The 128,393-nt window shown below is 38.6% G+C and overlaps 4 protein-coding genes across 10 annotated transcripts; 2 read left to right on the plus strand and 2 right to left on the minus strand.

Annotated features, from left to right (window-relative positions):
- The first annotated feature begins 1,847 nt into the window (after positions 1-1,847).
- psmc6 (proteasome 26S subunit, ATPase 6) lies at positions 1,848-13,611 on the plus strand. Its single transcript, NM_204011.1, has 14 exons — positions 1,848-1,945; positions 3,937-4,016; positions 4,101-4,140; positions 4,483-4,535; positions 5,619-5,686; positions 6,663-6,777; positions 6,997-7,084; positions 7,788-7,849; positions 8,356-8,479; positions 8,804-8,865; positions 9,535-9,655; positions 9,752-9,832; positions 10,767-10,838; positions 13,127-13,611. Exons 1-14 carry the CDS (start codon positions 1,861-1,863, stop codon positions 13,243-13,245), a joined length of 1,170 nt encoding a protein of 389 aa, NP_989342.1. The 5' UTR covers positions 1,848-1,860; the 3' UTR covers positions 13,246-13,611.
- Positions 13,612-18,026: 4,415 nt separating this feature from the next.
- Positions 18,027-32,757, plus strand: styx (serine/threonine/tyrosine interacting protein). The gene is given in 10 exon segments (NM_001142223.1): positions 18,027-18,192; positions 21,989-22,021; positions 24,283-24,336; positions 24,468-24,565; positions 25,068-25,128; positions 26,713-26,749; positions 29,140-29,230; positions 29,985-30,057; positions 31,148-31,241; positions 32,028-32,757. Coding segments are annotated over 10 exon segments (672 nt in total). The 5' UTR covers positions 18,027-18,135; the 3' UTR covers positions 32,102-32,757.
- A 1,662-nt stretch (positions 32,758-34,419) lies between these two features.
- gnpnat1 (glucosamine-phosphate N-acetyltransferase 1) lies at positions 34,420-41,068 on the minus strand. Of its 2 annotated transcripts, XM_012968199.3 has the most exons (7): positions 40,945-41,068; positions 38,893-38,961; positions 38,580-38,752; positions 38,108-38,170; positions 37,191-37,318; positions 36,730-36,791; positions 34,420-35,194 (listed from the first exon to the last, which is right to left on the minus strand). In XM_012968199.3, exons 3-7 carry the CDS (start codon positions 38,731-38,733, stop codon positions 35,047-35,049), a joined length of 555 nt encoding a protein of 184 aa, XP_012823653.1. In that variant the 5' UTR covers positions 38,734-38,752; positions 38,893-38,961; positions 40,945-41,068; the 3' UTR covers positions 34,420-35,046.
- Positions 41,069-53,647: 12,579 nt separating this feature from the next.
- On the minus strand, positions 53,648-114,263 carry fermt2 (fermitin family member 2). 6 transcript variants are annotated; one of them, XM_031892051.1, is made up of 17 exons: positions 113,376-114,263; positions 112,106-112,272; positions 87,136-87,369; positions 78,972-79,106; positions 77,886-77,918; positions 77,482-77,707; positions 76,527-76,629; positions 74,126-74,233; positions 68,127-68,261; positions 66,896-66,945; positions 64,392-64,516; positions 62,431-62,537; positions 62,022-62,243; positions 60,287-60,307; positions 58,647-58,771; positions 57,282-57,423; positions 53,648-55,775 (listed from the first exon to the last, which is right to left on the minus strand). In XM_031892051.1, the coding sequence occupies exons 2-17, from the start codon at positions 112,260-112,262 to the stop codon at positions 55,602-55,604; spliced, it is 2,097 nt and encodes a 698-aa protein (XP_031747911.1). In that variant the 5' UTR covers positions 112,263-112,272; positions 113,376-114,263; the 3' UTR covers positions 53,648-55,601. The 6 variants fall into 6 exon arrangements, with proteins under 6 accessions (XP_031747911.1, XP_031747907.1, XP_031747912.1 ...); XM_031892047.1 differs by lacking the exon at positions 113,376-114,263 and adding an exon at positions 112,447-112,700; XM_031892052.1 differs by lacking the exon at positions 77,886-77,918.
- Positions 114,264-128,393: the final 14,130 nt, after the last annotated feature.

The following is a 128,393-nucleotide window of genomic DNA, read 5'->3' on the forward strand; positions in this document are numbered from 1 at the left end:
TTTCTCTTTTATTGAGCAATAATATAAAATGTTACAATATTTTCTCTTCTTGGATCTATACTTAATTCTCTATACAGATTTGTGTTTCCTAGGAGTCTATATATCTCTCTTATCTGTCTGAAATAAAATTACCATGTTTCAATCTATCGCTTTTTTGTTATATGTTTTGTTGTATCTATTGCTATATTAATATTTTTATATTTCTTGTAAGGCCACTTTTGTTTTTGTTTGGTAGATCAGTATCTGTTGCTATATTCATATTGTTATATTTCTCATAAGGCCACTTTTTCTAATGTTTGTTAGATCAGTATACTCCCATTTTTTGCGTACATCTGTAACATTTTCTAATCATTTTCTAGCTACTGTAAAGTAGAGCACAACTTATAGTGTAACTCTTTCTCTCTTGGACGCTTGCATTATTGTGTAGAGAAAAGGGGCGGTAATGGTAAACTACACCACTCTTGCTGCAATTAGGAAAATGCATGCCAGAGATTCTAAACTTTAAACACAGCTTTATTAAACAATCAAAGGGTGCAGCAAATCATTCACAGAGCGGAACACACTGGCACAACTATGGTGACAGACTTGGCAATTTTTAAGTTCACCTTTCTGAGATACCCCTCCAGGGGAAACCTCAGGAATGCTAAGAACTCACTCCCCCCCCCCCTTAAGAATGTGGATCTGAGCCAATCAGCAGAAAGCTGACTCATAGTCTAACTAACTGGGCATGTACACTTGGTCTGGATCTTGGTGCAGGAGCGAGGCATTATGGGAACTTTCTTTACACAGCCCAGTGTTTTTTCTTCCTGTTTGGCTTCTGATCATCTGAACAGGTGAAATATGGGGAGACTTAAGAGCACTATTGAGAGAACAGCAGCTTGAGATTAACTCTTTATTAGCCTTTCCTTCTCTTTTAATTTCTATTTCACCTCTTTTTACCAGTCTTATGCTTAGAATTATTGTCCTAAAAGACTGATGCACTCTTCAGATTGGAGCATAAGATATTTTATCTGGCAAATCAGAAAATACTTTTTTAATGAACTATGAATACGTCAGTCCCATGTAACAAAAAATGGGTGCAATTCACTATTTCTTTGCACTTCGCACACAGAGACATGTGGCCCTTTCATTTATACAGTGTTCTCCCTGCATAGGGCAGAAGTCTGTATTCAAGGTAGCAATGTGTGTGTGATTGGTGCAACTCTGACAGATTTTAGATCTGTCCCATTTAAAACTGTTGTCTACAAATGCACTGTTAGGCATGGTATATCTGTTTGATCCACAGGCAGATGCCCAGATGGCACACCAATATTATAACTAAAAAAATAAATTTTTTGGTTTAAGAATGACAGAGTGAATTATTTGCTATATAAACAGTGTCATTTAGAAATAAAAAGTACACTAAAAATCATGACAGAATCTCTTTAACATACTAAACTGTCACTTTTAAAAACTGTGTGAATAAAAAGTTGATTCAGAATAAGCAAACATTGTGAGCTTTCTCACGAAATTCTTTGTACACATCACACCACAATTTGTTCTGTACACTGGGATTAAAATATGAAGGAACATTGATAGTAAAAGAACCATGTAGTGCCTCAGGAATGCCTGTGGAGCCAGAGGAGCCGCAGCCTGCTGACGTATAGTTCCACAACCCATTGCCTCAAGACCTCAGAAGCCCTCTTCCCTGCAATGTAATACAACCTCCTTCCACAGAGAGCGCAATGACAAACCAAAGACGTTTCCACTGAAGGTCCTCTCTAGCCGCCTATGCGCAGAGATTCGCTTCTCGTTTGTTGCTTAGCTCCCCTAGCGGCTATGGCCCTTCCCGGCATTCCCTATGAGCAGCGGCTTCTCATCATGGCGGACCCACGGGAGAAGGCGCTGCAGGATTACAGGAAGAAATTGCTGGAGCACAAGGAGATAGATGGCCGGCTGAAGGAATGTGAGTGCTGGGTGAAACCCCGGGAAGTGTTCATCTCAGTAAAGCTAAGCTCAAGCTGCTGTTCTGTGTGAGCGCTTCATACATTTCATGCCCCAAGTCGCTTTGTCATGGCGGCCTGGGCCTTCTGCTGTCTGAAAGAAGCACAGTGTGGACACAGCTGTATAGGGGGTATCTGAGGATTTTATTCATGCTTAAGCCATTTTTGCCTTATACGGTAGAAGATGCTGATTGTTATTAACGCGAAAAAGCCGCACTTCGTGTTGAAAAGGTGCGATTTGTGCGTTTCTCTGCGGCTGATTCTGTGTACAGAGCAAAGCTCTGGGATCATGACACTTGGTACCTATTTAGGCCGGTGACACAGCGATACCGTACAGTCGTCTCCCCCCATAGGGATCCAGAAACTGCACCGTTTTAGCGCAATTATTGCCGTGTCACTGACCTGTTCCCTGTCACTGACCTGCCTCATTCGCTGCTGCTGTCACTACAGACTAGATTTGCTCACAACTGCAATGTTAATAATTGCACAGATTGGACAAGTATTTATTTACAGGTCCCCTCGTTCTAATAGTCACATATTCTTGTGCTGTTTTTCTCAACGGAAACCAACCAAAACTTTTCCGATTTTTTTGAATGCTTATGGATATTGGCTTCTGTTTCTGTGCTGTGTAAACCCCTCAGTTTTTTATATAAAACGCAGCTAAACCTTTTTATTTATTTATTATTGTTGTGCAGTTTGAGTCCAGTCAAGAAGCAGCAATAACATCAGCATTGTAATGCCTAGTTTAGTCTGATGCAAGTAGACTTGTGCACTACACACAGCACAGTCATTTGCACTGGTGGATCAGTACTGTAAGGCAGTTGCTTGGAGTGCATGGATATTGTGTAAAGGTGGTGATGTCATTCAGTTGTATTAAAGGGGATTTTTGTGATCAAATCAATTTTTACTTTGAATGTCTATACCTACTGAACTGTTACTTCCTATATTTATTATGTCTGTTAACTTGACAGAGGCAGGTATAAGCTCTGGCACCATGAGAATGATGCCAAAAACTCACTTGCTGTCTTTTGTTAGCAGCTGCAGGTGTCGGATTAAGACACTACTTATACTTACACTGCTGCTGCATGCTTTCCCCAGCCACACATCTAGTGGCCAGGCTGCTTTTTCCTAACCTTTTAGATTGTCCCCAATTTTGATTGTTCCCACCCTCCACTGATGTTCAGGGCTGAATCATCAGATATGGAGGTAGAAACAATAGAAATTCAAGTTTCAAGTTTATTGTCATATACAAATAACAATGAAGCATCATTACTGTAATGAAATTTTTTTGACCCGTGTTCCTCCCAACTTTACATAGACAAACAAAACAAAAAAAATACAAATATTAAATATAATAAAAGTGTGCAATAAAGGTACAAGTATTTACAATAATAAAATGCAATATTTGAAATTGTGCAGTGAGGATTTAAAGTGGCTTTGCTTAAAGTGACACTGGGAAGAGTCCAGTAGTTATGGGGAGTGTGTGTTGGTTTGGGTAGAATGTCAGCAGTTCAGAAGCCCGATGGCTTGTGGGTAGAAACTGTCTCTGTATCTGCTGGTGTGGGACTGGATGCTCCTGTACCGCCTGCCTGATGGTAGGAGCGTGAAAAGTCTGTGGCTGGGGTCAGAGAGGATCCGCTGCATCTTCTACCTCTTTCTGCCGATTCAGCCCTGAACATAGATTTTTGGGCGCTTCAATGGCTCCCGATCAAAATCTTTTAACCTGGCCAATCGATGGGTCGACCGATATCCACAGCCTTTTGCAATATCGGTCGCCTCGTCGATCTGCTGTATGTCAAATATTGTACAGAACGAGGTTTCGTACGATATTATCGGTGCATGTATGGCACACACCGATAATATTTAAACCAATTTAGGGAAGTTTAAATCAACTAAAGAGTTTTGGTTTCTATTTAAAGAGGGAGAACTACAACTGTATTTTCTTTTTTTGTAGTAAGAGAACAACTGAAAGAGCTCACCAAACAGTATGAAAAATCAGAGAATGACCTTAAAGCATTGCAGAGCGTTGGGCAGGTACAGCAGAATCTTTTTGTGTAGAAATATTCATGTGACTATTGGTTTAGTCGCAATTGTCTTATTTCTTTCCTTCAATTTTAGATTGTTGGGGAAGTTCTAAAGCAGCTTACTGAAGAAAAATGTAAGTTTCTTTTTATTATTATTTAATACTTAAGTAAATACTTTATCCACACAACTGTTTTGTCTTAGCATTGCACTTAACTATGTTAGCAGACCTTTTAAAATTGCAAACATTTATGGCAATGTTCACCCAAAAACAGCAGAAAGGGATACACAAGTAGTACATTCAGCTGCAGTTACATTCACAAATAACTACAAAACCACTGAAAACAATTAATGTGTATTTGAGCATTGGTTAAAATTATATTTTCCTTTATTGTGTGAGATCCCCTTTAACACATGACAATTAGAATTTGGCATTTTGTATTGAAGTTTTAATCAGAATGTGGTTTTGTGTTTTCAGTCATTGTTAAAGCAACGAATGGTCCAAGATATGTTGTTGGTTGTCGTCGACAGGTAATAAGATTTTGTCTGTTTTTGTTTTACATACTTAAAATGGTCATTAGCTACATGGCTTTTGTATAGATTAAAGCTATCTTAAATGTCCTTATTCAGCTAAAGTAAAACAGGCCATGCACGCCCTGATTAAATCATACGAAATACAGTTTTTGTACAATTTTTGGACCATGTGTGAGCTCTGAATTATCCTACCGATAATTTTGCACCACGGAGATCAGTCATATAGTTGATCGGACAGGTTAGAAAATTTTGGTCTGATGGCAAAAAAATCTGGGCATGTTTGTGTATCTGACAATATCCTTGGGTGACCTACAATGCCTTTCCAGGATGTCACTTTTGTACGTTTGGTGTCAACTATTTCATGTTATTTTTATGGTTTTATTGTACAATTTCAGTCTGAATGTTAGTTTTAGATCGTTGCGTTTAATGTAGATCAATATCAGAAAGTTCGGTGGAAGAAGACTAAAATCTGAACATGTATGGCTACTTTAAATCACCTTCGGGCATGCAAACTATAACAACTGCAGTCTGATGTAACTACCTAGCTGTGGCCCTCTGTTGTTGAGGTACCTCGTACAGCATCCTCTTTTAGTTTAAGAACCATGTGTCAAGGTTTTTGATGAAAACCTAAGCTTAATTGCAAAATGGGTGTCATTATTATGGGAAAAGGATCATAAAGGTTTCAACGTAACCACAAAACATGATGTAAGGACAGGACAAAATTATTAGACATCCTAGTAAGCAGTGTGTGGGCAGTTTACATTTTAGGGGATTTTGTACTTCATACATTTCTTTTTGCACCTTAATAATGGGAGTTTTTGCATAAAGCTTGGGCTATGCATTTTAGAAAGGATTCTAAAAAGCCATTAAGCCAATTTGCTTCATCAGTGCAGCTGCACCAAGTTGTAAAGGGCCTTATAATGTCTGTGCAGAAAAGGAGAAAAGGTTTTCAACATTTAGAAGCATTTAATAAAATGGCCATTGCTTTGTTTTCAACAACTGGAAATTGTATTTATATTGTAACGAAGGGTTGCATTTTCATTTAGATCCAAATGTTGTTTTACTTTCTTAAAAATACAGCTTGACAAAACTAAATTGAAGCCTGGAACAAGAGTTGCGCTAGATATGACTACTCTGACTATAATGCGGTAAGATCACCTTTTTTAGTATTAGTCCTTATATGTTGAGTTGTGTGATATACTTGGTAAATAGCTGTATTGGAGCTTAAAGGAGAAGGAAAGGCTAGTAAAGAGTTAATCTCAAAATGCAGGCATACCTTCAGTTGTCTCAATAGTGCCCTTAAGTCTCCCCATATTTCACCTGTTCAGAAGATCTGAAGCCAAACAGGAAGAAAAAACGCTGAGCTGGGCAAAGAGGATTCCCATAATGCATCGCTCATGCACAGACTATGGGACTGGGACACTGTAGGCGGCTCATGCGCATTGCTGTTTTCAGTGAGAGAAGCAGGCGCGCTCCCCTCCCCTACTCAGAGGACACAGAACGAGCCGAGCGACCAGGCGAGGCGCTGTGCTTAAGTACTGTGCTAAGTCTGAACCCTTTGACAGTATGTGTCAAATATCTCCACAGCAGCTCTTTGATATTTTTAGGTCATTTTTTGCCTAGTATTTTCACATCTTCAATGCCCTCTAAGTTGCTGATGTGAAAATGAGTTTAGGAGATGTTATATGTAATCCAATATTAGCAGAAAGTGATATTGCATCTGGCATAAAAGCTGATGTGATGGGGCCTTTGTTTCTATGCAGCTATGTAATAGATTCTTAATTAATAATCAGTACTGCAAATTTTATGTTGACTATAAACATTGTGTGTGTATATAGGGAGTAACTTACCCCCTATGTATAATATATAGTGATATTATAAGTTTCTAAAGAGTTCCTTGTCAATATAAAGTAAGTTTCAGTGCGTCATGTAACAAAAAATGTATATTACATATATTGCATATATGCTGTGTAACTGACAGCAGCACAGAGCATTCCCTGTAAATCGCCAAGAAAAAAAAATGGCATCTACAGAGAGCATATATGCCATGCATTTTTCCATAGGCCAAGAATCAGCCTTCTATGGCATCAGCCTAAATGCTCCATATTTGCGGTTTTTCTGCAGTTATTTACCACGAGAAGTGGATCCCCTTGTGTACAACATGTCTCATGAGGACCCTGGAAATGTATCATACTCTGAAATAGGTGGACTTTCTGAACAGATCCGAGAACTCAGAGAGGTATGCTTCCACTAAATATTATAATGTATCCCATTGAAGAGGCCCTCAATAGTTCATTGAATATCTTGTCACCTGGGACGGACACCAGTAGCTACTCTGTTATTTCTTGCAAGGCAAATAAATGTCATTAGCAATATTTACATATGATGCACTGTGATTCTCGTTAAAATTTATTTTGTGGAATGCATTAACAACTTTCAATTTGTTTTGTGTTTTAAGGTTATTGAGTTGCCACTTACAAATCCAGAATTGTTTCAGCGTGTAGGAATTATACCACCAAAGGGCTGTCTTCTCTATGGCCCCCCAGGTGTGTAGTTATGACTGTTTCAGTTTTTCATTTGCTTTGCTGTAAATTAAGTAGTACTACTGAATAATGAGTCAAGTCCACACTACATGCTACAACATACAAATGTTCAATGACATGCATGGTATTCCAGACTGCAATGATTATAAAGGTTCAAAGGGGGTTGGTTATATACCATAACAAAGAAACTGACTTCCAGAGGTGCAGAGATGGATCTTGTTGCTCTTTTCATAGTCATGCTGACCTAAGTCAGCTTGCCAGTTGTAAAGGCTTTATACATTCCAGAATACAATTGGAATCATAACTTGGAGATTTCTTAAAGGGGTATTTCACCTTTAAGTTAACTTTTCATATGATGTAGAGTTTAGTGTGCTGAGGTCTAGTACCTTGCCTTTTGGAAAGTGCCTTTAAAGAATGTGCATTTAGTCCAAACTTAACACAGTGTTCTTGTCTGGCTATTTAAATATCGGTACATTTAGGTTATATCAGCCCCTAAATAGAAGCCTCCAGCAAATTGCAACATTGAGAAGGTGTTGGGTTCCTGACTGGTATTTAGTAATGCAACTTTCTTTTTATACTCTTCTTTTATTTATTTTATATCAAGGAAGGTAATGAGTAAATAAATATATATTTTACCTACATGTCAGTTTTACTTCAGAGTAACCCTCCATAATCCATTGATGCTAAATGTTTTTTTTTTTATTAGGTACTGGAAAAACTCTTCTTGCAAGAGCTGTTGCTAGCCAACTGGATTGCAATTTCCTAAAGGTACTGTCTTAGGTCCCTGTTATGATCCCATTTTTTTGCCAAACTATCAGATATCTGGGTGATCAGTTCTGCTTGATTTGTGACCTCACTTAATGAGTAAATATTTTACCTGTATGGTACTTTCTTGCTGTTCATCTGTATAGATGTATAGGACCTGTTATCCAGCATTTTCAGTACCTGGGGATTTTTGAATAAGAGATGTTTTCATAATTTGGATCCCCATACCTTATACCTGCTAAAAAAAATAATTTAAACAAATAAAACCTTTAGGACTGTTTAATTATATCTTCGTTTGGATTAAGTAGATAGTACTGTTTTAATATTACAGAATAAAGGGAAACAATTACTTGATAAAATGGAGTCTATAAGATATGGCCTTCCTGTAATTCAGAGCTCTCTGTTAACAGGTTTCCAAATAACATATCCCATATGTATACCTGTCATTTTTGTGCGCTGCTTTGAGTGTAGCGATTACTTAAAAACGATTTTTATCTTTGCTATTTCAGGTTGTGTCTAGTTCAATTGTAGACAAGTACATTGGGGAAAGTGCACGACTCATTCGAGAAATGTTTAACTATGCCAGGGATCACCAGCCGTGTATAATTTTTATGGATGAAATTGATGCCATTGGTAAGGCACTTAAAGTACATTAAAATCTGCAATAAAAGTCAATAATAGGAGTACTGGGAAAAAAAATTTAAATTCAGGATATTGTGTTGATTTTTCAGTTCAAGAGAGTGGTACCGAGGGTAGGTCAAAACATTGTGGTTGTACTTGGCTATGTCAAAATATACAATCAATTCACATTTTGCAGAGCCTAGATGTTGCAAACTATGGGGATATATAGTTTTTAAGAATAAAAGTTATAAAAGCTGATTGCAACTAATTGTATGAGGGGGAACATTTGTGGGGGAAGCATTATTTTCAGATCTCAACAGTATCATTTATTTAAAGGTGGACGGCGGTTTTCTGAGGGGACCTCAGCTGACAGAGAGATTCAGAGAACTCTAATGGAGGTAATAAATCTTAAAGGAGAAGGAAAGTCATTTGACATTTTACTGCCAATAGATTTGCCACATTAGTGTCACCTAGAACACTATATTTATTCAGCAGAAAGCTTTACTTTACCTGAGTAAAGAGCCCTAGAAGCTTCCTATGATAGCAGCTGCCATTTTATCTTGGTGTTGGAAGCTTCCTGCTGCAGTTATAGTTATTGAAAGCTCAAATCACACATTCCTAAGGGTCGGGGAAGTGAGTTCTTATGCATTCTTATGGGAGGGGGGAGAGAGGAGAGAACTGAGCAGAATCAAGCCCCAAATTTGTCTAATGCCAAAGAACATGTTTCCAAAAAAAGGAGAAGAAATTATCTGTTTCTTTTGATAGAGGACTTTCTGTGAGTGCATCCCACAGAACTGGGAAACTCTCCATATGTCGTTGCCTATATTATTATAATTTGCTCCCAACCCCAAACGTAGTATAGTGAAACATTTACCAACTGTATGGAAACAGTATGAACATGAAATATACAGCTTTAATCTATTAGTACTACAGTATGTTGTTCATCACTTGCTTTATTCAAACCTTATGAAAAGGTTTTCTTCTCTGTCAGTGAAATATATACAGGTCTATAGAATAAATACCACTTTACTGTTTTATTGCACCGTAGTTTGTGCTTTATTTTTTAGTTGCTGAATCAGATGGATGGGTTTGATACTTTGCACAGAGTAAAAATGATAATGGCTACTAACAGACCCGACACTTTGGATCCAGCCTTGTTGCGTCCTGGAAGACTTGACAGAAAAATACGTGAGTTTAAAACCCTTTGTTTTTGTGTATTGTTCAAGGGTTTTACTTTCTCCTCATTTTTATTGTATATTTTTTTTTTCTCCAATCACTGTTCAGATATTGAGTTGCCCAATGAGCAGGCAAGGTTGGATATTTTGAAAATCCATGCTGGTCCCATAACAAAACATGGTGAAATTGGTAAGTGCTTTAAAATCCTTTTTTGCCTGTTGCAGTTTTTAAACAAAATCCTTCTTGTGTTCATTATTTAGAAAATGTATGCTTAGCTTTTTTCTTAAAGGAGCAGGTTACCCTTAGTAAACATGAGTTCAGTGAATAGGACTTGTGCTGGACATATTCTTATTTTTTTTTTTAACTAATAGGGCAAATTGGCTGGTTGAAGCTTCTCCATGTTTGGTCCTTGAGAGGAAGATAATTATCTGGTTAGCTAAATGGATTTTTTTCTATGATTGAAACAGGCAAAAACTATGTTCAACATAAGTCCTATTTATTGACCTTTTGATGAACAAAGTGTATGCTGCCCTTTTAAAGTTGGCATGAAATTTAAAGCTTCTCTGTTGTGTAGTGAGAGATACATGCTTGTGTAGTTTAATCATGTTTACCACTGACTAACAACTTATGATCCTACTACAACTAATGATTTATGCATTTAGAAAGTGATTTAAAGGAAATCTCTTGTTTAAATATTTTACCTAATATTTTTTTTAAAATGAATTCACAATTGTGTATGGTGTGTATTTTTATTACACGTCTGTTACATATGGGGCCAGCCCCACAGTTTAAAAACTACTGCTCAAAGTACCATCAATAATCCTCTTTTCTATAAGGTTATCTGATCACTTGATAAATCAGGGACACTATTGATAAATGCAGGTTACTGCACTGATTGCATTTAAATGAAGCCGTAATGTTAATATGTTCACACAATCTGCTCTATAAAACCCAATCATACAGTATCTATTGCCATTTCTCTCTCATTCCATAATACTTCATTTTTGGTGAGGAAAAAGCAAATTAGTGCCACATGGCTGTGTTTTAGTTGCATTGCAGAATGTACACACTGTTACAAATTATACATATGCAAGAAATGAAAGTTCATTTTTATCTGTTCTAGATTATGAAGCCATAGTAAAGCTTTCAGATGGATTTAATGGGGCTGACCTTAGAAACGTCTGCACAGAAGCAGGTAAGAATGATTTTGTGAAAGCCAGTGTGTTAAAACATGGTACAATTTTAAACTGGGTATAAACCCTATAGTTTTGCATTAATGATGCCCACTGAGCTATATATAGTAGGGAAGCCAATTATTTTATCCTAATTGCCTGGCCATCTCCATAACTGGACACAGTTTCAAAAGCAGTCCCACCAAACTTTAGTCATTCAGGAAAGTATATCCACTCTGCCAACTTTCCTTAGTTGTCTGTGCAGTTGGTTGATTCTGACTAATCAGATAGTAATTTGTATTCACATACGAGTTTTCTTGTACATTGTACATCTTGTACATGTACATCTTTTTGAAGCACAAGTTTGTGCTTTTATTGCAATCAGCTGTCTAAAAAATGATCTTCTTTAGTGGAGCATTAGTAGTAGCTCTGTATAAACAAACACCTCCCTTCTTTAAACTGCAGCCTTATTTTAGGCCTTGAGAAAAGGAGTATTTATCTAGGAGCTTGTACTTTGTTTTACTAAGCTGCTTGTCAGCACTAGGAAGTGCTAGACTGAAAGCAGCTACATTTTCTTGTTTGGTGCAAGAAATTAGAAAGTACAAAAAAACTGAATTTTCCTTATTAAAACAATATGTTCACAGCAAACATTCATGGCACTTATGTTAAGAAAAGGGGATATAATGTTCCTTTTAAATTACATCCTCAATTCAAAGTGACCTAGTGCTCTTACTTCGTTGAACTATAAATTAATATATGCTTCATGTCATGGAAAAAGGAAACTTTCTATGTGTAATTTAATTTAAAAAGTTTGTACTGTCCCTAAAATAATCAAGGTACCCTTTACGATTCCACTTTCAGCAATCTGACTCTCTTCTTGCAGACGTGTTGGAATCAATTATTCTGATACATTGGAGCACATACACCAATGTGTTTGATGTGTCACTCAAAATTTCTGACTCCCTATTGCAGAGACAGATTGCTTTTTATTTATTGTTTTAGAAATGGTACATAAGATTATATTCATAAAGTTAATTTTTTTTTTTTATTTCAAATTTTCATTTTTGCAGCTCTCTTTCATTTTAATCGTTTTTTTTCTTGTTTTTTTTATTATCTATTTAGTGTTGGTGTTCAGATTTACTTTCAGTATGATATAGACATCATCATTTTAAGGCAATTTGCAATTAGTCTTAATTTCCTATTTTTGCAGTTTTTAAACATTTTTTTTTTTGCAGCTGAGAGTTTGAATTGCCATCTGATTACTAGGGTTTAATGAGCCTAGGAACTAGGCAGTAGTTTGGAGGTCAGGATATTAATAAGAGCAAGTCTAAAAAATAAAGATACGCCCTTTAAAGTAGGCACAGTAAAATTAAGCCCTCACAGTTGATTTGTATTTTGGTTGCCATGGTCAATGATCCTGACAGCCAGGTAGCAACATTTTTATTTGTAAGCTGGAAGGGGCAAATACCTATTTGAAATAAGTAATGAAAACAAATTGAAAAGTTGCTTAGAATAGGTTAATCTATAATATAATAAAATGTATGGGTGAACATCCCTGCAAGTTGGTACAGGTTTTCTCCCCTTAATATGTGGTATTTTCTTATGTAACTTGTTACAAATGGAATGCTGATTTAAAGGGCTACTTAATCTTTAAGTTTAGATTTAGTATGTTATAGAATGTCCTGTTCTTAGCAACTTTTCAATTGGTCTTCATTTTTTTTATAGTTTTTGAATTATTTGCATTCCTCTTCTTTCCTAGTTAGCTTTCAAACGGAGACCTGGCAGCGAAAAAAAAAAACAACAAACTATTGCAGTCTGATGCAGCATTTTAATAGTTGTTATCTTTCTGTTCAGACCTGCTTCTTTTCATCTTCCTCTGCCTGGTTTCTGATCTTAAATGAACCCTAGTAATAACCAAAATCTAAATAAGTAAAAATAAACACAGGACAAATTTCAGATTGTTTCACAATATCATATCCTACACAATATTAAAAGTGAATTTCAGTGTGAACTACCCCTTTAAAGAATGGCCAGAAAAAATGTAAAACGCTATATTTTTTTGTTTTCTCACTGTTTATGCGTGTAGATCACATTTTCTCTGCGTTGTCTCACTTTATCCACTTTTGCAGTATTCCCTCTCCTTCTGCAAAAGCAGTAATTAATATCTGCACACTCTTTCCTGTATCTCAGGATACACCCAAGCTTTACCTCTCTATCATTGTTAGGTACAGAAACGGGGCAGAGTGCCTCTTATAGAAAACATTGACCATTTTTAACAAAAATAATAACTTCCCTCTGCACTGTTTTGCAGGGATGTTTGCAATCCGAGCAGACCGTGACTTTGTGGTCCAGGAAGACTTTATGAAAGCTGTTCGAAAAGTTGCAGATTCTAAGAAACTAGAGTCGAAACTAGACTACAAACCTGTCTAACATAGACAAAAGACTGCATGGGTGATATGTGGTTATGTTAGAGGTTCATATGTTCCTCCTGGGTCTGGTCTTTATTAAAAGTACATAAAACATTGTCAGATTTAGTAATCCAATAATTTCTGGAACAAGTCTGCTACAGAATGTTTCTTTTGTCTGTATTTCAATAGTTGCGCATCCACTGCAGTTCCATTTACAGGAAGATTTGCATTGCAAAACACTCACTGAGTGATCAAGGTAGAGATGTGCTGAAAGGGAAACAACATAGCAGATTTTAGGAAAGTTAATGTGTTTCGTAAAAAGTATTTTATATCAACTGACTTTTGTCTTTTTTTCTTTCCAAGCTAAAATAAATAACATTTAAATGCGGCACTTGTGTTCATTGTGTTTATTTTCACTTAAGTTCTATGGGCCTGTATTATGATCACTATCATTCTGCACTTACTTGGATTAGCCAGGCCCCCCTGCTGTGAGTGAGCTGGACACTTTGGAGCTCCCATGCCTGGATGTCCCCTTTACAGCTTTCTGTACTGCTTGTTTAGTCCCAATAAATCTGCATGGGGATTGGACAGCTTGAGGGGAAGCAGCCTTTAGCTCATCCAATCTCTGTGGCATTACTGCAACATCTAATATAACTAAATCTAGAGCAGCTGGACTTCGAAGAAGATGTTTCACTACTCATCCGAGCAGCTTCTTCAGTTTAAGGTTGAACTGAAGAAGTTACTTGGATGAGTATTGAAAAGTCTTTTATGATTAGTCAGCAAGTCCATTTGCTCTAGAATTACTTATACTAGATTATACCATGACCTGGATGAATGAAAACCTTCATAGTCTTTACCAGGACTAAACTTCTGTGACAAAATGAGCAGTACAGAAAGCTGTGAAGGGGGAAGAACATGCAGGCACCCAAGTTCCCACCCTCCCTACCTAAATGTTCAGCTCACTCACAGCAGAAGGGGCCTACTAAAGTACAGCAAGACTAGGCCTCCTTAAATGACAATGGCAGAAAAACTTAAAGGATGTCAACCCCCCAAAAAAATGTTTTGTCTAATAAATGAACATACTTTTAAACAACTTTGCAGTATGCATTCATTACAAATTTGTAGTGGTTTTTAAGTTATTTGTATAAATTACTGCTATTAGAACAAGTTTCTCCTTTTCTATTCCCTGCCCTGGTGGCTCTGACTTTTGAAACAATGTAACACAAGCCAGCAGATTGACAGACCTGTCCTGCTGGAGTAGACTGGCATTTGCAACATTGTTTAAAAAGCCATAACAAGGAGTAAATGCTGCTTTTAATAGTAATTACAAATAACTTTTAAAGCACTAAAATTGTAATAAATTTATATTGGAAAGTTGCTTAGAATTATGTTTTCTTTTATTAGGCAAGAATTTATTTTTGGGTTGACATGTCCTTTATGTAGTAGTAGTTCTTTATTTCCTCCTATCACTACTGCAATTAAGCAGTTAGATTGACTTTCCTGCATTTTTCCCACATCACTTGCCCCGGACCAGAGGAAATATCAATAGAGAGAACTCCAATAAAATATCTTGCATTATTTAAGTGAGACGGGGGGGTCTCAACACATGATGTCATGTCACAAACTATGAGCCTGGTCCTCGATTTTCCATTAAAAAAAACTATTTCCATTGATCCCTGGCCACCAATGTGTGTTTTGGTTTTTAACCCTTCCAGGGGGCCCTGATAATTTAGTTATACGGGGCCCCATGATTTCTGATTGCAACCTTTAATAAGGATAGTGGTCTCAATATTTCAAGAAATCTGACATGCTCTGACTTAATGAGAGATCATTTATTTAAAGTCTGTTAAATGTGAAACATTGTTCTGTAGTTCAGTTCCTGCACTCTACTTTCAGCATTGTTCAGTATTGCTGTATACTCCCAGGATGGCTAGACTTGAAAAACATTGACTTTCTCAGATACATTATAACTTAGATCATAGTCTGTGGCTTTTAATACATGGAATGGGTTAATCACTCCACTGAATGTATATGTGTTTCTTAGTAGTACATTGTTGCATTGTTTTGTAAATAGTAAAGCTGAACTAATCTGCAAAACTGGCAAAAAGGCATGGTGTCTGCTTATATTATCTTAATACTTCAGTTATTTTATAAAAGAAGTAGCTCCAGAACAATACTTTTGTTTTAAAAATGGGTCAGTGTGGTCTGTCCTGAATGAAATTTTTTGTTTGTTGGAGAAGGAAAGGAAGTGAAAAGAGCCTCATTCTTTTTTTACTTTTTGCTGCTCTAATCTTCCAGCAGTTGAACAATAGAAAAGATAGAATTTTTGGTTTTCCTGTCCTGCATGGCATTGGGTACTAATGTGCTATGTCACAGCAGTAACTGAAAAAAATTTAAGAGTGAGAATTTGCCAGATTTATTAAACTGACAAGACTAAAGACAGTACTTTATGACTAAAGGATGCCCCTTTTCTGCTTCTATGTTTAGTTTGTAAAATTGAGCAAAATAAGATTGTTGACAATTGTACAATTACAGTTCTTTCTGTATAACTTTTTAATTCTAAATTACACTGTTTACAAAGCAAATAATTCACTCTACCATTTAAATGTTATTCTCAAATCAACATTTTTTTTCCTACAATTAATATTGGTGTGTAGGCACCATCTCAGTGCATTGTGCCTGAGTCTGAGCTTTCAGAAGGAGCCAGCGCTACACATTAGGACTGCTTTCAGGTAACCTATTGTTTCTCATACTCCCATGTAACTGGAGGAGTCCTAAGCCGGACTTGGATTTCTTACTATTGAGCGCTATTCTGATATTTACTGGGAGCTGCTTTCTTGCTACCTTCCCATTGTTCTGCTGATCGCCTGCTGGGGGGTGGGTGATATCACTTCAACCTGCCCTAAAAAACACAGACTATTCAGTTTCTCTCATAAAATATGAACAAAGAACATGTATAAAGTTCCTTCTTTATTTCACTAACACTTTGGCTATTATCACTGAATAAAAGTCTGTACCTTTGCTAAAGAATAGTAGAAAACTTTCAGACTCCAGTTTTTCACCTGCAGCAAGCATAATGTACAGTTTCTATAAAATAACCAGAAGCTACAGGCATAGACTTTATGATGCCTAGTACAGGTATAGGATCTAATATCCAGAATGCTTGGGACCTGGGGATTTCAAGATAAGGGATCTTTCTGTTAATTAGCTCGCTGCAGCTTAAAGGACAACCCAAAATATAATTTTTTGCCTAATAAAAGAAAACATAATTCTAAGCAACTTTGCACTATACAATCATTACAAATTTGCAATGGTTTTTGACTTATTTGTATATATAATTGCTATTAGAAGCAGAGTTTGCTAGTCCTTTTCTATTCTTTGCCCTGGAGGCAAGCTAGCAGACTGACAGACCTGCCTTGCTGGAGAAGACTGGCATTTTGCAACATTGTTTAAAAAGTAACAACCAGGAGTTCAGCAAATGCTTTCCATAGCAATTACATTTACACAGAACTTTTCAAGCACTAAGAATTTTCCAATAAATTCACATTTGAAAGTTGCTTGGAATTATGTTTTCTTTTATTAGACAAGAAATTATTTTTGGGGTTGACATGACCTTTAAGTCTGCTAACAATCATTTAAACATTAAATAAACTCAAAAGGATTGTTTTGCTCCCAATATGGATTCATGCAGCTTCATTACCATCAAGTACAAGATACTGTTTTATTATTACAGAGAAAAAGGAAATCATGTTTAAAATTAGAATTATTTGCCTAAAATGGACCCTATAATATGTTGCTGTCCTGTAATTTGGAGCTTTCTGGATAACAAGTAACTCCTTACTGGGCTTATTGGCTCCCTAAGAACATACTAATTGCATATTAACTGAATGGAACACTGCTTATCAGGTAGTAATGAAATTCTCTCCTGTTTCCAAATCTGTGCAACCACAGGCATTTTATTAGAAAGCAAGTGAAGATTGACCTAAACAGGATTCCATCATGCTACTGACTCAGGGCAAACTGAACCTTTATTCAATAGTGTTTATATAAATAAAGATACTTAGGGCCCTGGCCACAATACAAGAAAATAAGTGAGTGAGTTTGTGGGTGAATGGTGTGGCAGGGTGGATGGGATTCATTATAAAAAATACGGATATAACCTGCACCACCTCCAGCTGCTGAAGAACTGCCATCAGTTTCCAGCACCCCCAGACAGCTTTAGCACATTGCTTTTAGCCTTTGCCAGAAAACAAAACTAAGGATGTATGAAGCAATATCCCAAACAAAAATCACACAAATTCAACATAATTTACTGGGTTTTTGGCTGTGGTTCTACCTGATGCTTCTACCCCTAATGCTGAGAGCATACGTTTGGAGGCTCAAGGCTAAGGACTTTGAAAACATTTCATTTTAAATAGACTATAATACTCTATATATTTTATTTTATGGCTTCTTTCCATAACTAAGAGAGCTACATTTTCTATCATTTGGGGGCACTGACTTGTGAGGGGTTATAATTTCCTTCTAAAGAGGACTATTGGTTTAGGGGAAGGCCGCACATTGGCTATCGCTGGGAGTGGTTGTAGTTCAAGGCCAAGTTTCCAAACAACCTGCTAACGACTCATAGGACAGACAGTGAGAGATAGCGAGTCTGACTAGTACCCATAACATTGTTTACAAAGTCACACTTGTGACGTAGACGGTCGCGTAAACCAGAGCCAGGGATACAATGCGTGCGCGCCCCCGCCGCTAAGAGCTGTGTGCGCGCATCGGTTTGTAGGCTGCAGCATGGCGCCGGGGGCGCCAGTGTGTGATCCTGTTGCCGGTTTAGTTCTTGCGTTCGGTCTGTCATTTTGAACCACTTGCTACACCAAAGCCCTTTCCCGGCTGGCAAGCACCGAGGCTACTGAGAATGGAGGACGTGAAGTTACAGTTCCCTTCTCTCCCGCTGTGCAAGGAAGAAGCTGAGGTGAGGGAGGGCCTGCTATTGTGCCGGCTCCTGCAGGGGAGTGACTGGCCGTAGCCTACAGCATTGCAGCCTTAACCGGCTCGTCTCACTGGCCTCATATAGCGTTTCCAAGCAGTCCCCCCTTATTTCTCTAGTAATGGCTTTCGGCTTATCTCTGGTTGGAAGCAATGGCACTGCAACCTGTGGCACTCGCAGCTCCCGGGGTCCCATCTCTTGTGTTGGTGTGCCTGGGGTGTGGGTGCTTGCTCTTTGGGCTGCACTTTACTGTATAGAGCCGGCGGTATATAGCAGCCTTTCCTAATGCTGTTAGTTCTGTTACTTCTAGTCAAGCCATGGAAAGTGGATTTACTCTGTAATTCAACTCACATGGTGTCTGGCACATGCTGCTGTTTACTAATGCGCTGTGCTACCCTGTATATGGCTGTTGGGAAAGCCGTGTGGAAATTAAAAGGAGAATGTCTTTAGTAGAAGTAGAAGGCCCAAATGTTATTTTAAAGGACATGTCAACCCAAAAAATATTTTTTTGCCTAATCAAATAACCAAATTCTAAGCAACTTTACAATATCCATCCCTTATGAATTCATAATGGTAAAGACATTTGTTTATATTATTGCTATTAAAGGAGAAGGAAAAGCTAAGTCATCTGGGGGTGCTTAATGTTATTAAACATTGTTACTGCTTTAAAAGTTTTTTTGTAAATGTAACTGGTATTGAAAGCAGCATTTGCTTAACTCCTTGTTATGACAATGTTGCAAAAGTCAGTCTCCTCTAGAAAGACAGGTCTGTCAGTCTGCTGCCTTGTGGCACATTGTTTCGAAAGTCGGAATCACCAGGGCAGAGAATAAAAATAAAATGACAGAGAACACTGCTTTTAAAGGACAAGGAAAGGCTAAGTCACTTGGGGGGTGCCAAAATGTAAGGCACCCCCAAGCGACTTTAATCACTTACCTTTTACCCTGGGCTGGTGCCCCAGTTAGGAGAGAACAGCACCAGCCCGGGGTACCTGTGAGCATTTCCACTCCCTCCTTCACGCACTTGCGCATGCGCAAGTAGAGTGAAAAGCCGGACCCATGGATTTTGACATAGACAGAAGAAGGAAGCGCTCGCTACAGGTACCCCGGGCTGGTGCAGTTTTCTCCTAACAGGGGCACCAGCCCGGGGTACAAGGTAATCGATTAAAGTCACTTGGGGGAGCCTTACATTTTGGCACCCCCAAGTGACTTAGCCTTTCCTTCTCCTTTAAAAGCAGTGTTCTCTGTAATTTTGTGCCGCAAAATTGTGCCGAAACAATGTGCCGCAAGCCAGCAGACTGACTGACCTGTCTTTCTAGAGGAGACTGACTTTTGCAACATTGTCATAACCAGGAGTTAAGCAAATGCTGCTTTCAATAGCAGTTACATTTACAAAAAAACTTTTAAAGCAGTAACAATGTTTAATAACATTGTACAACCCCAAATAAACCCAGTATTATTGTTTTTCCCCAGTAAGGATGAATTATATCTTAGCTGGAATAAAGTACAAGGTACTGTTTAAATAATACAGAGAAAAGAAATTAAATAAATAATTATTTCCTTAAAATATACTCTATAGCAGATGGCATTCCCGTAATTTTTAACTTTCTGGCTAACAGGTTTCGGGATAAGGGATCCCTTTGCTATTTTGTATGAAGTATACTATATTTTGCTATGCAGAATGACCACTAATATTAAAGAGAGAACAGAATGATTTTAACAAACATTTATTTTCCCCCAAAAAAGCAAAGTTATATTGAATGTTTAATTGATAGTTTATTTTCTGTTAATGCTGTATGGTCCAAATTATTTAGATATGATAATTAACTATTGTGAATCTTTCTAAGTGTGCTTACTACACTATCTGGTTTGTGAGAATACCTGCCTTATTTTAATGTGTTTTATAATGTATAACATTGTAGTTGTGTGTCTTGCCTGGTGGGGTTGAAGTATAAGTTATGGACAATCATATGCACTATTCATGTTTTGGTGTTATCTGGGTAGTTTAGTAACATATGTATAATACACTGGAATTTATTTGTATGATATTTATGACAAGTGCCAATTTTGAGAATTTTAGAAATATTTTTGTTTTTAAAAAAATTTATTTCTTCTGCCTTTTACTGTACAAATATGCACTCAGTGTGTGTTGTTGAAATTCAAATTGTAATGCTATTTTGTATGTCTCTAAGCCTTGCATTTTTTGGTGCCTTGGAAATAAGTGGCATCACTTTTGTCAGGAGCTGTTACTACATCATATTGTCATGTTACTCCAAAAAGATCCTGTTGCTTACATACATTTTGAAAATTGTGTGGATTTTAATACATTGCAGGTTTCAAACTGAGTTCTGGAACTTTTATAAAAAAAAAACACAGATTTAGCATTATTTGTGATTTAGAAAAGATTTGCAGTTCGCTAATTTTGTTTATAGACATTAACCCACTTAACATTTTTTGGAATGTTTGCTAAGATTTTTGATTAGGGGCTTTTGTTTACAGGGGCTGAAGTAGCAGCCATGAAAATGCAAATACACTATTTGTGTTCATTTTATAATCATATGACTATTTAGAAAACATGAGGCATTCTTAATATATATTTTATAATTTTTCATATACAATAACATTTTGGAGATATGTTAAGGGGAAGTTGATTTTTTAGAAATTTTGAAAAAATACTTAAGCTTAAAAAAAATTAATTCATTAAAAATGTCTGGCTTTGGGGTAACCATAATATGCAAGAGCCAAAGTGACAGCAGTGAAAATTCATAAGCACCGTTTACATTTGTGGGTCTTTTTTACATGGATGTGTTATCGTATGTATGTAGTATCACAATACCCAGAATAACACAGAATTCAAATGTATAATGTTTTAATTTTTCTATCTTAAAGAGCATGGTTAAATGCTGTAGATTGCATGTATCAATTTTTTTATTTTTAGAAAATTTAGAGAAAAGGGGTACAATAGTAAACAGTTGCTGCAGGCAGGGATCTTTGGGGTCCCTAGAATCACAAAATTATAGTATGGACCCTATGGAGATGTACCAAATATTTGTACGTTAGTGGATTGTTGTGCCCTCAGACAACCATTGCTAGTAGAACCAGCTAACCAGCTGCTCAGAGGGGCACTAAGTGTTGGTGGGTGTGTTGGGTGGTTTGGGGTGGATTTACAAAAACATGATCTCTTTACAAGTGATTATGACATGATTACTGCAATTGATAGGGACATGTCGCTATAGATTAAAGATACAAAAGGGGGGTCTATACTCTACTTTCCTGAAGAGAGAGATTACAGGCCTGTTTCTATAGAAAACATAAACAATTACTCTAGGATGTTTATAGCCTTTGTTCCAACAGGAATCACATCGGCTCGTTGATGCGGTCCCCGATCCGACTGGATTTTCTAACCTGGCCGATCGATATCTGGCCAATTTCAGGCCAGATATCTGTCAGCCAGGCCCCTCGGTTCTGCCCCTACACGGGCTGATAAGCTGCTGAATCGGTCCAAGGGACAGATATCGGCAGCTATAATCGGGCCGTGTATGGGGACCTTAACTGTTATTTTGGAATTCCAGCTGCAGGGATTACTTTCCATCAGATTACTAGGTGGCATTCCATTGCAAGAGATTCTCATTGAAATGATCATGTAATCCAAACAATCACATTTTCATGGCACTGACAGTGTTCCCAGAGATGATACTGTGGGTCAAATGATTTTATTAAAAATATATTGTCATATTTATATATTCAATGCAATTCAATTTATATGTTTGTTTATTTTTCCAAAGGACTGGACCTATCCAATGAGAAGGGAAATGCAGGTATGTTTAACTTTTTTCACAGAATTTCAAGAAAATATTGGTCAGGTTCTTGCATCTTTTGCAAAAAGTAGGCAAAGAGATTAAAGCATTTCAACATTACTGATTAAAGCTGGGCATCTGCTTAATTGCTGATATCACTTAACGAGCGGATCTTTTCTCTATATATGCCCACTTCTTGGGCTGAACGATTGGATCACAATGGTGGGGATACAGGCCGTTGGAGCAGGAGAAAAAAATGCAGCAGTGCAAAAAAGTTTAAACTACTAAAAATGCATTCTCTATTGTGTTTTATGCATAAGTTTGTTAGAAAACATAAAATCATTTTTGGTAAATAAAATTTTTCTGATAATGTCTAAATATATTGCACTGCAAGGGTACAGAGGAATTTGCAAAGAGTTTATGGGTTAATTTAACACTAGGTTCAGAACACTGAGTTAAAAATAATTTTCAGCTTATGAGTCAGACCCTGAGAATAAGCATGGGGCTGCATTAAGAGCACCAAAACTTTGCTGTTGGGAGATAGAAGGTGGAATCTTCAGTGAACAGTGAATGAGCCATGCTGTAATAGAAAATCCTTAATTCACTTTAATGTATACATTTAACCCTTTATAATTCAGTGATCTCCTGTTTTACTTACTGTAAGATCTAAGTATGTGCAGAGTATGCATAAGGCAAGGAGAATTTGAAGGGGTGCTTACAGAATATGTATAGGTAAGCAATATAGGTGGAAGTCAGTGAAGATACAAATTTGCCAAGCCATTAATTGTGTCTGGACAGGAATAGGTTAAAAGTATATTGGTGGCTGGGCAGAGGGAACAATGTCATTGTCATATAGTATGTTCTGTTAATTGATTAAAGGGCATTTCAAATCAAAGCATGAGTTTATATAAATGTTTACAACTGAGCACTTTTACATTTTAATTCATTTTCTGTTTTTAGCAGTTGCTGAGAGATTAGCAGTTGTTAGACTATTTTATATCTGCTTAACAGCTCTGTTGAAAATCAAGAGTGTTAGTGACTCTTACTGTGCATACACTGACTACTTACTGGATTTGCTTCAGTTGAGCCAACAGCCAGTAATATCTCCCAAATTGCTAAAAATAGGAATGCACATTGCAAATGCGCAAAGTATTATTTGATGTTAGAGCAAAGTTTAGGAATGATTTGGATAAGGAAGTTTTATTGGTATAGGGTGAGAAAAGAAGATCTACCCCCACCTCTCATGAGTTAGAAAAGTGGTACAAGAGTGAAAGAAGTCCTGGGCATTGGATGGGCCCTCCATGAGAAAGGAGAGGGATACAATGATGGATAGAGATGTATCAGATATCAGGATTGGTTGTGAGAATGGTTTAGTCATGTATGAAACAATATGGTAATATTTAGTTGAAGCAGGTAAGAGAAGCATGTAATGGATTGCACTTGATGACACTACTTTCTGACACTAGATTTGCACACTCGGGTAATAGTTGATATTTTGCATGTTAAACCAATGTGAAGATGTCATAGGAGATCATACCACTGCTGCTGATGTCTGTCTTCATTCTTTAACATCATCTTAACTATTCTATTTGAAGCATAGGAAAGTTGAGCAATGTTTGTTATGTAATGTTTCTTAAGCCACAAGGGTGTATATATACCAACAGCATGGTCTGTCCAGCTTGATAATGCATGTCCATAAGCATAATAAGTTGTACCTTTCATTATTAATTTAGTATCATTTCTATCTTTAAACATCTCTTAATTTGGTAGGTACTTGTTTGTATTGCTGAATAAGAAGTCCTCCTTGATTTGTACAGTAAGGGCAGTTATCGCATCCTATGAACTGTAGTCTTTTTTAATTACTGTTATGGAATAAAACAGCTAGGATTCCCACAAAGGCCATTAGCCCTATGCCCCGTAAAAGAGCTCTACACAGATATAAGGTCCCTCCTAGTCCAGTACTTCCCTTCAGACATAGAGAACTTCATGTCAGCCCTGCCTCTGTGTGGGCTAGGGTTGCAGGAAGCATTTTGTAACAGTAGTAAAATTTACAAATTGATTAGTGTTCTTTGTTTCCCTTAAAACATGAGAGCCAAGTTGCATGTTAGAGCAGCAGCAAATCCTTCTACTCTCTGGTCCCCGAGAGAGTGGTCTTGACTCCTAAATGCAGCTGTTAGAGACCAGCTACAACATTAATCAGATTTGATCTAACTTAATTTAACAAATTTGCCCCATTAAAGATATTCTCATGTTCTCATTCTTCAACTTTTTTTCTTTTTAAGGAAATTTTACCTGGCTTATTTTTGGGTCCATATTCAGCAGCAATGAAAAGCAAGGTATGAAAGGGAGAAGCTAAAACTCAGTTATAGCTGTCTCTAACTCCTGATTTGTATGTCCGACTGAATCCTGTACTGTTTAGGTCTCTTTAATGATGGGTAACAAAGGGATTTCTTTCTTTCTTTTTTAGCTCTCAGTACTTCAGAAATGTGGGATAACTCATGTTATCTGCATCAGGCAAAACATTGAAGCTAATTTTATTAAACCAAACTTTCAGCAGTTATTTCGGTAAGTTCCTATAAAAGCATTTGTATATGCTTCTTTTGTAGTTATACCACTATGGTGGTATCCCCCTTAATCAACTATTATTGAACACCGCTTATTCTGACTATTGAAACAATGTATGAAAAGGACACTCTCATCCAGTCAATACTCAACTCAACAAGTGCCTTGCTTTTGTATTCTTCTTCAAAGGTCTGTTAAGAGAAAAGGCAGGGTATTGTGGAAATCTTAACTGGGAAGAGGTTCTGATACATTGTTTCAAGATTCAGTTGTGCTGTGAACAGAACATACTTTCTGTATAATACTAGCAATTACAAAAACAGCTTTTAAACTATTTAAAATATATATTGGAAATTTGCTTAGTGTTCTGACCAACATTTTCTAGTGTCTTCAGTCAGGAACTGTATTTGGGCACAGAATTGAAAATCCATTGAAACCCTGTTACATTTTGCTGTTAATAAATAAGCAAGTGCTACATCTTTACTGTATACTCCATTCATGTTGCCAGGTACTTAGTGCTCGACATTGCAGATAATCCAGTTGAAAACATAATACGCTTTTTTCCAATGGTAAGTTTCTTTCTTGTAGTAGTTCTTGGAATCCACCCCCAGCTACATTTAGCTAATGCCAAATCCCGTTTTATGTTCCTTCAGTTTTTCCCCTAAAAAACGAAAAAAAAAAAATAAAGGTTTGACTGCAATTATGATACATTTTATGGAGATGATGGTTTTGGATGATGTCTTCTATTGGGCCATCAGTTTGATAACTGCTGAATAACAGTTTAATAACAGACTTTGTGTGTGTGTGTGTGTGGCAACACACAAAAATTTCTGTTTTATGAGCCTATGGATTAGGCCAGTGATCCCCAACCAGTGGCTTGTGAGCAACATGTTGATCCCCAACCCCTTGGATGTTGCTCTCAGTGCCCCCAAAGCAGGTAGTTATTTTTAAATTCCTGGCTTGGTGGCAAATTTTGGTTGAATAAAAACAAGATTTTCAGCCAAATAAAGCCTCCTGTAAGCTGAGTGTGCATAGAGGCTGCCTAATAGCCAATCTTAGCCCTTATTTGGCACCTCCATGAACATTTATGATGCTTGTGTTGCTTCCCAAGTCTTTTTACATTTTACTTTGGCTCATGAGTAAGAAAGGTTGGGGATCCCAGGATTAGGCTCATAAAACAGACATTTTTTTCCTAGTATTTTTCTTGATAAAACACTATTGAACATAGTTATAATATTTGTGAGTTTCCCTCATTTAAGAAGTGTATTGTATAAGCAGGAGAATGCTACCTGTTCTATCAGAAAAAGTAGCTTGTGATCTAAATAAGTTGTTACCAGGGCTACATGTCTTCCCTGCTTCACTGTAGGAGGAAACTTCAGTAAAAAAAAAATTTCAGTATTCATATTCTTAATGCACTTCTCAGTGCTGGGCAGTTTTCTTCTTCTTAATAGGCTGTTTCTTTTGTTTTGCTAAGTTTTCTTATCTGAATCACTCTGCTAATTAATCCTGCCCCATCAGCACGGGCAGCCATTAACATTAAGGCAGTATACATCCTTGTTCAACATGAGTGCAATAAACAGGGCTTGTGCTGAGCATAGATTGATTCAAACGAGGCAAAACTGTGTTTTTATTTCTTGAGCTAAACCAGGACCATTGTGGCCTGGGTGCTTTCTTTATAAACCACTAGAATTTCAGGAATAAATTATGACAGGACTTCTGCATTGTGACACAATGCAGAAAACTGTCTGACTATATGATTTTGATTTGACATGCAAACATAATAGAGACTTAGAAATTAATTTAGTAAATATTTTATATGTTATGCTAGTGCTTGTGTAAATTTTAAAAATGTTGTTTTTTTTATTCTAGCAATAAAAATCTATTTTTTTTAGCTTTGTATATGGAGATTGAGAAGATTTGTTTGATCCCCATAAATCGGAAGTGCCATCCAATATATTGCACTAGTGCAGGACCCACATTGGCTAAAATATAGTAATATAATCACTCCCTGGTTGCCATTATGCCCTGGAACTGTTCATTTCGGTAAAATGCGATTTAATAACTATATATCCATAAGCTTAAAACTGTTCTATAACTATGTATCAAATCATTTTTCAAAATTATTGTTACCCTTTTTTTTTTTCTCCATACAGTCAAAGGAATTTATTGATGGATGTTTACAAACTGGAGGTAACGTGCATAAGAATTTAATGCTTCTTGTACACTGTTTAAATACACTGGTTATTGGCAGCTCTGAATATACTCTATTCTCTTATACTCTGTTGAACTCCAGGTTATTTTCATAACAAAGTAGTGTATTCTGTGGAGTTGTGTGACCCCCTGATATAGGGTACTCTCTAATGTTATGTCAGAAACTCACTCCCTTTCATACTGACAAGCTGCTGTACTGCTATGCCATTACCAAAAGAACCATTTAAAAAGTGTTGTGTACAGCAAGGCTTTTATAGCTGCACCCTTGGCCAGAGTTGTCGTTCTGTAACAGCTGAAGGACCACCTGTTCAAATGGAGAAAAAAAATCATATGATTTCAAATCATATGGTCTTTGCTTGGATTGAGTTACTACCAGTGAGGCAGGATAATAAAACAATATCCTCACACCCTTTATCTATTTATTCAGTAAGTAGGCCAGCCTACTTACTGAATTAAAGGAGAACTAAAGCTTACGTAAAAAAGTAGACTTGAAACAATGTACACTGTTTTGGGGTTCTGTACCAGCCCAAGGCACCACAGCCACAAAGATGCCCCCAGTAGCCCCCCATCTTCTTTTCTGCTGATTCACTGCCCATGCTCTGTGCTGCTGTCAGTTACTGAGCTTAGGGACCGATGCACAATATACTGTGTGCAGTATATAAAAAATAAATATAGCTGTATAAGGCTGATTAGTAATTCATTAAGATTCACATTACATGGCAGCTCTGAAATCGGTGCAGTTAGCATCAGAATTTAAAAATCAGATCTGCAGCATCGGTTTTTATGGCAGGCCAACCTAATTTTCTGCTTGATAATTTGGGGTGACCCCCCCAGCTTAGCTTCTCAAAAGCTCCTCAGAGCACACTGAGCATGCACAGTGTCCCAGATAGTTCTAACAAAATCCAAGATCAGGGGTTCCTGTAACAACTGTAAAGACCTGTATCATTACTACTATAGACATTCTGAAATTTTAAGGTAGTGCTGTCTGTTCAGTATATAAAAAAATGGCACTTCTTTAGTTCTCCTTTAAAGCAGAAGGAAATGTAAAAACTAAGTAAGGTTTATCAGAAAGGTCTATGTAAATACAGCCATAAGCACTCACAGAAATGCTGCACTGAATGCTCAAAAACGAAACAAACACAGGATTTCTTGTCTCCTTTTTTGTAAACATGATGTTTGAGTGTCTGTTCCTCTCTCAGAAAAATGCTTAATTCCTGTGGCCAGGCAGTTCTATCCCCTCTCTCCCCTCCCACAAGAATGCTAAGAACTCCCCCCCCACCCTTAGGAATGTGTGGCCTGAGCTATAATGGCTACAGCTGCAGCAGGAAGCTACTTAAAATGGCAGCTGCTATCTTAAGCAAACTGAGAAAGCTTTTAGAGCTGTTTACTCATGTATGGTAAAGCTTTCTGCAGAATAAATATATTGTTCTAGGTGGCACAAATGTGGTAACTCTATTGACGGTAAAATGACTTTCCTTCTCCTTTTAATACATAAAAAGCACAGCCCATAAGTTATATTATCATAAATTCTTATTTTTATTTAACTGATGCAAAGCTGCAAGTTGAGAGACTGATGCTGAGGGAGGGGTAGTAACGTGGAGTAACTTCAGAAATGCTACAGGAATTTCAATTGATTCTATTTGGAAAGTTCCATATTTTCATTAAATAAAGCTCATATTAAATTTCCCTAATCATTTTGCTTTAAGCCAAACACTGATGTGGTATCATAATAAGGTAATATAATAATAATAATAATAATAAAAAGTAAGTAAAAAATTAAATTCACCAAAACGTCCGCAATACCATAACATATGGGAAGTTTGGGATACTATGGTTACACAAACGGTCACCCTAACAGTGTATTCGCACAATAGAATTAAACCAGAAATGAAAAATGTTTAACCTTAGTGTTAATACTTACATCATATACAACTGAACTTGTTGCAATACTTATCAAGCATACAGAAAAGAACCTATGGAGGGAACAGTAAAGAGCACAAAAGCTCCAAAAGATATGACCGCCATCCTGGCAGGCCAATGACAAAAACAGATCATTTGCATTTGCTCAGATGCAGATTTTATCTAGTGGCTTTTTTTTTTTGCCCTACATAGAAAGTGGATCTATTCCAAAGTGAATCTTTATACATTATTTAGTATCTATATCCAGCATAAGCCTAAAATAGCAGTGTGCAAGGACAATGAACACTTTTATTATCAAAAATTGGGTCATAAGATAGAGGGTAACTTAGTGCCTACTTTTATAGCTGGGGCCATCTCTGGCCACTTGTTTGTAGCCATCACATTGTGCCACTTTGTGTCTTTGTCTTACATTTGCAAACTCATAAATTCAACTTGCCTTTTTTGTGCAGGAAAGGTTCTTATCCATGGCAATGCAGGGATCTCTAGAAGCGCTGCCTTAGTAATTGCATATATAATGGAAACGTTTGGCATAAAATACAGGTATGTTTAAAAGTGCCCCACCCCCATTTTATTACCATAGGTTATTTTACTTAGCAGGCTAACCAACAAATGTCTTTATTTTGGACACTCTACTGTCCTGGACATATTATTTCTCACACACACAGGGCTTCTAGTGCACAGACAATCGGTAGTATGAAATTATTCAGCCGTTTGCCACTGTGGGATATGTCTGCATCTCTTATTTAAAATCACCTCCCCTTATTACTTGTTTTATTGCACGTAACAAGATTAGCTGGTGTATATTTGAAAATCATTAAGTGTACACATATCCGAAACTGGGATTCACAATAGGCCCTCACATTTCAAATACACAGAGGCCCAACCAGCCCAATAAATAGTGACTGTCTCTGCTATCTTACAGTGATGGCATTTGCCAGAATCCACAGATTGCCAATCCGGGCCTGCATGTACATGGCAAATGAGCTGTTATGTTTGCTTAATTTCCAGTCTTTAGTCAAATCAGATGACTGGCAACTTTTATGAATTTTGACACAGCGTGGTTTTAATGTAGAATCATGCTCCATGTGCCATCGCCCTTGGTCTCCATACACATGATTGGCTATGAGCTCCCTCGGATCCTATGAACTTCTTGTGTCTTTTCCACAGTGGTATAAAAGTGGGTCAGTGCGATCTGCCCACACACACACCTGAAAGATGTATCACTGCCAAGGCCTGAGCTACCCTTTTATGTTCATGTAACTGCTCCTAAATGCCTTTCTCTATTTTTGTCTAGGGATGCCTTTACATATGTCCAGGAAAGAAGATTCTGCATTAATCCCAATGCTGGATTTGTTCACCAGCTTCAGGTAGACTGATTTACTATGGTATACATAAACAAATCAGATACATATTCATAAACATTCACCTGAATCTGAAATATCGGGCCTACCCAAATCTGAACACTTAAAGGAGAAGGAAAGGCTACCAAAGAGTTAATCTCAAGATGCAGGCATACCTTCAGTTGTCTCAATAGTGCCCTTAAGTCTCCCCATATTTCTCCCGTTCAGCTGGTCAGTAGCCAAACAGGAAGAAAAAACGCTGAGCTGTGTTCCCATAATGCTTCACTCCCGCACAGACACCCAGACCAAGTGAAAATGCTCAATTAGAGTCAGCTTCCTGCTGATTGGCTCAGATCCACATTCCTAAGGGGGAAGGGGGGACTGAGTTCTTAGCATTCTTGAGGGAGGGGGAACAGGAAAGAGCAGAAAGCAAAGAGCTGCATGTCTCTGGCAGAGGAAAACAGACAGAACCAATCTTTTGACAGGGAACTCAGTGCAGCGTTTCTGTGAGTGCTTATAGCTGTATTTACATAGACCTTTCTGATAAAGCTTACTTAGTTTTTACCTTTCCTTCTCCTTTAAAATCATGTGACAACTGACCAACAAATTTTTGTTTACAATTGATGTAATTTTTTTTCTGACCTATTTTGATTATGAAAATTAAGGTTTGGATTCAGTTCAGTATTTGGATGATTCTTTGTGAAGGATTAGGCATATGGCCCCATGCAAAAAGTATGATCGCTAAACATTAATTTTGCTTAAAGGACATTTTTAGCCATATTGATTTTTAGGGTTTAGTTCTCCTATCTATGCCAGTACAGTTTTAAAGGCCCATAAGCACCTGAAGTGAAAATGGTACTGCACATTTAAGGATCATATCTGTCCAGTATGTAAATACATTGGTCCTCCAAGAAACCATTCTATGACAAATGTTCCCTACCAATGTGTATTTCATTTATTCTGTGCATGTATCGATCATTTAGTGAATGGTACCATCCTGTACAATTTTCTGCCTATAAATCTCTTATTTTGTTTAAAGCATTTGCAATTTAACCTCTCTGGCAAGACATCATCTTAATGCCACTAGATTTATCAGTTTGGGGACTTTGCTTTCTAGGAATATGAAGCCATCTATCTAGCAAAACTAACCATCAAGATGATGTCTCCTCTGCAGCTGGGAAGGCCATTATGTATACAGTCTGGTGCTACTGGTAAAGCAGCTAATATTTTGTTTAACACTTAAATGCACCCACTATTGGAAACCTACGCCCATTAGCAACAATACCACAAACATTCACATTACCATTGTTTTCTCTCCCTATTTCTGGTGCTGACATTTTTCTTGCTCTTCCTCCCTCTATTTTTCATTGTCATTTTGCACTCCTCTCCAATGCCCTGTCCCATACACTTACTCGCAAAATAGTCACATAACTTTAAGCGTCAGATTTATCAATATCCAAGATATTTAAAAATGTAAATATTGGCAATTTATTAAGGAAAAAACTGTTAAAATTTGTATGTAAAAACCAGGCAAGTAATAGCTGCCGTTTCTATAGTAGTCAGTGGGCATAGTCTATGAAGATTTCTGGCGACATTATTTATTTTGAAATAGCCAAAAGATTCCATCACAAGGAAGTACACAAATGTGTTCAGGTGTCATTGTGTCCTTTCGCAGGGACCTGGCTATATCGCACCTTGTGTCCGCTTTAATTTAAATACCGGTGGCTTCATTTTTAAATGGCCTTTTAGCAATAGCCTGGGGGCTTCCCTTTCTTTATTTTTGGCTATTTCTGGGATGAAATTAGGATAGAATGACAAGGGGCAAAACTTAATGGGCCTTTGATTGCTGTACAATAAGTGGATGTATACATTGGACATACAGAATTACATACAAAGCAACCAATAACAACACAAGAGGTAAAGAGGGTCCTGCCCAAAAGAGCTTGCAATCTTGACCTTTTTAGACATTTTCTGTTTTTTCTGTTTTTTCTATGTAGGAAGTCTCAAACGGACACTTGATGATGAAGATGAACTTGGAAACATGCAGGTGTCTGCTGCCCATGAAGGATAATAGTTGTTTAGGCCTGCTGAGGATGAAGCAGAAGCCCTGAACGGATTCAAAAAGCATGGAGCTCACCCCATACACATTTTGCCTAGCCGTGTTCCTGCCCTGGTGCTGCTTTTGGACAATAATGGGGCTTTGTAATGGATGCGTTATTGGCACTGATTGTTTTACTACGTTTTACACAACTGTTTTACTAAACCCCAAAATATTTTTCGGACTTGAGAAGAGGTAATACTGCAATAATGCACTTTTTTCATACTTGAAGTTTTTTTTTTTTCCCTTTATTTGTAAGATAACGTGGTTACATGAAACACAATGCAAATGACAGGAGAAAGAGGACTGTTTCTATAAAAATACAAAAAAAAAATATTTAATTTATAAGAAACGTCTTTAGTAATGAATTGTTTCCTAAACTTTTGTGTTTTGTAAATACATTTTATAGGTTTAGAAGTTCTGTAATTTTTAACAAATATAATTCTATTCTAAGGCATACTTGATCATTGAAGCAGATTGTACACAATATTCCTATAACCCTCCCAAATATCAGTCTTTTTTATTATGCAATTTATATTGTGGCTTAGGCCTGAAGATTTCTTGTTCCTTCATAACAAATTGAACTGTTGTTTTCCAAATAAACAGACTGAAAAGAAATTGTATTTAAATGTATGCTGTAAGGTGGTCAGATTATTTCTGTTACTTACGAATAGGACTGGGTGTTCTAAGCAAACATGGAGCATATATATATATATATATAAGAGGAGAAGCAGGCACTCACGTCACAAAAGGTCACAGATGCCTGGGTGCAGTATATGAAATAGTATAGTACAAAAATAAATAGATGCCGCACTCACAGGTCTTAATGAAAAAATAAAGAAAAATTTATTATGTCAAACTAACGTTTCGGCTGACTCACTTTGAGAAAGGCTGTGGAGTCAGCCGAAACGTTAGTTTGACATAATAAATTTTTCTTTATTTTTTCATTAAGACCTGTGAGTGCGGCATCTATTTTTATATATATATATATATATATATATATATTTAATAATCTTTCATCTTATGTGCTTATAAGTTATATTACACTGAATTTGATGTTTTAATGAGCAGCCAATCAATAAGCCAGATGAAAAGTCAGTAGTGGTGCCTCAGGAGTTTGTGTATCATGCCTAATTGGCCTATGCCATTTACAGGTAAATCAAAGAAACCATATTGTGGATATATATTGATTCAGCTAATCTGAAGCTATATATATATAGCTTCAGATTAGCTGAATAGTTTGATTTGATGATAAATAACACTGGTAAAATCCTGTGGAACAAAAATCGATTTCTCCAGTATATAATATAACAACATGGAAGCAATACATTGTATGTATGTATGTATGTATGTATATATATATATATATATATATATATATAATATATATACACACAATGTATTGCTTCCATGTTGTTATATTATATACTGGAGAAATCGATTTTTGTTCCACAGGATTTCACCAGTGTTATTTATCATCAAATCAAACTATTCAGCTAATCTGAAGATAATATCCCAAAGATTCCCCCCCCCCCCCCCCCCCATACATATAGTCGGTTTCATGTACATTTTAATGGCTGTTCTTGGACAGACATGATTGTCTCTCCTAAACATATACAGGTATGGGATCCCTTATCCGGAAACCCATTATCCAGAAAGCTCCAAATTACAAAAAGCCTGTCTCCCATAGACTCCATTTTAATCGAATAATTCAGAATTTTAAAACTGATTTCCTTTTTTCTCTGTAGTAATAAAACAGTACCTTGTAATTGATCCCAACTAAGATAAATCCTTATTGGGTGCAAAACAATCCTATTGGGTTTAATTAATGGTTTATTGAATTTTTAGTAGACTTAAGGTATTTAAATTACGAAAAAAAAGACCCCTTATCCGGACTACCCTTGGTCCCGAGCCTGGATAACGGGTCCTATACCTGTAACGTAAAACTGCAAAACATTTTAAATTACAACCTTTGTTCATCTTGTATAGACACAAGGTGTTTTCTGTAGAACAGATGTGATTGTATTTTTATAATATTGCACACCAGCTTACACAACCAATAAGTTGTTAGTTATCTCTAGGTTCAGTGAAGGACATTTTTGTAGAAAGAGATTCCTGACTTTCTACAAAAACTGCCACCCCTAATCTCAAGAACCTAGGGATAACAACATAATAATGTAATCTGCAGATTATTAATATGGAAGTGCCTTATAACCTCTCATATAATACCCAATAAGTCAAACCCTCCAAACTTAAGTTTTATCCCAAGAAAATTTGAAAGAAACAGAGCAGTGATTTATATAAATCATTTATTTTTATCTTAAATACATTTCAATAAATAAATATTCCACAACTAGGAAAATGTCATGTATACAAAGCTGTACTTTCAGAGAAATAAAAAGCTGTCTGAAATGAATTATTTTTCTGTGTGGCAATATTACAAATAGAATTTTGCCATTATACAAATAGCAGTGGAAAACCCCACATTCCCTTAAAGAAGTGTAAACATACTGTAACATGTTTATATTGAACATTCACTCTAAACATATTCAGCGTGAGCTATGTTATTATTAATGAGAGGTATTTGAGCTAAATGATATGTAAAAAGCAAATGTTTTCTCCCCAAGCTCAGTACATATCAGGATACAGCAATGCCTTTTATATGGCTATTGCTCAGCAGCAGCAAAATGTTTTGTATGAATTTGGCAGTCCTGATCATAAAAAAAAAAATACAAAAGAACCACCCCCCTTAAATTTGAGAGCTACAATAAAGGACATTCAATTAACCAATTAAGTTTTTTTTTTTTAAAAAAGTGTAAAATTACTAGTTATTTACAGATTTTATATTACATCAAATGTCACTAGTGACAGAAGAACCCTGCTTGAGAGCCCTCTCCTGTACTAGTGGTTTGTTTTTTTTAGTCACAGAATCTGCTCTGCATGTAGGTTTCATCAGATGCAACGTAACCAAATTTTTCATAGAAAGCAACATTTTTGGGCTTGCACTCCAAAGTCACTTTATAGCAATCTAGTTTCTTGCTTAACAGCGTCAGCACAGACAGTAACCTGCAAAGAGACAATTAGCTGTTAAACACTGAACTTTATCACAAAAGAAATGTGCACTGCTACCCACTAGCAAGAAGCCACTGGTTTAAAATAAAATATCCTGTTCTGATGTTTACAAACTATACAGATTGTACAGTCAGTGTCAGACTGGCCCAGCCCAGGTGTCAGTAGGCCCTCCTGCTCACCCAACCATTTGCCTTGTATGCCTATGCCATGGCCATTACTCAATTCTATATGAGAAGAAATGGAGGAAAGGATAGATAATAGTATGTAAAAAGAAGTAATTAAGAAACTAAAGAAAGTGAGTGAAGAGAGAAGGGGAGAGTGGGCCTAAGGTCTTCTGGTGGGCCCTTGGCACCCCAGTCCGACACTGTGTACAGTGCCCTGCACAAGTGTTCATTTGTAACTGTACTGAATAACAAATCCTACACTGAATTCTGTAGTACTTTTTTCAATGCACTGAACCTCAGTGGGAGTCATTTATGAAGTGGAAGGCAAAATGCAAAAAACATGCAATCCACCATTTCTTAACTCTGCTTTATACTTTATTTGAAATGCTGCAGGTCTGGAAATTCCGGAGTATAGAGACCTGCCTGCGGGAATATAGTGCTGCATCTGTTCAGCAGCACTGCATACATAAAGAGACATCAAAAATAAAACAGTTTTTGAATAATCATTAATATTGCAGTAATAATGCATTTAAGGGGAAGTGCCAGCTTTGCATAGTGTCCTGGAAACAATGTGACAGATTTGCTATTGGTTGGATGATATTTGTACACAACAGCTTCTTGCACAGTGCTGGGCATTCACTTTGGCCTTGTGTTTGGGATCATTGTCCTGCTGGAAAGTCAACTTTTGTCCAAGCTTCTATTTGTTTTTTTAGCCAGACTGCAGTATCTCTCTGTAATTTGCACAATACTTTTTAACAGTATACTGAGCCCCTGCTAATGCATAGTATACCAAGGTGCTTTGTCTTAGTGCTTTATAGCAAACACTGATCTGATTTTGGCTTTTAACTTCAAATGGGTAAAAATATCAACATCATTTTCTAGCCCAAAAGTATACCAGTTTATCAAGACAAATGCAGTTTTGTTTAGCCATTTCATATGACTGGAGCTGAATATATATTCATTCAATGTAACCAGCAAAATCATTTAACATTGGAAAAACTGCAACAAAGTCCGTGCCATTAATTGCATATTTAAAGTGAAGTTGACTGTTTAAAGATGGTTCTTGTGCTCAAAGCATACCACTAATAACTATTCATCATCCTAGCTTACAATGGGTGTTAATGCTGCATGCAGCCTTGTTGCTATTCTTGCTGGGTCCACAACACACTCCTGTCTCAGAAGAATGTTTTGTTCAGCATACTGCAATCTTCCATACTTATTTGGGTACTGATTATAGGGCATGCTTTCCCTGCTATCCTTGTCCTACTGACACTAACCCAAATTGTTCACATAAATAAGGTTCCATGGGCAGAAGTGTGCCAATATATTTACTAAATAAAATGTTTTTATATTAAGGATACTCACAATTTCCCAAGCTGTTTTCCTCTGCATTCATCACTGACAACAACCTCTTCTATACGCCCTCTCTGCAAAAACATGCATGGATTTTAATCAAACAGTGAAACAAAGTACCAGTTAATGAAACAACACTTTCTTCTCTATAGTAAGCACTAACATCTCCTCTGTGCACAAACTGTCAGGCTGATCTTGTGCCCATCGGTGCAAACACAAGACAGAGCAGCCTTTTCCTACAGCAGACAGAATGCCAGGAGTGACACTTCTGGGTGATTCAGTGACTAGTCAGAAGTGATCCCAAGCAAATTGATGTGCATTTCAGTGAGTGTTATACATTTTATAGATACAGACCTCTGGGTTAAAAATTACACTTATTGGATAGATTATTATAAAAAAAAAAAAAAAATATATATATATATATATATATATATATATATATATATATATATATATAATATAGTCAAACATACCTTTGCACATCCATGTATAAATTTATGTTCCACGATAAGAGTGGCTGTAGCTACTATCTTGCCAAGATTTAAATCTTCCACTACAATTACAAAGTAATCACCGCTTCTCTTCATGTGGTCAAATTTTTCTGTGAAGCAAAAATAAAGTATTTATGTTTCTTTATGTATATAATTTAATGCATTAGCTCCTAAGCTAACCCTGCATGGTTCTTGCCCTGACATCACTTGGTCCCTTGAAAGGAAACTTACAATTTAAATTAATTTCAGCATACAACCATGTGTGTAAATTTGAATATGGTGGAAAAGGTATACAATCATAATTTAATTTACATTTAAAGGAAAAATACCACAAAGCTAATTCTTTAGGATACACATTTGGACTGCTGAACAAAACACAAGAATGCAGTGATCTTGCATTTAACTTCAATTTAGGTCACTAATGCTATAAAACTTGCACACTCTCAAGATGCCTTATACTGCCCCCATGTGTTGCTGTAATTGCAGAAAAATTTAGTTACTTATTTTTATACAATACTTGACTTGAAAACTGTATACGCATGGAAGAGCATTGGGGCAATGATAGGCAATCTAAGGTATCATGAGCAGAGAGGAAAGGGTATAAAATGTCCCACAACCTGTGTGTTATAGGTGTTAAGTAGAAACGACAAATAGTGGCGCCCCCATATACAGTCCCTCTTGCTATACATTTTCCAGTTCATGCTAAAAGCCAACAACTGAGAGAGACCGTTCACAGGCTGTTCTTAAGGAGAAGGAAAATCCAAGCACGCTTAGAAAATTAATATGGAACTAAATCAGCCGATCACCTAGTACAAAGAGAGGTACAGCACTTCTTAAAGTTTGTGGAATATTTGTATTTTACTTATTAAGGAAGCCTGTTTGTGGTTTGATATACTTACTGATGAACTGCTCTGAAGAAACATCCCCTACTTTTGTCAGTTGGCCGAGTACCTGGTAAAACCCTGTAAAGGAATAAATCTTGCATCAGAACATTTTTATGTAAAACAATTGTAAAAAACCTATACGGTGTGCCCTTATGTTATGTCTGCTGCCTACTTAACTCACTCACTTAACTCACTTTGAGTTCCAATAGCCTTATGTTCTACAATAAAGGTTTAAATGTATCCTGCTCTACCCAGGATACCCAAAACCTACCCAAACAATCTAATATTGTCAACCTAGAAATTGTGTTCACTGACTTCTCTTGAAGTTGGATGTTCCTGGATATGCAACTGCACGCACTTCAACTCACAATTTTAGAATAAGATGCAGCATACCAAATGTTTGGGGGCAGGACAAGTGTAAGTCAGAGTAATACTTTGGCACACTCAGGAATCAAACTTCCGCTACAAGTGCAAAGGGCAAACATACCTCTAGTATAATCAGCTGTACAAAGAGGCCGAAGAATTAGTCCATCCCCAGGACTCACAGGAGAAATGGCAGGATGAAATGACACCATATTTTGGCTCCAATCAAGTTCCTCCAGAAGACGAGTATCAAACAGAGGCGTTTCATCGGGTACCATGGTTATAAAAAGGCTAGCCCTAAAGTCATTAGAAGAAAGAACTGCAAGTAACAAACCAGAGTCATGCTCACATGCTGGCATTTAGTTACACTGATTTAACTTTTGTTCCAAAGAAATAGAAAAAAAAAAAAAAAAAGATATAAAATAACTTGTGCTTACAGCACACCTAGCAAAGTCAGGTCATGGGCTTTGCATCCCTGCACTCCAGTTCTAGAAGGCAGTCTGAAACTACAAAAGAAAATAGTGGCAAGTACAGGTGTACCGTAACATGTAAAATTCCTTAATGAACCTTAAATAGTTTTTCTGAAAGACTCTATATTAGTATTTCTTGCTGTGTAAACCAAGAGAGCAAACATATATAGGGTAATCACACGAGTGTATACCTACAAATAATGTCTCATTTTAGCAACAAAAGTGTATTAGCTCTGTTCATCACGCCCTTTGGACATGCAAGTCCTGTTTGGTTACCTGCCATTAGCATCCCCTCCCTCATGATACACACAGTTCATGCATTCAGTGACGCAAAGGAAGTGCCACACGCACAAAGCCACAAGAGCACTTTCAGGTCATTTGTATAGGCAATGTGTAATCGTTTATTTTCCGATTTACAATATATAAACAATTCTTAGTTTTTTTTGTCTGTTTCCAATAGATGTAAATCAGTTATTACTTTCCCATACAATGATTATATTAAGAATTTGTAGAGACAAAGGACATAAAATGTTTTGCTTTCTAAATAATATATAGGTCAGTAGCTTGAGATTTTTTTCTTTTAAATTCTGCAGTTTCTCCTAAGACTGAAATACATGAAGAGTGAAATATGTAAAACTCTCTTAAAACTCACCTTTTCACTCAAGCCTATAACCTAAACCCCCCAAACATTCACTAACCACTGGTTTTCACCTCTCACTCCGCACTTACTGTCACTTTACACACCTATATGAACTCAAACGCCATGCTAGTTACCCTGACCTTATGTCCCTCCCTTTTAGAATGTAAGCTCTTGCGAGCAGGGCGCTCCCCCTAGTGTCTCCGATCCTCATCCAATGTAACTGCAAACCATTTTTGTGAATTGTTTATATGTACATGTTAACTGTTCTGTCTTTTGTACCCCTCTATTCTGTAAAGCACTGCGTAAATTGAGGGCACTTTATAAATAATAATAATAGTAAATAATTTAAGGCTTGGAAGCATGAAACCTTGCAGAATTGCCAGTGGTGAAAAGCAAGTTAATGCAGAGCAAATGCAAGGTGTGTTCTCTCGTATCCCTGTTAGACAAGTGTATAAATTACTCCATGTGACAAAGGCACAACTGTGGAGATGTCTCTATCTACCGTTATACCTTCTAGCCAAAAACATTCCGCAGCAGCCACTCGATCACTGAGCTGCCATCTACAGGCAATATAGATATAGACTATAACACCTACAAATGCTTTTTTAATTTGATTTCTATATTCTTATATTATATTATATATTCTTATTATATTTGATATCTAAATCAGACGTACCCACACATCCTCAGAATGCTGCCATTTTACAGAAGGGCTGTATGCCAAGAGAGTCACTGCCAGGCAGCCAATCAGATTTCAGAGTTTCAACTAGAGCAGTGCCAGGGGGGCTGTTGTAAGCTGCCATAGACTGGTGCCAGGATGGCTTGTGGGCAAGCTAATGTCACTCTCACCTGGGGACACCTCAGGCTATAGACTGTGAGCTTCGTATGATTTCAATCATGTTATAATAATCATGTTTGTAACTGTATAACACTGGAGTGCAAAATGAGTGTTTATGCTTTCCTAGGGACATGTCAGTATGCGGCTGTGTGTGTTGGACAGATACATGCTGCACCCTGAGACATTTAGGCCACTAGAGGCCAGATTAGAGGAGAGTGCTCACCCAATGGCCAGGGAAAGGCACACACCACATGGGTTTATTTGCTAAACTTGTGTGATACTGATACAACTCTGTATAAGGGACGGAAGAATAAATCAACGCCACTTTCCAACAAACTGCCGCCAGGGAAGCACCCACAGCACCCGTATTGGGAGACACAGAGCAAGGAGAGTGTGAGCGGATATAGCCTGCGCTAAATAATGTTATTATTACAAACAAGGTGGCCGTCCCTTCCCTCACAGCACCGCTACGGCGCGCTTAGGTGCCATTGATTAAAAAAAAAAGACTCAATAGCTAACAATGTAACTGCAACGTACTTACCCGGGAGAGACACAGTTAGATGCCGGTGCTGTTCACTCCCCTTCCTGCTATTAGGCCCTGGCGCTTCGCTGTGCACAGCCAGAAACATCGACGTGGCGTGACGTCAATAGCCGAATGGACGAGCCCAACTTCTTAGCCAATCAGTGAGTAGTTAAGTTAGGTCTTAACGCGAGCCCCGCCCCTAAGGTGACGCAATCCAATTATTGGTCAAAGAAGTTGCCTCCTCTGGTTTGTCTCTATGAAAACTGCTGTTTAGGTTTGCCTTTCCTGTGAGTCAGACGTTGTGGATATAGTAGAACCAACCAAATATAGACCAGAAGAGTAGTAAAAGTAGCGAGTGACTTGGAGCCGCAGCATCCTAAGGCAGTTTAGGACTACTCTAATATTTGTGCATAAAGCCATTCCATAAACATATTCAAGCTGTATGCTGCAGAGAGCCTCTCTGTTCCCTTTAGTAAGTCACAGAGTCTGCTTGCGGTATAGACACGCCCCTGCCCATAGCTAAGTACTTGACTTCGGTTAAAACGTAGAAAATTCATTTGTGTTGTATGTATGCAATTGCAAACTTTTGATGTCACTCAGCTCTTTTTGGCTTTGATACATAGATACTGGAGTCAAGCAATCGCATAGTTTTAGAATGGATGCCCAGTCAGTTGACTGGGCATCCATGGTTAGGCAGATCAGTCATGTGTTTAACAGCAGTGATTGGCTCCTTTTTCTCAAGAACAACAACATAAAAAAAACTAGGCTTCCTTTTGTGCCAGAGGCATAGGTGACAAATATAAACAATCAGCAACGATTGGTTAAAAATCATCCAGATATCTATTGGCAGGTTTGATTTTCCTGTCATATGAGGACCATATTGGCATGTTTAATGTAGTCTTCATCCGATGGTTCTGTACATCCCTCCATGTGATCTGATTGTTGGCCCCTGCATCATTTCAACCCAATTTGTCCCATTATGAGGGTGGCCGTACTGGGCCCAAACCTTGCAGTGTATGGGCAGAGGGTACTCTGTGCTCCACCAAGAAGATGAAGCGTGGGGTAGTTCCCCAGGTGGTACCCAGTGTAGGGATTAGTGGGCAGTGAATGTTGTGTGTAATCCCTTGGAGCGCCCATGGGGAAGCCTAAATCAATAGCTGCAGAGAGGAGTATCTACTGTTACTTGTGAACACATTGTTTATTTGGTTAAATAATCACTGGTGCTGTTTATTGTTAAACATTTTGTTTTTCAGAGTTACAGTTCAGCTGCATCTGTAAAGTGTGGATGTTAAGTGTTCAGCATGGGAGGAGCTGGGTTTAGGCAATGCAGCCAAAAAAAGGTTATAGTTTTTGGCACGCAACATGGAACACAGCGGGTTAAAGTTGTGTGAATGACAAGTGTGACAACCACTTTGGTACTGGATCAAGGACAGAAAGGGCATCCAGCATTATTATAAAAGGAGTGTAGCTACTGGCCATCAGTTCAGATTATATGGTTCTTGCCCAGCTACTGCATTGGCTTAGACTTCATAAAGTCCTGTGAGAATCTCAGAGATGTGCTCAGTAGTACATGTAATCTCTGCTATTCTGGAAATTCTGTGTACCAAGTGCAAATCTTTATCCAAAATATTTGCTGATGGCAGCTAGAATGGGTTAGATGATGATGATGATGATGATGATGAAGTTCCGGCTGGAGTGTCCTACAGTCCTTATGGAATGGATGGTGGTGGATTACAGCCAAAGGTATGTGTGGGCTGGAATGTTTGGTGGTCAGCGGGCAATATAATCCCCTTCTTTGGCAAGTGTGGGGCAGGGGTCCTGGAGGTAGTGATGAGCGAATCTGTCCTGTTTTGCTTCGTTGAAAAAACGAAACAACAGGAAAATTAGTAAAACAGTGAAAAATCCGCGAAATGCATGTGTCGCACAACTTTTTTATGCGACCATGTCTATTTTGCCGCGACCACGACCAACTTGACAAATTTTCCCACTGCCAATGGCAAAATGCAGAAACTCACTGCAAATCCATGCCTGGCAAAAAAAAAATCACTAGCTGAGGGATTTTTAAAGCTAGATGTCCCTGGTGCTGTCACAATTGTTGGGTGGGGCCCTTCAAGGACATTGCAGGACAACACTGTTCCAGATAAGACATGCATTTGCCCCATGTAGCCATGGCTGATGGGTATGGCTGGCTCAAACAGGTGCCTTTAAGTAGCAGTCTTAAGTACGGGACTGCCTAGCTCCTTTCCGTTCTGCCTTTCAAATATTATATATATATATTTAATTGTTCTCCATTATTTATTGACATCACCAGTTCTTTTTCATGGTGTTTTTTCACTGAACTGCTTCATGCATTATAAAAGACATTGTAACCTGCTAGTGTGGCTGGGATTGCCCTGTATCAGAAAATGAATTTAAAATCTGTGTGACATAAAAAGCAGCCGTCACTAGAGGTCAGCACTCTACTATAAACAAATGAAAGAAAACCCAAACTATGTCAGTTGCTGAGTACCTCTAGATCAAATGTGATGAATAAGCAATGCTTTATTAAAAAGCTGTTTGTTGCTGATGCAAACAAACCTCAGGAGATTTGTTTTTCTGTTATAAAGTTTTTTTGATATCCATTTATGTGTATTCAACTGTGCCAGTAATGTAGGCAGGAAGAAGATTAAAGGGACAGTGAGTGGCTATGTATTCATCTGAGGATGTTCTTTTTCATAGGTTATACAGAGAGCCATATCGTTATTAGTTGCCTATATTTTATATAAGTCCCATTGCCTTGAACCCGGATACCTGAGTGGGATACAGGATTGCCACCTTTTCTTAAATAAAAAATACTGCCCTTCCTATGTTTTTGCCCTTTTCCCCTATTAGTAACAATGACATCAAGCATCGTTCTTATCAGCCAGGTGGCAACCCTGGTGGGATAGCACTCCCTATTGGCCAGAATGGTTATGACTGCTTCCTGTGGTGGTTTAGTATAGTGACTGGGAGCTCATGCCTCTTCCTCTTTGGACTTCAAAATAAGTGTATGCTACTGAAGAGCCTGGGATTCAAGACCTCAGTAAAAAAGCTGTGCCCTAAAGGAACATCCCTTTAGTGTAATTTGGGGAACAGGGACCCTATGCATGAGGGAAGCTGACAGCCATATGTGTAGCTCCTGCTATAGTTCACTTTAGGAGTGTCAGACAGGTTGAGCTAGAAAGGCAGTTCTGAGTTTCAACGTAGAATTGATAGATTATAGGTATATCTTCCGGTGATATTGCTTGCTATGTAGGGATCATAGTAGAAAGGGATTCAGGTTAGATGTTTCCAGTGGAGGTGATCCAGGTCCACTTAAGGGCGTTACAGAGGTAAAGTGAGATCCTGCCAAGTCTGTCCTCAGGGGAGTGTCAGTGTGTGATGTGTGATGTGCTCTGCAAGTGAATATTGCCGTAACCACTTTTTATCAATTGCTATGTAGATAATAGTACTGCTTTCTGTCTGCTAAATAAACATTTTGTTATTGGATCAAGAACCTCTGGCATCCAAAATGCTGTTGAGAGAGAGGGTCTAATGTAATTGATGCCCTGTGCTTGCTAAGATACTACTGGAATTCAGGTAAATTAGGGTTACATTTACAGCAGAGTTTCCAAAGGCTGGCATTTGAGGTGTCTGACCTGGACATTGACCCAATATGGGCCCTTACTTGCAAGATTTTCTTCATGTGTTCTCATGCGGTGGTTTATTTTTATTTGTTTAAATGCACAGGAGCACAAGTTAACAAAGATAATTTCTTGTCTAAAGGAAAAACGAGTGGATTGTCTCTCTGATGTCGGCCTAATTCGATTTAATCAAATTGAATTTAAACAGCTAAAATCTGTCTGTGTATGGCTACCTTAAAGGGCACTTATCACCCCTATATTGTTTCCCCCACCAGAGGTGCGGTCTAATACAGCCAGCACTCCAGTTGGGGGAAACAATAGTTTTTTAGCGCTGGGCTAACCACACTGGGTTGTTTTTTAAAAGAAAAAATTTGTTTACCCTTTCTGGAGTGTGGTCTCTATAAGCCTGCACCTCTGGTGGGGGAAACAATATAGGGGTGATAGGTGCCCTTAATGTGCCCACAGAGCACCAAATGCTGATGAGACACTGCATGTTGGGACAACACACTGGCTATTGTCTATCTATTGCAACACTTGTTACACAAATTACAGTAACATTGTTATTTTTTGCAATGTAAGCCTCTAAGTAAGCACTGCAAGGTAAGACATTTTAGCAGTTGTGGCCTGTGTTTCAAACAGCTGGTAGATAAACTGAGCAGTATACCTTTAATATACTTTGCCATCCCTGAGATTAATTGCTGAGATCCCCTAAACTAATTTAGTCTGTGGTGCTGCAGAGAAGAGACTAAGAGCCCAGTGCTATAGATTTGTTATGAGTGTCATGTTTTGTCTGCTTGCACTCATGCTGGAACAGCAAATAATCAATACATTTAGTGGACCTAGTCTCTCATGAACTTGATTGGGCAAGTATATTTTATGAATAGTGTGGAAGGTGCCGATCCCTTTGTATACTGAGTTAGGTGAGGACAGAGTGCACCTTTACATCTGCAATAATTACTGCAACTACCAGAAAGACCACTTTAATCAGCCTATATAACTCCATGGTAGTAATGACACACGTTAGTTAGAGGTGCTATAGGGGGCACCACTATGCTGCACCCCTTTAAAAATTATTCACACTATTGTTTAAATAAGCATATGTAAAATTACTTAACATGACTATCAGCTTCTAAAAATATAACACGACTGTGTTCCAAAACTTTTGGACTTGTCCTTTGCTTTTCAAACTGTTGACCTTTTCCTTCCTTAGATATATCCTCCACTCCTTGGCCATTTGCAATTAAACAGCTTCCTGATTTTCATTTATCTCTCTGATCTTTCTGTCTCTTGTGCAAACAGCTCTTCATCAGTTTCCTTTAGTAACTGAAAGACTCTGACTCCTGTGAGGTTCTTCCTATGCTGTTCCTGAGACTCATTTATCTACAAGTAGTTTTCTATTTGTATATCTTGGGTAGAACACATTGTATAAATAATATATAGCTGGTTAGGGTGCAGTGTGCGCTGGGGGGGAGGGGCACAGTAAGAGGTTGCATTATTATTATTATTAACATTATTATTAACATATCGGGAGAATCCAGGCTAATTCAATCATTTGGCCCTGGGGCCAAACGATCGAATTATAACAGTGGGTATAGCCAAAGTCGGTCCGGGGACCGCATCAACGAGCCAATGCGGTCCCCGATCTGACTAGATTTTTTAATCGATATCTGGCCGATTATAGGGAGGCCCGTCGGTAGTGCCCATACATGGGCCAATTAGCTGCCAAATCAGCAGCTAGAATCAGTATGTAGGTCCGTGTATGGGGACCTTTAGTCATATCTTAAAGTCTAGTGGCATTAAGTACATCTCTTGTAATGGGTTGTAAATAAATCTGTAGTTTGTCATTAAGGGTATCATGGGCGGCAAACTGCTCCAAAAAGGCTTTTCTTCCTAGGTATGGAGTCTTTGAGGTGCAGGTCATAATAGGTTGATATACAAATTGATGAAAATGCTTTATCTTGGCCTCAACTGATAACAAACTCTTTCCCCACCTTAAAGGACAGTAACATCAAAAAACTGAAGTGTGTTTAAGTAATAGAAATATATTGTACTGTTGCCCTGCACTGGTAAAACTGATGTGTTTGCTACAGTAACACTACTATAGTTTATATAAATACCTTACTGTGTAGCCATGGGGGCAGCCATTTAAAGGAACAGTAACACCAAAAAATGAAAGTGTATAAAAATAACTAAAATATAATGTGCTGCTGCCCTGCACTGGTAAAAGTTGTGTGTTTACTTCAGAAAGTCTACTATAATTTATATAAATAAGCTGCTATGTAGCCATGGAGGCAGCCATTCAGGGCTCTGGTACACGGGGAGATTAGTCGCCCGCGGCAAAACTCCCTGCTCGCGGGCGACTAATCTCCCCGAGTTGCCTTCCCTCTGCCATCCCACCGGCGAACATGTAAGTCGCCGGCGGGATGGCAGACGCGGCGGCGCGATTTCGCGCAAATCGCCGAAAAAGACTCGCGAGGCTTTTTCGGCGATTTCCCGAAATCGCCCCGCCGCGTCTGCCATCCCGCCGGCGACTTACATGTTCGCCGGTGGGATGGCAGAGGGAAGGCAACTCGGGGAGATTAGTCGCCCGCGAGCAGGGAGTTTTGCCGCGGGCGACTAATCTCCCCGTGTACCAGAGCCCTCAAAGGAGAAAAGACACAGGCACAAAGCAGATAACAGATAAAACACTATTGTATTCTACAGAACTTATCTGTTATCTGATAAGTAACCTGTGCCTTTTCTCCTTTTTTCCAGCTTGAATGGCTGCCCCCGTGGCTACACAGCAGCTTATTATATAAATTATAGTAGTGTTACTGTAGCAAACACACCAGTTTTACCAGTGCAGGGCAACAGTGCATTATATTTTTATTACTTTAAAGCTCTTTCATTTTTTAGTGTTACTGTTCCTTTAAGCATAGGATACATAGTAGATAACAGATAAGCTCTGACGAATTCCATTATATACAACATAGCTTCTCTGTTATCTGCTATGTAACCTGTGCCTTTTCTCCTTTTTTCAGCTTGAATGGCTGCCCCCGTGGATACACAGCAGTTTGTTAATATAAACTATAGTAGATTTTCAAAAGAAAACATACCAGTTGTACCAGTGCAGGGCAACATTACAAAATATTTTAATTACAATGCTTTTCATTCTTTTTCTTTTTAGCAAATTCCAGTTGTGCTTTTAAACAGTTCTATTTGAATAATGTCTCCCATACAGATCAGTGTTATGCAGAGCTAGTGATATGGCTCACCCACACCTACAGTAACATATGGCGGTGCTAGGATTAATCTGTGGGACTGCTTTTAATCAGCGGGGATTGGACATCTTGTGAAAACAAAAGGAAGTATGGATGATGCAAAATTATATTTTCATCTGCAAATAACTAAAGAAAACTTTCAGATAATTATCTAAAACACGAGGCTAAAGTAACACTGGAGCAGCACAGGCACATTAAGGTAAGCGTCCTACAATGGCCCAGACACAGCCATGAGACAGAGAGGTGCGCATCCAGCTATGGGCCAAAATCTCTCCCTAACAATGTGCAAATGTCTGGGATCTGTTATCTGGAATTCCTGGGATCTAGGTTTTTCAGATAAGGGATCATTCCATAATGTAAATCTCCGTACCTTAGGGTGACAAATATAAGCATTATTTCAGCTTTCTGAACTCGGCTGAAATTTCCTCTCGAAGTGGGACGACCATTTGGGGCCATCCCCTGCTGGAATGGCCCTGTGTGCCAGTAGCCTCCATTTACTGATTGATATGTAACAATATCTGTAACAAATGGTCGGCCAACTAACACAAACGTCCTCAAAATGTGGGTCAAATAATGACAACAATATGAAACTATTATTTAATTCCAAGATAAAAATTCTATCATGGGTGCTACCTTTAGCACGAGATTTAAGACTGATATACATCTTGTTCAATACCTTTTGCAACATGAAACCTTCCAAATGTTGGCTTTTAATCAGTTGGACATATCCCATATATACAAGCATGCAGAAATATTCTGTGCTTATAATGAGCCATGCAAACTAAAAAAATACTAAGTTGCCACTCTGGCTCCACTTGACTCTTAATAGAATAAAATTAAAGGATAATGAAAAGTTAATATAAATTAAAAGTAAGTCTAAAGACATTCTTTTTAAGTACTTACTGCATATCTAAATTCCCAGATCCCTGCTTGCTTCTCTGAGATATGGTGCTGGCAGCCTACAGCAGTGTGAAGCCTACAGTGACATCACTGAAATCTCTCTCCCCTTCCTGTAGGCTGCCAGCGGCAACCTTCCTATTCTCTGAGCATGTGTGTAACTTGATCCTGTCTGCTGTTCTGAGCTACACATGCCCACCAGCCAATCAGAAGCGGATCTGGCAGAGGGGAGGGGGGGAGGGAATGAAACACATGTGCAGTATGAAGCAAGGAGGGAAAGGAAGGGAGAATACCTTTTTAGAGATGGCTGCCTGTTCTAGAAAATGTGAAGTAAGTGTGACTGAGTAAATATTTGATTAGCCAAAAGTGTGGTGTTTTTACTAAACAATAGGAGGACTATTGGGCAGTATGCTTTTTACATTTTGCCTTGCATTCTCCTTTAAAGCCTAATTTTGAAAAGGGAATTCAGAAGTGTTTTTACTTAAATACTTAAAAAACTTGATTATTTCTTTACACACCAATGGGCCTGTGTGTATTGTGGCCATTATAAGCCCACTGGCTTGGCGTGCATTGACGTGCGCAGTATAGCTCGGCATCTGTCAGTCACCCAGTGGAAGTGCAAGCCTGTTTTGCTCCTCAACACTCTATATTTTGTATGAAAACAGGAAAAAGTTTTCTTCATATTTTTATGGTGGAAAAGATATCTTTCAGCACATGTAATTTAATGGAAAGTAGTAGCCTACAGACAATGGTCTGCATCCTCTCCTGGTGTCAAAAGCTTAAACAATAGTTTTACATGTTTGCGGAGTCAAGTCCTATACCATGTACATATTCCACTCAAAGGCATTTATTGAATGCCTTATATTTTTTTAAAGGGGAAAATATACCCTTCCTTTTTGACATGAGCTCATTCAGTTGTAATTATGTATGAAAGGTGCATAAACGATATCTAAACCTCCAAAAATAAATATACAGGTATCAGACCCCTTATCCGGAAACCCATTATCCAGAAAGCTCCGAATTACGGAAAGCCCGTCTCCCATAGACTCCATTTTAATCAAATAATTCAGAATTTTAAAAATGATTTCCTTTTTCTCTGTAGTAATAAAACAGTACCTTGTAATTGATCCCAACTAAGATATAAATAATCCTTATTGGATGCAAAACAATCCTGTTGGGTTTAATTAGTATCATGGGGTGTATCCAGCTTTTTGACTAAGCCTGTTGCCCTATACCAGTGCTTCTCAACCTTCCTAATGCCGCGACCCTTTAATACAGTTCCTCATGTTGTGGTGACCCCCAACCATAAAATTATTCCTAAAGCCATCGGAATTATGAGTTTTCCAATGGTATTAGGCCACCCCTGTGAAAGGGTCATTCGACCCCCAAAGGGGTCCCGACCCACAGGTTGAGAACCGCTGCCAGAGAACCCTGTTATTCCATTCTTTACAGTTTATAAACTTTTGCACCCCCTGTTGATAGCACCAAGTTGGTGCTAAACTGAGTAAGGGGAAATCAGACTGGAAAGATTTTCTCTTTTTGATCCAACTTGCATTCCATATTTAATAAGAATAATACATCACATTATACTGTACATCAGACTTGCTACTTTTTTCTGATCAGTATTTTGCATTGATCCCTAAATCAGAATCCAAGAACAGAGATAGAAAGGCATTTACCATGTGCAGTCCCACAGGGAGAAAAACAAAGCAGAATAAAGGAATGCCTCTGGGCTGGGACAGGAATGTCTTTGCAGAAAGTACTTTATCTCTAAATAATCTTTTGTTTTAATTCTGCATTGCACATTTGTCCCATAAGGTGAAAGCAAATGTCTTCAAGACTGCTTAGTGCAAAAACATCTGTTGGTGGAATGTAATAAAAGGTCTTCCGTTTGCCCATATCTAGTAACCCCTAGCAACCAATCATCATGTACCATTTACTGGGCTGGTTTTAATATAAACATCAGATTGGTTGCTATGGTTACTAGACATAAGCAAACTGAAGACTTTGTAATACATTCCACCAAAAGATATTTTTTTCACTTTACTAGACAAGTAACAAAGGTACAATCACTGGGTGGTGCCCAATCAAGCTGACTGATTTGGCAGCTTATCTGCCAGTGTATGGGCAACACGCATGGGCCTCCCCAATCAACATCTGGCCTGAAATTGTCAAGATCTCAATCGGCCAGGTTTGATTTTTCTGTCGGATCGGGGACTACATTGGCTTGTTGATGCGGTCCCCAAACCAACGGCGCCTATGCCTACCGTTTTAATTTGAACATTTGCCTATAGGACCAAATAATCTAATTAGCCTGATATAGGTCACCCATAGGTGGGCATATTGGGAAAAGATTTGCTCACTTGGTGACCTTGCCAAACAAGCGGATCTTACAGTGTATGGCCACCCTTACCTGCCAGTGAGCAATTCTCTTGCTTTTACTGTCTTGGCGCCACTTGCACATGCTCAGTTGATGAACTTTAACAAAAAAGCCGGCCTTTTCACTCTACTGCACATACCCTGGGCCCGGGATCACAAATAAAGAAGACAGGAGGAAGATGATTGCTTGCACACAGATACCCTGGGCAGCTTTCTGCTAACAGGAGCACCACCCCAGGTTATTAGGTAAGTGATTACAATCACTGTTACTATACCTTCCCTTTTCCTTGAAGACCCATTGATTACATGAGAGAGACACCTCTTTCAATACTTTTGTTGTTGTCAGTACCAGCTTTGCATATTTGGGCCATAATATGTCATTCAACTTTTTGTTCTTGGGCCACTCCAGTGTCACTTTTGGCCTCTGAGATCCCCAACAGCTGGACATTATTTTGGAACAAGACTAAAACAGGTACAAAGCAGATGTAAATGTAAAGCAATACATATATATATATATATATATATATATAATCAGCTATTGAATCTTGTATGCAATGTAAAATTATGTGTTATGAGTGGGAAAAAATGTGAAGGCAATTTCTAAATGACATTTAACCAAACTGTCTGGGAGCTGCCCACTAATTACAAGGCTATGACAAAAATAAACATTAAAAAATCCAGGCCAATGTGAGTCACGTAATTAGCCTCTGCAAATGTGTTTTCTAGCTTGCAAATGGTTTCCATTTTAGGCAGAACAACAATACTGACAAGCAGAGCCTGTAAACTGCAAAGCTTGCCAGACAAATGGCTGGTAGTGTTTTCTCTATTGGACAAAATGTTTTCTGCCTGTCCCCCCCACCACCACCACCAAGGTGTTTATGGTTCAGCCTTTTTACAATATCTGCCCTCATTTGTACTATACTGTGCAGATGCCTACTGGCTCTTGTGAACTACAGCTCCTAGAATTCTTGGTTGTTTTATGATTATACAGAATGTTTCACAAGGAAAGGAGCATTTCTGAAACCATTTATCACCTCCAATGCTGCATATGATCCCTAATACAATATGCCACACAAAACGTCCTTCCCTGCATAGCCAATTGTGCAGCAATTGCAGGGTACTATGCAAGGAGTATATTCTCTCAGTGTCTGAGTGGGTTGCCTCCTATACAAACCCATAAAAAACTTGTTAATTGGCTCCTGAAATACAATCATAGTATGAATGTGATTGTCATCTTGTGGCATCAATAAAACTCATGTAAACTTCTTAAATTGGCTGACCTAAACATTTGCTTATCTCTACATATATTGGTTGCATTTTTGTAAAGCATTTAAAGGGCACACACTTTCTAAATGAGATAGCTTCTCTGAATCCAAAGTGTTCTGGCTCTTTTCTGTGTCAGTACCACTTACTGTGTACTCCATTGCTGCTGGGTGCTGGTTTTGCATATGTCTCTGCCTTAGGGTTGCCACCTTGTACCTCAGCAAACAAAGGATATAAGTGCAGAATGACATCAGGGGGCAGAGCTGTGACATGGGGGTGTGGTCATGAAATGTAAGGGTGTGGTTGTGCCTCATGGAGGTGGGGCCATGTAATCAGAGGTGGCTATTGGCCAGATTATTGTTTGGGTTTCACAAGGCTGAAACCCCAACAGCCCTTTAGGTTAAAACCAAACAGGTGGCAACCCTACTCTGCCTCCCTGCTTTCCTAGGCAAGCACTGCTTTTGGTACAAGGCATATATAGTAAGTAGCAACTTTCACAACTTTTGAGAAAAAAGGAAAGTGCACAATGTATCGGGTTAAAGACCCTTCTTAAAGGACAAGGAAAGGCTAAGTCACTTGGGGGTGCCAAAATGTTAGGCACCCCCAAGTGACTTTAATCACTTACCTTGTACCCCGGGCTGGTGCCCCTGTTAGGAGAGAACAGCACCAGCCCGGGGTAGCTGCAGCGCTTCCTCCTTCGCTTTTGGAAGGACTACATGACAGGCGCATGCGCAGTAGAGTGAAAAGCCGACTTCTCTGTTAAAGTTCAGCTTTTCATTCTACTGCGCATGCGCGCGCAACAGAAGCAGGAAGGAGGAAGCGCTGCAGCTACCCCGGGCTGGTGCTGTTCTCTCCTAACAGGGGTACCAGCCCGGGGTACAAGGTAGGTGATTCAAGTCACTTGGGGTGCCTAACATTTTGGCACCCCCAAGTGATTTTGCCTTTCCTTCTCCTGTAAGGTGCAAACAAGCAAGTACCAGCACACTTGCTGTATACCTCTGCGTATGGGTAGTACTAGGGAAGATCAGCACTGCTATCATGTGTGGTTATAATAAGGAACTCTGTGTGAATATATACAGTAGGGGGATACATTAAACCAGGAAACACCGGTAGGGACTGTGTCCCTAGAATAGAATAGTATTTAATGGTGTTTCTCAGCATAAGAAGAGAAAATCATTATATGCAATGCATATTATAAACAGCCTTGCTCCTGTGCGAGCCAGAATTAATTCAGAATTCGCATTCCTAACCAGTGAGAGCATACAGAAAACCCAAAGCCCATTAAATAAAAGGTTATCTTTTATTTAAAATAAAAAGCATTTATACATAGTTTTAATTCATATCATAAACATGTTTGAACACAGAATTTTGCAGCAAGTAAAAGTGTTTCATGCAGCTATAACATTATGCATTGGCAAAATAAACTTATTTCATTAACCCTATTGTGACAAGCGAGCCTTTGACATTTAATCAGCCAAGAACCAGATACTACATAGCTCAAAGCAGAAAAGGCATTAGTTTGTTCAATACTTTATTTCAGACGTGGCTATGGCTTTCAACCAGTAAATATCTGTAGTGCATAGTAAGGAGCCGAGTCTCTTAGTGTTTGCGCTTTAGTAGGCATATACACTGCAGCTGCCTGCATTCAAACATAACATTAGGAACACATCCAGACCTTGGGCTTCGGTCATGTTGGTAGAGATACATACTGTGGTGTGAACCCATTTGTATCATTTCTCTCTCCTCATTTGGCTTTCAGGGAAGGCATGTTCAGTTGGGGTTCAGAATAAATAAGCAGATTCCAATCACCTTTCTATTTGTTATATATTTTAGTGCTGTCCAATTCATTACATGGAGAGGATTAATTATTTCTCAAAGTGCGTTTGGCCAGATTAAATTAAATGGAGCCTACGAGCAGTCTGAGGGCCATAAAAATCCATGGGAGGGCCACATCTGGCCACAGGCCTCCAGTTGGACAGCCCTGATATATATAATGCCTGGCCAGTAGCAAAGCAGCAGATTGGAAATTTACCTACAAAGGAGCATTCGTGCTGTGGCACAAAAGAGATCTGAACATTCTTGGAGCAGTGATCCTCTACCTGCAGCTCCAGTCATTGTTGGACATTAAAGTTCAACAACAGTTAACAGTGTCACAGGTTGTGGACTACTGCCAACAAGAGTCAAGAGCCAGTTAGGCCCATCTTCATATTGTATTACCTACAGTGGCTACTATCAACAACTGAGCACCATCTAGTCCCAAGGCACCTATCTACAGCCAGCCCTGTCTATATAAAAAGGTTCATCTCATAATCAGTCACAAACAGGGACAAATACTGTAGTGAAATACTTAAGATTCTAAAAATTAAGGCATATGTTTTAAAGACATACATTAATAAATGCATAACATTCAAATGCAGATACACTAGATCTAAGGCAGATGTGGCTAATGAAAAACAAACAAAAAAAAAAAGATAAAACTGTACAATTATTATAAAATTTGTGTTTGTACATAAGTTACACAAAAATGTATACTTCATTAGACCTTTACTTCATATCGTCATGAAATATTGCATATCTGACGCGAGTATGCTGGTGAATACTACTTTAGTCATAATACTATATGGTGTAGACAGAATGATAAGAGAAGATATATGAAGGAAGGAGACAGGTTACAGATGGAATACTACTTTTCCTCCCAGGCCCTTTCATTTTCAGGATAGTCAGAGAGTTTGATCTGATGCGGTGAAATGACTAGCTGAAAATGGTTAACCCTGAGTGCTGAATGAGTGTGCACTCTGCCCCCCAAAGGGTTAAAAGGCAGGAGAGTTTAAAAACCACGAGGTCACCTTTACAAGTCAAATATAAAAACACATGCATTACACGTGATAAATAGGTCTTGAATAGTTTAAGCGCCTGGGTACTGGTGGGGTTAATGGCTTCGGACTCCCACACTCTCATAGCTTGGGTGGGATCATTCCTGTTGGCCACATTCATGGCCAGCAAAACTGTAACAAACACCCACACTGCCACCACTGACCACAGGCAGGACTAGGTTAATGGAGGTGTCCAAATTAGTGCACACAGATCTTGTTAAATGCAAAACATTTCATAGAATGGATATATTTCAAGCTTATTTTTTATTCTTCTTTTAAGCAGCATATGTAAAAATAAAAAAATAATTAAAAAAGCTCATGGTAAATTTAAATTTAGTGGCTGGAGGGAGGGGTGGAGGCAATCACACCCAGCCACTGGTAAGTTTGAAGAACATCTCTTCGTCTAGGCTTTCATTCTGGTCCTTTGCACGCGTCGACAGGAAAATATAACCTCCAATAAATTCATGGACTACTTTGCAATCTACTTCTGCGCATATGAACGACAGCCGCATTTCATCTGCAAACTCCACAGTCACCTGTAGGCACAATATGGCTTGTTAAAAGAACTGCATCCAATGCTGCTCGGCACTGTGCAGGGCCGCTATCACACACCTTAACTAAACGTGTGAAAGGTACAACTCCAGCTTACAAATTGTGGGCTATGGCACACTCCTCGCTCTCTCGCCCCCTGACACTGTGTGCCCCACCTCCTAGGACATTATCATGCTTGCACATGTCCGAAGAAAGAAGTTAGGAGGATTGCTCACTTGCAGGTAACCCTGGGCCAGGGCAATTTTCTTCGAACAGGAGCACTGGCCCAGGGGGGTATCAGCGAATACCGGCCCCAGTGATTGTACATTTTCTTCTCATTAAAAAAGGTGAACTACCCTTAAAGGAACAGTAACACCAAGAAATGAAAATGTAGCAAAGTAATTCAAATATAATGTACAGTTGCCCTGCACTGGTAAATGTGTTTGTTTTAGAAACCCAACTATAGTTTATATAAATACCTTGCTTTGTAGCCATAGGGCAGCCATTCAAACTGGAAAATGGAAGATAAGGCACATACATACATACATAGCAGATAAGACCTGTAGAATACAATGGTGCTTTATCGGTTATCTGCTATGTAACCTGTGACTTTTCTCCTTTTTTCCCAGCTTGAATGGCTGCCCCCGTGGCTACACAGCAGCTTATTTATATAAATTATATTAAGAGCTTCTAAAGCAAACACAACAGTGTTACCAGTGCAGGGTAACAGTACATTATATTTTAATTTCTTTAAAACACTACCATTTTTTTTGGAACACATGGCACTTTTCAAAATATTTCAGCCAGCTGAAAAACAGCTCTACATCATTTGAATGGGAAGCATTAGGCAGTGTATGAGTGGGTACTGCCTCACAAGAGAATCTCAGATCCTTTTCAGGACCAAAACAGCTCATACCAGCGCAGCCTGGAAGCTACCATTCAAGTGAATTGGAAGAGGGGAAGGCAATCACAAGCCTAAGGATTTAGCTGGAGGTTGGATCATTACTAGGAGCGCTCAAGTCAATAGATAAATGAAGAGTCATTGCTAAAGCTATCACTTATCTATCTGATCTTCCTGAAAGCAGGAGAACTCCTAGTAATGTCTAAAGCTCCATGCCTATAACACCTGGGTATCAGAAAAAGTGCTATGTAACTTCAGAAAGTGGCTTCATACAGTGGAATACTAATTCATTGTTCTACTCAGGAGCATGGATGCCTTCTTAACAGTGCATACCAGGTAAACAAAAGTAGAGCACACACAAATATGGCTACAGGGGTTAGCTAGTAACCCATTCACGCCACTGTGTGGGGCACCAAGGACTATAAATGCGGCTCCAAAATAACATCTTGGTCTGCTTCTCTAAAGTGCATCATCATTTGTATCAATTGCACATAATTGTATCAGCAAAAGAATAAGCAAGAAATAATTTCCTGCATTTGACATTCCATTCCAGAGGTAACTAAGGTCACTGTGCGTCTGCCTCATCTACACAGTGAAGTTTCACACTTACCATTTTTATTTCCCAGTTGACGTTCCACTGTTTCATGTTGCTAAAGCGCCAGGTCTTGATTGCATCTCCGGTGCCTGCATCCATTCTAATAAGCCTGTTGTATGTGATGCCAATCAGTTCCTCCTTTTTGCCTCCTTGGAACCTGTACAACACATGTTGCTGTTAGTAACAAACACTCTTTATTGGGCAAAAAACACATTAAAAACAGGGAACTATTGGCAAATTTCCAAGACAAGTGCATGTCCAAAATGTTCAGAGTAACTGCTATCTTATGGGACTACAGAACTGCAGATGTGAAAAGACAGCTCTGGGCCAAGGCAGTGTCTGCCAATGCAATGGGAAAACTTACTAAAATGGGAAAATATTATACTTACATGGGAGTTCCCATAATGATTTAGCACACACGAGCATCAATTGACATTATCACATACATACACCCAATGAAAGCTGCAATATTATCATTTCCTCCAGCACTAATTTCCTCAAGATACAGAACATTCTGGCTTGCAGTGAATAAGAGGGCCAGTAAAGGTGAGCCCCACACACGGTAATAACTGCTGTGACATTTACACAATTAAAACACTGCATCATAATTTGTCTACTAATTTTTCTGTTGAGGCATAACAATATATAGTTTTTCCTAGGCCCCTGTAGCCTTAAATGCTTAGTCGTGCATGGATATTTCAAATGGGACATTGGGATAATTGGATAATGAGAGAAAAGGAGGTATAAACAAGTCAGTGAGAGTGGGCTTAAAACAAGCAGTTATGGAAGTTATATTTGCCATTTATTTTCTTTTTCACAAAACAAGCATACAGAGTAGTAAATACAGGGCTCTCTTGTGTCTTGTACCCATTGGTGCTTCTGCATCTGAACAATGTGCAAGCTACGGGACAGCCAATGGGAGGTCATGCACTGCCCGCAGCCCAGCCCTCATGAATACAGCACTGCCAAGTCTATAGTACAAAATACATTGCAAGGTGCATAAAATGCCCCATGCTTTGTAAATAAGCCCTCTATGTCAAAAACTTTTCCCATCACCCTTTAAGCGGCCATGGCATCACTCCATACCTGGCCTCATGGGATCTATAAAGCAAAGGTTTCATAAAGCAAAGCTTCACGGACCGTGGGCCAGGACAATAATAGCAGTAATGGGTGATGGAGTCTTTAATGGCAATAATTACAAATCATAATTTAGACTCTGAGTCTAAATAAATACAATGTATGTATATATGTCCAAAAGATAGGCAATATAGATATAATGCCTTGATGCTTGAAAATTTATATTAAGAATGGACAAAGATCTAGTACATAGCCAGACTTGGCTCATTTTATACAAATATATTCAGCGTTTCAGCTACTGACCTTGCAAGAAAGTGGGTGATGCCAAATTCTGGCAGCGATTGCCAGGCCTGAATAAACCTCATTTTGGCCTCAATTAGGCTCATCTGTGCTACGTTCTGATGCGCCTCCAGGATCCTGGCTGTGATCTGAACAAGATTAGAAATAATAGTCTCCATTTGCTTGAAATAAAGATGCTTCAACCGCCCATCACTTGGCTGAGCAAAATGTCAGCTTTGGTTTGTTTGGGCCACATATTAAGAGCCTTCACAATACAACACGTCATGTTACCATATTAGCATGCAACGAGAGGATACGTAACACATTTTGTAAGTCAGTTCAACTCAGTTCAGTGTTAAAAGATCAGGAAAGCAATCAGCATATTAATTCCCTATATATATATATATATATATATATATATATATATATTTATATTTATTTACAAATAGAGCAGGCTCTCTTTACTGCTTGGGGAAAAGTGTTTAAAGGGACACTAATAAACATCACATAAAATTTCTCTACCATAATACTGTATAGTATTTCAGCAGGCAGTGGGGAGTAATATTCCCTTGGCAGTCAATACCTAACGGACAGGCTGCTATAAATTCCAGATGACAAGACACAAGAAGTACAGATAGAATTATTTTCCTCTGTCCCAGCGGGAAACAGAAATTGTTATTATTACACAGTTTGGTTTATTTCTAGGGTTCCTTTAAAAACCAAGAGTCACTTTTGCATGTTGCTGTATTGGGAAGGACCAGTGTCAAAATGTTATAATAAGCTAAAGAGAACACTGAAATCCTTCGCAATGGAAGGCTTAAATATTGTACAAACAGACTTCAGATATAAAAAGCTCACAAATAATATTATATATATATTATATATATATATATATATATATATATATATATATATATATATATATATATATATATATACACACACACATATACATATACACACACACACACACACTACGTAGATTCAGCACTCCTAAGCGTAGTCCATAGACCCTGGTGCTACCAATTAAGCATTAAAAATAAAAATCTAGTGAATATTGGTGCACACCGGGAATCATTTAAAACATAACTTAACTTTTATTATAATAAATACATTACATTACACATACACACATATGATATATATGATGTATATGATATATATACAAAAAGTATATATGTCAAACAGGCAGCGTGGGTAACTAAAGCACTTGCAAAAGCCACATGCAAAGACAGGGTAGAAAAGTGTGCTGTGAGATGAGCAGTGTTTAGCTCAGGGGACCCAGGCTGGAGTTGGCTTAAGGTCAGCAAAAATAAGAAAACTTATTATCTGCCTAGTTTGAACTAATATTGGCTACTGTAGGAAGAAATGAAATGGGGATTCATAGAAATAAAAGGGTTTCCCTGCCAGCCATTTTTTCTCACAGAAGGGCTTGCCAGCTTTGCAGCATTTTCCCAGCCCGCTCGGTAGAAATAATTTTTGATGCTTCAAAAAAGAGAGGTATTCTACTGCATTATAAAATGAGAGGCAGCAGTTAGGGTGGGCACAGTCCCTTCACATTGGGGTTATACAGTTTTATTACAAAAGCCAGTTTAGTTTATTACAAGATCAGACCACAAAAACATAGTGTGAGACAAGATTAGCTCCTTTTTCTGGTCACTTACCAAGTCTCTTACATAGCCTGGCTGTGGGTGGCAGCGTGGAGAGAGGAGGGCAAAATATAAAGCAGGAAGAAAGGGGGATAAAAACAAAGAAAAAAGCATGAGGTTTAAAGCAACAAGCAAAGAAAAAGCTCCAGGCAAAAACATGCAAATAATATCCAAAAGAAAAGGAGCCAAAACAAAGCTCAAGCGCAGAAGGGAGAAAGCATATGGCATTATGGGAACTGGTGCAGCATAAGGGCACTTAATGTGCAGACAGATACAAACAAGAAGCCTAGGCACCAACAGAATTGAATAACCTACTCTGTTTGTTTGGGTTGTGATGCCTTTTAAAAGGAATAATTAGTATTGCAGTGTCTAGCCAACATTTATTTACCTTTATACAGAAAACAGTGTACGAGGACCCAGTTAATATAACATATACAATATTCTTTTTGGGGGCAGTCTGTAAACAATGCATTTTAGCCACTAGCAGTCATATTTACACAGTATTATTTTGCCAGCAGGGAAGAGATAGAATACGGCAGCTCCAATGCATAAATGTATATATGCAAAGGAAGAATTATTTGGTGCCCTCAGCAGGCTATTCCCTGTTATTGTATGGGAAATAAATGGAGCATGTTGGCAGAGTCTTTAGGCAGAACATAAAACTGAAACTAGCTGTGGGCAGTCTATGTGTACAGTAACATTATAAATATTTGCTAAATCTTTATGTACTTCGATGTGTGTTGCTTGACTGTTTGCAACAACAACTGACTTGTCCTACACAAAACATCTATATAAATCCTGCACTGTTAAAATTCTCAATAAACTAACTAAGCCATTAGCAAGGGGCTGCATGACGTTGTCACTGTGTGCTCCTAAACGGCACTGCACTGCATGCACAAATGACCCAACACAGTGGACTCAGGAGCTTGTGCCACAGAGGCCGGACACTAAACATCTTTGGGCAGACTCCCTTGCATGGACGTCTGTGGATGTAATGGCATGCTGCTTTCTCTTCCTCTCACTTGAAAGGGAGAATGTGCAGAGACAGCTGTGGGGATAAGAGTTTGACCTCAGTGCAGCTGCACAGTGCCGGCCCTGGCAAACAGCTGCAAAGGTTCCCACTGGAGTGGGAGTAGGGCTTGCTAACATCCTTTTTAAGCATTTTCAGTTTTAAAAGCTAAATAAAACTCTCGTGAAAATATGAAATTTTCTAAGATGTGAAAATCAGCGCAAACTGTGCCATTTATTTCCAATTTGGAAATATTTGCATAAAAATTCTCCCAAAATTCTTCTAAAATGTTCCAATTAAAGCTTGGAGTACATTTAAATATTTTCTTAGATAACGCTGTTTACTTCTGTTAGCAGTTACACATTCCTTGCATTCTCCTGGCACAGCACTTCCTAAATCACACAACAGCCCAGTGTCATGGGATTCTGGGGACAGAAAAGTTACATCTGATGTCAAATCCCATGAAAAACACCCTGGGATTTATGGGTGGGGGGGGAAGCAAGGAATGCTTAACTGTCTTTAGACCTCCAAAACTTACTACAGTGCCTGTATGGTCACATATATGTTAAAACTCACTTTTAATCTATAAAAAAAAAAAGAACAAATAAAAGGAAAAACACATTAGTTAAGAAAGCAAAGTCACACAGTGGTGCATGTCATTGTAACCAACCAGCAGCTCTGCTTTTAATTCACTTTCAACTGTGCATTTGGGACATCACTGCCTGGAATAGCAAACAGTACCTGTTTGTTCTTGTACTTCTTCAGATATCGAGGGGAAACAACACATTCAGGGTTTATGTCAGAGTTTACTTGATCAGGAATAAACTGGGGATCTGGATTGAGATGCTGCATCTTCAGGAAAGACAGAATATTCTGCACCTCCAGATTATAAGAGCTGTCTGCCATGGTTTTGCCCTTTGAGGCTAACCGACAAGCTGCCATCCAGTGTGCATACTGCTTCTCCTGCCATTAGAGGAAACAGTGTTAGTATTTGTCTCTGTATCAACGTGAAAGTAAAAATCCAACATGAATTTCATCTTCAGTCCTCATGCCGGCCCTGTGATTTTAACCCATCCACACAAGTCGTTATGATGGACCTAGAACTATGCATTTACTTGCATGATTAAATATTCAATAGAAAAGCACTTACATTTTCACAGCGGAGCCAGATCTCATTCATACCCTCAGCAACTGGTATGAGGAGTTTAATGTTAAACTTCTGACCGGATATGTTAACATCTGGTGTCACTTCACACCCTGCAAAAACAATACAAGCAAAACTGGTTGACCAAGTTATTCCTTATATTAAAATTTGCTTACCGGGATCAAGATGCACCATTCTACTGTATGTAGGATCCTAGAGTGATATCACAGGCCAATGCCTGTTTTCAGTATTACCACAGTCTTGGATTTAATACATCAATTTACTCACTGCATGGAACACAGAATGTTTACTAAGCCACCTATGGTCTAAATCAATTGAGCTTTACATTTGTATGTGCTAATGTAAAGCAAAGTTTGCTACACTTCAGGCCACCTATAGCAACCAATCAGCAGGTAGAATTTACTGGTCACCTTTTTAAAAGCAAGCATTGTATTGGTTGGGTTACTGCTCCTGCCTTTTATTTGATAATATTTCATAAAGTTTGTATGAACGGCCTAGAAATGCTCACTTCTCATTTAGTGGCTTTGATTATAAAAACTAGAATTATCATTTGGCTATGAACTGAACTCCTTAAGCTTATTCAGCAACAAAACCCAACATGTACTTCACCCTGGATGAAGTAAACAATAAAATGTGTTGGTCAGCTTTCAAGCATATTCACTATACCAATGGTACCCTTGATGAACAAAACTGTTTACCCATAGTGAATTGTTTCTGCTAATGCAGATCCAAACATGGCCCCTATACCACTGGAGCTCTGGATAAAGCATGCCTACTGTGCAGTGCAAGTAACCAGTGGTCTGAGCATTGTGTATCAATCGACATTACCCTAAACAAACTTAACTGGGCAACAGCAGCCCTCTAACAGCAAATGTTCATGGCCTTCAGCACAAACTGGAGTTAACTGTATTTAGAGTACACGATTTGCTTAAAGCCATGTTGTAATATTATTTCCTGCTCTGGCCATAGGAAAGTATTAGTGCAGCACTTATAGATCAAGCCATAAAAGAGAAGGAACAAAATATTTGCTTGCGGGCTAATGATTTTCCTAGCAACCCTTTGACAATATGCTTGCAATTTTACTAAATCTCCTAATGGCATATACTGAATTTTAAAGGTTAGGTTTAGTGATTTAAATAAATATGTTTAATGTGGTTTGTCATTGCACATCTGGTCTTTATTATCTATTTTGAAGTCTTCAGAGCTGCAGCTCACAAATACAGCCTTTCCAGGGACATTACCAATGTCAGGCAGACTTGGAAATCATAGCCAAATAGTACAGCAATTACCTTATGCATTGTGATCAATGATTCACAGATTTCATAGAAACAGAACTAAAAGAACCAATCCTTATAACACCCATCCAGTGTACAAGAATCTACCACAGGCAGCTGGAGGGGATGCTGTAGAAACCAGCAAATTTCTGGAACCCTTTGCATGAAGGAAAACCAGGCCCAGTTTACCTATTTTATTGTACCGCCCACAGGCAAATGGGCCAATGCAATGATTTAATAATGTATCTGAGAGCTACTGATGCTCCCCACCAAAAATTGATTGGGGATAAAAACCACTTTTAGGATATTAGTTAGTGTGTCTTTAAGATGTCTTAATGGTATAAAGAGCACACCTCCTGCAAAAATTCTTTTAGGCATAGTCAGCAGGATCCAGAGTGTGTCAGTGCTCCCAAAATGGCATTCCAGTCTATTTTTGCATTTCTCTGTACTGGGAGCTGACATCATTTGGCAGGTTGTGTGTTTATTGCAAGACTGAAACACTAAGCAGGGATCTTTGTATGGAGCTACTCTATCCAAGCACCCTCCCCAATGTATTTTACCATGACATCAAGAAACCAGCAATGTTTCTCTCTTTTTCCATACAGTAGACAAGAGGGCCACAAATAGAGAGCAGGATTCCGATCATATGCGTCTGGCAACGGCTTTCCTTACCTCTTAGGTTCATCTGATGAGCTGGAGTTCCATTTGATTCTTCTTTACTCTTGTAGCAAGAAATTGATGTGTCTTTGAATGTGCACCAATACTGTTTGTAGCCTTTAAGGGTAAGTTTCTTTGGCCTACAGCAAATGTGAAACATTACATCACAAAACAATTCCAAAAAATAATGGTGTTAACACACAGGATAGCTAATCAGCTAGAAAAAATAATAAGGGCAATGACAGGCACACATATATATTATATATACGTGCAAATAACAATTAATAGGCCATTATGCACTTCTATTTTGGCCCAGTAGAGTACTAGCTAGCAGTATTAAGCTGACTCATTAGCAGCTTCACAGATTTTTTTGTTGGTAGCAAGGGAGCTCAAACACATTCTTCTCAATATTCATATTTCAGAAATACAAAAGAAATGCAGGAATATTGGCCCTTTAGGAAAGAGAGGTGCACATAGCAGGCTGAAATGTTGGCACCACATGACTGGGATTGCATAGCACAAATCTCCCCTCTTTCCAGCCTCAAGCTTGGCTGCACATATATATTTTATTACTATCAGGTGCACATTCTAATAGTCAGACATTCCTTTAGTATGGAAACCATTGCTTCAAAAGAAAAGAAAAATACTATAAATACAGTATATGCTCTACCTCCAGCTGGATTCTGCCCGATATTTTTTAGCAATGCAGAACAAAGACATTGCTAGCCCTCACATGGAACAATATACATTTTAGTGTCAACTTAAATAACCTAAAAATCCATACAAATAAAGTAAACCAGAGACAAGGATGATATATTGTGTCTGCAGTCTACTTCAGTGCTTTCAGATAATCATTCCTCTGCAGGCGCGACCATGTGCTGAACACTGAGACTGTGCTTAGCTTCATGCCCACTTTCTCTGGTGTCCTTCCAAAATTCAATTAGATAACAGGAGAAGAAGATCTAGAGCTGCTGGGTATTGCACTAAATATAGCAGACATAATTTATTGTTTGGAGATCATGTGTATGTGGGTGGATTCTCATAACAAACACAATCATTACTGGTGGAGTCACTGCCTGCTATTTGGGAAATGACTGCATCAAGCACATCCTATAAGCACTACTAGAATTTGTAAGCAATCATTTCTTTTTCTGCAGTATTAATGACTGGCCATTGCCACACTATGACAGCTACGTGTCTTTAGGAACATGGAAAGAGTAGATTTGCCATTTTGTTGGAATAATGTAGATAACAGGACAAAATATTTTTAGTACTTATATTTAAAGACAAAAATATTTATCCATTCCTTAATCCCTTGCAATATGGAGCTACATGGCCATCTTAACATGGAAAATCAGACCATTATGTATTTTTTCAACTTATGTTTGTATTGTAAACTGGGTATATTTATTGGGTAAAAAGTCTCCCATAATGGGCAAAATCAGCTTACGTGAAACATTCTGGCTACATGAAGTTTAGGCAACACAGAGAACTACTTTGCATCCTACGCTACTGGATGGCATTAATAAAGCCTGCCCCTTTCAGTAAAGGGTGACAGAAAGTATGTTTAGCTATATACTGATGGATTTGGCATGCTTCAATGGCATCAGTGCCCAGAACCCCTGAACTATTCCGTATGCTGCAGGTGGCAGCTTAGCTCATCATTCAGTGAAGAAGACCAGTAGGTGAGATATGGTCATAGTCTATGAAGATTTTCATTCATCCAGGTCATGGTATATCATCTAGTATAAATAAATTTAAAGCAACTGGAATTGTTTGGTAATCATTGAAGAAGTTTCACTACTCATTCGAGCAGCTTCAACTGACTGGTATGGGAAGTCCTCAGCATATATACTCTTCCACTAATCCAATCACAATGGCACTATGTAACTCTTCAGAAAGGTGACATCTGAAACTCACAGAGGTGTGAATGCTGTGGAGTTACTTTGAAAGGATTACCAAAGTATCATGCAACTCTTCAAACAGGTGTTACTTGTTAGAGTTGCATGAATGGATGTGTGAAGAGTTCTGAAACTGCCGGGGTACAGATGTTATATGGTCATAGTATTATCCACACAGGGCAAAACCAAAATATATGCGGATACTTCATGTGTTATAATTCAGCAGGATGCATATTTCCTTTCCAAACCAAAATCTCAATAGGGTTCAGTTTATTAACATATTGAAAGAAAAGAGTCCTCCTTCATACAGAAAAATAAGCACTTGCGATATCAGAGGTGCGAGGTTATTAAACTGACCCATATTCCTTCACATACAAGAATTTTAGACGGAGCACTGGGAACGTTGCTTCGTTTTTAAAATATCACTTTTATTAATAAAATTAAAAACATAACAGTCCTATATAGCTCGCTTCACATACAGTTAGAACAAAAGCACTAGTTTACTGCATCTGATATTTTGGCCCATCATGGGAACTTTCTCAAAAATGAAAAATAAATAATAGAGACAGGGATAGATATGATAGAGATCCAATAAAAATCATATGGGAAAGAACTTACTTGAAAACCTTTAAGTAGTCTGTAAGTTCAGGAATAGAAGTAATGTCACCCTAAAGTGAAAAACAAAAAACATACAACAAAGCGTAATTGTTATTATAGAAACTCATGCAAACCAGATTTGCCTATTATGTAGACTTCCAACTGCTACCAAACTGCAATTCTCATCATGCTTCAGCAGTCTCTAATAGATTAGAAATGCCTAGAAGGCTGCATCCCCATACTTAGCCATAACCACCTACTAACAGATACCTTCACTTGTTAGTTATTTTGTGACAGGCCTGAGACAGTTCTGTTGGCAGCCAACCATAAGCATACAGACCAAGTAACAAGCTGTAGGAGATAACAAAGGCAAAAACTATTTGCAGTGTGGGATGTATAAATAGCCTCCCAATGGCAGCTGAAACATGTATAGTATGAATCTAAATGACATCAGATGTCACTGCTAGCAGGTAAAGTATTTTTTGGCTCAAGCTATTTTCCGAGTAAAACAAACTCATGAGAAATGTGATTTCTGCCATTAAGTAGTTCCCAGAGTCCTTGGTAAGAAATATTATATTACGCTTATTCTTGTGGTGGGGAATGAATGACTGGTCCTTTAACAGTACCTTGTAGGTAAGTTCTTATAGCTGTGAGAAACATGAGAGAGCTTCAAAGTATTGTTTGGATTCATAAGGGAATAATGGGGAAGAGACAGACTTCCAACTAATTATATGGATGAAAGTGAAAGCTCTTACCATAGGCTCGTGGCACACAGAAAGTAATGTCTGCTAGCCAGGCCATCAAGTAGAAAAACATCACCATAACATCGGTTAAAATATCCCTGTCCACCTTTCACTGGTGCTAGTGTTATTTTATAGAAAGCGCAGTGTCTGCAGAACACAGAGAGGTAACAGGTGGATCTCCACTTACAAAACACTCACTTGGGCACAGGTACTCCTGTCACAGCTCTGTGTGCTTCAGACACTTTGCTTCCTATTGAAAACACTAGCTGGCAGACAAGACCATTTTTGATTATCATTGTTTATTCTTGCAAATGCCCCATGTAATATGGGCCTACAAGAATAAAAATTATTTTATTCACAAACTGAATTGTATACAGTGGCAAGTAGTTACTGTTTACACCAATATTTAATGCAGGATTAATACAGTTGGTTTAAACATAATAATGGGAGGGTAAAAATTAAATATGAATATTAAGTCATTTTTATTGTAGAAATGTTTTTTTTCTCACCAGAATAGTTGATGTTTTGCCTCCTTCCAACGTGATCTCTAGGTCAGACAGCGCAGCATCAACCTCATCCACTTCTTTGTCACTGTTGTTGTAGTGATTTTCAGAAGACATGACTGACAACTTGTTGATATGGTACTAAAAATACAAGTTAGAATACATAAATAGGCCAGCCAATCCCAGTGCCACTGTGTAATACAGAAAGAAGCCTATATCATGTAAAATCATCCCAATAAAAATCAGGCATCATTTATTATGTAATGCAAGTTGAAAACTGCTAAATAAGAGGGGCGAAACAATATTTGTAATTTATCTTCAGTAATCTCAAAACAAAAACTGTAGTACCATGTTAACCAGTGTCAAAAATAAAAAAAGTAAAAAAAAAAAAAAATATACAAGAGTATTGTAGAAATGATACCTAGAGCTCCAAAAGCTTGCAACGTATTTTTATTGTTAGCCAATATAGGTATCATTTCTACAATACTTTTGCATTTGTGTTTTTTTTTTTTTATTATCTTCAGTAATCTGGGACAGACAATGGAAGGCCCCAGTGTATGACCATGGATTGGGTTTCCCTCATACGATAATCTGTCAAAACTGTCACAGCTTTCCACTGTTCTTAAATCCAGAGAGCTCCCCAAGGGTAATGGCACATCTAGAGGTTTTAGCCATCAAAGACACACTCAAACCCCTTTGTGCTACAGGTCACAGCAATCGATGGAAACTCTGGTAGCAGGCAGTTATCTGGTGTTTCTCTGGTCAACTAAAATACTCCAAGTCCCAACTCACTGAGCTCCCTACACTCTGGATAGGTCAAGCCCTACTAGTCAAGTATTCACATCACCTTATGATAATCGGATATGATTTAAAGTTGGGAACTGTAACTTACAGTATACTCCAATAAGATCTTAATTAATGTTTACCATATGTAATAATCAGAATGTCTTATAAGCAAAGCAGATATCAGCAGATTGCAGATGCACTGGGATGGGATCACTGCAACTAATGCCACACGGAGCAGATTCCCTGATTATGTAAACATGCAGATGGAGAAACAGCCTATCTGTTCCATGATGTAAGTGCATTGACAGACACTGTGTGGATCTGTGTGCAGATAGATCAAGCAGATTTTGGTGCGAAACTGCACTCTCTCAGGTTTCCACTCCTCCTTAAAATCCACTCCATGTGCCTGAACATAGGCTGACACTTTGCCTGTCAATACAGTTACATCATCATTTATATGCCGGCAGAGAAACAGCGACAGTAGCCTAAGGGCAATGCTACCACATAGGGGATTACTGCAGTTTGCCTATGTGAAAACATTCAAATCCTGTAATCACTCAAAAATGCCTTTGCGCACATTTTTTTAGCTTTAGCAGGATATTCGCAGTCTCCACTATGGCAAGGTATTTTCTGGCTGACCCGTGAGTCATTGCCTTTACATTGTAGTTAATTGGAAGAGAATGAGGATATCTGCATAGATACTAATGGTGCATTCCCTGTGGCCCCTGTTTAGACCTTTGGGTTACTTGGGCCACATATTTTCCTTTCCCTTCACTGGAACATGACCCCTAGGCCTTTAATTTCCATCAAATTCTAGCAACTGCTACATGTACTAAAGGCCTATAAATATTGATTACTGTATACTGATTACTGATACTGTATCTAGAGACTGTGTATGTGCTGGGTCTCATTTCATGTGACAGGTTGAAGACCCACAACAAGATGTTACCATGTCAGTGCATCACTAGGTATCCGTAAACCAAACCCTCTACTTTACTGGCCAGTGTTATGCCGAGTGGCACAAAAGACACAATTATACACATGAAACTATATTTGGAGTTTACCAAAAAGCATCAAAAGTGAGCTAGCTGTGCTGTTGAGCAAACTGCTGTGGTGTTGATTAGCATCTCCTGATATTGGCCATTTTGTTAAAGGAGAAAGAATAAGTGGTACAAAACACATAGGAAAATAACCTGTTTCAGTCTGAAGAGTGGGTAAGAGTTCACCTTCACACAAGGTCAAAGTAACACTGGAGTGGCTCAAGAACAAAAGGGTCAATGTTCTGTAATAGCCCACGCATTGCTCTGATCTCAATCCAGTTGAGAATCTGTGGCACTATTTGAGAACTGAGGCGCACAAGCATCATTCATTTAACTTGGCTTGAGAGAACAATCTGGAGGAATGCTAGCTGAAAGGATTGGCCCAAGTGTGCAAAGCCAATACATTAAAGCTGTTATTGTTGCTAAGTGGATCAACCACATAAAAAAATAGAAAGAAGACAAAAATATCTGTTAAGCATAGTGCTGCAAACATTTTTGACCATGCTCACTTTGTGGCAATGCCCCTAAATTCCACACCCATTTTACCAAAACAGACCCCAGCTAGTATAGTTACTAAAGAAAATGGGTAAGGAGTATATGAACCTCAGATGTACCAACCATCTTGGATATTTTTCCAAGGAGCAGGGAGCCAAGAACTGGCCAAAGACAAGTGGTACATTTAGAATACAATCTGCGACTGCGGGTTTTCCCTTGAAAATTGGGACTGTCCCACTTGGGAAGTATGTTATGTCAAGTTAAGTGTTTGTAACATCAAAGCAAATTTTAAGGTACACACTTGAAATATACAATTTTCAAACGGAGGGTCCCCTGTGTAATTGGCATACCTCTGCCTCTCATTCCAGCATGGATTGTATGTAGTATGCAACTTAGGAGGAAGAGCCTTGATGAGCTAAATGACAAAAAAGGGTTGTACTAATGGGCAGTCATCATTTTTTAAACCAAACCACACAGCACTACTGAATGGATGGGTGGAAAATATCAACATGTCATTTTTTACAATACTCTCAAGGGAAAGCCAAAAGCTTTAAGCTGCTGGGAATGAAGAGTTTTTTTGTTTAGTTTTCTGGGAGAACAAGTAGCCAGCATTGAATATTTCCTGCCCAATGGGGGGTGGGGGCGGGAAGCACATATATGTTCCATGCTGCTGTTCTCAGTACAGCTGAGCAATCACATTACTGAAATAGGTTTTCACAATACAGCTATGTTCAAGGTCAATACAATAGCACTCTGCCGGAAATGCTCCATCCCTGGGGCTGTAAGGATCAGGCAAGCTCATCCCATGAGACAACAGGAAAAGAAGTTAGTTTCACTGGGAAAGATCTATTTCCCAAAAATCACAATACCCCACAACATTAGCAGAATGTGCAGCTGAAATGCTTTCTCAGTCCACAAAAGAATCCCTTATGTAGATGGTGCTGAACAGAAATGGGATCCATCATCTGGAAACCCGTTATTCAGAAAGCTCCAAATTACAGTCTGACCATCTGACATTTTAAAAAAATAATTACAATTTTACAAATTATTTAATTTTTGCTGTAATAATAAAACAGTACTTTGTACTTGTACTAGTACTTGATCCCAGCTAAGATATAATTAATCCTCACTGGAGGCAAAACAATCCTATTGGGTTTATTTAATGTTTAAAATAATTTTTTTTGTAGACTTTGCGGGGCATTTACTAACGCTTCCTATTTTTCAGCTCTAAAAGTCACAGAAAAAAAAGTAATGACTAAGATTTACTGTGCGTCCGTTAACAGCTAAAAATCTGAATCTGCCAATTCACCAGCTCAAACTTGCAGAGATCATGTAGAAGTTGATGGCAGATGTCCCCTTCCCTTCCCTGGAGGATCCACCTTTTGCTCCGAAACTCCAGAGGTTTCAAAATATCTAAACGGACAGCTAAATCTAAAAGAAAGGTAGGGAACATATTGCAAACAAGGCACAGACAAGTGGTTCCAGAAATTTGGGAGAGTCACCTTTTTGGCCACATACCACCAGATTTATCCCTACATTTGGTGTCATTTCCCTGCAATATTAATCACAGAAGAGTCAGATTAATATTGCTGTAAGACTTCACACAAATCAACAATTATGCACCAGCATTTTTTGCCACTAAGTATCCAAATTAGGGGCTACTAATTCCTGACTGTAAGCATTATAATCCTACAAACCATGTGAGGGTAACGGTCAACTGTGGTAACAAACCCACTTCTTAATTTCTATCACTTCTATATGACAGAGTTTTCACATTTGAATAAGCAATAAATGTCTTTTACATAAGAAAATAGGTTTTTGCTTAATTACTGTAGCACTGATTCAGGCACTGGCACATTGGTTCTTTGCTCAGCCCTATGGTGGGTCCCTCTTTAGGAAAGCATGTATATTTGTCTAACAGATTCCTTGCTTGTCCAGAGTCAGGCTCTCAGGTTTCATGCACTGAGGGAGATCATTAATGAAACAGGGTGAATCAGCTGCCTAGTTGACAGCGAGTATAACATTGCAGTGCATAGCCACATTACATTCCCAGACTGTGCGCCTAACTAGGAACTTCCTGACATCAGGGCTTTTCATATATGAATCATTTACTACAGTACAAGTCAACTCACATTGCAACTTTCATTATTATTTACACTAAACATTAACATGGCCATCCAAAGCCTAGGCACATGAAGCACTCCTTATTTGATCATGGGTCATCTCAAGCAGCTTTGTCTCAGGATGGGCGTTGTATAATCCTCCAGTGTTACCCTGCCATTTTAAAAAAGTGCAAGCCAGAACTATTCTAAGGAACCCCCAAGCAGCTGTGTTAGGGAAAACAGATCACATTTCCTTGGTACGAAAAAAGAAAAGTGTAAATGCAACCACTTTCCCATATCATTTGCTTTTGAGGTCATAGAAAAAAAAAAAGTTCTGGATTTGCCTAAGAAAACCATTAAGTTATCCCATAATTACAGTTAATTTGAGTTAAAAAAAAGTCCATCAACCCTTTCCAAATGATCTCCAGCACACACATATACCGAACTCTCTATACACTCACATATATAAACTCTCTTTATATATTATTATCTATACTTATTGTAGATTTTAGTACACTGCTTGATAGTATGCTTGTTAAAGAAATCATCAAATCCTCTTTTAAAGACACAACTGAATTAATACAAATGTTAAAACAGGTATTGGATTTTTTATCTGAAAAACTGCGAAATATAGGATGGCAACCTGTCAGAGGATTCATTATAGGCAACTCTAATTTTTGTATTTGATAGTAACTAAGATGCACAACTCCATATTGGTGGCAAGACAATGCTGTTTTTTTTTGTTGTTTTTTTACAGATATATATATTATTTAAAGGTATAGTGACACAAAAAACACGAAAAAAAACTTTATTCAGAAAACCCCAGGTCAGGGGTTACATTCTGGGTAAAAGATTAAGCCTTTTACTAGAACAACTAAACAAAACACAAAAAGCAGCTACTTATTTACATTTAATTAATAGACAAATGAAAACACGCATCACTTGAGTTCTTTAATTACAAACAAGCAAGAAGGTGCAAATAGGAGACTTTCCATTCCTTCAAGCATTCATATAGTTTGTTCCCTTTGAGACCCCTCACAAGTAGGTGCTTCCGGGAATCATCAAAGACTTTTAGGCACAAAGGCAGTCTGCATTTTGGTCATGCTGCAACTTTAGGCAGCTGTCATAGTTCTGACACAGGGTCAGACAACCTATGTGAGTTTTTAGGCCCACAAATGATCTGGGAATAAATTGCCTTTATGAACATGACATGTGGATTTGACTCTATAACAGGAACTCTAATTTGCAGTCTTCCCTTGTCTTGGGTTAACATAGCTTAAATTCTAGCTAGATAAAATTATAGGAACAGTTCTCAGAACAGCACAAGATAGTGATAGATTGCTCTCAGATGTGTTTTGCGTAAGTTCCTGCCAGGAAGAGTTCAGCAACCTTATGTACTGAAAGGACCAACCCAAGTATCGGGTGAGGAGCAAAAGTATTTTAATTAGATCAGCAGCACCAAAACATCCACCAGCACAACAAACAAATCCAGTTTTGCTTTCCCGTAACATACATGTCAGTGGCAGAATAGATTACATACTGGCAAAATCTGCAATTTACTGAAAGAATGTAAGGACAATACCTGCAGAGCTGCAAACATCATCATCTCTTCTTCTGTACACTCTATTTCCTCTAGAAGAATGGCCCATTTTGCCTGTTCATAAAGCTGGTTGATTCGAATTGCATCATACTAGAAAATAAACAAAGAGGATCAATTTTGAGAAAGGAAATATGTCTGGAATGGGACAAAAGAGAACAAAATGACAACACAGACAAATCATGGCCAAACTTGGGAGAGCAAAACCTTGTAAGATCACAGACGGCAATGGCAAAATCAGTGTAACAGAGGGAATTTCCTCTTGGGAAAGCAGGAGGATCACAATGTCTGGAGTTGAAGCTGACTGGAAATTACAAGTTTTATTGCAAATGGGGCTGCCTATTTTGCACACGTTAATTGCAATCAGTATTGTGATCCAGTAACTAATCAAAGGGCTGGGGGATGGATGTGGATCTCCAAGAAATTATAAGGCCAGAGATGCTTTTGGGTTGCACTGAGAGGAAATGTCTACTAAATACAAAACAAAATGTCAGTTGCTTAATTTTTCAGGAAAATACCCTTCTACTGGTGCTGGTAAGCACTAAGTAAAACAGTTCCTGACAGTTTGTTCTTGAACACATCTCCTAATATTCCTTGGAAATCCACAGCTGGGGTTTTCATTCAGCAACATACTAAACACATACTGAAGATCTTCAGTGCAGAAATTCCTACCATTCATTTAGCTTCTGCTTTTATTACTGCTTCTGCCACCTGCTACCCCCTCTCTTGCCACCCACCACTTTCTGTATGTTCCCCACAGCCTACAGATCAATATTGCCTGTAACACATCAGTGCTGGATATTCCCACTAAACACAGGTGGTGGCAACTGGATAATGCATTTGTAGGTGCTGGAAATGTGGTAAGCGAGATATCGGATAACGGTCCTGTGCCTTACTTACAAAATTTTAATGACTTTAAAAGTTATTTGTATATGTAATTGCTACTGAAAGAAGTAAATTGTCTATAATTTGTTATTCATTCACAATACAAGGCCTGACTGCATGTACCATTAAAACAATATTGCAGTTGTCAACTCTCCAGCCAACATTTCCCACAATGCCTTAATTAGTTCTATGATTCGCTATCTTTCTGGGTGTGATCAACACAGAGCATGCCCTCCAAGACTTTATTTCCCACAATGCCCTGAGTGTTCTGGAAATAACAGACACACAAAGGAGGAGAATGCACTGTAGGAGTTGAAGGGGGGAACATTGTTTTAATGTCAGATGTAGTAAGGACCAGTTATGCAGACAAAAATAAACCCAAATAGCTAAATTCTGCTTTCAATAGCAATAACAATTACATTTATCAATAACAATGCAATACACAAATATGTGATGGTAGTGCTTCTTTAAGGAGAAATGTTGACAAAGGTAGCCTGGCACTTGAGCTATTGCTGAGCAGTAACTCCCAGCAACCCTCAATAGCAACAGCTGCTGTGCTAAAGGTTTTCTTACCCCTGATTTAGACCTTTGCTCCATTTCCTTTAACCAAAAAAAAAAAAAAAAAAGTGCTGGCTTGAAGGATTGCAAAAGCCAGGTTTGTCCACATGGCAGCTAAGATTATGGTACAGGCAAAAGGTTTTCTAAAATTAAATATTCAGCATAATAAACTCTAAACAAATCTATTTGCACAAAGGGCATCTTTTATCCCGGAATAAGGAACTGCAGGTCTTAGCAGTATGCAAAGCATGCACTGAATGCACATTAGTCACATGGGACCGAGAGGAAAAAAGCATTGTTCTTATTTAAAATTGCACCCTGTAATGCTCACAGGCATATAAGTGTAACAGGGACAAAAATGTTAAATGTGGAGATCAAGTGAAAAATGCAGAAATTATAAAGAACTAGCACAAAGTAATGGGTTATGCTACATTCCCTTTGTACAGTTTATAAAAAAAAAAACATCTTCAGTGTCTAGATGTTGCCATCAACAGTTTTCCACCAAAGGATCTGCTGTTTTTTTTTTCCTGCAGCACAAATCAGACTGCGGCACTGTTCTTTTGCAGTCAGCGAAAAAATTCGCCCCCAGGAAAAAATGTTTAATGTGGAACTGCGACTAATTTCAAGTGACAAAGCAATTAATATCCTCTATTTAAGTGGAATCGCTTTGAAATAAAGCCCACCCTGAAATGTCAGGGGGAGGGGAATCTCAATGTGGGGATTAAACAAAAATCCCAAACCAGTTTCACTCTGTAAAAGTTGCATTCTGGTTTAACTGATAAAACTAGTGCCTGGCATGATTAAAATAGGAGACAGGCCACCATATTGATGCCAATCTTGATGTTGACTGCTATTCTTTATTTGCTCAGTGAAGGCAGGTACCATGTGAGTGACCCTTTTGGATGTAAAAACTCATAACAAGAAGCAAAGTTATTAAATTTACCTTTGGATTTAAATCAAAAAAGCTGTAGTACTTGAATCGCAGTAGTAAGGCATCATTTTCTTTCACATCTTGCTCCATGAGAGATCTAGCGGAATCCAGCCATCTAAAAACAGACAACAAAGAACTTAAAATCACACTTTGGGGCAATATCACTTATTTCTAAACATATAACAGCTTGTATGAATTGTTCCTTAATCTCCAGTATGAAGACATATCAAGCATCAGCGGCACTGTTCTTTCTGATTAGAGATCAGGCATCAGTGTTAAACAAGCCAGACTGACAATCATGGATTTGCAGGGAAAAGAATTGTTGGAATCTTGGTAATTGTAGTCACATATTTTCTGTATATGTTTTATTCTTTTAAGTGTAAATTAAAGGGGCCTGTCTCTAAGAAATTGTTTCAAATGTATTTCTATTGTGTTTGTCAAGTAATGTAAACTTCACTTACACTGTATAAATAATATAAATCTCGTTTCCTTTAGTCTTGGAATTACACACTCATAGCAAGCAGGCAGGCACCATTTTATGGACACTCTTAAGTTTTGTATGATACCAAAACCTTGTTTATGTGATATAACTGAGAATCAGATACCCATGCCCATGCAACACAATTAGCTGGTAAGAAGGGAGGTGGAAAGGAAGGAGTGCAGTGACATCTAGGAAGTACTGAATAGAAAGTGAAAGTAATTGTCTGCCCTGCCTCTATGTCTATGGCATAGAACGGGGCAGTGAATTTTTAAATGCTTTTATAAAGGGTATGGATAGGGATTGTTATTATACAGCTTTTTATGTCTGGGTGATAGGTCCACTTTAAATCTCCCTTAATAGATATGGAAAATGTCCTTTCCCATATCTACTAAATAAAACTTATAAGACATAAGTGATAAGACATAAGCCACCAGACTTCTCAACCAAGAATGAAAATCGATTTCATTTTTTAGCTACAATACATACCCTTGGTTTATTTTGGCTTTGTCAAGAAGAGTTTGCGGCTTGTACATTTTGGCTAAAATCTCCGGTGAAGTTATTGGCTGACTGACGGCAAGTATACCAGGGTTTCCTTCAGAAAGGGCACTATCTCCAAACCAGGCAGAGGTCGGTGACAAGGGGCTACCATCTCGCGAGTCGTATGTTGGTGTCATTGTTTTACTGTACAGACCAGGACTGGAATAAATACTCCCTGGTTGAAATAGGCAAAAAGTAAACACTTTGTACAAAGTCACAAAAAACAAAAGCACATTTAAAACACATCAGCAAATACTCCACAACTCAGTAAAGCAGCAAGTTGGAAACCACAGGCTTGAAACAGGACAGTGTAAAAAGCAGCAGAGCAGAGATGAAAAGAGCCCAGGACTCACCTTTAACTGGGCCAATGTAAAGAACATCAGTTCCTAGAGAAAAGATGGGAAAGAGAAGGAATGAAATAGCAAAGAGAAGGATTGCAGAGGGCCAGAGGACAGAAGCAAAGATAAATCAAGTCAAATGGATTTACTGATAAGATGCACAGTATAAAAATTCAAAATACTTAAACATCAGCTTTTCTACTACAAAATATATAAAGATAAAATGTGATTTGATATAGTCAAAACTTTAAAATCTCAGTGTCTTCCCATTGACTGCACTATTTGTTTGCCCCCCTACAGTCAACCTGTGGCCATAATTGTGGTCAAAATGGCCACTACCCTGTCCTTTATCACTAACAGCATCTGGTTCCTTCTTATCAACATGAGTTTGCTGGCAAAGAGGATCCATCTAGCTTTCGCCATGTAATTTACCAACATTCATGTCAAGAAATGCACGAACATAATGATGTTGTACAAATAAGTCTATATAACCCTTAAGAAGGCTGGAAGCCCCAGAAATCACATGAAGGGCCCCATCAGTTTGCAGGCCTGTAGTTGGTCAGCCATGTGTGAGAAACTGATGCATATCTATTTATATGATGGGCAAGCAGCAGAGTCAGAGCCCTAACAAGGATACTAATTGAATTCAGAGATCAGAGAAGGCTAAAACAGAAGTCTGCTTTCTGATTCCTAGAATCATTGCTGAAAGGGTGCACAAAGCTAGCATAAACTTGCCACGTACACATGACTGGCCTTTACAATACAACCTAACCATGAACATCAGCTTCAGACCTTTCTCCCAGGGTTAACTAGAATTTAACAGAGAAGAATTTATCAGTGATGAGGCAACAGCCCAGAAGCTACAGAATCTAGAAGTTTTCTAATACTATATAAAATGCTCAAGTATATACATTTTCTAGTTATACAATCCAGAGCATGTGCAGGGAACCATTCTTCAACACACCATGAAAACATATGTCCACAGCAAGAAAAAGGAAAAAGTATGTCCCTTCTTGTTTTAGGCCCTCAAATAAATAAGGATTATGGTATGAATTCCGCCATGTAGGAACAGCTCTACCCTCCGAGTACTTCTGAACTCACCAGAACCTGGAGTCAGCAAAGGCCCCTCAAGCTCAAGAATGTTATCCTCACACTGATCATCAATTTTTTTCTTTTTTTTCTTTGTAGGATCCCTTGGTTTCCTAAGCAGAGAAAGTTCCTCCGGATGTCGAATGTCTGCACAGAAGTTAGAGAAATTAGTAAAGGTAAATCATATTTCAGCCTATGCCCAGCTACATTAATGAACATTACAGAATACGGTTACATTTGTTTTCCCTGTGATTGCGTGGGTTTCCTCCCACGCTTCAAACCTATACAGGCAGGTTCATTGGTCCTGTGTATGTAAATGTTATAGGGACTTGGATTGTAAAGCTTCCCTGGGGCAGGGACTGATGTGAAGATATATAATTTCTGTAAAAAACTGCAAAATATATTGGTGCTATATAAGGAATAATGATGACAGAACATTGAGCTGGGGAATTCAGAGACAGTTCCAGCAATTTAGTATTTTTTTAAGTTTGCCATTTTCCTGATCAGTCAGAAAAGTTAACAAACTTAGCTTTATCAAAGCAGATAATTTTGTAAAATGTATTTGACTGCTCAAACACCCAACTGAATGGTTAACAAAGCAAATGTCTAGGCAATTGTAGCTACTCCTTTTTTAAAAAAAAAATGTTTCCATTACTGCTAATTGGCAGTAAACTGTAAAATGACTTGTGAATTGGAGCTGCTTCAGTAATCGTCCAATTGTTTTTTTGTCTTCAAAATTTGAAAGATGTAATAACAATGTGATAACTGTACCTGGTTTTCCATGTGAAGAAAAACAAACAAAGGAGGCACCTTTATATCATGAGCAACTCCTCTTAACTTTGCCTAGGTTTTCTCCCTAAACCTTAACAGAATACAGGTATACAGATATCTCCAGTAAGTTTAGAATTATGGGCCAACTGCCACAGACTCCATTTTAATCAAATAATTCAAACTACTACAGGTATGGGATCCGTTATCCAGAAACCGGTTATCCAAAAAGTCCCGAATTACGGAGAAGCCGTCTCCCATAGACCCCATTATATGCAAATAATTCTAATTTTTGAAAATGATTTCCCCTTTTCTCTGTAATTATAAAACAGTACCTGTACTTGATCCCAAATAAGATATAATCAATCAATCTTTATTTGAGGCAAAACAATCCTATTGGGTTTATTCAATATTTAAATAATTTTTTAGCAGACGTAAGGTATGGAGATCCAACTTACAGAAATATCCCTTATCCAGAAAACCCCAGGTCCCGAGCAGGTACCTGTACTACTGCTAGATCATGATCTACTATTTAGGCACCATTTGTGTAAACCGAATACAGCCAATTCTACACTGCTAACCCACACATACCTTTCAAATTGTTGGTTTTTTTGTTTTTTTTTTTCAACCAATGCTATTTATTAAGCCTAAAAACACTTTTTCTATATTTCTATTGCCAGGTCAATGGCCAAGAACACATAGATTTTTAAATGTTTATGTGTTTAAACTGGCAGGGGTAGCTGGCCTTGGAAAGAAGGACAGACAAACATTACAAAATTGTGAAAACATTTCACATCCTTTTAAGGGGAGAACGGACTTCTCGTGGTTATGCAACTCAGATAAAATAATTATATTTTCCAGTATGCAGAATTAATTCGGGCCCCAAAAAAGAGAAATACACTGAAAACTATGCTTCATCTGTGCCTGTGTATGGGAAAAAATAAATCAAATATGACACATTATAATCCATTAAAGATGCCAGAAACCAGCGATCATATTGCAACGTGGGGTGATTGCCAAGCAAGTCTGCAATTTCTAGCCAATGACAGGGGTGAAAATTGTTAACATTCTTTATGCTGCAAACTATAACCTGTTTGGGAAACAAGTAAAGTATGTAAAATACACATCCTCTGATGTAAGTAAATAATGCTCTCGTGATTATGTAACAGTGCATTTGGGAATTATGGAAATGTACTTCAGCAACTGCTGGAGCACAGTAAATTGGAAAACGGCAGCACGGGAAGGAGCTCACAGATAGCTCCAGGTCAAACCTTTAATGACATATTTGCGTGCTCCTTAGGTATTAGGTCACTAGAACTGCTGTAACTTTTGACTGAAGCATCCCCAAAAATGGCAGACCATTTTAAAGGAATACCGTCATAGGAAAACATTTTTCCAAAACACTTCAGTTAGAAGACCTTCTCTAGCAAAATACTGCATTAAAAACCATTTTTTAAAAGCACAAGACAGATTTTTTTTACAATTAATTTTGAAATTTCACATGGGGCTAGCCATATTCTTCATTTCCCAGGGTGCCACAACCATATAACCTGTGCTCTGATAAACTTTAGTCATACTTTACGGATATCATCCTACTCCCAGCAGCTCATCAGCAGAAGTATGGGAAGGTAACAAGATAGCAAAATAGCACTCAATAGTAAGAAATCCAAGTCCGGCTTGGGACTTCTCCAGTTATATGGGAGTAGAAGAAACAATAGGTTACCTGAAAGCAGTTCTAATGTGTAGCGCTGGCTCTTTCTGAAAGCTCAGACCCAGGCACAATGCACTGAGATGGCGCCTACACACCAATATTACAACTACAAAAATACATTTGTTGGTTCAAGAATAATATTTTAAATGATAGAGTGAATTATTTGCTATGTAAAAAGTGTAATTTAGAAATAAAAAGTACTCCATAAAAAAACCATGGCAGAATCCCTTGCAGCTGGAGCTCTATATAAAACCATTTTAATTTATTTTCTTTTACTTTAACTTTCTATTGGAACAATCATTAGTGGAGTCACACGTAGTGGTAGGCTGCGAGGTTCTGCTTATTTGTCTTCCAGCAATGAGCATAAAATGAGGAGATCTCTTTGCTGCTTCAGCCTTAATATATTCAAATCCCTCTGCTTGAGGGTAGGTGTATTAGATAATTTTTACAGTAGCTGCACCTGTAAATGCTGGGGATCGAATATAAAATTCCCACCTTTTGAAGGATTTCATGTCATTGTCCGCCAGTTACAAAATCCTCCTTTGTGACACTGCCCTTTACAGAGAACCATTTTAGTAACCCTAAACTTATTCCTGCGAGGCAGACTGCCTGTGCAACGATGCAGATATAGAGTGGCTGAAAAACAAGTGCACAGTGACAAATATGGCATTTATCCAGCATCTCTGGATGCCAGAAGTAAACAATCCTGCTTTCCTAAAACGTCTGTACTAGAATTTAGTTCTCTTTGGGCACAGTTTCTGCACGTTAAGAACTTGACTTAAATTTAGAAAATAATGAATTTTAGTCAAAATCAATAACTTCTACAAAATGCTATTGCCCACACAACCACCCTGCTATTGACCTAACATTACAAAACAATGTAAATGGGCAATTTAATATGCTAAGCTTACTAGAGATGCACCAAATCCAAACCTGTTTAGCCAAACCAAATCTGAACAATTAAAATTATGTGATTTTAAATCTCTGGACAGCTAAAAACACCATTTTTTTTGTTTACAAATGATGGTTCAGTTTCAATTCAGGATTTGTGCAAATCTGAAAAATGATGGACTTGGTACATTGCAAATCCTATATTATTTTGCTATTCTGTTAATCCTATATAGTCACCAACAGCTATTAGGTCTTCAACAGGTGAGTTCTGGTGCATCAGGTCCACTTTAGTTTTGGTGTAGCAACTAATTTCCTAAAAAATTGCCCCCTACTGCATCCCATTGTGTTAGATGGGTAATAACTGAAAGTAGTAAAGGTTTCAGACTATAAGTTTCAGATGTTTCACTATTAACAAATGGCTGGTACTAGGGAGTAATGACAAGCATTTTGGCATTTTGGCTCAACAGCTAGAATTCTTCAAATCCACTTTGGTGGTGCAGTTCTTTTAAGCTTATGGTGTACATTCATTTGTGAGCTTTGTTACTTGGGTCCGTGATTAAACATCACTTTCTGATGCTGGTCTCTCTGAATTGGCCTATATAGGTGATCACTACTCAAATTTACCAAAGTGTCCTCCTTAAGATACCATTTGGTTCAAGATTTGGCAATACAACTAAGCCATTTCTGATTTATTTGTATGATTACTTGTTAATGTGTGGCTATCAATAACCACTTGGCTACTGCGGCAGCATTTATTGTCTAAAATGATTTGCCAACCAGCAACAGAGGCGGCTGCACTTGTGAACAATCAATCTGGCCATCTAACTGCTCAGCCCAATTTTTACATTGTCAAGCTCATTTGTGTGTATGGCCAGATTAATTTCTTTGCTAAAAATGAAAGCAATTCTCTTCTACTGTAGAGGTCATTTCCAAAGCTGTAGATGTGGGGTGAGGAGCCTGCAGACCATTTGGCTGATGATGAACTAATACCAGCTGTCTCAGAATAATGGAAACTGGAGTTGAACAGTTCAGGCATGCCTAATGCAAACACTTTAGCACTTACCTTCCTATATATGACTATTAGATTGATGCTGTATAGCACAATGTTTCACCTTTAGTTTGCCTAAATTTTGTGTGCAAAGCAGGAGGAGACATTCTGGAGAAAGGCGCAGTGACGGTCAAAAATGTTCAATAAACCTCTAAGTTGGCTTTTCTTCTTTGCTCTTGCTATAAAGCTTTTTTTTTTTTTTACTTAGCCTATAGATTAATACAGAAAATGCTCTTCAATGTAATAAATTATGTATAAACACAGTGATGTTCAAAAACCTGTATTTGCACTGAGCTTGTACTTTCTGATAATCAGAGTAGTCCCAGGGGAAAGAGGCTGTCTGAAAACATTATGAAGCAGTATAATGCAAGCAGAAATGTAATGGATCGAATGGACGGTACCAAAAATAAAGTAACTCGAGAAGACTCTAGAGCCTCACAGATTGCTAAGAATTGTAGGCTAGGCTTTAGAATATAGGTCTGCAGTACAGGTTATAGTGGGTTAAAGACAGGGGTATTTCATTTTTGCAAGAGATGGAAAGGTCAAGGAAGTACACAGAGCTCAAGTTTACCACTACAGTTTTCAACCGAGCAGGCATCAACTAGCAATCCAGCTTTCCCTGAATAGCAACTCCCAGCATTTCCTCTTTAGAGCAATGCTTGGGAATAGTTCATTGTGTGCCAAATGGTCAAGTGATTGCTGCATTTATGATAATTAAGAGGAGAGAGTGTACCTATATTGTCTACCTTATTTTAACTCCCATGGTATCACTGGCTACAATTTGCCGTTTTAGTGTAATTTTTATGTAATGTGATAACTACTTAAAAACCACATCAGCAAAAGCTTTCATTTATTTTATTTACCACTCAAAGGAACAGAAAAGCAATTATGTGTGTGCCGTCTCCTGGCCAAAAGGCACAAAACACTAAGACAAAAAAATATCACCCATGCCTTTAGGTAGGGTAGCCACATTTTTCTCCTATTACCTCTGACAGCATATCTCCCTAAGCAGCATATTTATGGTTACAATAGTGCTTCACAGTATGCCACTGGCTCTAATTTTCCCGTTTGCAAATTAGCTATGATCATTTGGTTTCCTGAAGCCAAAGTTTTAACAACACTTTTAATCAGAGAACAAAAATAAGTAATTGCTACTACAAAGTTTTGGCAGAGATTTTTTTTTTAATCACAACAAGAATGCCCTTTTGTGTTGCTTTAAAGGAGATACAAACTCAAATTCATGGTGGTAGGGCCAATTTGTTAGGCACCCCAAATTAATCTGAGTGTCTTTCTCATTTAAGGCACCCAAACAAAGAAAGACCCTGCTGTCACCTAACCCTATGATAAAAACAGACATTTTCTGATATGTCCACACAGATTGCTAAAAAGAAGGATTCACGTGCTCGCCTGGTGATTAGGTAGAGGTGGATCAACCAACACTCAAGGCAAGAAGAGACATCAGTAGATCAGATTCTCTGTACAAAGAGAAAACTGAAATCTGATAACACTACAGGATGAACCATCCAAACTGGATTACAATAGATTCACAGATGACAGGGTAGCAAGGCTACTACTGACCAAACTATGTGACCACAGAGAGAAAATGGCTGTCTTTGATCAAACGTATAAGTGTACAGGTGGGGAGAGAAAGAAAAAAGTTCTTTTTGCCTTAAAGCCAAAACGGACATGGCTGAGCAAAATCATTTCAAGGGCACTGCTCTCAGGTGTAGTTGGAAGCATTACACACTTGAAGTATAGTGAAGCATTCAAGAGATTCTTGATTGTTGGTACTAGGAATGCAAGAATTCAAATACTTTAATCTGAGTGGAAATTACAGACTGATATTTAAGCACAGTTAGATATAAAAAAATGATATAATCTTGCAGTTCTGCAGTGTCTCCAGGTACAATTTTAGAAGTATGTATGTGACAATCACTAACATGCAGATTTTACAAAGCCCTTTATAAATCAGCCATTTACCTGGCCCACTGAATAAATTATATCTGTAAGACCTACAAATATATATAACTGGAAGTATTTTCATTTCCCAGGCATCCTGCACCAACACACACACTTGAGATTAATGCAACAACTTAATTTTTTCTTCTGTCTGGTATTTGAGACATTTCATTGAAAGTGTCACTGTCATTGTTCCATGAATTACAAAGGTCACTCAATAAGTGTGGATATTGTGAGCAACAATCAGTGTCTGTAAGAGAGTGAAATTCTTACAGTCTACACATAGAAGCAGCTTGCTTGTTGGAACAAAGTCACCACTGTGCAGCTTTCAAGGCCCAGCTCAGCAGAACACAATTAGCTATATTGAAGGCAGCTCATTAGCCAGGCCACTCACCCATTGATCAGTAAGAGACTTGAATAATAATCATGTAGCTGAGCAGAATTACAAGCTTTCACTTTTTTTTTAATGAATTGCTTCAGCCATCCCCTAAAATCAATATAGGCTCAATCTAAAGAACAGCTATGGGTCATCATTTTTGACCTTTGCAACATGAACACTTTGCTAGTCTTAATCTGCATGTATAATGCTACTGTTCTGCTACAGAACGACATTATAATGTATATTTTGTAAGCATAAAAAAAGAGGCAGTGCTATACCTGTACTCACAAGGACATGAATGAATGCATTAAACTTGCCAAATAGTAACACAAGATTTTTGTTATCAATATCGGACAGCATTTTGACATAAACTGCATTTATTTCTGCAATATGGCAAAGCCAAAGAGGTACTTTGCTTAGGAATACAGAGCTGTCTTTGATGGGGCATGTAAGTGTAGGCAAAATTGTGGAAGTTGATGCAAATAATTTCTGCTGTGCACCACAGATGTCTTCTTGTTTCTGGGGAAAGGCTGATATTGCGGGACATGGTAGAAGTATATAAAAATGCAAAACAGTAGATGTAGTTCTGCTGGTCCGCTGCAGGTTTGATTATAATAAATAGGACTCGCATAAGATATTTTTCCTAGGTCTCACCACATCATTTCAGGATACCCTGTAGGAACAGGCAACACCAAATGTAACACCAACAGACTGCAGCTACCTTTTCCAGCTCAGCCACCTGGTGGATTCTACAACTGCAAACACTTAAGTGCTATAAAATATCTGAAAAATTCCTTTTGCTCCTCTAAAGGACTGCCATCTTGAAGGCATCACCCCTCAGCCACAAATATGAACACCAACAAAACATCTGTGCATTGTACAGGCTGCTAGCTTTATGTCACCAAATACTTCCAATAAGCAAACCTAGGTGATCTCTGCAGCACCGCATATGGCATTCTCTCATTTTTATACAGGTATGCAAGAAACAGAAATAACGTTTGCGGCTAATCTCAAAGAAGCCTTTGTGTGATTCTCACCTACAATGGACAGTGGTTTGCTTTGTGTCTCTATAACATAAAAATATGTAAATGGGAAAATGTGTGTGTGTGTGTGTGTGTGTGTGTGTGTGTGTGTATGTACATATATATTTTTTTATTTTTATTTTTTTTTCATTTTTTTTTTTATTTAAGCCATATAACTCGGATCCCACTTTAGCCCAGGTTTCAAGATTAACACTAACCAGAAAAAGAACTCCACCACTCTAAGGTGAGAGATTTTACAACTTGATGTTATGTGGTCTCCTAACAAACTGTTGACACCTCAGTGGCTGTAAACATCACTTCAAATCTGTTGTTACAAAAGCCAGGTAAGATAGCAGTTTGGTGCATTTCAAAGCAGATGTATATTACATGACACTTACTGAAGGTTTTGCAGATGTCGGAGACAGCTTTGAAGACCTTGTCGGAGAAGTTTACTTTTACTTTTACGTACTTCATGTTTGGGAGCTGCAGCCGTAGCAGTTTGTGCTGAGGTGTAAACTGCAGCTTGGCATCTGCTTGGATGCCATATTTGTCTAGCGTCCAGTGGGTTTTGAGGAGCCACGTTTTCTTCTTTTCCCACCATAGCGCATGATCTGACCAATCTTTCTTAACATCTAGAAGAATCAAAGCAACAAAAATTAGCTTTGCTAAAAATATATTTTGGAAACAGATAATATATATCATAACCCGATAGCTAGCAACAATACATCTCCACATATGCCATTACTTGCTCTACAGTGAGTGGGTGATTGGAATGCAGAGGGGCTTGTGGCAGATACGCTGGGAGGGAAGGCTACTGAAGGGAAGCCGGTGGCAGAGTAGCTTAGCTGGTTGCTAAGCAACGCGACGCACGGAGGCGGGATATTCAAAGCCAAAACCAGGAAGAAGCTGATGGCAGCGCGTAGGGGAAAGAAGCTTTCAAGCCCTGCAAGATGGCGAAGACCCTATATACTCGATAGAAAAGTGGCGATTCTGATTTTTTACTGATACTTTATAGAAATGCAGTATGCAGCAGAGTATTTCAAGTAAAAACTGTAAGTTGATTGATTGGGGCTGGGATGTCTAAATGGTGTTACTGGTCCTTTAAGTTCTATAAACAGCAAATACAAGTTCACCGTTGTGTAAAGATTCCTCAGTAGTAGAAGACAACCCAATTAATGATAACATTTTACACATTTAGCATATAAAGGATTCATATATTGTGTTCAGGCTGCTCTCAGAGTTTGGCTAATAAGGGACACTGACAGCAGAAATTGTTTTCTTTTCACAATATATGGTCAATTACATGGCTAGTTGGTTGACAGTCTGCTCATGTTTCTCCCAATTTCCTTAATTACACATATCTCCAGAGGTTTCAGCCCTCACAGAGACATCTTGATGGCTGGGCTATGTCATTATCACTTATTTCATAAAATGTAGTGCTTATCCATAAAGCATTTCAATTAGAATGTCTGATTTAATATTACACTGGCCCAATAAGATTTTGCTTGCATTTGGTTTTACCTTAGAATATCATTCACTAGATGTCTGAACTAAAAAGATAATAAGGGGAATTTAATGCAGCCTGCATCCTTTCATTACAACTAAGTCAAGGACATTATGTACTGACACTTTTTATCAAATATATGAGGGATGAAACCTTTCCATGAACTGCGGATCATATAATACTAAACATGATTTACAGAAAAGTGCAGACAACGAAGCAGTATCTGTTCAAGGACTTTATCCATTATAAGCTAGAAAGATGATCACTGAACATTTTCTCCAGGGTTACATTCAATTTGCGAGTGGGTATCAAATGAATAAAATAGGTGCAACAATTACAACAAAGAGGTTCAAAGGTTATCTAGCTGTGCCAACTCTGAGATTGTGAAGTTTCACTCAATAGTCAAGAAAATCTCTAGGATGGACCAGTTTGCATTGGTGATGGTGTAGGTTTATAGAAACTAACCTATTGTAACTAATTTTAAACCAAATGCAAACATTCCAGCTAACCCATCTGCCTCCTTATTATGTATGATATAGAACAAAACCTATCAGTCCTCCTGTGACTTAGATCACCAAGTCTTGGAAGATAGTTTTTTGAAGAGAAAACTTCCATGATTACCTTTTCTGCCATTAGTCTGGAATTCAGCAACTAGAGGTTTTAAATGAAAAGGGGTTTTCTTTCATAAAGATAGCTGTTGTGTCTCCATAAGCTTTAAAATTTATTGCAACAAGGAACATATTGTGAAAATAGGTTTTCCTTAGTAAGTCATCAAAATTGTAGCTAAAAATTTATTTTATAACAGACTCAAAAAAGTGGGATCCATTATCCAGAAACCCTTTATTAAACTTTGCTTAAAATAGCTTCTAAGAGAGATGACTTCCCTTAATTCAAACAGTTCAAGCAGTTCAAGCAGTTTTCTCTGCAAGAATAAACTAATAATACGAGATTCCAACTAAGATATAATAAATCATTATTTGAGGAAAAACAACCATATTGGCTTTATTTAAGTTTTAAATATTTTTTTAGTAAACAAAGTATAGGGAACACTCTCAGCATCTTACAAATAGAACCCAGATAGTGCCTTTTGGAGCACTAGAACATTTTCTGGTCAAGCCCAATGCCAACGATTTTATGCACTTGTGCCTGTATGTTATGCATTCACTTACAAATGAGATCCCTGCAATGTAGAGCTTACAATCTACTATGTCTCATATCACATAGATTTAAATTTCTTATTTTTATATTATAATGCTTGTCCTCCCTGTATATACATTTCTATGTTGTAAAAATTGTACAGCATTGCGTATCCAACAGTGTTACATAAATGAGGTCAGTCATACATATATTTTACAACTGTGACTGGATCCACAATTCACAAAAGTGTTGCTAAAAAAGGAGTTATAGTATGTTTTTGAAACATTAGCTTATTTTTATTTTCAAGCACTCTAAAAGTCAGAATGAAAGATGAATTAAACTGCTGCCACATTGCTAGGTTAAGGAAGCCCTAGCAAGTATCTATTACAATAAAGAAAGGCAAAACAAAAAAGTCATTTTGCAAATAACCTTAGAATTACGCTGTCTACACAGTGTCTGACTGGCCCACGAAAGGATTGCAGTCGTAAAACAGTTACAATTTCCCTAATGTTATTTCAGTGTGTGTGCTGCAGGGGATTCCTACATTGCCGAAACATTTAATCAAAATTTTCCCATGTATCTAACAAACCAGCATTTCCTGCCCCAGAACAGCCTGAAACGAATTTTACTCAGCTTAAAGCAAGTACTCATTTGGCGCTAGAAAGATTTATTATTACAAAGTAGTGGTGGCCTAATTGCCTCCCTTCTTAGGCATCTGTTGGGAGGATGGTTATAAAGGCATCTCTCTACAGGGAAATGCATTAGGGTTGCAAGAATAATATTGGGTATTATTAGCTCATGTGACCTTAGTCTTATGGCAAATTTCCACAACAATAATAAGATCCTTAAGCACCTTTATTATAAAAGGAAATCATTTACATAATGCTTTTTTCCCCCCATGGGATTCAAATCACTGTGCTGCCACAGGGAATCAAACCAGGGTCTCTAACATGAAATCCCACATCAAAAGCTGATCTGATATAGGAACAATATAATATATTTATTATTATTATTAATAATACTTGTATGTATACACACACATTTTTAATATTGTGGATTGTGAAACTTCTGACATCATGCCTGTGATTAATGAGCACAGCCAGTGCTGTCCAACTTCTGTGGTACCTAGGGCCAGAATTTTCTTTTGGAAGTCAGTTTCACCCACTCCCTTTTTAAACCACACCCCATATTAACACAAATATTTTTAAGACCATATCCACATTAATGGTGGCAGTACAGCAAAAAGACAAATGTTTGGTGCTCACTGAAGGGATATCACCTATCACTCATTTCTGAAAAAGTTCAATAAGTCATATTAATTCCTAACCTTAAATCCGTATGGCTCATTTTCCTCTGTGGATAGCACAACAACCCTCAGCACATAATAATACACTTTGGAGACCCCCTCTAGGGTTTACCTCCCACGGGCAGCATAGGGCAGGCAGAGTATGGAACACATAGGCAGCATAGGGCAGGCAGAGTATGGCAAACACGGGCAGCATAGGGCAGGCAGAGTATGGCACACACAAGAAGGGGGGAACAGAGAAGGCAGAGTATGGCACACACAGTCATTGTAGGCAGGCAGAGTATGGCATAAGGGTTTACAGCCCGATTCCGAAGTGTGAACAATGCAGGGGGCCAGTTAAGGTCAGTACTGATACCATTTGAACCTTATACAAAAGTTAGCAGTCACAGCAGCCAGATAGATGGGGGCCATATGCAGCCCGCCAGTTGGACAGCACTGCTTTAGGCTGATGACACACGTGGAACCATTAAGTTAGCTTAAAAGCAACCAGAAAAGCCTTTTCTATCTTACCACTAACTTTATTATGGAAAAACAAAGTAGCAAGTACTGGAACTTTCAGACTTTTTGCATTTAAATTATCATGGTGACAATTTCTGGCTCCATCCAGCCAGTGCAGGGTAAGAAAGTGCCCCAAAGCCCCAGCTTTATCCAACTAATTGTAGTGCTGGGCGGTATACCGGTATATACCGAACACCGTTTTTTTTTTTTTTTTAAAAATGATAAAAAATTTTAACTTACCGGCATACCGGTGTGGGCGCCTCCTGGCAATTTTTCTTACTATTTCCGGGTTGCGCGCGCTGACGTTACGTGCGCGCTGACGTTACGTGCGTGCTGACGTCACGCGCGCAACCCGGAAATAGTACGAAAAATTGCCAGGAGGCTCTGTGAGCTGTCGGGGGTGCCTGCGGCTGCCTGGCCAGTAAGTTATATTTATGTGAAGGGGATGGGGTGGTGTTTGGGGTTGGGGGGGTCACCTAATCATGCATGGGGAAAAAAAATACAGTCAAATACCGTGATACCGAAATAATAAAAAAAATACCGTGATATAAATTTTTGGTCATACCGCCCAGCACTAACTAATTGTAATAGGAACCATCTGAAAGTGCCAGTACTGGAAGGTCTGGGCCATAAAATGAACCTCCAAAATGAGATAGTACAACATGAAAGCTATCTTTTTAGCTAATTACTAATAAATATCTGAACTGGTCTCCCTCTTCAACAGTATCAAATGTTTTTTTGGTTTTTTTTTTTTACCAGACTTGTATCTAAGATTGCAGATAAGGGAGTACAAACCATCTGCTCAGTTGATTCTCTAACTACAAGGGAATAACCACTATAGGTCAAGTGTACAGATTTATCAGACTTATTTATCACCAATACAGAAAACAAATTTCTAAATGTTAATATTGCAAAGAAAATGTCCTATAAAAAATATTTTTTGTAGTTGCATACAAAATATTTCCTTGGACTTGGGTGCCCAATCCAGTAAGTGAGAAGCCAGATTCCTATTTAGTCGCCTAACGGCTCTGGACAAATCCAAACCTTGCAAAAAAATCTTGGCAACAAGACAAATCCTAATGTGAATTCTGGCTTTGGTGCATTATATATTTGCCATGCAAGCTTTCAAAGAATCCAGTAAAAATCCTCTCTAAATACCTTTCGAGAAAAAGACACTAAACCTGCCAAGTATGTCACAAATACATTTCAAGGTGCAGCAAGCTGATTAGATGCTGACAGCACATCTGGATTGGAAAAACATATACGTATTTAAGTGAAGCAAAATGAAGCCTATTATGAGCTCTAAGATTTGTGAAAGTGTGTGCACTTTTATCCAAACGGCAGCAATATAAAGCTGGTGTTTGGTCAGTATAACACTAGTGGGCACATTTACTAATCCACGAATCCGAATCCCGAATGGGAAAAAATCGGATTGGAAACGAGCATTTTGTGACTTTTTCGTATTTTTTGCGATTTTTTTGTCGCCGTTACGGCTTTTTTGCAAATTGTCGGGACTTTTTCGTATTGAGCGCTCGTAAACGGCGGGCAAACCTTTCCGACTTTGCATGATTTTGGAAGCCTCCCATAGGACTCAATGTCACTCTGCAGCGCCAACCTGGCCCAAGGAAAGTCACGATACTGAAGCTTGAATGAATCCAAAACTTTGGTACTCGGCGCGACAATTCGCGAAAAAGTGGTGACGGCGACGGAAAAAAACGCAAAAATACCAATCATTACGGAAAAAACGCATTCAGACACTTTTCGGACCTTCGTGGATTACTAAATGTGCTCCTAGGTTTGGTTTGAAAAATCTCATGAGCCAAACCCAGAAACAGCAGTATGTTTTTATTTAAACAGTTCTATGTATTTATACACAGCACTGTGAACCCTTTGGATTTATGTTTTTTGTAAGGGTAAATACACACACAAAAAAACACTACTACTCTTTGCACATGAAAAAGCTTGGGAAGAAGTACAGGTGCATTATTAAGCACAAGCTGTTACCTTGCATAGAAGCCAGCAGGCCCCATAAGGCATTAACTTGGCATTAGCTAAACATACCTAATAAAGCAGCACATCTCATACTGAAAGTCTAGCCACATAAAACTTTTCCAGGGATAATGAAACATGTATTTTATCATACTGGCTTCCAGGCAAGGAAAACACATTTATTCCTTCCCTGTAAGTAAAAGGAAAAAAAAAAGTATATTATACTTTTAACTATATATTATTTTATTGAAATACCCAGGAAAGCCCCTACATATGATACTGTTAATAACATGGGAGTGCCCAAAAAATATGGAAGAACATTTCTGTTGTTGATACTCTATAGTTGTGTGATGTGTCTGAGGTTTTTTTGAAATTTCTATTGGCTAAGTTACAATGTTTTACTTTTCTCTTTGCAGATATTGATAAAATAAGCTATGTAATTATTAAGGTTTACATGTATTGTAAAAACTAATAAAAAGTTGAAAAAAAAAAAGAAAAGTATGGTCATCAGATACACTGCACAGGGATCTAGGATGAAGGGTTTGGCTGACTGGGTAAAGTGGAAAATCAGGTTGCCCAATGGACCTGTAGCAAGGTCTATAATGCAGCAGTCTGAGCTAGCTGCACTACATGATGCCTATCCAATGTGTGGGCAGATGCTACAAATACATCAGAGATGACACAGGATTCCTCCTCTGCTATCAGCAGGTATAGCTATGTTATACACCACGGCTAAAGCAAGCAATAAGGCATTTCAAGTTTAGCACAACATTCTTCTCTGCAAGTGGCATAGAGTTAATATAATAAAATAGAAAAACTGACAAGCTAATTGTATAGCTCTTGACTAAAGAGGAAAAGGCCCACAACAAAAAGAAATTTACGCACAAGCTTTTTCCTGATGTTCATTCATTTTAGAGAGTTTGTTTTCTCTTTTTTTTAAATTGCTCAGCACAACAGAGGAGAACAGGATATACTGGTACTTTATTAACAAAGCACAATAACTAGTGCAGGGAAGATGCTTAGGACTATATTTGATTCTGTGTACAAGCTTGTCCCTAATGTATAGTGCCAAGATTCCTGAGGCAATTTGAGTTTATGTGCAGAAGACAGAGTTTTAATTATACCAAGACTTTTTGGCTCATGGCAATGGAAAGTTAACTCTTTTTGAGGTTGGCAAGGGCTTCAGCATATTAAAGTTAATGCCCCAATGCGGCAATGACTAATCCTCACTATTTATAGAATCCCTCAATGGGCACTAGACCTGCAAGGTAGTGCATGATCTTAATTAGTGCCAAACATCATACTGAGTTTATTTAATGCTTAAATGTAATTTATATACTCAAGGTATTGTAATTTTAATTACATAAAACCCTTGATCCAGAAAATCCAGGTCCCAAGCATTATGGAAAATTGATCCCAAAACTCAGTAACATTTAGATTCAGTGGTCATGGCATTGGTTTCCCCTTTAAGCCAGCAGAGTTCTTACGTGACATTAGAAATAAAACCAACATAATAAATATATTAAGGTACATTATATTATGATGGAACTGGCAGATATGCTAGAGCAGTGGTCCCCATCCAGTGGCTCGTGAGCAACATGTTGCTCACCAACCCCTTGAATGTTGCTCTCCATGGCCTCAAAGTAGGTGCTCATTTTTGAATTTCTGGTAAGGAGGCAAGTTTTGGTTGTATAAAAACCAAATATAATGCTAAACAGAGCCTTCTGTAGGCTTCCAGTACACACAGGGGCTATTAAGTAGCCAATTATAGCTCTTATTGGCACCCCCAGAAATCTTTTTCGTGCTTGTGTTGCTCCCCAACACTTTTTCCCTTTAAATGTGGCTCACGGGTATAAAAGGTTGGGGATCCCTGTGCTAGAGTGAATGCACCCTGCTGTGCAGTTTTTGTTTAACAAAAAGATGTTTGGGGCTTAACAATTTTTCCAAAGTAACTATCGATATTTTGATTATGTATAGGCGTATATATTTTGGGAATACCAACAATTTACCTACTTCTTCATGCTCCTCAAAATGTATAGAAACAGATGAAAGTCAACATTTTATTAGGATTACTCTGCTTTAACCCACCCCTGATTAGGCCCTTGCAGCCTTCTCAAAATTTATTCTGTTCTCTCCTAACAGACTCTAATCTTTTCAGACAGGGAAACTTTAATTTGTATTAACTCTTTTGTGTTTACACTTTGGACAGCGTACCCTTGAGTTACTACTATATAAATAAACAATACATAGTGAATGTGGTGCTACATGTCCTTACAATTCCACTTGACACGTGGCTGTGAAGAGCTTTCAGACATTGTGGGTCAGGGTAAACTAAAGTTAGCCATACAAGAAGCAATTTAGTTCTCAGTCTAGCCAGTTATATCCACATTGCCAGACTGCCATTCTGTGTGGGGGCATTTAGAGTTGGTGGTATGAGACCTCTTTGGATTACCACTGCTTGTAGCAATTCAAATGCCTTGTGTGCCAAAGCCCTTGGCAACAGATAGGATACACGTGGCAAGCACTCAGTGCAGAAAGATAGCAAAACAAGCAGATCCTTGTAAGAAACACCTTTTTGCCAGGAAGCTGCCTGAGAAGAAGAGGGTACATATCTCCCAGACAGTAATTAGCCAAACAGGGATGATTACTCCAGGCACTTAGCAGATACAGGCGCTCCCATGTGGTGAAAGAACCGTAAAAAGAAAAGTTTTGCTGATAATAGAAGTTTTAAAGCACAGCAGGAGACGGAGCCTTAGTAATGAGATAATCAAAGGTACATGGAAAGAAATGTACAAGGAACTCTGAAGATACTGGGCAGAAAACTTGGTTTCAGAGGCATGCAACAATATAAGCAAACTTCAGGAAGTATCTGTGAGAATACACTTGTTTCCTACAACAATACAGCTATCTAGGAAACCGTCTACGGACACAAGAAGTATCTTCGCTCAGACACTCATCTTAGGGCAAGGGCACACTAAATGGATTCACCAATTTCTGCACAGGCATTTTTAATAGACAGAGGAAATCCTCTTATGCGCACACCCCTGTTGCTCCAGTGACAGACCCAGCGTCAGCACGAAAAAGTCTTTGTATCTTCTTACCAACATGTGCTTTGTGTAGTTCCACCTAGGCCAACACTGGGCCTGTCAATGGAGATATGAAAGTGTGTGCATAAGTGCAAATCCACTTTCCTCAGTATCTATTAAAAAAAATGCATTGTAAAGTGGTCAGTCCACTTAGTGTGTCCTTGCCATTACCCCAAAGATATTAAACACAAAAACACCAATTAGCCTTATGGTATATATGTTAGTTCTTGTCTGCAGGGACAGTTAACCTGCCTGTTTCCTTCTGAAGTGCAGGAGGAAATCCATGTATATACAGGGAGAACTTCCACACTCCATGCAGACTGTAGACTGGTAAGATTTAAAACCAGAACCACAAAGCTGCAGGGCACTGATATTAAATACTTGATCATTGTGCTAGTCTTGCAACAAAAATTGCTTATTGAGCAAATGTATAACTATTTTCATTAAGTGTCATGCCATACCTAACAATTCCTTTTCAACAAAAGAGCTCTCTGTCTTATTACACAAGAAAAGAAAGAGCACTTATCATCCAATCCCCATACTTGATCAAAATAATGTCCAATTAACAGTTTTAAACAATAAAGAAGTACTCTCCTCTCTTCAGAAGGCCAAGATGTCCAGCATAGAGTAAATGGATTATTCCCTCATGTTCCCATTGCTTAAAATCTGCATATGGATTGAATTAGCACTTATCTCCCCAAAGTGTTAACTTCACTGGTTTTTTAAAGAATGTTTACCTCCGTTTTTCCAGCTAGACAGACATTATGGAATGCGCTGTGACACAGTACTGCCCTCTTTGTATTCCTAAGTAGCAGAGAGAAAAAATCAAGCATGCAAAAACCAGGCAAACAAAGCTACTAAACTACTGTATTTAAATATGTAAATTGTACTGCCCATTTAGTATTTACCTACAAGCCTCTAACACAAGGGTTGTTCTGACTATGCACAGGGCTGCTGTACATTGGAAATTGTACAGCACCTCAATGCAATGCAAAAAGAAAGTTACTATCAAACAAAAACTGAGTTTTAGTTGTTCTATAAGCAGTCACACTTTTTAAACATTTCTAAAGTATGACTACATATTGCTATTTGCTGTTTTAGGCAAACAACTTATTTTACGTTTTGGCCACGCTGGTTGTTCACATAACCAGCAATATATACCCCCAACTGTAAAATACAGTGGTGTGAAAAACTATTTGCCCCCTTCCTGATTTCTTATTCTTTTGCATGTTTGTCACACTTAAATGTTTCTGCTCATCAAAAACCATTAACTATTAGTCAAAGATAACACAAGTAAACACAAAATGCAGTTTTTAAATGAGGGTTTTTATTATTTAGGGAGAAAAAAAATCCAAACCTACATGGCCCTGTGTGAAAAAGTAATTGCCCCCTGAACCTAATAACTGGTTGGGCCACCCTTAGCAGCAATAACTGCAATCAAGCGTTTGCGATAACTTGCAACGAGTCTTTTACAGCGCTCTGGAGGAATTTTGGCCCACTCATCTTTGCAGAATTGTTGTAATTCAGCTTTATTTGAGGGTTTACTAGCATGAACCGCCTTTTTAAGGTCATGCCACAACATCTCAATAGGATTCAGGTCAGGACTTTGACTAGGCCACTCCAAAGTCTTCATTTTGTTTTTCTTCAGCCATTCAGAGGTGGATTTGCTGGTGTGTTTTGGGTCATTGTCCTGCTGCAGCACCCAAGATCGCTTCAGCTTGAGTTGACGAACAGATGGCCGGACATTCTCCTTCAGGATTTTTTGGTAGACAGTAGAATTCATGGTTCCATCTATCACAGCAAGCCTTCCAGGTCCTGAAGCAGCAAAACAACCCCAGACCATCACACTACCGCCACCATATTTTACTGTTGGTATGATGTTCTTTTTCTGAAATGCTGTGTTACTTTTACGCCAGATGTAACGGGACACGCACCTTCCAAAAAGTTCAACTTTTGTCTCGTCGGTCCACAAGATATTTTCCCAAAAGTCTTGGCAATCATTGAGATGTTTTTTAGCAAAATTGAGACGAGCCATAATGTTCTTTTTGCTTAAAAGTGGTTTGCGCCTTGGAAATCTGCCATGCAGGCCGTTTTTGCCCAGTCTCTTTCTTATGGTGGAGTCGTGAACACTGACCTTAATTGAGGCAAGTGAGGCCTGCAGTTCTTTAGATGTTGTCCTGGGGTCTTTTGTGGTCTCTCGGATGAGTTGTCTCTGCGCTCTTGGGGTAATTTTGGTCGGCCGGCCACTCCTGGGAAGGTTCACCACTGTTCCATGTTTTTGCCATTTGTGGATAATGGCTCTCACTGTGGTTCGCTGGAGTCCCAAAGCTTTAGAAATGGCTTTATAACCTTTACCAGACTGATAGATCTCAATTACTTTTGTTCTCATTTGTTCCTGAATATCTTTGGATCTTGGCATGATGTCTAGCTTTTGAGGTGCTTTTGGTCTACTTCTCTGTGTCAGGTAGCTCCTATTTAAGTGATTTCTTGATTGAAACAGGTGTGGCAGTAATCAGGCCTGGGGGTGACTACACAAATTGATATTGAAATTGAAAATTGAAATTGATAAACCACAGTTAAGTTATTTTTTAACAAGGGGGGCAATCACTTTTTCACACAGGGCCATGTAGATTTGGAGTTTTTTTTCTCCCTTAATAACGTAAACCTTCATTTAAAAACTGCATTTTGTGTTCAATTATGTTATCTTTGACTAATAGTTAATGGTTTTTGATGAGCAGAAACATTTAAGTGTGACAAACATGCAAAAGAATAAGAAATCAGGAAGGGGGCAAATAGTTTTTCACACCACTGTATAAGAGGACACCTTATCAAGCCATTTATGGACATAAAAGTACAAATATGACGTCCATGGGCAGGGAGATCACTTCTATAGCACTGTGAACATCTGGAATAGATCAGTGCTGCCCACAATATGTTTTCCCTCACTCCCTGAAACTGCCACGTCATTACTGTGTCACACTTTGCTTTCCTTGTGAAATGCAAACCTACCAGAACACAAACCCATTTGTGCAAATGTTTAACCTAAAGACAAGGGGGGGAAGGAGGCAAGTCAGAGTGCTCAGAGCAAAGTATATTATTAACCACTCTTTTAGAAACAGTTTCGGATTTAAAAACAAAACAAAAAAAAACAAAACAAAAAACAACTTCTATATATTATAAATTTCTCCCACACTTATTTTCCATCAAAATAAAGAAAAAACAAAAAAACATACCCATAAGTCCCCCAGTGTGAGAGTCCCATTTCATAGAATCATTAAAGCAAGGCAAACTTAAAATTACAGGCACTGGTTTTAGCTAGCGGGACCACACTATTTCAGGTTAATAGAGCTAAACTAGCAGAAGTTCACATATTTTTCAAGATTTAATGACGTTAAGTTAAGCATTCCTTAATATACTAAGTAGAGCTTGCATGTAACACAGGCCATGGCTCCAACTGTCTTCGCTTCAGAAATTCTGGTTTGTTATTAAATCCTGTTTTGGAGGTTCAAACCTTAATAAATGCTTAAATGTGGCAGCTGTTTAAAAACTGAACAATTTAGAACTTTTTCTATTTTCCCCACAGTGTTTAAATGATACACAATTTTAATGGCACCTATGACTGTTGTGAAACCCCTTCTCTGGCTTTGTATCTACAGATCAGAAACCCTACACTGTACTAACTAGGCTAATGAACAAGTAAAATGGCTTTTGCGCTGTTGAGTGCTGTATGAAGGGTGTGCAGGGTTTGGCTGTAGAGATGCCTGGCCTTCTCCCACTACCTGACCCCTATAAAACATTCCTAGAGCCTGCCACAGACACCATATTTCCATTTTAAATAAATGGAAAATTGCAGCAGGCAGCCAAAGGCATTTTCCCTAATTATGACATACCTTACGTACAGCTCCTAGCATATTCTGCTAGCTAAATCAAAGGTAAGCTGCTAGGAGGACACCCTTATAATCTTTGTTTATTCATACCAGAGGGAGATCCAATTGTTGCCAAGATATGAAAACATGAACCATATACATATATATACACATAGATCCTCCTGAAAACTAAACAAACATGAATAATTGTAAACCGGGGAAAATGCTTGACCCTGGTACTGACTTGGGCTGAAACCTGCATCCAATCATTTAGGGGAAGCATGATGATCTCACATGATCTTGTGTTCTATCTTAAGATGTTGCTGTTTTGGGGAAAAAAATCCTCACAGAAAGACAGCTCGGCTGAATAGCTTCCCTTTGGCAGCCACAACAATAAGCTACAAATGTTTCTAGTCTCCTTATTTGTATAGGTCAGGATGACTTGACAGGTGGGCAGGACTTTCTGCACATATTCCATACAGAAGGCCAAACTGCTTCCCCCCATAATCAAATACAGTTTAGTCTAAAAGCAGTCAAGCATTATACATTGTTCAAGGCACAGGCATTTCCCCATTATGTTAGACAACTATATTTCCCTCTCCTGACCTGGGTGTGAGGCAGATTCTCCTGTGCTATTTATAAATATTAGATCCATAGGAAGCTACTAAATGCCTATGCTTACAGACCTCCATGCATGAACACAAACATACAGCAATGCTATTTCTGGATATGGTCACTATTAAAAGCATATCCCATCCCCAGTCCATGCATGTGGATTGATTTACTGCAACAGGTAAAAAAAAAAAAGAAAAAAAAAATCACATGAAGTTGATGCATGCATCTAAAGGATTACTGCTAAACATTCAGCCTGCTGAGCTGCAAAGCCCCATGTGCACCATCAGCCTTAGCCTTGTCTAAGCAGCCATAATGAAAGTGCATCTTGCTAAATAAATACATGATGCGTTTAGACATTAGATAGCAACATATACTGAAGTACATGTTTAATGAATCAACTTGCAAATAGCACTTCTCAAGTTTTGCTTGTACAAGTATGGGACCCATTATCCAGAATGCTAGGGACCTGGGGTTTTCCGGATAAGGGGTCTTTCCGTAATTCGTATCTCCTATCTTAAGAATATTAAGAAAATTATTTAAACAGTATTTAAAACCAATTGTTTTTGTACTAAAACGGATTAATTATATCTTGGGATCAAGTACAAGGTACGGTTTTATTGTTACAGAGATAAAGGAAACCATTTTTAAAAATTTGAATTATTTGATTAAAGTAGAGTCTATGGGAGATGGGCTTTCCATAATTTGGAACATTGGATAATGGGTTTCCGGATAAGGCGTCCGATACCTGTAATAATAAGTGCCCTTTGCCAATGTGAAGGTAGCTTAGAGGGCAGTTTTTGCTACAGGGACTTGTATCAGAACACCAGATTTTTTTATCAAATTTATTACATTTTGTAATGTCACATCTTGTGACAAGCAGGCTTTTATTAAGAGTTTTAGGTGGGTATGGAATAACTACATATCCAAGTATTTCCAGTGTTTACGAATGGATTTTGACTAAAACAGGCCACATATGAGTTAATTTACCAATTAGAGTACAAGGACCCACCCAGAGATGTGTTTGTTTGGCTGAAGACAAGATCAGTGCCTCTATGTGCTAAATGGGACCTAATGTATGTAGTCATGCTGGCCACAAACCCAGATGTTATTCTAATACAATAACCATACAGATTTATCCCAGAGGTCAGAGATTTATCCTCTATGTCGGCTGAGGGAGGAAAAAAAGATGACCCATACAGTTGATATTGTTCCTTACAAGGTGTTATTATATTATGTAGAAATTACTCATTTATTTTAACAGATGAACATAGCTCAGAAAACACAATGAAACTGTACCCATAGAAACCGTTCAATGCTACTTATGGAGTAAGACTTCACCCAACCTACGACTTTCACTTCTTCATTTCCTATAACAGAAATGTTGACTCATTCTTCCTACATTTTGGGTTTGCTTTTAGTAACAACAGCCAATCAACAAACATGTGACTTTATATATCATATGTATTACAAAACATAGAAATGCACAATAATGCCTAGTTTTTTTTGGTGGGGGGCAGGTTGGGATGTAGAAGACATTACAGAAATAGTAACAACGAAAGAGGAACCATGACATTTATTACAAAATCCCTGTCACCAACCAACCTGGGGCAATGCACATTAACTTCAGTAGAAAGTGCATGTGAAACCGTAGATCCAAAGATATAGGTAGGTATATCTTTTCTGGAAAATATATATTTATTTTTTTTGCCTTTCCCCACCTATTGTTAATATTGGCATCAAGCATTCTTTTTACCGGCCGGGATGGTAAAATACTGCCCATCCCAAAGGATAGGATATTTAGGGTACATTGAGTTGAAGTTTTATTGTGGCAAGGTTGGCATTTGACAGTGCCCCATATGCACAGAAACCTAGCTTCATGAAGGGCACACTGTTTTACATAACCTAAACATCAACCCTGCCTTACTGGTGTTAATTATTTAGAACTGACACTCTAAAGCTCTAAATGTAAGCTCTGCTGAAAAAGTTACTGACATGAATGTTAAAATTCAAGTTAAGTGTTGCATAATATGCCAGGTTGATATGAAGGGTAATAATAAAAAGGTCAAAATCCTGAAATCACTTTCTTCAAATTTTCCTTTAAGGCTATGGCACATTTGTGATCAGAACCTCACTACTTGCTCTAGATCATTTCCTTTTATTTTAACAGGTCTTTAGTCATCTGGCACTGCGTTTCTGAGGGAAACTGAACTGTAGCTGTTGGGCGACTAGTGGTGCTTCCCACTGAAGTCACTGGGAATTGATCCAGAATGGGCAGTGGCAATTAAAATACCAAGAGATCTGCCATCATTTTAAGCAGAGACTTATAATGGTCAAAGGGATTACCCCATACAGCATCTGCTCATAACAAAGCAAGGGAACCTCTATTGCACTTTGTACTAAGCATTATGCACTAAACCAGCAATAACCACAAAATTCTGAAAATATTAAGAAATTCCATGTCTATTTTCAAACTAAAACTCTACTCTCCCTTATACTCTGCAGAGAGGAGATCATGTGACTCAAACACTTACTTGAAACAATTTATTACAGAAGAAAGACACATACTATGCATGATGGCTTGGGATCTAATGATCACAGATATATTCAAGATTAATTTCCGCTAATCAAAAATACTTCCTCTAACATTTAATCTGCTGTGCACACAAGACTGGCTTAAAGCCACCAAAGCCTAATCAGAGATAAGAGGACAGCTTTTATGTTTTTTGTTTTTTTTTTTCTTAAATAATCTAGACAAATATTTTAATAAGATTAATATTTGCTGTTTGCAAAACACTGAATGTCATGTTTAATTAGCACACTGCAATGGTCTGTTCCAAAACATATTTATACTGTAATGGTGGCTGCAAAGCTAAAACTCAATATAGTATAAAAAAAATAAAATAATGGATGTTTTTATATGTTACATTAACATACATAAGCAGATATTCAACTGGTTTATGGCTGCAAGGCTACACATGCAGCCAATTCTCATTCTGCCTCTATCAGCCCTTATATCCTCTATTAGCTTTTGTACTTGCTTACGTTCCTGCACATGAAGCAGATTTCAGTGCTGAAGGAATTGCGCCTAAAGAATCAGTTGAAGGCATTATTATGACACAGAGAGGGACATTTAATAATTCTTTTGGATGGATGGATTTGAATGAATTTTTAGCGCTAAAAGTCGCTATTTTTCAATATTAACTGTGTGGCAAAACGTCTTAAAATCCCAATCCAAAAATTTGCAGAGGTCATGTAGAAGTCAATAGCTCAATAGCAGATGCCCTTATTATTATTATTAATAACATTTATTTATAAAGCGCCAACATATTCCGCAGCGCTGTACAATAAGTGGGTTTCATACATTGGACATACAGAGTAACATATAAAGCAATCAATAACCGATACAAGAGGTGAAGAGGGCCCTGCCCAAAAGAGCTTACAATCTACACCTTACCCTGGAGGATCCTTCTTTTGCTTTGAAACTTTAGAGATTTGGGATTTTTGGTACTTTTTCTGTGACAATTTGAAAAAGTAGAGGGTTTTGATGTGACAATTTGAAAAAGTTGTAGTTTCCGGACTTTTCTGTGACTTTTTTTCACACACAGACTTTTGCTGTTTCAGACATTTGCCTCCCCCTCCCCCATCATGCTTTATAAAGCCACTCCATCTTAGTTGATAGTACCCAAAACTGCCTCTTCTGCCTCCTATTCTCTTGAAGCCTGACAATGCCAGTTTACCAATATACCTGTGTATGACCCACTGAATATTAAAAATAATGAAAAAAATGTAATTCTACTTTCCAATATACCCGAATAACAGATTTCTAATGGTTTTAAAGTTATTTGAAATTGTAAATGCTATTAACAGCAGCATCTGTCTGTCCCTTCTCAGGGTCTGACCCCTAAAAGGGGTTGTTCAACTTTAAGTAGTATGATGTAGAAATTGCTATTCTGAGACAATTTGCAATTGGTCTACATTTATTATTTGCAGTTTTTTTTTAAATGATATTGCTTTCTGTTTGGCAGCTCTCCAATTTCAGCAACTATTTGGTTGCTAGGGTCCAATTTAACCTAGTAACCAGGCAGTGGATTCAAAGAGAGACAGGACTGGGAACAGAGGAGGTCCTGAATAGAAAGACATATAATATAAAGTTAAAATAACTATAAAATTGTATCTTTATAGAGCCATAAATATTTGGTTACAGGGGTCAGTGACTCCCATTTGAAAGCTGGAAATAGAAGAGGGAGATAAAGAATTTAAAAAAAAAAACCAAAAAACATTAAAGAATAAAAAATGAAGACCAAGGGAAAACTTGCTAAGAACAGCCCATTCTATAAGATACTAAGGTTAACCTGAAGGTGAACCAGCCCTTTAAACAATGTAACATGAGTTACTCTTCCAGGTCTTTTTTTTTTTAATCAGTTTTTATCAGCTGCTTTGCAACACTGTTTCAAGAGTCAGACAGGAGTTCAGGCATATACTGCTTTCAATAGCAATTACAAATAACTTTGAAATCTTTTTAAAAAATTAAATGTATATCAGTTGTTAGCATTACATTTTCTCTCACTATGCAAAACAAATGTTTTTGGGTTGAGGACCCTTTTAAAGAGGAGGGTATTTTCTTTTTCACAAAACATACTCATAAAATTTTATATATTGATGTGGGCAAGTACAGAGGATCTATTTAATTGTTTCTATGAATCATGTGGACTCTGAGACACCACACCCCCACTTCATAATTTCAATGTTTGTAGTGGGGAGCACAATATTCCCTCTTGGGAGGAGACTCAAATCAGAAAGTTCAGTATATCAAAGAGCACAGGAACTAATGTAATATCCCACATGGTGATTTCCCACATTTGTCTCCCTCAGAAATAAACAGAGAATTTCTGCACATTGCCTTTCATTACACTAAAAAGGAAATGCCCATTTAACCCCTGAAAAGTTGGGCCACATAGTGTAACACTGACTGTTGGTTTGCTAAAGATACTAAGATGTGTGGTTCCCAGTGGAAGAATTAAAGGCTGTAGGTAAGAGGTCCCTTTCCCCTCTTGGAACAAGAAAAGGTGGTTAAAGGAACAGTAACACCAAAATACTGTTACCCTGCACTGGTACAAGTGGTGCGTTTGCCTCAAAAAGACTTAATATAGTTTATATAAACAAAGCTGTTGTACAGTCATAATAAGGGCAGGGGTACACAGGGAGATTAGTGTGCCGTGACAAATCTCCATTGTCGCGGGTGACTAATCTCCCCGCAATGCCATCCCACCGGCTAGAATGTAAATCGCGATTTGCCGAAGTTGCCTTGAGAGGAAACTTCGGGCGACTTAGGCAAATCGCGGCGCTGCGTATGCCATCATACTGGGGATGTACATTCATTGCGTGTACCCCTGCCCTAAGGAGAAAAGGCACAGGTTACTTAGCAGATAATGGATAAGCTCTGTAGAATATAATGGGACTTTATCTGTTATCTACTAAGTAACCTGTGCCTTTTATGCTTATAATGGCTGCCCCCATGGCCACATAGCAGCTTTGTTTATATAAACTATAGTAGGGTTTCTGTAGCAAACATCAGTTTTACCAGTGCAGGGCAATATTACATATTTTAAATTACTTTCTTTTTTCATGTCACTGTTCCTTTAAGAAAAGACTATTGTTAAAAAGGATCTAAATTCAAAAATATAATTGATGTATATTCAAAGCGCTCCTCTGAGTAATTTTGCAATTTACATTAAGGGATAAACTCCACAGGATCAACAGAACGCATCCTACAAGTTAGATGCAGCTGATAAATCAAAATATAATGAGACTGATAAAAAAAATCTGATACATAAACTACATGAAAGGATTGCCATCCGACACAACACCCCTATCAAAAGGGAACACTGCATGAGACAAGATAAAAACTGATGGTGTCTGACTTTTTTTCACTGACTGTCGGATGTGGATGTAGGAACAAAACACTCCAACTTTATCTGATCAGACGACTGTTGCATGACAAGATCAGCTAAAATCAGGGTGTATTTATTAAAAGGCATCCGAATACCTGTGCCTAGCGGGGGGCAGTCCTTGGGTGCCTATATTTGAAAAGAATTTATAAAAAATAAAACTTTTCCAGTTGCTGCTAGGTGGAATCTATGGAAATCCGGCAGCGAAGCTGGGGGGGGGGGGGGGTGTAAGAGTGTTCTGGGGCAAATGCAGGGTGGAAGTGAGGTTGCGGAGTGTGTCAGTTCCGTAACCTAAGGGTTTAGGTCTGGTGCCTAGGGTGGCAACGGACCTAAATACGGCCCTGGATGAAATCTGACCCACAAAATCCATTTAAAATCTCCCATGGAGTTTAGCCCTTACTTTCTATTTTTAGTGGTTTCTGAAAGCAGTTTTGTAGCTTAAGCAGTAAAGGTGGCCATACACTGTAAGATCTGGCTGTTTGGCGAGGTCGCCAAGTGAGTGGATCTTACGGGTGGGCAATATTGGGCTAATTCAATAGAATTAAACCGGTGGACATAGCTTGGACATAGCCGCCGCTGACCACATCAACGAGGTAGTATGGTCCCTGATCTGACGGAAAAATCAAACCTGCCCGATTTCAGGCCAGATGTCAATCGGGGAGGTTCTTCAGTGCTGCCCATACATGCAGGCCCAGATTTGTGGAAATGTGCTCAGATACGGAGCACTTGAGACGGGACAAGCAAAAAACTTCAGCGCGTCCTGTCCTCAGTCCTCCGTACCTGACCGAGAAGGATGCACATGCGTGCAATCTGGCAAGGTGGGGGGGTGGGGGGAAAGGAGGAGGATGGGGCGGCCTCTGGGCACCTCACACTGACATCTGGGACTGCATACACGGGCAGATAAGCTGCTGAGGTCTAAAGGACCAATATCGGCAGCTGAAATCTGCCTGTGTAGGCCACCTTAAGTTTACATCAACTGATAATTGTTTTGGTTTAGATCCTCTTAAAATTTTAAATGACTGTTTCACTAAACCGAAAGGGGGGGGGGGGGGTAACACAATGCAAGGAAGGATGGTTCAAGGCAAGGGTCAGTCAGTGTTTTCAGCCCTGTCCTAGCTTTCATACTAACACACAAAACTGTATTATAGGTCTAGGTACAATACCCAACCAACCAAACAGTATGCAGCTGAATTAATCACAAAAGGTTTCTTAAAAATGTAATAACTATGTATGTGTCTATAGAAATGCACTAGTTCAGGAATTATTGTCTTATTCTAACAAATTTATGAGAAGGCTAAAAAGAGAAGCACAAATAGCCACTTGGACAGTATACCACATACTGAGTCTGTTTCAGATTAACGGAATTCCTCATCTCCAATGCAGTATTTACAATAAAACTGCCGCCTTTTCTGGTATTGTAAGAGTGCATTTAGCTACAAATATAAAGCCACCAATATCGCTGAAAAAAAATAAGCAATCAATCATTTCAATATAGAGGCTGTGGTTAGGTTATGTCATTTCTGCAGACTAATGGCTTTATTTTGAGCACTTAATAGAGCTGCAGAAGTCACCTTGACCAGTTCACTTCACTTGTTTTCTTTTAGAGTAAAAATAACTGATAGACCCAACCTACCCTTTGAAGATATTTCAATACATGACAGAAAGCAACTGGCATTGCTCTTTACAAATTTCTGTTTTCCTGTCCTCACCTTGGAAATGGATCATAGCATTTTTACAATAAAATAACATGGTTCATTTTATCAAATTATAAATAAGCCACAGCTTTTCCAATATGCACACAAAAAGGCATCTATTAATTCTTAATTACTACCTTGATCATTGTTTATTGCCCAACCACAGACTCAGGGGCCAAATACAGACCTAATCAGATTTTTATGACCTATTCGGACTATCTACGTATTTTTTTTGCACAACATAATTTTATAATACTCAAGAGTCACGAATACCCTGTAAACTATATCCTTATAAGACGTGCTCAGGGATGCCACTTGTATCACAAAACTCAGGGAAACTTGCCTATAATATGAAATCATTTACCCCCCTAACTTAAAATCTGTGGATATTAGAAGCCACTCTGGAGTTCCATGACCACAATAGAAGCATTTGGCCTGGAGACTCATGCCTTTATATGGTCATTAAACACCACAGTGACTTCTAATATAATTATATTTTTAAATAGGGTGTACATTATTCTCTATATGCAACCCTCAATTGTGCTATATTACACAGGATCAAAAGGGCCCTAAGGGCTCTGGCACACGAGGGAGTTTAGTCACCCGCAACAAATCTCCCTTGTTGCGGGCGACTAAACTCCCCGATATGACATCCCACCAGCGAAAATGTAAATTGCCGGTGGGATGGCATACGCGGCGAGGCGATTTGCGGAAACTGCTTATGCCATAGCACCGGCGATTTACGTTTTCCCCAGTGGGATGTCATATCTGGGAGTTTAGTCGCCCGCAACAAGGGAGATTTGTCGCGGGCGACTAATCTCCCTGTGTACCAGAGCCCTAAAGAGTGAACAACAAATAAGAAAGGATAATTTATTGCTTATGCACAGAATAAAACTACTCTGCATTTTTGCATACAAATGGGGAGCTGACATTTTGGTATTCACCAGCTTACAAAGTAATATGGCATTCCCAGCACATATCCACCAATATAAATGTTAAGCAAAAGAATATTTTAGTAACAAATAAAGCTGTACCTTTATACTTGCCATGTAAGAAAATAACCTTTCATAGGAAATATTTGAAAGGCAAAATAATGAGTGTCTGTTTTACTTATTTTCTTTTCCTGAAGGTCATAAAACAACAGGAAGGCAGGCAGTATAATGAAGGAAAAGCCTGCAAGGGCATCAGTCTTTAAAAGAAAAATACACATGTACCTAATCCCTCCCCAGGACATGACTACCAATAGAATGACAGGTTGGACAGTTGGTGAAATGTTTACCATTATGCATATATGGTAAAATGCCAACATTCCTTAACCCCTGAGTAATGCAAATGTCAGAAAACTAAACTTGCATTCCCAGGTGGTAAAAACCAGCAACATTAACACAGGGAAGTACAAATAGATGATGAACTTCAATATATTAAATAGTAGCCCCCAACTGGTAAAATTAAGACTTTTTTTAATGAATGTGCTATTGTTAAAGGGGACATGTCACCAACATATATATACCAAGCTGTATAATAAAAGTCCTTTTTAAATTAAACATAAAACCCAAATTCCTTTTTTAAATAACACATCCATGCCTATTATATAGGCATTTAAAAATCCCAGCTTTCAATCATATATTGCCTTCCCTGACTCTATGTCTTGGGCATAGAGGCAGGGCAGAGAAATACTCTCACTTTCCATTCATCACTTTCCCCCTCCCTCCTCACCATCTAATTGTGTAGCCAGTGCATGGGCCTGTGGATCAGGCCCCCCATTCTAGCACATAAACAAGATTTTGGCATGTTGTAAAGCTTGTCTTAATAACAGTGCACACAAAATGGCAGCTGCCTGCTTGCTGTGATTGTGTGATTCCAAGACTAAATTTATATTATTTATACAGTGTAAGTTAAGTTTATTTTAACAAACACAATAGAAAATAATTTAGAGTGACAGGTCCCCTTTAAGGAACATTTAGCCATAAGGAATAGGTTATATCTACATCCAGGAGAGGTGTCTTCACAATTTTTCATTTCTTCCATCGCTTGCAGTAACATAATGGTTCTTACTTAAGCAATGTCCTTTCTGTAGTGCTACCACTATGACTGAAACCTAATTATATTCCTAGCGGCTGCATATCCATGCTAGTGAACATATCCTACGACCTGAGGTCTCCCGCTAGGACAGTGGGGGCAACAGAAAAAGTGAATGCCAAAAACCATAGTTTTACAAAAAGAAATGAATCTGACCCAATGTAAGGTCATGGATTTCTGTTAAAAGAGGCCAGTCAAAGGAACAAACCATATAGCACATTTATTCCAACCATTGACACTAGCTCTTCCCAAGCCAGAAAGACAGAAAAGGGAGCTGTAGCACTGGTCAGTTGCAGTCTCCAAATAAACAGAACCTTTTAGTTACCCAATTTCTTTAGGTAAATTAATCTATCTCTTGTCCTGAAAAACACTGTTTTATAATATATAAGTGGTGAAATAGTTATGGATGCACTAAATACTCCACAAGCAGATGTTATATTGTATAAAAAGCATTACACATGCATGCAAATAGTCCATGTGGGCAGAAGGCCAATTAATCAAGGGCATGTTCTGTCCCAGAGTGTCTATAATTAGCTGTGTTTCTGTGTTCACAATAAAATGCAAAACCTTTAAAACCTGTTATTTCACCACCTGTGCATTACATATTATCACAAGCTGCCTTAGGTCTGCATTAGCACAAAACCTTCTGCCCTAACCTTATGTTTATCTAAGGATTTGCACATTTGCCCCTTTTATTTGATTAGACAAATTTATTTTATGACACGCAAGCTTTCACCACTGGGCCTTCAATGGCATCTGTATTAGTCTTTGGATGAAGATCACTTTATAAATAACTAACAGACCTTATTCAAAAATGTAATCTTTATATAGTCATTCTTCAAACCTGGAACTGCAACACTAAATATTTAGCACTACAAAAAGGTGGAACATTAATACCTAACTACAACCTTTGTCAAAGGCATCAAACTCACAGCCGAGGACCTGTTCCGAACCAGTGTCGGACTGAGATGCCAGTGCCCTGAAAACCTTAGACCATAGGCCCACTCTCCAAACTTTTTTTTCCCCTTCTAAATCAATCGCTTTGTTTTCCTTTGCAATTGCACTCTCTGCACTAGCAGAGCCGAAATATCAATTTGAAAATCAGAATTTTAGCTCTTGAAATTACCAGGAGTGGCTTTTTGCCCTGATAACTTGCAGGCTGCTGCCACCTGAGGGTAGTTTCTCAACTCGCTTAAAGGCAGCAGTGTCCCTGACGCTCAGTGGGGGTCTCTGGGGTGGCAACCCCGTGGGCCTCCACACGCCCCCAGTCTGACACTGTTAGTTTCCATACAAAAATAGGGACTGGCCACAAATACGCCAAATGGTTACAGGAGGGCCTGCCAGGAGTTTTTCTGATTTCCCAGTCCTATACTGTGCTGAACTTCCAGCTCCCTCATTAGAGGAGACTAGGAGCTATGGCTCACTACTACTAGAGGGCGGCAAGTTTTACATCCCTCATTAGACTGAGGATTACATACAGTACAAAGCAGCTTCAGAACTTTGTAAGACTTGTTTTTTGTCCATGCATCAAGTAAAATGAATCCATTCTTTCTGGTTTGGCAGATGGGGGGGGGGGGGGGGTGGTAGGAACCACCAAGGCAAGTTCTTTAAAACAACCACACCTACATACAGCCTTTGCAACTTACCAAGTTTTTCCACCAGTTTCAGCATCACCCCTCCAATGTGCACCTCCCCTGTAACCCTCAGGGTAACATCCCGATTCAGATCAGTCACATGGATATTTAACTCCCAAGTTCCGTCTGCATAGCAGCCATCTGGCATCCTTATACCATCCAAAGCCATGGTTCCTTTCCTGACAGGAGAGAGGAAATGACATTACCATTAGCTAGAAGCAGAACCCTAATAGAAAATTTCTGAAGAATGTCCAAGCAATGCAGCAGGATAATAAAGCAAACTGAATGCACACATACACATCAGAGAAACATTGTAACACACGCTTCTGGGCAAAGAATATTAGTGTGCTTACATGTGATCCGGCCCAAGAAAAATGCTCTCCTTAACAGATAATAGAGGAATGTTCAACATACAATCACAAACTGTTCTGAAGTTAGAGGAAATCCCACTAGCGTTTCCCCCCCTTTTCCCTTGGTGGTGTATCAGCCCTTCCACACCCAGCACTGCAGAACAGAGAGACACAGCCCAGTACTACAGGATCCATTCAAATAGAAAAAAAAAAATAAAGAGGGAAACTACTGAAGTAACACAAAACCACAAAACACACTGCTTCTATCCAAAGGGGAAACAATGAATCAGTTGAAGAAATGTAATTAAAGAAAAAAAAAAAAAAAAGTCCTTTGTAGAAAGAGATGAAACTTGTATGTTTTATAGACTAAAATCACAAGGACTGCAGACACTGAAACAGAATAAGAATCACTTTGCGGTTAAGTTAGACAATTTACAGCCACTGAGTTATTGTGGATTTGCAATTTAGGGGGATTATGAGAGTTGGAGTTCAGCAGGAGCTGGGACAGTTGCTGGGAATAATCACACGGTGTGTGTGAGTGTGAGTGAGAGTGTGTGTGTGTGTGTGTGTGTGTGTGAGTGTGTTTCACACAGGCTGGATATTGGAGTAGATGCCCCAGCCGAGCCCCTCCTTGCCCCGGATCAGCCACTTCTTTCCTCCCATGCTGCTTTCCTCCCATGCTGCTTTAATCCCCTCTCTTTCTTTCTCTCCAGTCCCGGCCAATCCATCTCCCTCGCTTATTTACACATCTCTGCTCCACAAACCGTTGTTCACCTGTTTCCAAAGTGATCCAACCGGTCGTGCTGCTTCCAGCCCGAGTGGAACATTAACTTTCCCTGAGATGGAGGAGAGAAGCAGCCTCATGAGGGGAGGGGGATTCAAACTATCCCAGCAACGGCACAGCTAAATGTGGGAGAAAAACAGCCACTCACCTTGCCCTCCCCTCTTCCTCTCAGCTTCCAAGGGGCACGAATGAAGGCACAAGAAGCACTAAGCGTCAGCTCCTTTCCTTCCCAGCCCGAGTGCTCAGGGCTAATGGAGTCCCCCCAGGCTCCTCTTCCCAAGCTCTGATCACGTCACTGCTTCTCAATCTGGTTTCCCCTGCAGCACACAGGCAGCAACAGCAGCAGCAGCAACCCCAGCAGTCACTCCCCTCGCTGCTTCCTATCTCTCACTGGGCAGCAGTCACAACTCCGCAAACTGAGCCCGAGGAGGAGGAGGAGTGTGGGAGGCGGTGAGACAGAACTCACAAATTAAAGGAAAAAAAACTCCGGGGCTAGATGCTTGGGTCCAGCGAATGTGTTCAAGATAGGTGGAAAAAGTCCCGAGGAGCTTCCACAGCCGCTGCCCTTTTATGGAAGTGAATAAAACAGCAGGATTGGATCCAACATCCGGGACTCAGGGAGCTGGGGGGAGAGAGGTGGAGGGAGATGCAGGCTCTGCTGTCCCGTTATACGCACGGAGGAGTCTTGGGATTGGCGCTGCTCTTGCCTTCCAGCCGCTCGGAGGGAAAATGTGCCAGTTTTACCAACCTTTGCACTGATTTACCATGAGCTCTGGTTGGTACAGATACACATTTCCCCAGTGTTAAAGGCAAACCTGAGACAATCCCTTAAAATATACAGAGAGCTGAGGGGGGTGAAGGACTGCAACAGTTGAGAAAGGGATGTGCTCCTTAGGGATTCTAGACGTTCTAGAACTTTTGTGATATTGGCCTTAGGGTGGGGGTGCTCTTTCCCTCTGCTGGTACTACTTCCAGGCAAGAAGTGTACACTCTGCTGAGGAAAATTATAACAGGAAGTGAGGGGGGTCCCATGAGCAATTCCTTCCCCCAGCCTGCCTAAAGGTGGCCATACCTGGCAGATTTCAGCTGCCAATTTAAGTCTTTTAGACTGTCCGCACCTATTCTTCCCATGTATGGGCATCCCCAACCAGTGTACCTTACTCACACCTGGCCTAAACTGGCCCTATCTCGATGGGCAGGCAGGGCTGAATTTCTAAACAGCGCCCCCTTTCGCCGCCTACCTTGGCCGACTGGCACCCACGCGTCAAGCATGCACGCACCCCCACCAAACCTCTTGGGTTGCCTTCATACAAAAATATGTAAAACATTTCCTACAAAATGTAAAACAAAGAGTTGTGCCTGTCTTTTGAAGGGGCGGTTTGCCTTTAATTTAACCTTGTTAAATGTTATAGACCAGCAGAGGGAAAGAGCACCCTCGCCACAAATCCAGGCCTGTGGGCAGGTTTCATTTTCTATTGGATCAGGCACTGCAGGAGGCCGTATACATTACGATAACAGCCTTTTCTGCAACCACTACTTGCAGGAAAGATCATTTGTCCACTCCACTAATATTAACAGCTGAATTGTCAGATATGCAGGTAGAAACAACAGCAATTCTGCCCCTGTCTGACAATTCAGCATTAACCTACTGCCAGTGTTCAATATTTCCCACCATGGCTGATTGATGAGATAGTCGATATTCAAGGCTTTTTGGCTACATTGGCTGCCTTGTCACCCCACCATACATGCACCAAATATTGTACAAAACTGTTTCAAATGATAATATCAGTGTGTGTATGAGCAACTTTAGGTGGACATATCAGGAGAAGATCCTCTTGTTTTCCGACTTCACCAAACAAGCGCATTACAACATGTAAGGCCACCTTTAGAACAATAACTGCCGAATTCGATAAGCTATGGTTAAACCAGAGAAGTTGTCTTTAGTGCACTATCCCCACTAAAATTTTAAATCTGCCTTGGAATAACTTCCAAATGCATGACCTATTGAGTGGAACTTAACAGCTGGTTGAAAGTAATATTGAAACAACACCTTTCAGGCAGTGGGGTGTTTTTGACCGGAGTGGATTTTCATGGTGCCTTAATCTATCACCCCTGCTAACAAGCTTGCTGCTTACAAGTACAAACCAAATGCAAAGAGAGATAGTTTGCCAGTTTAGACTACTGGGGCCTTGCACATTTGCAGCAGCTGCTGTTCGATCCATTTTGAGCAATAATTGGTGGGTCTGTACTGAAGATCTTGAAGCTTCTTTTTAGTCCATGTTCACTAGAAGTTAGGACGCAACAGGGATCCACTTCCTTCCTGCTTCCTGTGGGTCATGGTCTACTTAAACAGATCAGAGCAGTTTGAGCATTCACTGTATATGATCTAAATCAAGCTAAGAGCTAACATCCTTTCTCATTGGAATGAGCCTGTTGGTGACCAGCTATTCAGTCTAAAGGTGGCCATACACATAGCAATTGGTCACGCGAAAGATCGTTCCCACCCTCCACTGATGTTCAGGGCTAAATCGTCAGATATGGAGGTAGAAACAATAGAAATTCTATCTCCTTCTGCCGATTCAGCCCTGAACATAGATTTTGATCAAAATCTTTTAACCTGCCTGATCGACGAGTCGACAGATATCCGCAGCCTTTTGTGATATTGATCGCCTTGTCGAGCCGCCATACATGCACCGAATATCATACGAACATAGGTGTGTGTATGGCCAGCTTAAAAGAGAGCCAATTTTTCACCATGGGTTCAGTCTACAAAGGGAGCAAGGCCCTTCTGTTTAGGGAACAGCTCTCATCTATCCAGATTTACAGCTCAATGGCGCAGCCTAAATCAAATTGCTGCTTCTCATAACATGTGGGTGGTACAGAGCGGTAAGCAGAGCCTGTACTAGGTGTGAGGGACTGCCTAGGGTGCCATATCAATTGGGTGAGATAGTCTAGTATTTCTCCATAAGTAACTTCTTAACCCTTGCTGAATATACAAGCGGGCTGTAGCAAATCACAGTGAAGAGCTATGAGCCTGAAATGCCTACTTAATATAGATGTTACAAGTTGCACTGTTACTGCAAAAAAAAATAATCCCATTTTTTAAACTGAGATTTTGAAAGCATGCTGGAAAGCTTGCTGCAATTTTGCCATAGGATATAATGGTTTACGCTTGAAAAATATTCTAATTGTGCCTGCACCCGGAAGCACTGAACCCGCCCAGGTGCAGACACGCGCAGCCGATATTTGTTGGCTAATGCGAGACTGCGTTAGTTTAGGGCTAACTCAATGCTTTAACGCCAGCAGCTATTATAAACAAGATGAATATACTGTATAATGAAAGAACAGTATGAACTGAAGCAATAGTGAATATTAGTGCATCTATTATATAGGAGTTAGAAAATAAAAACAAATAATATAAACTGCGCAGGACAACCCAGTTAAAGTTATGTATCTCTTCAAAAGCAGCATTGCAGTTGCCTTCATACAAATATATGTAAAACATTTCCTACAAAATGTAAAACAAAGAGTTATGCCTGTCTTTTGAAGGGGTGGTTCACCTTTAATTTAACCTTTAGTATGTTATAGAATGAACAATTCTAAGCAACTTTTCAATTGGTCTTTATTATTTATTTGTTAGCATTTTTTAAATTATTTGCCTTCTTCTTCTAACTTTGCATCTTTCAAATGGGGGTCACTGACCCCAGCAGCCAAAAAAAGAAAAATATTGCTCTGTGTGGCTACAGTTTTATTGTTATTGTTACTTTATATAACATATTTTTCTGTTCAGGTCCTCTCCTATAAATATACCAGTCTCTTATTCAAACCACTCCCTGGTTGCTAAGGTAACTTAGATCCTAGCAACCAGATAACTGCTCTTCCAAACTGGAGAACTACGGAACAAAAATTAAAACAATGAAAAATCTACCATAAAAAATGAAGACCAATTGCAAATTGTCTCAGAATAACACTCTCTACATCATAGTAAAAGTTAACCCAAACATGAACAACCCTTTTCAGGGCAGGGCTCCCTTGCTCCACTGTTAGTTCACAACATTTTTGCATCCTTGCAAGTATACATATGTGTGGCCGCCATATTACTTGCCTCAGCTATACATTCCAACCTAAAAAAGACTGTTTAATATTGGCATATGTATGATGGATATCACACGTGTATATCGCCAAGTATGCAAAGAAAGACTGTTCTTGGAACACAGTGAGTTTTGCCTTTATATTTCAATTATATGAGGAATGAATTTAAATTGCTATATCAGTTCTCTTACAGTGAAGTTAGCACTAACTTTCCTATGGAAATTCCTATGGAATTTTTAGAAGTGTTTTTATCAGTTTTTACCATTGGATAAATATGCTTCTAAAAATCCCAACGGAATGAATTAAAAGTGGAGTTTTTCTATAATTAGGTCTCATCTCACATTTTGATAAATCTGCCCCTTATTGTTGCCATTTTTTGTACTTTCATACTGTTCCTAGCCGTATTGTCTCTACTGTATCTGTATATATAGTGAATAATAACCCATTATTGTAAAATATAAGGATATTATAAGTCACTGAGGAGTTCCATAACTCTATAAAGGTATGAGACCAAAGGCCTCATATTTTAAAACAGAATGTATATAATTTATTGTAATACACAAGTTTCAATGAGTCATGTGACATAAATAATATCTTTAAACACCACTAATAACCAATGGCATGGCTTTTGTGTATAGATTTTATATAATAAAAATAGCAGTTACAGGCACAGGATAATAAATTCATCACTGTTCTTCATGAAAAATAACCTGTTTGGCGTTTATTAAGATACTTTCAGTACGTGTTAGGGCTCTGGCACATGGGGAGATTAGTCGCCCATGACAAATCTCCCCGAAATGCCATCCCACCGACGAAAATGTAAATCACCGTTGGGATGGCATACGTGGCAGCGATTTACATTTTCGACGGTGGGATGGCATTTCTGGGAGATTAGTCGCCCGCGAACAGGGAGATTTTTCGCGGGTGACTAATCTCCCCGTGTGCCAGAGCCCTTACCAGAAACCTGCCCAGCTCCTCTTGATGTAATGGTTAATACAATAAACATTGATCTAAATGCTAATTCATAAGAGAAATAAACAGTGCATGGGACTGCAGCAAATCAGCTCACTGAACTCCATTCATTGCATTAGTACTAGAAACTTGATGGTGTAATTAATGTACAAGGGAAATATCCACCCACAGATATGAAGTGCATAATAATACTGTAACAAATAAAGGTCCATAGGAAACTGATCTGCAGATATCGGAGTGAAATAACATGACTGGCCAGCACAGAACACCAATGTGAGCCAGACCTGATCCCCAACATCAGTGCCAAATCTCTTATGTAAGCAGGGTGGGACTGGGGGGGTTCAGGGTTTGTTGTCTCTTTGATTTCCTGTGCCAGAGACACACAGCTCTCTCCTCTGTCCCATCTCCTGCTCCCCCCCTTAGGGATGTGGATCTGAGTCAATCAGCAGGAAGCTTCCTCATAGTCTAACTAACTGAGCATGTACACTGGTCTTGGTCCTGGTGCAGGAGCTTGGCATTATGGGAACTTTCATTACAGAGCTCAGCGTTTTTTTCCCTATGAGGCTTCTGATCATCTGAACTGGAGAAATATGGGGAGACTTAAGGGCACTATTGAGAGAACTGAAGGTATGCCTGCAGCTTGAGATTAACTCTTTATTAGCCTTTCCTTCTCCTTTAATACCCTTGGTTGAAGAGGCAGTTGATTATTCACCTTTAGTTATATAGTGTACTTTCTAGGTTACTTGATAAGATATGGGATTTTCAACTGTAAGACAGTATCATGCCTGATGACTGGGCCTGTGAAAGCTTGCAGTGAAAAAAAAAGTTTTCAGTTAGGCATGAATATCAGTGTTATTTTGCTTCTTTGTGTTTTACGAAATGTGGTTTCAGTGGCCACATTAACACAGCCATTTGCAGCTAATGTAACCAATAACAACTAATGACATCAAAGCAAGCTAACAGGAAAACAATTGCTGCCCTGTTGCCATTATTATAAATGTATGTTGTTGGAATGAATTTTATGGTGCAAAATGTGTTTTTATGCCTCTAACAGTAATTTCATGTTAATTTCACATTTGCTGTTAATTGAAAAACCCAAAATGCACAAAAAAATCCAAAAATTATGCTATCAGCTATCCAAGGAATGATAGAGCTAACAACAAACATGAGTGCTTTTTCAAAAACCATTGCAGCAGTAAAGTGCACAAAAGTTGCTTGTGTGGTAATTAACCGTTATGTGCATAAAAAAAAAGTAAAAGATGGCTCATTAATAAATAAAATCAGTTATTTGTGATTTCCAGGCGTGGCTTCTTAATTCTTGTACACTCCAGAGATTAGCTGCTCAAATAGCAGCATTCAGTGCCATGAGGATTGTTAGTTTTAGAATTAGCTGAGTATACTATATAAAGCAGGACAGTGAGAAAGGGCAGGAGGGGGCCGGGGGAGTCTGGCTGACATCAGACATCTAGTTTGTACGCTAGGCATTATATTGTGTAAATCCAATCCCAGTGAGCAGGGACCTTATTTGGGTATTACTGCTTTTAAAACACTGAGCTGTTCTGAAGCACTGAAGAGTTGGCTGAGTTTCAATAGCAGCAGCAGTTCTCCCTGTGCATAGAGTGTGATGCAAGATCCCTTGCGCTGAAATAATGCTCATTTTGTCTAAATGGCTACACTGCCCTTTCTGCTACTTACACAGCTCCCTTTAGCCTATTTGCTATGGAATCAAGAACCATGGAAGGAATCCTACATTCCTTTCTCAGGTATGAGCTTAATTAGGCCCCAAAGACAGCTCTGTATTTTTTAAAGGAAATATGTCACTGGGAAACAACTGTTTATCAAAGCATTTATTGTCTGCAAAGCATCCCTGAAACATCAGTGCATTGGTCCACAGCACAAGGCCTGGGAGCCAGCTGTGCAGACAGCATAAAGAAGAGGTTCCTAATAAATCCTCGCTTAGTAGATTTAGCATAGTGTGTGTTATTATATTTATATTAGATGATTACAGGGTTGCGGAAGATGATTCCACTTGTGGGGATAGGGGAAATGTAGTGCTGCTCCAAACTGGATCCCACTGTGCATTAAAACCCTTGCACATGAAACATTAATATGGATACAAATTAAGGTTTATTTTGGTAAATCACACAGAGGCTGTGGCACATGTTGCTTCCCCTGAATTAGTGTTAATGGTGAATGGCATAAGTGGCATCTAACAGTTAAAAGAAAATGGGGGGTGGTTTGTTCCCCTTTAAGGGAAGCATCAACTCTGTTATGCATACATCATTTCCACCACCTCAAATATGTTTTGGAGCTCTTCCAGCTGATTATAAACTAAACATCTATTATTGCTGGGAAATGTCATGTTTAAAAGTCTTTGATGTTGGGAAAACTTTTTTTATGGTTTGTCATATGCAGTACCCAATATCCCACAAACTATGACTTACTTAGGTTGCAAATATTGAATTGGAATAACACAGATCTCTTTTAAGACCCAACACATTTTTTAAAGATGTGACTGCTAAAACCTAATTATAAATCTTAAATGAATTTAGAAACATTTATTAAGTTATATTAATTAGTTCACACAATATGGTATATATTTCTTTTAACTCTGCTACTTTGTACTCCATTAAAAGATTCTTGTGCTACCAGAATAATATTGTAGCAATTCGAAAGAGCTATTTCACTATAAGACAAGAGCTCTGGCTGATAAAATACTGGCTTGGCAGATCAAAAGCCTCCCTGGCATACAAGAAATAATCAGAGACAAAGGTCTATTCACAGAGGAGAGCTCAGACTTTCCTGAGATTCAGAATGACTATTGATGAATGTGGCTTTAGCAACAATTGTTAAATGTGCTCTCTAAATGATGCTTCAAAGGCCAAGAAAATAAAAGATGCAAAAACGTACAATTATTTAAAAGAAGGTATAACTAAACTGCTATCATCAAATACCTGTATATCACCCTAGAGTTTTCTTAACTTGACATTACATACATACATTTGCTGTAAAAAAATGTGTTGCTGGCACACCTTATTAGTGCTTCTGTGGCCTGAAAACAATTTAGAACATTTCAGGCAGGGATAACAAAATAAAAAGAATTCACAAAATTCCATTCTACTGCTGCAGCAATAAATTACATATATTGCCAGTAAATGTAGTCCCATTTACAGCATATTACATTTGATACTTTTTTTCCAATATAAATTAACCAGTCATTTGTAGGAGTCAAGACTATATATTGGTCAGTGGCACAAATGTGTTGTTGTGGGTAGCCAGTATGCTGTTCTAGCCCACATTTTGTATCAATATCTATCTAGTGACACATTACTTCTCATATTATTTATTGTATAGAAGGGGATTCTTTGCATCCATGGACCTAGTTATCTGTCTAAATGTCTATTCTCAGCAGTCTAAAATATAAAATCAATACTACGATGCACATTTACTTACTCACAAACGGGCCGAATGCGTCAGATTGCGTTTTTTCGTAATGATCGGTATTTGGCGATTTTTCGGAAAATTGACGCGACTTTTTCGTTGCCATTCCGAATGTTGCGCAAAATTTGGCGATTTTTTCGTAGCGTTACTACTTGCGCGAAAAGTCACAACTTTTTCGTAGCCTTCGCGCCGAGTACGAAAGATTCGGATTCATTCAAGCTTCAGTATGGTGACTTTTCTTGGGCCAGGTTGGAGCTGCAGGGTGCCATTGAGTCCTATGGGAGGCTTCCAAAATCATGCTAAGTCTGAAAGTTTCGCCCGCCGCTTACGAGCGCTCAATACGAAAAAGTCGTGACAAGATACGAGCGCATCGTAATGGCTACGAAAAACTCGCGTTTTTTCGCGCAAATCGTATTGGTAACGAAAAAGTTGCGACAATTTCCGAAAAGTCGTAAAGGCGCCGAAAATATCGCAAAAAATACGAAAAAGTTGCAAAATGTTCGTTTTCCAATCGGAATTTTTCCAATTCGGATTCGGGGGTTAGTAAATGTGCCCCTATGTATGGCCACTTATACAATAGCTATCTGTTTGTCAGTGCTGGAAGCATATGGCCAACTTTATTTTGGATTTAGGCATGTGGAATCTTTGTTTCACTTCACAAGCAATCTAGTTGCTACGAACTACAGTACATCAATTGAGTTCAATGTATGTATGAATGTATGTATATCTTTATTTATAAAGCACTACTTATGTGCGCAGCGCTGTACAGAATATAGGTTCAGTCTCATGTCTCTGTTTCTGCATAGCTATCAGTATTCACTTAAAATATTCAAAGCAGCCACTTGAGAAAACCCGAAGCATTAAACCCTTAAACCATTAGCTGCACCTCATTGCAAGAATAAACAGCTAAATGCATGTCGTGGGGATGATAGATCACCTGATTAGCAAGGATCTATGGTTTCGGCTACTCATCTTTTTTTAATTACCCATATGCAGATTATAAATACAGACAAATGAACGGCAGTAAAGACATGGGACATGTTATCCAGAAACCCATTATCCAGGACTTAAACAAACTGAGCCATTACCCAAAATGTAAACCCTTTTCTAGACAGGTTAGTTGCACTTCTGAAAAGGCATGTTGATATTTCCACTTCAGTAACCTTAAGGCTGATGCCACACGTGGCGTTTTTACGCGGCGTTTTTTCTCAGCCTAAAAACGCTGCACAAGCCACACATGGCGTTTTTCAGCCTAGAACTGGTGACGTAAGCAAATCCCGTTGCCATGGTGCTAATAGTGCGAAATAGCAAAAAACGCCGCGTATTTCCGCTAGGTCTGGCAGCTGCCTTTGCGTATCCATAGGAATAGCTTGCTTTGCAAGTACTGGCGTATTTCAGCCAACGCTTGAAAAATCCGTGCTTAGGCGTTTTCTAGCGTATTTCCGCTTTGTGTGGTTTGCTGCGCGTCTTTTCAAGCTATTTCTATGGATGATGATATCAGGCGTTTTTCAGCCGCTGAGAGAATTAGAAAATACGCAGCGTAAAAACGCCACGTGTGGCATCAGCCTTAACCCACAAATATAGGTACCAAGTTTTTAGCGGTATATTATTTCCCTTGAATGTCCCCCCCCCCCCCCCCATTGTCAATCAGGAGGGAGGGGCTTGTCTTGAAATGATGAATAAAGGTTCCGATGAACGTTCAGATATCAATGGTATGTTTAAATGCAATGATCTAAAACAAGCATTCAGACTGAAACGTAGATAAACCATTATAATGACAAATCAGAGGATCTTCTGAACATGGAATAGTTGGAAGACACCAATTGTATGCAAGTAACTTCCTGAAAATCCATTGTAGGTCCCCCCAAGGATACCATCAGATACACAATACATTCACAGATTTTAACATTCTCCCACAAAAATGTCCTAACATGTCCGATTGACGAAATGACAGATCACCATGGTATGAAAATTTTCAGGACAATAATTCTGAGCGCACATGCAGTCCGAAAATCGTACAAAACTAGGTTTCATGTGATTTAGTTGGCCCAGGGGCTTTCCGGCATATATCTGGGGAAACATGATACCAAAGTCCAGTTCCTTTAGTATTATCTAGGTAGGCATGCAGGCTAGTGTTCTGTGAAGCTAACATTTGTTACGGAGTGGTAGGAGGGGCTACATCAAGGAGAAAGGTTGGATCAATACCCCTAGACACCCATAACGCTAATAGGGTGCCTAGATGAAAAGATAATCTTGAGAGAGAGGGCTGTAGGAAGGCATTGTGTATTGTGAGTTTCTGTACTGTTTTAACTGTAATACTGAGGGGACTAGAGATGCTGTACAAGTTCCTTAACATTTGTATTTAGGATTATATTAAAAGACATGAGGGTTAGCACTGTTGTCACATCTGTCTTGTGGATAAACCCAATGCCAGTTTATTTAATTGGTTGTAAATCATTACAGATAATAAAAGAATATGCTGAGGGTCTCTCCAAACCTCAACTGAGGGCTAAATAATCTAAACAATGCTATATATCATAGTAGGGTAAATATCTAGTTCAGGAATGCTGCAGCAGGCGCAGAATCATGTGCAGGCATCAGTTTGAAGGTGAGCACCAGATGCCAGATCCCAGTGCTTCTCTGCGCCCTACTACAGTGATCTGTTTACATTTTTTTACTATGCTTATTAGAATACTTGCCTGATCTACAGGATTCATATGCAGTTTAAAGATTGCAAAAGCAAGGCAGGTGATACCCTGAAATGTCAGAGCACAACCTGAGAATATTTCTGGGTTCAGGTATGAAGAATCAAGCGGAGGCACATTAGGGTGGAGTGGTTTGTTATTAATCTTTATTTATATAGTGCCAACATATTCCACAGTGATTAAACATCATTCACTGTCACAGTGGATCTTACAGTCTAAGGTTTCTATCACATTCACACACTAGGATCACTTTTATTAGGAGCCAATGAATCTGCCTGTATGGGAGGAGGAAACCTCCAACCTCTTTGCAGACTGTGCCCTGTCTGGAAAGCTAGGCAAATGCTTTGGGCAGTAATATGGAAAACATTTATATTCAGCCATTAACTCAGCATTTTCAGCATTTCTTTTTTTTACTTCTAACTGATCTGGCACACATACATATGGGTTCATAACTGTATAGGTTAAGAAGTTTACTGAGGGAGCAGATATATTTAAAGTATTTCAGAACACAACACATTCTGTAGTCCCATGGACAACATTTTCCAGGGCTTGTGAAGTGCAGATATAAAACAGCTGCATAAACTGAAAGCATTCTTTACTGCTGGTATGCATACTGGCATGCTCAACGCCTGCTCCTTCATGACACTTAAATATGCTTCCTGGAATTTGAGGGGCAGCATATAAATGTATTCAATTATCCACAAACTCTTAATATGCATAGATTATATGTCATCTGTGAACAATAAAGTTTAATTGTTCAAAAATCCACAATACAATAAACACAAAAAAAATGCCTCTGTTGTATTATATTTCTTAACCGTATCCTGCTCTCTTATGGATCACTGAATTTTACACTACATGGCCAAAAGTATCTGGATGATCTAAAATTACATTTTAAAATAACACTTACTGCAGAGGAATGCCCACACAAGAACTATTAGACCCTAATGATATAAAGTTTCCCAGCATCGGAGGGAGGGGTAAATTACATTTCCCAATCTGGCAGCCTGACTAAATAACACAAGTGCACAAGCAAGCATACAGGCAGTTACAATTCTATTAAATGGAAAGGTATTTTTGTTGCTCAGTTTTGTATTGCCAACAAATTGCCCCAAGTACCAATGCCCTTAAAGTAACAGATATAAGGCCAAAGCAGTAGAGCTGTTACATTTGCACAGGAAATCATGCCTCCTGCTTTTGTTTGCCTTTAGAAGATTCACCTTTAAAAAGAAGCTTGAAGAGGGGCAGGGGTGAGAATTGGGGAACATGGGCATTTTGCTCTTATAGATACACCTGAAAGACCAGCAAGGGTGAGACTTGGGAAGAGCATAATTGGCTTTATAATTTATAAAGAATATAAAGTGTAGTGAAAGATTGGCTGATTTAGCTTAGAACCATCATTCTTTGGATTCTTTCAAGTTGTTTGGATGATATGGAACAGAGGGAAATTCCTCCTGGTTGTATGGATACACTCCTGAGGAGGCTTACGCATGAACACCAGCCCTCAGCTCAGTGGGAAAATAGACATTACTGGGCCACTAAGCAAATTCATATTAATGGTCCCCTAATCTTTAGGAATAACCGCAGGTAGCAAAAAAGTATCCAAATATATTTCATATTATTATCTTTAAATATAATGCCACACTATACACCCTTGAGGGTCAGATTGGGCCGGCGGGGCACCAGGAAAATCCTAGTAGACCCTGGTGGGCCAGACCAGATCCCTGCTCTCCGACCCTGGCTCCTTGTAGGATTCTACTAGTGTAGGCTCCAAGGAAGCAACTGCATTAGGCACCTGGTACATTGTGTTTTTATTCCCTATTTTAGTTTACTTTATAAAACACATTAGTGCAGATATATTCAAGCGCTTTATAAATAAAGTTATACATACATACGCACATACCCTAAATACATTATGCAGTGGGGGGCAGAAGTAGCGGCACCCAGAATACATTAAATACAGTGAGAAGCAGTAAGAACTTTAGCCCCAAATACATTCAATACAATGAAGGACAGTGATTTCTGACAGCCTAGACCTCCTTACCCTTCCAAACAGCAGGTTTCCTGAGGGCTGGAGAGGATTTCAGCATTGTAGGGTTCAGAATAAATTCACAAAATGTTTGCATTGCCCCACCTAGTCGAAGATATGAGAATAGCAGCCAAGTAGGAGAAATCATATTTAGCTATTATGCGACTTGGGTTGTATTAAAAGTACACTGAGCAGGAGAAACAATAACTTATCTGAAAGTAGTTCTGTCCTGTAGTGCTGGCTCTTTTGAGAGCTCAGAATCAGGCACAAGGCACTGAGATGGCTGCCTACACACCAATATTACAACTAAAAAAAAAAATTGTTGGCTCAAGAATAACATTTTAAATGGTAGAGTGTTTTTTTTTTTTTTTGCTATGTAAACAGTGTAACTTAAGCTGGCCATACACGTGGCGATCTGACTCGCACGAAACATCGTCAGATCCGCCACACACCATTCAGGGCTGAATCGGCAGGTAAGGAGGTAGAAACAATAGGATTTCTACCTCCTTCTGCCGATTCAGCGCTGAAGGGAGATTTTGGTCAGGCGCCTTCTATGGCGCCCGATCAAAATTTTCAAACTGGTCCGATCGGCGACATACCATACACGCACCGAATATCGTACGAAACGAGGTTTTGTACGATATTATCGGTGCGTGTATGGCCACCTTTAGGAAGAAAAAAAAATCATGCCAGACAATGTGGCTGCTCAGGTGTCACACTTTGCCGCGCAAGGTTTTTTTTACCCATTCAAATGGAATCTGTAAATGTAAAATCTACACTTTTGACAGTTAAAGGCTCAAGAATCTAAATGTTTATACCCAATATAAAGACGAATATGTGTGCTTTTATATACGGATTATTACAAGCATCAATTTCTAGTACCAAGTGCCATCTAGTGTTAAGCATGGTGAAATGCATGCATCAAGGATTCATCATAGCCAATGAGGTTTTTTAAAAAAGCCCATATAGCACCAGAGTGATAATACTATAGTAATAAACATCTATATAAGGAGCAGATATACATTTTGTTACTGTACTTTTAGTAGTTTTACCACTGCTAACAATGACATTTAAGCAATTTTAAAACTAAAAGAAAAATGTAAATTGCAAAAAAGTGCTTGAGTGCTCTGAACAAGTTTACATTCATTTGGATGTTTTAGTTTCCTAAACAGCAATAGCTTGTGGGGCAATTTCCAGCACACTGTGTAGGCAACGAAATTCTCAGAATCACCATCATTTCAAAGGCAATCACTTGGACTTGCAGGTGCACTTATTCCTTGTAAATGCAATAAGAAGTGTTTTGGGCTAATTATATATATATATATATATATATATATATATATATATATATATACTAATGTGTGTACTTCCAAATATACCATTGGTTCCATGGCTGGATAGTTCTGCCTCAAGGGGTTACTGGGTCCTACCTTAGTTAGACAATATGAATCCTGTAAAAATCTGCTAATAGAATAGCCATTGCCTCTTTAATACTAGGGATATCAGTTTGAAAAAGGCACACTTGAAACCCACTCATTCTGGGTGGTTGTAAAATGTTTATAGTTTGCAAGTTATATCAAATAGATTTCATAAAAAGTGTTCTAATGCTTCATATTCTCCTGAAAGAATCCACACCCCATTTGCGCCAAAATTATGTACACTATTTATATATACTATTTATACATTAAATAGGCATTTTTATACATGACATGTAATGATTAAAGGAGAGCAAAAGTCATGAAAAAAGCAGCCCTGAGGTGGTATCCCCTTCCCCCCAGAACCAATCCTGTTGTACCCCTTTACTGCCTTCCTTTCATTACTTATTAGTAAGGACTTATTAGTAAGTACAACAGGACTTATTTAAGTGGGATGAACCCTCCTATTTTATTAGTTGCAAACCATGTAACTTTTCAGGGGCACGTCTGAC

Source organism: Xenopus tropicalis, chromosome 8 (assembly GCF_000004195.4).
Source record: "Xenopus tropicalis strain Nigerian chromosome 8, UCB_Xtro_10.0, whole genome shotgun sequence".
In the NCBI taxonomy this organism is placed as follows: domain Eukaryota; kingdom Metazoa; phylum Chordata; class Amphibia; order Anura; family Pipidae; genus Xenopus; species Xenopus tropicalis.

Excerpts from the sequence above, each read along its gene's own strand:
- psmc6 (NM_204011.1), top strand. The coding sequence starts at position 1,861 with ATGGCGGACCCACGGGAGAAGGCGCTGCAGGATTACAGGAAGAAATTG. Across the intron at positions 6,778-6,996 it reads AGATCCGAGAACTCAGAGAG|GTTATTGAGTTGCCACTTAC; the intron begins GTATGCTTCCAC and ends TTGTGTTTTAAG. Across the intron at positions 7,850-8,355 it reads TGGATTGCAATTTCCTAAAG|GTTGTGTCTAGTTCAATTGT; the intron begins GTACTGTCTTAG and ends TTGCTATTTCAG.
- gnpnat1 (XM_012968199.3), bottom strand. The coding sequence starts at position 38,733 with ATGGTACCCGATGAAACGCCTCTGTTTGATACTCGTCTTCTGGAGGAA. Across the intron at positions 38,171-38,579 it reads TACAGCTGATTATACTAGAG|GGTTTTACCAGGTACTCGGC; the intron begins GTATGTTTGCCC and ends ATTCCTTTACAG. Across the intron at positions 35,195-36,729 it reads GGAAAACAGCTTGGGAAATT|GTTACTGTCTGTGCTGACGC; the intron begins GTGAGTATCCTT and ends GTCTCTTTGCAG.
- fermt2 (XM_031892047.1), bottom strand. The coding sequence starts at position 112,505 with ATGTTGAACATTCCTCTATTATCTGTTAAGGAGAGCATTTTTCTTGGG. Across the intron at positions 77,708-77,885 it reads TTACATTGGCCCAGTTAAAG|GGAGTATTTATTCCAGTCCT; the intron begins GTGAGTCCTGGG and ends TATTTCAACCAG. Across the intron at positions 60,308-62,021 it reads AGAAGTACAAGAACAAACAG|CCAGGCTATGTAAGAGACTT; the intron begins GTACTGTTTGCT and ends TGCCACCCACAG.